General features: G+C 45.2%; 4 protein-coding genes across 9 annotated transcripts in view; 2 read left to right on the forward strand and 2 right to left on the reverse strand.

Moving 5' to 3' along the window:
- Positions 1-607: 607 nt before the first annotated feature.
- On the reverse strand, positions 608-65,194 carry PDE6A (phosphodiesterase 6A; the record flags this gene model as incomplete). 3 transcript variants are annotated; one of them, XM_079772145.1, is made up of 22 exons in its annotated part: positions 608-828; positions 2,465-2,612; positions 3,622-3,705; positions 5,359-5,433; positions 5,727-5,790; positions 18,564-18,671; positions 19,078-19,178; positions 19,357-19,444; positions 21,660-21,769; positions 23,747-23,854; positions 24,721-24,867; positions 25,087-25,152; positions 26,157-26,300; positions 26,882-27,031; positions 30,379-30,426; positions 31,667-31,733; positions 36,000-36,064; positions 41,041-41,115; positions 43,756-43,896; positions 44,532-44,621; positions 45,286-45,438; positions 65,120-65,194. In XM_079772145.1, the coding sequence occupies 21 exons, from the start codon at positions 45,364-45,366 to the stop codon at positions 749-751; spliced, it is 2,040 nt and encodes a 679-aa protein (XP_079628271.1). In that variant the 3' UTR covers positions 608-748. The 3 variants fall into 3 exon arrangements, with proteins under 3 accessions (XP_079628271.1, XP_079628269.1, XP_079628270.1); XM_079772143.1 differs by lacking the exon at positions 65,120-65,194 and adding an exon at positions 51,902-52,375; XM_079772144.1 differs by lacking the exons at positions 44,532-44,621; positions 45,286-45,438; positions 65,120-65,194 and adding an exon at positions 51,902-52,375.
- Positions 65,195-65,340: 146 nt separating this feature from the next.
- Positions 65,341-76,740, forward strand: SLC26A2 (solute carrier family 26 member 2). 2 transcript variants are annotated; one of them, XM_079772149.1, is made up of 4 exons: positions 65,354-65,532; positions 69,345-69,522; positions 71,229-71,958; positions 72,995-76,740. In XM_079772149.1, exons 3-4 carry the CDS (start codon positions 71,254-71,256, stop codon positions 74,522-74,524), a joined length of 2,235 nt encoding a protein of 744 aa, XP_079628275.1. In that variant the 5' UTR covers positions 65,354-65,532; positions 69,345-69,522; positions 71,229-71,253; the 3' UTR covers positions 74,525-76,740. The 2 variants fall into 2 exon arrangements, with proteins under 2 accessions (XP_079628276.1, XP_079628275.1); XM_079772150.1 differs by lacking the exon at positions 69,345-69,522 and having other exon boundaries at positions 65,341-65,532.
- A 10,229-nt stretch (positions 76,741-86,969) lies between these two features.
- Positions 86,970-131,333, forward strand: HMGXB3 (HMG-box containing 3). 3 transcript variants are annotated; one of them, XM_079770956.1, is made up of 21 exons: positions 86,971-87,490; positions 89,953-90,091; positions 91,126-91,300; positions 95,153-95,650; positions 96,710-96,808; positions 98,387-98,518; positions 102,990-103,136; positions 103,233-103,405; positions 104,995-105,170; positions 105,325-105,422; positions 107,368-107,466; positions 109,008-109,157; positions 112,772-113,073; positions 113,594-113,721; positions 119,840-119,971; positions 120,846-121,030; positions 124,367-124,586; positions 125,938-126,071; positions 127,113-127,229; positions 128,820-129,029; positions 129,983-131,333. In XM_079770956.1, exons 2-21 carry the CDS (start codon positions 89,955-89,957, stop codon positions 130,448-130,450), a joined length of 3,780 nt encoding a protein of 1,259 aa, XP_079627082.1. In that variant the 5' UTR covers positions 86,971-87,490; positions 89,953-89,954; the 3' UTR covers positions 130,451-131,333. The 3 variants fall into 3 exon arrangements, with proteins under 3 accessions (XP_079627083.1, XP_079627082.1, XP_079627081.1); XM_079770955.1 differs by having other exon boundaries at positions 102,990-103,405; XM_079770957.1 differs by lacking the exon at positions 109,008-109,157 and having other exon boundaries at positions 86,970-87,490; positions 102,990-103,405.
- A 155-nt stretch (positions 131,334-131,488) lies between these two features.
- CSF1R (colony stimulating factor 1 receptor) overlaps positions 131,489-142,609 on the reverse strand; it is a 26,888-nt gene continuing 15,767 nt past the window's right edge. Inside the window, exons 11-21 of the mRNA XM_079770958.1 lie at positions 138,831-138,957; positions 138,616-138,720; positions 138,016-138,126; positions 137,327-137,477; positions 135,270-135,361; positions 135,094-135,188; positions 134,110-134,232; positions 133,921-134,032; positions 133,340-133,439; positions 132,493-132,601; positions 131,489-132,398 (exon numbers count right to left, since the gene is read on the reverse strand). Of these exons, the coding sequence (XP_079627084.1) occupies positions 132,273-132,398; positions 132,493-132,601; positions 133,340-133,439; positions 133,921-134,032; positions 134,110-134,232; positions 135,094-135,188; positions 135,270-135,361; positions 137,327-137,477; positions 138,016-138,126; positions 138,616-138,720; positions 138,831-138,957 (1,251 nt within the window). The 3' untranslated portion in view covers positions 131,489-132,272. The remainder of the gene's footprint in view (positions 132,399-132,492; positions 132,602-133,339; positions 133,440-133,920; positions 134,033-134,109; positions 134,233-135,093; positions 135,189-135,269; positions 135,362-137,326; positions 137,478-138,015; positions 138,127-138,615; positions 138,721-138,830; positions 138,958-142,609) is intronic.

The raw sequence follows: 142,609 nt of genomic DNA on the forward strand, positions 1-142,609 counted from the left end.
GTTGGGCCAGCAGGGCCAGACCTTAACTCCGGGCAGGGATCAGTCGTTGGCTGCAGGCCACCCAGGGGAAGGCCACACACCTTGGGCGAAATGTCTCCGTGCAGCGGAGGTAATCCCCACAGGGGCGGCACGGGGCTGTCTGCCGGCAGCTCTCACAGCCGCTGGGACCACAAGTCCTCCCCACAGTACGGGGTCTGGACACAGCATAACCACCCTGAATTCTAGGTGTTCATTTGTTGCTTGGGATAATGAGGTGGTTACATCAGAAAACGCCCACATGTCTGGAATGATATGTCTGGAATTTTCTTTTAAATACCTCAGCCAAGAAAAAGTTGAAGAGTATAAAAAGGACAGATGAAACAAATGTGGCCGAAGCTCCATATTGGAATAGGGTGACAGGTGGGGATTCATTGTATAATTCTCTGCTTTTGAGAATGATTGAAAGTGTTTAGAATAAAGTAGAAATGAAAGCATAAGGACAAGAAAATGACTCTACGTGGGCAGTTGAACCTGGCGTTCATTACATATTGAATTGATGTCTATGACAGCTAGAATGTTGGTTTCAGCTCAATCAAAAGTTCTCAAGGCTGAGAACTTGAAAGGCCCTCGGTAAGATGTAAGCTAAATTCTCATTCAACTTGCAAATCCTCTGACGTTTACTTCTCAAGAGGTGTCCTGTTTGCCCCTGGCTTGGGTGATCTCTTCCCACGCAGGGTAGTACCATTCTGGTCAGCGGGTCCCCCATGGGCTACTGGATACAGCAGGACTTGGATTCAGGGGCGCCCCCTCCAGGGCCGGGGTGCCCGCCAGGCTGATTTCCCGTGGCTGCTGCAATCAGACAGAAAGACAGCGCACCAGGTGAGAGGAGGCTGCAGCATCGACCAAGAGTTGCAAATTCAAGGGCTTTCAGAGGCCAACAGCTAACCACACATGCAGAAGGCAAGCCAAGTGTAAGGGGAATCAGAGAAAGCAAGAATGTTTCTCTACACTAAGAAAAATAACAGCAATCATGATGAAAAACGGCAATCCACACTTGGCACTAATGTCTGAGAGACAACAGGGAGTCGTGGGGACTGTGGCAAACTGGAGAGATTCCCCTGTCCCATCTAAAGGGGTGGGGAGGGACCTAGCCAGTTTGGCTCAGTGGACAGAGCATTGGCCTGTGGACTAAAGGGTCCCAGGTTCAATTCCAGTCAAGGGCACATGCCTGGGTTGTGGGCTCAATCCCCAGTAGGGGGCGTGCAGGAGGCAGCTGATCAATGATTGTCTCTCATCATTGATGTTTCTATCTTTCTCTCTCCCTTGCTCTCTGAAGTCAATGAAAATATATTTTAAAAAATAAAATAAAGGGGTGGGAGGGGGTGCCCCTCAGCTCCAGCTAATTGTTCCCATGCAGAAATCCAGATGGGTGTGGCCAGATGTTGATCTTTTCAAAAGATATGCCAGAAATCTAAACTTTTAAAATTGAAACTCTCTCCATTTGTAAAATATAGGCAGCAAATTCACATTTGAAACAAATGCAAGCCAAACAAAAGACATCTTGCAGGCTATAAGTTAGCACAGCCCTGCCACTAGCCCATAAGACAATTTGTGCAAATTAGAAAAAGACACTTCTTCTGCTGGAAACTTGACTGCCATTTTCTGGAAAATTGTAAGTATGGTACAAATCTGTGGTGGCTGTCATACCAATCCTGGAGCTGTGAAAGCACGACTTACAAAACCCTGAGTGGTGGCCCCACAATTGAAGCCACCAGTTCAGAATCACCCACCCTGCAGAGCGGAGCTGGAGACCTGTCCGGGCTAAGAACCATGGGCACAGGGACGTGTGCAGAGGAGGACACTTAGTGTGGGGCGGGGACCAGAAGCCGTATCCTATGAGGGAACTAGAGCCACACAACCAGTAAAGGAAATGACTTGGGGGAGCGGGACTGGGAAGAGATGGAAAAAACGAATCCCATTCTATTCCTGAAGGCAGGACTATGGCCATTAAGTGGACGTTTCAACCAGGAGAACAGTTTCAGTTCAAGGAAGAGCTTCCTAATAGTGACTGAATGAGGCTTTCGTGTAAGGTAGCGAGCCCTCTGTCACTAGTAGTGTGCAAGCAAAGGCTCATGGTGGCCTAGATAGGATTCAGACATCACACAGAAGGCTGGAAATGTGGGCTCTAAAACTCCTTCCAACCCACCATTTTGGGCTTTCTTCTTTGGCCCCGGGTAGGACCCTCAGGGAATCCTTGCTGGCAGCCTCAATCCTGGGAACCAGGCTCTGCCACTTACTAACGGTGTGACTTGGCCACAGTACTTCTGCCAGCTCAGGGCCCTCCTTCGTAGAATGGGGACAGTAATAGGTGATGGCGGGGTCTGAATGGGACCCCGTGTGTGTGGCTCTGCAGCCAGGCCAGGCCAAGCACACCGTGAGCACTGGGTATGGGGGTCAGGGCTCCCCCTCCTCCGCTGCTGAGAACCTTGCTTGGCTGCCTGCTGCTTCTGCTTCTCCTCTTCCAGAGCCTTCATCTTGGCCTCGTACTCGTCAGCAAGTGCTTTCCACTCCTTGCGGTTGTTGGTGATCCCATCCAGCATGGGAGTGATCTCCTCATGGAAGCGGGAGAATTCCTGGAAGAGAGAGAAGTGCTCATCTTCCCTCCTCAGAAACTCCCGGGAGGCGGGGAAACAAGATTCATCTCACCCTCCCCCCCCCCGCCCCCCGCAGAGTTTTAGGTGAGGAAACTGATCTGCTGATTGATGGGTAGCTTCGCCCAGTGAAGAAGGGCAAATCCAGGGGCGGGCTGTGCTCAGAGCTGCCTGGGTTCAGATCCAGGCTCTGCCACCAGCTGTGTGACCTTGGGCAGGTCACCTGCAGAGATAATACCTACCTCACGGGGCTGGTAGCACTCATAAAGCCCTTAGCCCAGGCTCCTTCTTTGATAACATACTGAGGATAACAGAGAGCATCGGCTACTCTGCCCTGGTGTTCAGAGCATGCCCCGCCACCCCCACCTGCCCCCCCACCCCGGCCCCATGAGCCTGTGTTACGTCAGAGAGGCACCTGCTCACCTCTGGGAGCACTTGAACTTCTTCCTAACCAAAGGGGTGCAGCCCACACAACAGAAAGGGCCCTGGACCCAGGGGGAGGCGCCCTGGCTCTCATCCCATCTCATGGCTGACCCCGGTGACCTAGGGCCTGCCATTTCTCATCTCTGACCTCTGTTTCCTCACGTGTAACATGGCCTGAGTAAAGGTAACACGAGGGAGGTGAACGGTGGCACAGATCATATAAAAGTGGGTTTCTCAAGAGGGAGGCGGTAAGTGAGCAAGAGCTCAGAGAGGAATTCCAGGTTATCTTCCCACACTGGGTTACCCTGACCCGTCACATTTCCACCCGCCAGGGCAGTGAGGAGGCTGTGAGTCTGCAATGCTTCCCCTTCCCTGTGTGAAACCTTGCTTAGTCACTGGTCCCACAAGAACCCCGAGGGCTGTCTGGGGACCAGATGCCACTGCAGGAGAAGGGCTTCGTAAAATACCACCCGCTGGCCACTTGCCAGGGTTTATTATTCCTGCTGGCGTCTGGGAATCCAGCTTTATCAGAGACAAAGGCTTGGGCCCGAGAAAGCACAGGACCCACCTTGTAGACGAAGGTGCAGACGAAGTCGATGAAGCCGACCTGCAGCTTGGGGAGCTCGTCCGCCTTGTTCCTGTCCATCATGGGCTGTCGTGGGGGAGAAAGAGTTAACTGCGCTGGCCCCTCCAGGCAGCACCCAGTCAGGGCCCCACCTGCCCTGAGGCATTCTTGCCAAACCAAGACCAAGCCTCCAACTCATCAAGTTTCCAGATCTAACTAGCAGGTTGCAGGAAATACAGGGCTAGAGGGACATATTAAATAACACCACGGGGTGGGAAACTGCACAACAGAAGACCCACCCTCTTCAACAAATAAATGACCTACAGAAGGTAAAAAAAAAAAAAAAAAAGAGGACGAGGAAACAACTGCTGATTAAAAGAGACAGGACACAGCAACAACAGGAGGGCCTTTGTTCCTTGATTGGGTTCTGATCTGAACAAACCAAACGAAATGACTTTCATCACTCAGCAGGGAAAGTGAAGGAGCTGGGGATTAGCTGATACTCATGAATTGTTACTAATCATTATCATGAGGTGACAATGGTACGGTGGTTGTGTGTGTTTGTTTAAGTTCTTATCTCTTGGCCCTAACCGGTTTGGCTCAGTGGATAGAGCATCGGCCTGCGGACTGAAGGGTCCCAGGTTCGATTCTGGTCAAGGGCATGTACCTTGGTTGCGGGCACATCCCCAGTAGGGGGTGTGTAGGAGGCAGCTGATGGATGTTTCTAACTCTCTATCCCTCTCTCTTCCTCTCTGTAAAAAATCAATAAAATATATATTTTTTTAATTTAAAAAAAAATAAAGTTCTTGTCTCTTAGAGATACAACTATAATGTATTCATGGAAGAAATGACTTCTGAGAGTTACTTCCTTTAAGACACTTCAGCCAAAAGATTAAAAATGCACGGGGAAGGGGAGTAGATAAAACCATGGCAGGCTGTGGCTAATGGCTGGACCTGGCTACAGAGAGTTCACTAGCCCTGCTCTGTACATCGTAAGGTGTTTAAGGAAGAATAAAGTCGCACATCCCACCAGCCCTTGCTGTTCATGTTCATTGCCGGCTCCTCACAGCCCCGCCACTCTCCATCGGGCCTCACGTGGTACCCAGCCCTTTTAGCACTTCACAGGTTAGCCCATCCCCACATCTGTGAGTCTGTCCCCAAAAGGTCTCTCTCTTTTACCCCACCTTTACCTCCTAGACCTGCCCTAGCGCAGGGCCCTCGGTGAACCCTCTAACTGGCCTCCAGCGGGGAGCTGGCTGACTGTCCAGTCAGGTTGAACTATCAACGTCGGTGGGTTCTCAGCTTGACAAACAAGACCTTTCTCCCCGGCACGCTCTGTGCTGTGAGAACAGGGCCCGGGAGGTGGCCGCCCAGACTGTTGGAACTAAAAGGGAAATCCAAGTTGTGGTGTCCACTTGTCAGTCTCTACTTAGCAGAGTGGGCTAAGGCCATGCACTTTAGAGCAGGGTCCCAGCCTCTAGGAGGGCACACTTGCTGGGCTCACCGGCACAGTTTCTGCTTAGGGAGGTCTGGGGTGGGGCCTGTGAATTTGCATCTCTCACATGTTCCCCAGTAAGGAAGCTGACGGTGGCGGCACGGGGAGCAACCCTACATTAGGGAAAGGTCCTCTCTATGTCAGGGGGTGGGGAGTGGACACGGTTCTCTGTCAAGGCAAGGTCACAGATGTCCATCAGGAAGCGGTCACGCACCCACGTCAGGCTGACGGGACTCTCTACTCACAATGGGGTTCTGCTGCAGCACCGTGCGCTCCAGGTCACCTTGTTCCCAGAATTCAGCAGCAACCAGCAGAGCTACCTGCAACAGGCAGACCCCCAACCCTGAGTCAGCCCCAGCCCCAGTCCTCCTGCCCGTGTCCCGCGATTCTATTCTACTCCACTTGGATTTCCAGCTCGACAAAAGCATAAAGCCCACCCCGGCCCCGCCACCCCCTCTTCACGGTCATCGTGGGAGGGGCCTAAAGTGAGTTCCTTGTCTTGCCGGGGGACGATGGGGCAAAGTGGGCTGCCTCTGGAGCTGGGGATCCCAAGCCGCCTTCGCTGCTGCCAGCAGTACTGGAATCCCCCTCCTCTCGGCTCAGGAGTCCATACCTTGCTCTGCACCTCCCAGGGCTTGGTGATGGCTGAGAGATCACAGGCGGTCATCATCATGGCCCTGGGCACAGGACACCACCCATCAGTCCAGAGCCATTTAAGGCTGCACGTTTTGGTTAATTCCATCCATCTCTTCTTTCTGTCCCCCAACCGGTACGTGACCTCACCCCATCGTGAGGAGGGGGGTCACTTCCCCAGTACATCTGAGGTGGGGCTTTGAAGTCAGACGGTGCTTTAAATCCTGCCTCTGTCAATTACCAGGAGTTTGACATTGAGCAATTAAACCAACCTCTCTGAGCCTCAGTGTGCTTGTCGGCAATAATAATGGTAATTTCTGCATGGAGTGGGTGCAAGATTGAATGAGATAATGTGTATAAAAATCTTAGCAAAAGCCGATGGCTCAGTGGATAGAGCGTCGGCCTGTGGACTCAAGGGTCCCAGGTTCAATTCCAGTCAAGGGCATGTACCTTGGTTGCGGGCACATCCCCAGTAGGGAGTGTGCAAGAGGCAGCTGATCAATGTTTCTCTCTCATCGATGTTTCTAACTCTCTATCTCTCTCTCTTCCTCTCTGTAAAAAATCAATAAAATATATTTTAAAAAAATCTTAGCATGCGCCTGGACATAGTATGTGCACAATAAATATTGGTAATTATCATGAACATATTTTGGGTTTTTATGATATACCACACACTGTTCTAGGCATTTCGTAGACATCAATTTCATTTCAATCTCATCACATCTTCAGAGTTCCTGTCTAGTATAACAATGTTTGTCAACCTTTTCCATCATCCTCCCCGTCTCCTGCCCAAAATCCCTTTTAGACAAAGTTTTTCTATAATTGCTCCACCATAAAAATTTAATTACCACAGACATACTGTATATCTGTTTAGAGGGCCACCGACCACTGAAACATCTAAGATTTTTTGCTCATCTCCCAAGAACCACTTTTGCCTCATTGGGCACTGCTTGTGTGGCTCAGTCATTGTGAGAAAGCTTTGCATTAAGAAGTAGAGGAAGGATTTGTCCAAACTTATAAGTGGTACACTTAAGATCTGCACATTTCATTGTAGGTAATGTTTGCCTTAAAAGAAAAAAAATAGCAGTAAACCAATATTGACCTCTAGTTAATGAGATACGTCTATGTATTTGCAGGAAAGTGCACTGATGTTGCTCTGAAAGGAATCCAACAAATACGCCCGATTAACAGATAAAGGGATGAACTGACAATATTGTGCAGAATCTGGATGGTGGGCATAACATTCTTTCAACTCTCTGTGTGTCTGAAAATGTTTCCTAGTAAAATGTTGATGCAAATAAAAAGTGAACTGATGGGATTGGGGAAAGAAAGAAAGGATTGAAAGATGAACTCTTGAGGAAGGAATTGGGGAAAGAAAGAAAGGATTGAAAGATGAACTCTTGAGGAAGGAATTGGGGAAAGAAAGAGAGGATTAAAAGATGAACTCTTAAAGGAGTTTCATAGTAATAGGAAGGTAGGATAAGTATTATTACATAGGCAGGTACAACGTAAGACAGAAAGGGAGGGGAATGGACAAAGAATTAGAACAAGAAAGGAGAATTCAAGAAGGTGTTTCAGAGACAGGGTGGGGTAGTGGCATGAACATCTGGGGTGGGAATCCAGGGCCAAGTGGTATGGGTGTTAATTCCATGCTGGGGAGTGTAGACTGTATCCAACATGCATGGAGAGCTATTGAAAATTTAGGGCCCAGTCATAACATTTTCAGAGCTGAGCTGTAGGGAGGCAGATTGGCAACACTTGAAGGATGGAGAGGGTAGGAAGGAAGGAGGGGAGATGCTGCAGTAATTCTCAGAATCCTCTACTGTTGAATCCCTGGAAATTATTCTTTTTAAAAATATATATACTTTTATTGATTTTAGATAGGAGGGGAGAGGGAGAGAGAGATAGAAACATCATAGAGAGAATGAGAGAATCATTGATTGGCTGCCTTCTGTACACCCCCTACAGGGGATTGGGCCCACAGCTGGGCATGTGCCCTTGACTGGAATCAAAGCCGGGACTCTTCAGTCTGCAAGTCGATGCTCTATCCACTGAGCCAAACCGGCCAGGGCTGTAAATTATTCTTTATTTCAGTTAGTGTATGTTTAATTTCTGACTGGTCCTTTTTCATGTCTTCGACGTTTTCACTAAGATCCTTGAAAGTCTCACGAAGATCCTTGACTAACCTTATAACCATGGTTTTGAACTCTGTATCCAGTAGTTAACTTGTTTCCATTTCTTTCATTTGTGACCTGTTTTTCTTTGTCTCCATATTTTGGCTGCTTCCCTGTGTTTGTTTCTGTGTATTAGGTAGAGCTGCTATGTCTCCTGGAATTGGTAGAGTGGCCTTATGTAGTAGGTGTCCTGTAGGGCCCAATGGCTCGGGGTGGAGGTGCCCAGGCAAGGCCCAGCTGTGAAGCCAGGCAGGCTGGTACTAGTGCCGGGTCTTGGGCCTTTCATTGATAGGTGTGGGGCATGCTGTCACCAGCTGCAGCTTGTTTGAGAGATTTTAGTGAAGTCTGAAGCCTGTGCCAGGACAAGCCATTCATATGGAAAAGCTGCTTCAACCAGCTTGGGTGGGGCTACAAATTGGATGGGGCGGGGTCTCAGGGAATCCCCAGGGCGGAGCAAACAATGTGGGCCATGTTGATGGAAACTCAGATATGGCTGCCAGTCAGCCCTATGAGAAGGGAGGTCCCAGCACAGGCACAATGACTCCTTGGAGCACCCTCATCTGGAAGAAAGTGCCCCGGAATTCCTGCCTGGATGCCAGGCAATCCAGTTCCTCCCCTTATGTGTCTGGGTCCCGTGGTGCTAGAACTTGGAAGAAGCCGAAAGTGTAAGTTTATGCGCGCCTTTAAGAGGAACACCTGGGATTCCAGCAGCCTCCATGTCACTGAGCCCCAAACCCCGCTGGTTTTTACAGCCCTTAATTGCGGGGACTTCTCTTCCCAGCTCTGGAACCCTGGGCTGGGGGGCTGGTGTGGGGCTGGGACCCCTTGTTCCTTACGGGCGGCCTCCGCAGGAACAATCTCCCTCCCGATTATAAAAAAAGCACACGTCGGTTCTGCGCCTCCGGCCCTGGTACCCGTCTCAATGTGCTTTTTTCTTTACTTCTCTAGTTATAGGACTTCCATTAAGCAGCTTTCAGGCGGTTCTAAATGATGGTTGTTCTGTATTTTAATTGTAATTCTGATGTGGTTGTGAGAGGCGGCGAGTACAGCTGGTTACCTATGCTGCCATCTTGGTTCTTTTCTAAATATCTTTAATTAAGCAAACCCTCAAGTAAATAAGCTTTCAGAAATTCATACATTTCTTAGAAACACCTTTATATTTTGTAATTACTTGAGAAGACGCGCCTTTTGCTTAATGTTCAGTGTTGTAGATACCTTGTGCTTACCGTCAAACAGATTAAACAAATGAACGGTCAGCTTTCATACAAGAGTCACTTGGCTTCCTGTTACCTGTCAGGGCCCACATTGTAAGTCCACAGGTGTGGCTTCACTGAGTGTTTACTGTGCTCGGCTGGAGAGATCATGTGAAAATCACGCCCAGCTGTTGGGGAAACACGCCTAAGTGTTTCATAAACAGAGATCTGGTGTTGGGGATGGGAGAGGGCACCGGGGTACCAGAAAGGCCAACCCAAAGCCTCGTGACATAAAGACAAGGCATTACATTCGCCTCAGCACCACCCCCTTACGTGCTCTGGGGCCAAGATGCCATGCTAGGCATTGGGGATGCAGAGAGGCCCACAGGGAGCCCATGGTCACTCAAAGAACAGAGCAAAAGTACTGTCACCACAGTGTGCTCAGTGGGTGGCAGAAAGAAGTAGGAGGTGCAGAGAAAGAAAAAAAGCCAAAGGTGAGAGCAGCCAGCTCAGCTCAGAGGGCTACCAAGAGGTGACAGAGGGGCAGGGCCTTGCGGGATGGATAGGAGCTCTCCAAGAGGAGGGAGAAGATAGTGGTCAGAGGTGCAGAGAGCTGTCCAGAAGGTGACCATAGGGAGCATCCATCTATCCATCCTAATGCAAGTATGTGTGCCAGGCCCTGGGGGGAGAAAGACCAGCACATTCACAGAGCTGGGAGGTGGGAGGAGCTCAGGGAGCAGGTGGGAGAGGGGGGAAGAGAAGGCCCAGGAGTTGAGCAGGGGCAGACCCTCAGAGTGCAGGCAGTGGCAGGGGATGTCTTCATGCTAAGAGCAACAGGAAGCGCTAGAGCAGAAGGATGACAGAGTCAGATCTGCATTGTACAGAGGCTTCCGTGTGGAGGGGACGGGGATGCCAGCAGACAGCCCACAGAGGAAGCCTTTGTAGGACCTTTGCTTAATGGTAAGTGTCGTAGTTACCTTATGCTGACCGTCCAATAGAGGAAGCAAATGAATGCTCAGCTTTGCATGCAAGAGTCACTGGCTTCCTATTACCTGTCCATGTCCACATTTTAAGTCCACAGGTGTGGCTTCAGGAGAGCACTAGACATTTACTGTGCTTGGCTGGAGAGATCATGTGAAAATCACTCCCAGCTGTTGGGGAAACACGTCTAAGTGTTTCATAGATAGAGATCTGGTATGTGTGTGTGGGGGTGGGGGGGTGGGGGGGAGAATGGGAGAGGACACTGGAGTATCAGAAAAGCCAATCCAAAGCCTCGTGCCCTAAAGACAAGAGATGAAGGTGATGATAAAAAGAAGTGTCCAGATAGACAAGGCATTTGAGAAGTAAACTCAGCAGGGCTTGGGGAGTATATTAGACATGCAAAGTGAGGAAGAGGGAGGAGTCTGGGTGGAGAGTTAGGGAGAACATGGTTATCCTGTAGAAGAGAGTAGGAGTATGTCATGAAGACTTTGCATGTTGAGAAATTTGTACCATATCCTCTTGGCAATTCTTCAAGAGCAGGGGATGGAGTTGAATGGGAGAACAGTATAAAATGCCATGCAGAACTTTGGAATCAGACATAATTAGATCCTTGGTCTTCTTACTTGCTGCACCCAGAGCAAGTGACTTAATGTGTTTGAGTCTCCATTTGCTCATTTGTAAAATGAGATCATCCTAGCCGGTTTTGCTCAGTGGATAGAGTGTCCGCCTGTGAACTGAAGGGTCCCAGGTTTGATTCTGGTCAAGGGTACATGCCTGGGTTGCAGGCTCGATCCGCAGTAGGGGACGTGCAGGAGGCAGCCAACCAATGATTCTCTCTCTTCATTGATGTTTCCACCTCTCTCTCCCTCTCTCTTCCTCTCTGAAATCAATAAAATATATATATATATATATATATATATATATATATATATATATATATATATATATATATATATATATTTTTTAAAGCCTGGCTGACATGGCTCAGTGGTTGAGCATTGACCTATGAACCAGGAAGTCATGGGCTTGATTCCAGGTCAGGGCACATGCCAGGCTGGAAACCCAGTAGGGGACAGCCAATCAATGATTCTCTCATCACTGATGTTTCTATCTTTCTCTCCCTCTCCCTTCCTCTTTGAAACCAATAAAAATATATTAAAAATAAAGAAAGAAAATGAGATAATCATATTAGATTGGATCATGAAATTCAGATTTTGTGGATTAAAAACAGTAAAAAATCAGCAATTTCATATGGTTCAATGTAATAAATCTGTCCTAAGATGATTTTGCTAGTGCACACATTTTCCTCATCTTCATTATCATTACCTTCACCACATTAAGCATTTTTTCAGGGTTGCCAGGTGAATCAGGCTGCCTGGCTGCACCAAGCTGAGCTCCTGCCCACCTGGCCCGTCCCCAGAGCAAATGTCTCTTCCTCGCAGCTGTGCAGCTCAGTGGCCCTTCTCCCTGACCCTGAAAATATCCCAGCCAACCTGAACGGGCACCCAGGCACGCCCTGGCGTTACACCTGGCCTGGCGGGTGTGGCCTGCGGGGGGAAGGTCTGAGGGAGCCTGAGAAAGCTGTGGGTGTGCAGGAGACGGGTGGAGGGACTTGGGGTCCGGTCCTTGGTTCTCCACTAATGCCCATGTGACAGTCGGTAAGTCACCCTGTCTCTCTGGGCCTGACATTCCTCATTTGAAAAACATTCGACCAGGAGCTGGCAACTTTTCTGTAAAGGGCCAGATAGACAATATTTTAGGTTCTGTAGACCCCAGTGATCTTTACCCCAGTGATCTCAACCGCATCATGATGTGATGTGAAAGCAGCCACAAGGTCAGGGCCACTCATCTGTTAGGCTCAGTGCCTAGGGCCCATGATGCTTTTCGGGGCCCGTGATAATGTTTAATTTTAATTTCCTTTAAAATTAGAAGAAAAAAAAGAGAATATAATAATGATGGATATATAATAATGAATTCAGCCTGGATTACATTTGTTTTTATACCAATACAGTCAGAAAATATAAAATTTTAATTAATTAATTAGTTTATTTATCTTAATGGAGAAAGAAGCCATGAAGGCAAAGCACCCAGGGCCCACAAAAACGCATAATGCAGCCCTCCATAAGATAATAAATTTTTCTGTTTATGGGTACTGAAATTTAAATTTCTTCTAAGTTTCATTTGTCAGGAAATATTCTTCTTCTTTGATTTTTTTACCCTCAACCATTAAAAAATGTAATAGCCATTCTTTTCTTTTTTAAAATATATTTTTATTGATTTCAGAGAGGAAGGAAGAGGGAGAGAGAGATAGAAACATCAATGATGAGAGAGAATCATTGACTGGCTGCCTCCCGCAAGCCCCTGACTGGGGATAGAGCCCGCAACCCGGGCATGTGCCCTTGACCAGAATTGAACCCGGGACCCTTCAGTCTGCAGGCCGAGGCTCTATCCACCGAGCCAAACCAGCTAGGGCATGTAATAGCCATTCTTAGCTCATAAGCTGTACAAAGTCAGCTGGATCCTCACAGCCCAGCACTAAAGGATCTCTAAGCCCTCTCAACTCATGGTTTGGTCAGACTGTCAAGAGTGGAAATCTGGAATTAAGTGGCAATACATGTAAAGGGTTTTATGAAGAATGGGAAGTCAGCTGCCCCACCCCCTGCCAAGAGTTATTTTAGAATCTTGACCCCAGAGTAAACATATGAGGAGGGTAATCTAAGAAATAGCTGTGTGGGAGTCTAGTAAAGTCAACAGACTTAGGACGTGTCAAGGGGTTAGGTCTGGACCTCCGACTGGAAGAAGCTCACTGACATAGCCAAGATAATCAAAGTACAGGACAGGGATGATGGGTTTTCCCCTCACAACAACCAATTCCAATACCAATTGGGTGTCCTACCCTTACCAGGGATTGAGCCCACAACCTGGGCATCTGTCCTGACCAGGAACCAAACTGGTGACCTCTTGGTGCATGGGATGACACTCAACCAACTGAGCCACACTGGCCAGGGCTAACCTAATTTTTTATATATGTGTGTGCATATATGTGTAGGTCTATATATATGCATGCATATATGTCTGTATATATGTATATATATCAATGAAAGACTTTTGAGCATGTATAATATATATTAAAAGTCTTTCGTTGATCTCCCTTTCATATTTATCTGCAACCAAATATATCCATTAATTGAACTTATATAAAGATTTTTTTTTCTTGCCGAAACCGGTTTGGCTCAGTGGATAGAGCGTCGGTCTGTGGACTGAAGGGTCCCAGGTTCGATTCCGGTCAAGGGCATGTACATCGGTTGCGGGCACATCCCTGGTGGGGGGTGTGCAGGAGGCAGCTGGTCGATGTATCTCTCTCATCGATGTTTCTAGCTCTCTATCCCTCTCCCTTTCTCTCTGTGAAAAATCAATAAAATATATTTAAAAAAAATATTTTTTTCTTTGACATAGGCCTCCAAGTGTTGAAATGTTTTCTTTTGAATTAAGTTATTACTTTTACATAATTAGTCAACACAATAAAATATACACATCGCCTATTTTTAGAAATAATTACTAAACACTCCAAGTAAATATTTTTGGAAATTCATCTCTTACTGAGACTGGATGGGACTATTTTTTAAAAAATCAGTTAATGAATGAATATTTCTTATTGTTAGGCTGAAATAGGATTTAACAGCTATTTTATGCCATTTTTAAAAAAATATATTTTATTGATTTTTCACAGAGAGGAAGGGAGAGGGATAGAGAGTTAGAAACATCGATGAGAGAGAAACATCGATCAGCTGCCTCCTGCACACCTCCTACTGGGGATGTGCCCGCAACCAAGGTACATGCCCTTGACCGGAATCGAACCTGGGACCTTTCAGTCCGCAGGCTGATGCTCTTTCCACTGAGCCAAACCAGTTAGGGCCCATTTTTCAATTTGTATAGATGCAGGTAATTAGAAACCTTGGGAATGGATGGAGTTTAGTTACAACACTGTCACCCAATTCTTTGAATTCTTCCAAATTAACCGTTAACAATCATACTGTAATCATTATTCTGAATGGTCAATCAGCTGATGACTCAGTGAGAGTCTCCTTCAATGTTGTTTAAAGCTAACATTATGATCATTCACTTCCTCAATTTCTGGGAAGTATGCCATAAATATTTGACTGAGACTCTTCACATGACTGTGAATTACACTCCTGACAGTTTCTCTGCAGCACTTCGGTAAACCCAAGATACTCAGACTGGGTTAAGTCTATTAAAACATTATTAGTTATAGCTCCCAGTGTTACATTTTTTATAAAGTGCTTATATCGAATAACAATTTTTAACTATTTCATCAAAACTTTGAAGCTACAATATTTTTAAAAATAATTTTTTATTGATTACAGAGAGGAAGGGAGAGGGAGAGAGAGATAGAAACATCAATGATTAGAGAGAATCATTGGTCGGCTGCTTCCTGCAAAACCCACACTGGGGATCAAGCCCACAACCCGGGCCAGTGCCCTGACCGGGAATTGAACGGTGACCTCCTGGTTCAAAGGTCTACACTCAACCACTGAACCACCACGGCCGAGCTGAAGCTGCAGATTTGACTCATTTAATTTGTGGGAATGTTTGCCATAAACATAATTGGAAATGCCAGTCCTTTACTGTCAATGAAAGCAGGCGAATCAGACTTGTTTCTGTCAGAAAGAATCTGATTTTATTTTTCAACTCAAATAAGCATGTTAGAATGCATCCTGATCATACCCACCTTATTTTTTCATTCTTAATTCTAAGAAAGGTCCAAGTAGATAGATGTGTAGGGAGACTAGATAGATAGGTAGATAGATAAATAGGTAGACAGACAGACAATAGTGATGGGGATGAAATCAAGTGCAGTGACCTTCAGTACTTATTATTGGTGCACCTTTGTCCTGATATCAGGGGCCTCCCTGACAGTGGTACATTCACTGAAGGAAGGAAGTTTGTAATATGTCTCAGCTCCTGCTGCCCCGCTGTTCAATCCACATTCTCTTTTGCTAATGCCTTGTTTTGCTTTTAACAAAAAAAATATATAAGTCGGGGAAGGCCTGAAGCCCTTCCTTGGGTTAATAATGCCTTGATTGCGAGTCTTTCAAATAGTCCCTCTGTTTGAGGGCACAGAGGTCTTTGCTCCGTAGGAAGATTCGAGAAAGGGCAAGCTTGCCTTTATTTTGTAAAGTGGGAGAGGAGTGAGGGAACTGACAATGTCTCACCCACTGTGCTTTCTTAGGAAGATACTGATAAGAAAGAGAACACTGATTCCTGCGAGGCCAACCACACCGCTATACATCTCGCAAGGCTTTGGAGTGGGGAGGAGGCGGGAGGGGTTTGTGTGCCTCAGTCTGAAGACTTCCACTAACACTACTTGGGCTTTTTCAGTGGTTGAAGTCTGGCCTTTGCCTTGTTGAAAAAATTGTATTTTGGAAATCCTTCCTATCTTTTTTTCTGTAAAGGCTGTATGGCAGTCCATTGTGTGAAAAGTAGCATAGATATTTGCAAAAAATTAGTAAACAGAAATTTCATTTCAAATGTAGTAGGGCCCTGAGCAGTGGTTAGAGCGTCTACCTGTGCACCGAAGGGTCACAGGTTCCATTCCCCGTCAAGGGCACATACCTGGGTTGCAGGTTCAATCCTCAGCCCTGGTCTTGGGGCACATGCAGGAGGCAACCAATAAATGTTTCTCTCTCTCTCTCTCTCTCTCTCTCTCTCTCTCTCTCTCTCTCTCTCTCTCTCTCTCCCCTCCTTTTTTCCCTCCCTCCACTTTCTCTAAAAATCAGTGGGAGCCGAAACCGGTTTGGCTCAGTGGATAGAGCGTCGGCCTGCGGACTCAAGGGTCCCAGGTTCGATTCCGGTCAAGGGCATGTACCATGGTTGCGGGCACATCCCCAGTGGGGGGTGTGCAGGAGGCAGCTGATCGATGTTTCTCTCTCATCGATGTTTCTAACTCTCTATCCCTCTCTCTTCCTCTCTGTAAAAAATCAATAAAATATATTTAAAAAAAATCAATGGGAAAATATATCCTCAGGTGAGGATCAACAAAACAAAACAAACAATAAACAATAAAAAAGTACTAGGGAGGCCAGAAGGGGGAGCTCTCACGCCCTACATAGACCTCAAAGCATAACAGGGAGCTCTCTGTTTATGGTAGTCCTCCCGACTTCCTCTTCCCCTCTATAAAATACACTGAGTGGCCAGATTATTATGATCTCTGAATGCATAATAATCTGGTCACTCAGTATGTGTGTGTGTGTGTGTGTGTGTGTGTGTGTGTGTGTGTGTGTGTGTATTAGAGACCTGGTGCATGAATTTGTGCATGGGTGGGGTCTGGCCAGCCTGGCCAGGGGGAGGGGACATGGGCAGTTGGCCGGCCTGCCTGCTGGTCGAACTCCTGGTCGAGGGGACAATTTGCATATTAGCCTTTTATTATATAGGATATACACTGAGTGGCCAGATTATTATGCATTCAGAGATCATAATAATCTGGCCACTCAGTGTAGTTTCCTCTTTGTTTCAGCAGACTTGTATGCCATGGTTGCTTGTTCTGTATTGCAATTCTTTGTTATTCCTGAATCAACCTATTTTGCTGGCAAAATATCTAGCTGACTTTTTGTTCCCCCAAATGGATATTTAAGTTGCTTTCCATCTTTTTTTGTGATTACAAATAATGCTGCAAAAAAAAATAATAATGCTGCAATGAATAACTTTGTACATACTCCTTGGCACACAGGTGGGAGGATACCTAGAGGGTAAATCCTAGGTGTGGATTGCTGGGTCTAAGAGTATTCACAATTGTCGGGGGTGTTGCCCACAGTAAAGGCTGCACCCATGTACATTCTCAGCAGTGAATGAGATTGCCTGTTGCCACTCTCTCTGCCCAACCGCAGTGTGCTACCAAATGGTTTAACCTTTGCCAGGAGGAGTGTAAATGATAATTATATCTCAGTGTAATTTGATTTTGCATTTCTCTTAATATGAGTAGTCTGCTTTTCACATGTTTACACCCCTCTGTAGTTCTTTTCTGGGAAATAACTGTTCATGCCTTTTGCTCAGTTTTCTATTGGATTAGTCTTTTTCTTGAATTGTATTAACACTCTATTTACTAAGAAATTAGATCTCTCTTTTTCTATTTTTGTCAGAAGTGCTGCAGATATTCTTCCCCAGGTTATCACTTGCATTCTGACTTCAGCTATGCATTCCTGTGTGTGTTGTGCAGAAATCCCTAATTTTTAGGTAGTCACGTTTACAAATCAATTCATGACTTTCAAATTTTATGTCTCACTTAGAAACACTTACTCTGAAATTATTCTTTTTAATTCTATCAATTATCCCCCAAAATGAAGTAGATATTTCCCTTGAAATGACCTTAAATGAATAATGAATTAAGGAGCATAGACAACATTTAGTATAAAGTCCCCCTACCCAAGAACAGGGTGTTCTTTCCACTTGTTCACTTCTCCGCTGCGCCATTTTGAAATGTCAGGTGAGGCTGCTCCCTGGTCGGTAGTCTGGATGTGCCCCTTGCTCAGTGGGAGCAGGTGCCATAGCTCCCAAGGATCAGGGACCCTTGTGGAGGCCTGATTGGACAACTGCAGGGCTGAGGGAGTGACAAATTGCCACTTGTCCCCTCTTCCCTGCGCCTGTCCCAGTGGCTGCCCCTTCTCTGTTGCAGAGGTTGCTACATTTGTGACTTAATCAAGCCTCATCTCCACAGAAGCCTCTGGAGGTAAACAATCAACCTGACACTTCCTTGGGAAGGCCTGGTCTCCGCTGACCATCAGCACCCAGGACCCATCACGGGGGAGCCAGGGGACTTGGGCCACGCATTCACAAAGAGCCTTTCATTTGTGCTGCTCACCCCATCATCAATTGAGGTGACTCATGGAAGCACACTGAGAGACATGAAAGAAGGTATTTACCAGAAAACTTCTATTTGAGTCCCATTACCAGACCTCATGCTAACAAGGCCACGATACATTCTATAAAAATCAGGTGACTCGTTCATGAATAGCACAGCTAGACTGCAGGACGTTGCTATATAGAAAGGAATACTAAAATGAAGCCACATATTTTGAGTGACACATGGTTATCACTCAAATCATAATTAGCACAATGCTCTGTTTTGTAAAAAAAAAAAAGTTAAAGTTATAATTTTATCACCAATTCCGAATTATATGAGAGAAACACTTAGAATATTATACTTTTTTCATACAGAGAAATAAAATAACACTGTGTTGTTTTGAATTTTAGTGCCAAAAAAAAGGTTAATCATATACCATGATTTCTACAATTCTGGTTTGGCGTAACCTCATTTTTCCCCCAGATGTTGAAGGCCTCCAAAATGGACAGTGCCCCAGGGGTCTTCTGAGGGCAGCAAGGCCTGTCACTTCAGTAGCTCATCTTAGGACCCTGGGATAAGAGGATCAGGGGTTAAGCCCCATCTCAACTCACATAACGATTTCCTTCCGCGTCTGTTCCAGCATCATGTACTGCGTCCACTCCTGTTGCGTTTCAAATGTCTTCGATTGATCCACGATCTTTTGGAACATTGTCCTCTTCCTACAAAATACACCGATTTGTTAATGGAGTAAATCTTAGAATAAGACATGCCTGGGCTTCTAACATCAGCTATTTCAGATAGAGGCTTCTTAAAACAACATGATTAACAAAACAACGTTAAAAGAACCAAAGCCTGGAAGCGAAGACCTAGTTTCTAATCCAGACTCTGTCAGACTTGTTTGTTATCTGATCTTAGCAAATCTCTTTCCCTGGATCTCGGTTTTCCGTCTGTACAATGGGAGCAATACTATCTAACTCACGGAGCTGTGGTGAGAAGTAGTGGTCCATAGCACAAGGGTTGTGCCTGGCACACAGTACATATGAATCGCTTGGAGCTATGATGTTTCTTACTGTAATAATCATTGCTATTGCTATTCTTATTCTTAAAATGAGAAGAAATACTAACTTGAAATACAGGGCAAGGTCTGTGGCAATGATGGCTATGTCCATCATGTGGATTGCATGTTCGTGCTGCCTGCGATTGAGGTTTTGAAAGATGTTTAAGCCCTAAGGAGAAAATCAGAGGAGAGGTGTGAGAAGTGATGCTGGCGGTAAAGTCACCCAACTACTGATGGTCACCCCAGATGATGGGAGAGGCAGCCCCGGCCAATGGGAAGAGCGCTGCCTGGCCACACGCGGGCTTCATGGGAGGTGGGGGCTCCTGTGCGGAGGGCCCTCCTCCTACCTCATCTCGCAGCAATGTTTTTCCAAACTCCAAGTGGTGTCTTTCCAAGATGGAGGAGCCATGGAGCTTGGCCAGTGGGTTCTGGGATCTGAATGGCAAAGAAAGTGAGAGACACACACAGAGAATCAACATGGAATGGCGGAGATGAAGGTTAAAGACGTCACCCCATCCTGCCACCTCCTAATTCTATAGGCAGAGAGGCTAAGCCCACAATAAGAGGAACTTGTCAGACAGTGAGAGTGGGAGCTGGGACTAGACATCAAGTCTCCTGACCCTTAGGCTTTAGCGGATTCAGCGGGTCCCTGGGGTCATGGACTCTTTAGAGAAGCTGTTGAATAGTGTGGATTCTCATCCCCAGAAAAAAGGCACAAACATACACAATGCCAAGTGCAATTTTAAGATTCATGTATCTCCTATAGTCATCCATAAACACTGGCACAGGCCCATTCTTTAATGGTCACCAAGCCCTAAATCCTCCATACCTGAGTGCCAGAAGCCAATTCCAGCATGTCAGCAGGGCTGAATCATCTGGGTTGGCTGAATGGCACTTCCCCCAAACCTGAATAGGATAATTGTCTGCTGCCAGACAGCTCAGGGCATCTTAAATCTGCATGTTATTGCCTCCTGTTGGCCAAATACCTGAACAGCTGTAGGCTATTCCACAAACTGACAATGCTTCTGTAAATCTTACCCTTTGAAGTGTATGTCTCCACCTTGCCTTAGGAAAAATTGTGTTAATAAATAGCACGGGGTCCTTAGACAAGAGGTAGTCTTTCAGCTCCTTTAGCTGAAGCACCTCTGGACCCCCAATGCCTTTCAAAATTATCTTTCATCTTTGGAGTCCTTCTTGAATCTATGCGCAGCTACTTTCTCCAGATTTCTGAACCCTTTGTAATGCTGGGACAAGAACCCTGGCACCTGAGTCTTAGAGGAAGCCATTAAATCCCTCAAAGCAGTGTGTTTTTTCTCGTCTTTAATAAATATTCATTCAGCCGAAACCGGTTTGGCTCAGTGTATAGAGCGTCGGTCTATGGACTGAAGGGTCCCGGGTTCGGTTCCGGTCAGGGGCATGTGCATTGGTTGCGGGCACGTCCCCGGTGGGGGGTGTGCAGGAGGCAGCTGGTCAATGTATCTCTCTCATCGATGTTTCTGGCTCTCTATCCCTCTCCCTTTCTCTCTGTGAAAAATCAATAAAATATATTAAAAAAAATAAATATTCATTCAGCATTTACTATGGGTCATGCAGTGACCTCAGTACTTAGCTTCTCACAAGATAAGAGGTAAAACAGTCTCTGGCCATGGAGCAACATGCAAGTATTGAGAAGACTTAGAGGAGCATGTTCTGGTGCTTGTTAATGATTTACAGGTTACGGGCGCTGGGCAGAGCCTCAGTTCCTCATCTGTAATATGGGTATAACATTCATTCCTGCTCTGCCCAGCCCACAAGTTGGTCATGTGGGTCCACCAAGATCATGGTTCAAGGACTATGCTTCAGAGTCTATCTGGAATATAAGCTCTGAGAAGACAGGAACTGTGTCTGTTATGTTCAGCATGTACCTCCTTTGCCTAGATTAGGGCCTACCACACTTATATTAGGAGCATTATCAATACAAGGTGGATGAATGTTTATCAGTTACTAACCTCTTGGCTTAAATTAGTTCAGTAGGTAGGAAGGGAAGGAAGAAAGTGAGGGAGTTTAATGTATTAGTTTCCTGTTGCTGCTATAACAAATTATGACAAACTCAATGGCTTAAAACTAAAAATGTATTATCTACAGCTCTACAGTTCAGAGTCTAAAATGGGTCTGCAGACTGCTTTTCTTTCTGGAGACTCCAGGGGAGAACCTATTTCCTTGCTTTTTCTAGCTTCTAAAGGCCACCTATATTCCTTGGATTTTGTAGCTTATCTCCCACTTTCAAAGCCTGCAGTGGTAGTATCTTCTCTCCTCTCTTACTTCTCTCCTCCCTCTTATAAGGACCCTTCTGATTACATAGGACCCACTCAGATGATCCAGGATAATCCCTATATTTCAAGATCCTTCACTTCATCATAGCTTTGAAGTCCCTTTTGAATTTAGGGCGACATGTTCCCAGGCTCCAGGCATTTGGGCATGGAAATAGTTGGGGATCATTTATTCTGTTTGTTGCAGGAGTTTACCCAGACCCAAAGGGCAGGAGGAAGTGGGGGACTATGGACAGTGGCACTTACGCCCTGGCCAGTGAGTCTGTCTAGGAGCTGTTCAGACTTGGGGAATGAATCCTGGGGTGGGGGGGAGGGAGAGGGGCTGGGAAGGGCTGACTCACTTCATCTGGTAGAGGTTGTTGGTGCCTCTGTGGTCAATGTCGTGGCAGAAGGCAGCGGTGACCATGGCCAAGGCCTCCAGGTCTGTGAAGTATCGTTTCAGCTTTCCTGTCTGGAAGGGCAATCAGAGGTGCCACTCACTCCTGTCTTGTAAGATTGGAAGCAGGGCTGAAGGGCAAGTGGAGGGCCTCAAGCTTGGAAACATCAATCTGATCTTGGCTCTGCCCCTGTGGCCGCAGGGAGACCAGATGTTTGCCTGAGATGCAGGACTTTCCATGCTGGAACTGGAACTGTCCCAGGCAAACGGGGATGGCTGGTCACCCTCCCTACTCCTGAGAGACCTTTGCTGGTCCCATCTCTCTCTGGGCCTCAGGATCCCAATCTGCACACTAGAGGTGCAGGGCATTGGGCTAGATGATTGATGAGAAACTTGCAGCCGCGAGGTTGTACGATTCGTAGGGTTTTTGAACATGGCCAGACTGGTAAAGCTAGCCATCCGAACCTGGTCTACCGGTTCAAGCACAGCCCAGAGGAATCTTCCCCCGAGTCTCCCTCAAATACTTAACTCCTTGTTGAGTGTCAGAGCAGAGGGTGGGGAAGAGCCTGGAGAGGTGATGCTGACTCTGTGACTCTAAAAAATAAGTCAAGTCTAAGTGGTGTCACCGCCACTTTATTTGGTGACAGGGCCAGAATTCCTGCCTCCAGGCTCCAGTGCCTACTCTGGCCTGAGAAAGGAATGAGAATGAGGAAGCTGGGGCAGAGATTTGCATCATAATCTGCATGGGAAATCACTTAAATGAAATATAAAGCACACTGAATCCTCGGAGTCAGAAATGAGGAACACCAACACATTAGCACATCCACCCAAGGACACTGTAGCATTGTCTGTAAGGGGGAAAGGTCAAAAAAGCCCATGTCCAACACTAGTGCTGAGTAAAAAAATATGGTATATTTAAGCAATACAGGATTCTCTGCAGCCATTCAATTATATCATGAGTAAGCCTTGAAAATAGTATGCTGAGCAAAATAAACCTGATTCTACTCAAATTCGTAAAGATGGAAAGTAGAATGGCGGTCACCAGGAGCTCAGGAGTGTGGGGAACGGGGAGTTGTGTGGAATGTGAAAACGTTCTAGAGATGGATAGTAGTGACGGTTGCACAACATTGTGAATGTACTTAATGCCACTAAATAGAGCGCCTAAAAATGATTAAAATTTTCCATTACGTATATTTTACTGCAATAAAAAATATATAAAGAGTGTGATTGGTATATTTATCTATTTTCAAATAAAAAAGAATATTATAGAATAATAGTATTTAATCTACATATATAAAAGCCTAAGTGACGGAATGACCGAACAACCAGTTGCTATGACGTGCACTGACCACCAGGGGGCAGACGCTCAACACAGGAGCTGCCCCCTGGTGGTCAGTGCGCTCCCACAGCCACCCTCCCATGGTCCCTCCCCTCAAGCCGGCCAGCCCCCTACCCGCCCCCCATCGGCCCCGATTGCCGGCCAGGCGGAGGGACCCCACCTGTGCACAAATTCGTGCACTGGGACTCTAGTTGATTATAAACAAAACTAAAGGCCTGGTGCATGGATTCCTGCACCCATGGGGTCCCTCAGCCTGGCCTGTGGGGATCAGGTGAAATCATTGGGAGAGGGTGCAGGTCAGGCTGAGGGACCACACCGGGATCCAGGGCATGTCCAGCCATCTTGCCCAGTCACAATCAGCCAGACTCTAGCAGCAAGCTAACCTACCAGTCGGAGTGTCTGTCCCCTGGGGGTCAGTGCGCATCATAGCGACTGGTTGGATGATTGGAGGGACAATTAGCATATTAGGCTTTTATATACATGGATAAGGTACATGTGTGTGTGCACGTGCACACGTACAAATAAGTTTTGAAGCTTCCAGTAGAAAATTTGGATGGTGCTATGCCAGGATTATCTCCAAATAACTGGACTGGGGTTATAATCTTGGAATTCATTTATGCTGAGCATGTACTCTTTTGCATAATCTTAAAAAGCAATAAATAGAGATGGACAACAACACTGCTGCTGCTGCACAAGGTCGGTCGTCGCCGTACCACCAGCAAGGAGAACATGGTCTGCCCCACGTTGAAGCCGTGCCGCCAGTTGTGGTAGGTGATCCTGCGGTAGCCCTTGCTCAGGGAGTACATGAACCGCACCAGCGCCTGTGAACACACGCACATCAGCGAGGCAGCAAGGACCTCCCCTCCCCCCCCACCGCCCTGGTACCCTGCCTGCTGCACCAGGAGGTGGGAACTAGTCATTGATGGATAATGCTGTGCGAGCCCTTTGCAACTGCTAAGCACTATGGGAATGGGCGTTATGAAATCAGGTGGATAGAAGTCACTCCGTTTATTTCCACCAATTGGGTTTCATCGGTGATTCCCAAACTGTGCCCCAGATTGCTACTGGCCGGGGAGAAGCTAACATGAATTTTGCAGGGAAGGAAAACAAAAGGGGACTTTAAATCAGTGGCTTTCAAACTTATTAGAATCACCCAGAGAGATTGTTAAAACACAAGTTCTGATTTGCTAGAGCTGGGAGAGAAAGATTGCATTTCTGATACATTCTCAGACTGTGCTGATGTTGCTTGGGGTAATACTTTGAATCCAACAAATCTAGAAAATTCTGCACACAATACACTCCCACCTCCACCTTCTCTCTCCATCTCCATACCCCTAGTTTTACAATAGGAATTCTGCAGGGGGAAAGTCCTTGTTAAATGGATTTAACCCATGTTGCCCAGTCTCATTTGACTACAGGACCTTTTTTTTTTTTTGCATCCCATGAACTCACAGCCTTCAGAACTCAGTGCCTGAGAACCCACCTCAAGAAGCCAATGCACCCCAAATGCAGAGGAACTGTGTGTTTCATTTTTGATAAATGACTCATCTGTGCAACATAGCTCATACTTTAAATCCCAAAAGCCAAAGGTGTACTCTTTTTAAGTATAGATTAAGTTTAAATTTCCAGATTGAGTTTTAAAAGCAAGGAAGCAAGAAAAAGGGAAATCAAAGAGATTTGACCTTACCTCCTGCGGAATATGAAATTTATCTACCACTTTGAGCTCATAATACATCTGTATCCCACATTTCACCAGCTCCAGTTCCGTCAGGGGCAGGTCACTGAAGTGGAATTTATTAATTTCATATTTCTCTGCATCTGGCAGCTCTTCTTGCTGTGGAAGGAATTGAGTCAAGTGATTGGAACAAATCAAGTGTTCCTGGGTCTTTCCCTGTCTCCCCCCAGGCCTGTCCCGGTCCCAGGTCTGCTGGGAGGATCAGAGCAGAGCCACAAGGGTCACTCTTTGCAAACCTCCTCCTCCCTCCTCCCTCACCCCCCACACTCGCACGCTCAGAGGACACCTTGTGCTTGTTATGTCAGGGCCAGTGCTCACCAGGATCTCAGCCAGCTCCTCTTCCTCGCATTCCCACGGCTCCTTCCCATACACCTCTCTGGTTTTCTGCCCAAAATAGCAGAGAGAAAAAAATAGGTTACTACATCTAAGGTCTAAATATGCCTCCACTTTTACATTTTCATTTTTCTCCTTCCTCTGAAGTCCTTGCAAGAGGACCACCAACTCAGAGAGGCTGCTGGTTTGGGGGGAGTTGTTTTTTAAAAAATATTTTTATTGATTTCAGAGAGGAAGGAAGAGGCGGGAGAGAGAGAGAGAGAAACATCAATGATGAGAGAGAGTCATTGATAGGCTGCCTCCTGCACGCCCCCTACTGAGGATCGATCTTGCAACCCGGGCATGTGCACTTGACCGGAATCAAACCTGGGACCCTTCAGTCTGCAGACCGATGCTCTATCCACTGAGCCAAACCGGCTAGGGCAAGGCTGCTGTTTAACATTCATGGATGAGCAAATTCAGAGTCGTGGGCTTTGGAGCTGGCATCCAAATTTGAACTCTGCTACTTACTAGCAGTGTTACTGAATGCCTCTGATCCTCCATTTCCTCATCTGTAAAATGGGGTCAAAGTACTAATTGGCCCGGCCGGTGTGGCTCGGTGGTTGAGCGTTGACCTATGAACCAGGAGGTCACCATTCAATATTGGTCAAGGGTGCATGCCTGGGTTGGGGGTTCAATCCTCAGTGTGGGGCATGCAGGAGGCAGCTGATCAATGATTCTCTCTTATCATTGATGTTTCTATCTCCCTCTCCTTCTCCCTCTCCCTTCTTCTCTGAAATCAATAAAAATATATTTTAAAATACTTTTTTTTAATACTTGAAAGTAAATTGAAGTGACCCAGCAAGGGCAAGCTGTCCCCAGGCCTCACAGCAGCCATTATGTACAACCCTCTGGCACTGGTCGATCCATCCATTTGTCCATTTCACTTGAGGGTCTGCGGCAAGCCCACCCCAGCCCATCCCCATCTCCGAGTTTTCAGTCCCCCCTCACTCTGGCCACATCTCTAGGGCAAAGTCTCTGATAGAGAGAAGGAGCAAGAAAAGGGCTTTACCCACCAGGATTTTCTGGATTTCTTCATTGTCACACTTCACATGATATTTTACCATATCCTGGAAAACATCCTTCCTATATTCAAGTTTGTTCATTGACTCATAGGTATCAGGATTTAAAACAGACCAGCCCAGGAATTGAGCCAAAGACTGGAGAAAGAAAAAAAAAAAAGGAAAGCTGAGAGGCAGAACAGCCAGGTTTGACCCTGCCTCTGTAACTTTGGGCAAGACTCTCTAAGCCTCCATTTTCTCAGCTATAAAATGGGTTTAATAAACCCTTCACAAAGAGATGTTGTGAGGATAAAGTAATGCATGGAAACGCACTTTCAATAAAGCACTAACATACATAAAGCTTCATTCTTGTAGATAATAATGCCACAAAAGGGAATGTGTTGTGTGTACATGGGGACAGAGGTGGGGGGATAGATGGGAGCTCTGTACCTTTTGCTTAATTTTGCTGTGAACCTGATGCTGCTCTTAAAGGTAAAGTTTATTGATTTTCTTAAAAAAGGGAATGCGGATTTCTCTAATAACACAGTGCAGAAGGGAGAGCGAAGAAAGCAGACCTGGATGTTAAGTCAGGGTCACATGGACAGGTGAGCTCCCCGCCCTCCACAGATAGGGCAGCAGCACAGTGGGGTCCCCATCACGGGGCTCCGGAGGCCACGCTCGGGGCGGCTGACTCTGAAGCTCTGAATCTCAACGGCAGAAGACCTCCTTGCAAACCATACCTCCATGAGGGTCTCATCCATTTCATCAAAGGGCTTCCCATCTTTGCGATTGTAAAACGTGGCCACCCCAACAATTTCTTCCTTCTTGTTCACAATAGGCATAGAAAGGACATTTTTAATCACCCACCCAGACTCGTCCAGAGGCTCTTTCTGCAAGACAAGAACCAGAGTCGGTTTCCTTGAGTGCCAGGCTGCAGAGGCAGCTGCGATGGACTGCATGCCGAGTCATGGCCCGGACTGGCTAAGGGGACCGCGAGCGCATAGACCTTGTTGGGTTTTGCATAGTTTCAGTCACCAAACAAACACTAAGAGCAGATAGCCCATCTGGTTGGCGCTCCTTTAGCCCGATGGTCATATTGTTTTTATTCCTAAGGTGTCAGGGCCATTGTATGCCAGGCAGGCTGCTGTGTGCTGGAGATACACTGATGTGCACAAATAGTTCAGGGAGCTGGTGTTCCTGATACGGGCGCCGGCACAGGGACTGGCTTAGAAGGGGCCATGCTGGGGATTCTTGTAACTTTGAATTAATCAGGTAGATAGAGACCTGTGCCTTTGCCTCTCTAGCAGACTTCCTGTGTTGCTTTGGCATGCCATTTTATCTCCCTGGGCCTCTATATTCTCATCTACAGACGGGGGCAGTAGTAAGAGTATGTGCTTTGTGGCACCAACAAGAAAATAGAGGTGACATTTCCTGGTCAATCATTAGGTGCCCGTTGTGAGCCACTTCCCATCTGTCTGAGCCTCCCTTCCATCATTTATAAAATGGGGATCACTAGGCTATATAATTTCTAGACTCTCTGCCCACTGATTCATCAAATGTTTATCAAACATCTTACAATGTGCAAGGAACTGAGCTAGAAGCTGGGGAAACCAAGGCAAATAAGGCACAGATGTTGTTCCAAGGCAGCTCGTAACCTGGAAGTTACACTGCATGTGGGGAGTTCTTTATGGTACTGAGGAAGCCAGAGGAGGGAAGGAAGTCAAGGAAGGCTTCCTGGAGTTGGAGAGTCTTTCAGTTCAAATTCAAATGTTCTCAAGATTCTTAAGGCGGAGAGATAATTGTTATTATTTAAATAACACTGGAACTGAGCACCTGTGGGAGGGTGTTCCCATAGAGACACAGAACATCCCCCAAGGAGCACAGTGCTACGGTCACAAAACGAGTTCAAGACCTGCCTTCCTCTCAACTCTTTACTTAGACTTCGGGGAATCCTGTCCCTCTGAAGGCCAAGATAAGGAAACCGAGTTTATTGAATGGGAAAACAGTAAAGATTTTGAAGCAGACAAGTTAGTTGATGTGACCTATGTTTTAAAATAAAATATGCATCCTACAGAGGATGAGTGGAAGACGGAAGACTAGAATCTAGAAACAAGAGCAGATTTGATTTATTAATGTGGGTAAACTATAATTCATCAGATGGTTTGGGTAAAGACCAAGTCCTGTCATGGTTATAATCAGGGTAACAACTCTCAGTAACATTTTGGGCTTGTTGCACTGATATGGACAAAATCACAACACAAGATGGTATATTTTAACTTTGGAGGTATGTTCCCTCTGAGCTCTTTCATAATGTTCTTTAAGGAGTACAAAATCCTATATAATAAAGAGGTAATATGCAAATTAACCCTCACACCCTCACAAGATGGCTGCCTATGACCAGGCCGGCAGGGGGGTTAGTGAGGGATGACCAAATGACTGAACAAGCAGGCTGCATGGAGCGACCAGGCCGGCAGGGGGGTTAGGGAGGGACGACCAAATGACTGATCAGCAGGCTGCATGGGGTGACCAGGCTGGCGGGGGGGCCGTGAGAGGCAACCAGGCCAGCAGGGGTGGCAGTTGGGGGTGACCAGGTCGGCAGGGGAGGGCAGTTAGGGGCAACCAGGCCGGCAGAGGGGGCCAGTTGGGGGCGATTAAGCTGGCAGGGGGGGGGCAGTGAGGGGCAACTAGGCTGGCGGGGGGGGGGGGCAGTTGGGGGCGACCAGGCCAGCAGGGGGGCAGTTAGGGGCGACCAGGTTGGCAGAGGGGTCAGTTGGGGGTGACCAGGCCGGCAGAGGGGGACAGTTGGGGGTGACCAGGTCAGCAGGGAGGGGGCAGTTGGGGGTGACCTGGCCGGCAGCGGGGGGCAGTTAGGGGCGACCAGGCCAGCAGGGGGGCAATTAGTGGTGATCAGGCCGGCACACAGAGGCAGTGAGGGGTGATCAGGCTGGCGGGGGGCCGAGGGGGTAGTTAGGGGCAACCAAGCAGGCAGGCAGGTGAGCAATTAGGAGCCAGTGGTCCAGGATTGTGAGAGGGATGTCTGACTGCCGGTTTAGGCCCCATCCCCAGGATTGGGCCTAAACCGGCAGTCGGACATCCCCCGAGGGGTCCCAGATTGGAGAGGGTGTAGGCTAGGCTGAGGGGACTGCCCCCCTGTGCATGAATTTTGTGCACTGGGCCTCTAGTAATTCAATAATTGTCCTAGCAGTGGTTTTATTCTTTCCTTATTAATTATTCCCTAATTACTAAAGATTTGTTTTTGTTAAACTTAGCATAGGAAACTCATATATTGACAGGATGCCTAGAGCTGAAGAGGTCAAAAAAGATAAGAACTAAACTTTGACCAAAAGAAGACAATATTTGGCTGAAAGGAATTAGTCTAAAAGATGAGGAAGGATCATAAAACATGAAGGAGGTACATTAACAGAGAGAAAAATTCCTTGGCGTGGCCTTCAGGCTCTGCGTGATCTGGCCTCTGTCTGCGTCTCCCCCTGCTCCTCCCCACATCAGTCTCTCTCTCAGACTCGCTGGCCTATTTACTTTCTTCCAATAAGCCTTCTCTTTCTTAAAATCTTTCCTTTCTTTGCTGCCAAACATAATGTCTCAGGGACACATTCCTTGATTCTTCTCAGATTAAGTCAGCCCAACCCCTGTCCCGAGAGAGATTCCCTCCTCTATCCTTTGGCCCTTGTCCTGACCAGCTTCGCCCTGCATGTGATCTGAGCTGCCTGGAGATGAAGACCATACCTGTCTGGTCCACCGTTTTGACCAGGGTAGCATTGTGCCTATATGCCTGACACAATTTGTGAAATAAACATTTGTGAAAAGGACAAACAAAATCAACTGGAATACTAAACAATATTTCATGAAAATCCCAAGGAGGAAGAAATAATATTCAGCTAGGGAAAATAGAATAAAACTTCATTGAAATTTCAGAGCAGTTGAGATTGTCATTGAAGGGCAGAAGGGATTTGGGTGAAGATGGTGGTTGGGGAAAGAACAGCATAAGCAAAGGTCCTGAGGCCAAAAAGCCAAGGGTATGAATGTTAAACTGAATGGGACTTTGGAATTCACCAAATTAACTCCCTCCCCACTTCCTTGGGCACATGACCTTTTTTTCCCACCTTGTTTTCACTTTGTTGAGAATGCTTTCCAATAAAGTAGATGGGGTCTAATGTGTTCTAATATTCTTTCAGGGGGAAATATCATGTGACTAATAGAGAAAATAAAAATTACTTACCTGGAATTCAAAAAAGTCCTCTGCAGGCGCATTCATGATGTTGCAAATCTAAAAGCCGTGAAGAGGAATAATGGAGCTGTTATTAGACTTGACAAAGTACCCGGTGAAGCAATGCATGCTCTCTCAGAAACACTGCGTCCTTGCCCAAGGCCTTCACATTCTTTTCATCAGGTAGACACGCTCTAGATGGTTTTGAATTATTAACTGAGGCTACTGGGCAGAAAAGCTCCCTTGTAAACATTACTTCTTAGCATTTGCTTTGTTCCGGAGTCATTTCCAAACTGACGAAAAAGTAAAGCCTACAAATTGCCATTATTAAGTGCTGTACACTGACCTCTGATCTCTGACCTCTCCCAGGGCTCTCTCCTGATCTCTGACCTCTCTCAGGGCTCTTTCCCCTCAGCCCATGAGCATGCTTGAGTCTCTCCCATCTTTGACAATGAAATCCTCCCTTGACCCCATGTTGTTTCCATTGCAACCATCCAGGTTTTTCCCTCTTCCTTTTGCATTCTCAACCTCCTCATCACCCATCCACACCTCAGCAGACCACACACTGGTTTCTGTCCTCGCCACCAAATCTGCTCTCAATGAGCACAACAATGACCTCCTCATTGCCAAACCCAATGGGCTTTAGTTCTTAGCTCACAGATCACTTGTGTTGCATTTGGTTGTCTCTCTTCTTGTTAAAACTTTTTACTTCCTTGGTTTCCATTTTATTTCCTACATTCTCCTAAGTCTTTAGACACCTCCATCTAGTTCTGTGTTGTACCTGGGGGATAATAGAGGGGTAACCAGGCTCAAATATGGGGGTGATGTGCAGCTAGCATATATGACCCTTCTCTCTGGAGCAGGGGATGCTGTTATTCCACCCTTGACCCTGAGCAGGTGGGGCATGGTGGGAGACAGAGCATTTGAGCTCTGCTATCCATGGGAGGGCTGGAAATGTAGCAGAGATGAGGGGTTGGGAGTGGCAGCTAAGCCTCTGGTAGGAAAGGTTGGGGTTTGGTCCGTGGTGAGCCTGGAAGACCAGCCAGTCATGACTTTGCCCTGGACATATGCGTAAGTATCTTTATTTAGTCAGTGAGACTATTTCTGTGTATTGCATATTTTCTCAATGTCAATATTCTGTTCATCTCCTTGGACCAACTCTCAAGTGAATTGAGAAATGAGAGAATCGGGCTTTTAGACATCCCCACTTCTCATCATATTTCCCCCCACTCTTGAACTGAAATCCTTTCACTCTTCCACCTGATTTAAAATTCTCCTGCTTCAAAGTTGTATTACTTACCAAGCCATTTTGGGCAACATAAGTGGGGAGACCACTTGCTAAAGCCCAGTGGTCAGAAGGTGGATTCCTGTAAAGGCCAAAGACAGATGGTAACTTTTGCTGTAAGGACAGTTGGGCTAAAAACTTGAATCTGGGTCTTTGCCCTCCCTCCATGCTCTGGCTGCTCCCAGCACCTGCTTACATTACTATACCTGAAGGAGTCTCAAATCTTAACTAAGCATCTTAATGTATAAATTAAAACACTGAGGCGAGGGTGATAACTAAATTTTGATTGCACACTGAGTTTGACTATCCAAGAAAAGAGACAACATTCATTCAACAGATTGTTATTGGCTGCTGAGCAAAAACAGGTACCAACATTTCCCTCCATTAATACTTATGTAGAGAGTTATAATTTAATACCAAAGAGAGTGGGAAAACACATACCAAGGGTGCTTTATATGCTGATTCATCAATAATATTACAATTTTTTGGCATTATTATCTTTTACTTGTTTATTGTGAGAAAAAATATACAAGTGGAAAAATGCATTAAAATCTTCACCAGTCCTTTGAAAGTGAACATCCATGAAGTTACACCCACATCAAGAACAATTTTGTTTGCTCCTGATCTGCCCCTCCAATGGTAGCTTTCTCCCTAACCCCCCAAATAACCATTGTTCTGATCTTATAAGTGATATAATTGCTTTTTTGTAGTTTTACCATCTAAGTATGCTTTCCAGTACTCTCTAGTTTAATTTTGTCTGTTTTTCAACTTCATTTGGATGGAATTATACAATATATATTATTTCATTTGGCTTCTTTTTCATATTGCTGTAATTGATTCTTTTTATTCACTTCGAGTTTTCCCTTACATGACTGTAGCACAATTTACCCATTCAACTGTTGGTGGACATTCCCCCTCAGTTTGGCCCTCATATAAGCAGTGATGCTATGACCAATCTGATATATATGTGCTCTCAATTCTACATGGAACATGCTTAGGAGTAGAAATGTGCTCTCAATTCTACATGGAACATGCTTAGGAGTAGAAAAGGTGTGCATATTTTCAACTTTACTAGGTAAGGCCAAACTGTTTTCTAAAGAGGTGGTACCAATTTACACTCCAGTCAGTGGCATATTAGAGGTTCCTTTGCTCCACATCTCTGTCAATACTTTCAGTATTTTCAGACATTTAAAAAAAATTATTTTTGCAAGATTAAGGAAGTTCTCTTATATGAGGATAATTATGTCATGTGGAAAATTATATTGACTGATGTTTTAAAATGTTAAGCCAACCTTGCCTTCCTGGAATAAATCCAATTGAGTCATGATGTATAATCCTTTTTAGTTATTATTTGCTAAAATCTTATATAGGATATTTTCATCTATGCTCACAAGTGAACTTTATCTGAATTTTCCTTTTTTATATAGCCATAATAGCCACCTTTTTTTTTTCTGTTCTCTTGGATAATTTGTACTAGAATTGTTTTATTTCTTCATTAAGTATTTAGTAGAACTCTCCCTTGAAGACATCTGGGCCTGTAGTATTTTTGTGGGAAGGTTTTGATTTATTGTATTGTTATAAGACTATTATAGATTTTTACTTATTCTTGATTTGTATTTAGTAGGCTTTATTTTTCTAAGAATTTGCCTATTTCATCCAGATTTAAAATATTTTTTTTTTGGCATCATATCCCCTTATTATCCTAGTAATGTCTGTGTCATTGTAGTTATCCCCATTTCATTCCTGTTACAGCTCATTTGACTATTTTTCTTGTTTGGTCTTGCCAGAAAATTGTCAATTTTATTAATCTGTTCAAGAAACAAACTTTTGGCATTTGTTCAGCATTTACCTTTTTCTATTTCATTAATTTCTGGGCTTATCTTTTTTAAAATTTATTTTTCTGCTTGTTCGTTGTTAATTTCTTGAGCTGATGTAATGAACAGCTTCTATTTGCCCCTCTAGATCTACTTGCCAACTAGCTCCTCCAAGTCGAAACAGGCCAATCTGTATGAACTACATTAACAGGGGCTCTGACCTTCTAGCTTCTAGCTGAGTTTGACCCAGTGGGAAGTCCTGGTCAAAGAGTGGAGGAAGCTAGAATAGTGAGGTCGGATTACTTATTTCCCTGGGCCCCCCTGGCAAGGTTGTTTTGGTTCACTGTTCCTTGCCTGAAAGGCAATGCTCCTCTGAAGGCAGCCTGCTCTATATGACTCTTCGCCTCCCAGGTTCTAGAAACATCCTGTTGGGCCCAGGAGTGGTTACAACAACATCACCACTAACGCATTCTCTTGGGGCTTCTTTCACTCCACCCACACCTCTGTAATTTGTCTCTTTGTAAAGAATCCCTCCTTGAATTATCCTAATTTGAATATGATGCCTATTATCTGTTGAGACCGTGAATGACACAGGTGGATACATAGTTCATTATTTCTGAGCTTTTACTCTTTCCTGATATGTATATTTCAGGCTGTAAATGTCTATTTAAGCATAATTTTACTTCATCAAATAGGTTTTGATATGAAACTATCTTCATTGTTTTATAGTTCAGAATATATCCTAACTTCCATTGAGATATTCTTTTTCCCATGGTTATTTGAGAGTGCATTCCCTTTTTTTCAGAAGAGTATTTTCTAGTTGCCTATGAGGATTTTTAAAATTAGCTTTTTGTTATTGTTTGTTAATTGTGTTATTAAATATTCTAGATTCTATATTTGCTTTTTGAGTCTGTTCCTCTTATCAATTAGCAACATGAATTTGTCTGTATCTTATATTTCTGTCAGCTTTTGCTTTTTTTGAGGCCATCTGATATAGTTACATCAGATTTCTTTAGATTGATATGTGCATGATACACTGTTTTTTCCATTCTTTTACTGTCAATCTTCTGTATTCTTATACTATTTTAGATCCATCTCTTGTGAACAGGATATAGAGTATTTCTTCATTTCTAGGAAGTTATCAGTTCTTTGAAAAACTATTCTTATATGCAACAGAGAAAGATAAAATGCTTCCAACTAATCTGTAATGCAATGCTTTTTGACCTTATAAATTATCCTATTAATAAAAGCCTATGTAGTCGTGATGCCCGCACACTGTGATGCCCTCATGTTGTAACGAGCAATCACCAGGAGGCTGCATGTGCAGCGGGCATGCATGGGTGGGCAGGGCTGTGTGCGTGCGCGAGTGGGCAGGGGCTTGACGCTGAGTGGTCCCGTAGCTCCTCACGGCGAGGCCAGGGGTCCCACGGTTCCGGCCTACCTCTTTGAGGCAAGCCATCGAGGAGCCCCAGATGGGTGGGTGGGGCCTACTTCTTTGGAGCCGTCAATCATGGGGCTCCCACACTGTCAGAGGGCACAGGCCAGGCTGGGGGACCCCTGACCCAGTGCACAAATTTCATGCACAGAGCCTCTAGTTACTTTATTAATGTCAACACAGCTCTTTTAGAATTTAGATATAGATTTTTATCATAGATTATACCTTTTTCCTGTCTTTTTGTGCCATACAAAGCAACTTTTGGTTTCAATGCTGCATCATAATATAATTTATTTTTTCATTAAATATGTCTTTATTGACTTCAGGAAGGAAGGAAGTGGGAGAGAGAGAGATAGAAACATCAGTGATGAGAGAGAATCACCGATTGGCTACCTTCTACACGCCCCACACTGGGGATCGAGCCCGCAACCCGGGCATGTGCCCTGACTGGGAATCGAATGGTGACCTCCTGGTTCATAGGTCAATGCTCAATCACTGAGCCATGCCAGCCAGGCCATAGTATAATTTCTTTAAGTCACTTTATAAGGCAATTAAATTTAATATGGATATAATCAATAATGCATATAACTCAAATGAAGTCATAACAATATGAATGGTTATGACCAAGTTCTTGCAAGGCAGGCAATAGTAACTACATCTGACTACTGTCTGAGTGGCAGCAATTATACAATGTCATGGATTCTATTTCAGAAATGTAAACAAGTAGGAAACCGTATATTTTAGAGTCAATGAAATGGGAGGGATTTCTTTCTTACCCAACATGGCAACCTTTGTCATTTAACTGGAACATTCAGTTGATTTCTGAATGTTATTACATAAAGTAATTAGGGATGTATTTAGATTGAAATATCTTTGTACTTTTTGCACCTGCTTTATGTCCTTTCTAAATGTTTATTTTGCCTTCTTCTGGTTTGATAAAGCATTTATTTACTATTCATATTCCCCCTCTATTAATTTAAATGGCATATACGCTGGCAGCCATTCAGGATACTTACAACTATTCTCTCACTTCCTTTTGGTAACATGATAGGGTGGCATTACCTGTCCACTTGAAGTTAGGTATGTTCATGTGACTTACGGGATTACTTTGATGTCTTCCTTGCCATGCAGGATGTAATCAATGACCTTGTAGAAGTTGATTTCCTAAGCAAAAGAGATAGAGAAATATATATATATACCTTCACAGTCTGAGACAGAACTTCAGGAGGGATTTGTCCATGACACAGGGCGTGTTTTTCACTCTGTGTTCCGTGGTTTTCCAGAAGCACCAGCCTGATTCTCCAAGGGTGTATCCCAGCTGCCTCTGCAGCTCACTGTCCTCAGCTGACTCTCAGGATTTACTGTGCTTCTCCTTACACACAGCTCACAGTGGCCAAGCAGGGGCTGGGATCTAGGGCTGGTAAGAGGGATGGGAAGTGTTCTAAGAGGATCTAGAAGTTGAGCCCAAGAAGAAAGAGGGAGAGAGAGACTGCTGCTGGAGTCTAGGGAGAAAGGGAAGTTGAAAGGAGGCTCCTGTCCCATTTAGAAGCATTGTCAACCCAGCCAGCCTCTACACAGGGCTCAGCTCTATGGTCATGGCCCCCTTTCTCATTCATTCCTATCATCCAACTGCTCTCTTTGCTGTCAGCTCTTTCAGACCTGTCTGCCCAATCACGCCTCATGCCTCCTAACTCACTTTCCACCTCTTTCATCCTTCCCACTCCTTGCACCATTCAAACTCCCATTCACTAAGAATAGATCTGCTCAATTACATGACTTCCTAACATGCATTTGGATACTGGCACGGCTCCTTTCCCTTAGCTCTCCAGGGCAAGTTCCAATACCTGATCAGATCCTTTCAACTCCCAGGTGTGACAGGCAAGTCAGTAAGCATTCAACAATGGGAAGAATGAGACCAGAGAGAGGAAAGGACTCATTTCTAGTGAGCCAGGATCAAAACCTTGACTTTTATGCTCAGTGCTCATTCTGCCATATCACTTACGGTTACCAGCTTAAAACAGTGTTGTATTCTGCATCACGCTCACCTAGAACAGGGCCATTCAAAGTGGGGTCCCTGGACTGATACCTGTCTGCAAACTATTTGTTGCTATTCCATGATTATATGAAAACAGAAATTGAGAGTTGGCATTTAGAAACTTTTATAGCAATTTGACTGAGTTAAGTTAGGTCTCTTGAAACAAAACAAAACAAAAGACATTTTGCATGTTTGTTTAAATTCTCATTGTTTCTAGTTATATATTTTTAACACATTTTGAAAGTATCAGTCCAAAATGGATTAGAAATTTGCAAAGAAAACAGTTCCTTCACTCCAGATACTTTGAGAAGTACTGCTCTAAATATTGACATGTAGGAACCTGGGCCCCACCCAAACCTCCTGACTCAGAACCTCCACAAAGAAAACTTCCCGATCCAGGCCAGGGTGTCTGAAGGTCCACTTGATTGGCAGGCCATCATGAGCTTCTTCATGTGGGAGAGTCTCTGCTCTTCAATGGCCAGCACTGGCAGCAGCTACAGTGACTAAGTCCTTCCAGGAGGCACACTCTGGCTAATCAGGAGGCAGAAGCCTAAGTTCTTCCAAGGATGACAGCTGCCCCAGGGTAGACAGGAGCCCCCTCGAGTAGGAAGCATCCAAGGGGAGACTGGATGAACTCCACAGCTTGATGAAATGCTCTAGAGCAGTGGTCACCAACTGGTGGTCTGCGGACCACTGGTGGTCTGCGGACCACTGGTGGTCTCTGAGGTCTGACAGATTGGCAACCGCTGCTCTAGAGTGAAGGCCCATGCTCTACTCTTGGTTTGACTAGGTGTACTCTCTGAGCCTCAGTTTCCCCAGGTGTAGTGCATGTGTGCTGTTGTTGTTAGGTACCAGAACTCTTTTCCCAAACCAAGCATGGGATCTAGGCATAAAAGGCAGTACCTTGTAGGCAGTTCTAGAAAGCAAAGGTGTCTGCATTAGTTGCTAAGACTTTGGTCAAAAGCTAAGTTTCCACTTGGGAGGAGGAGGAGGCTGACTTCCATGACTTTCTCGACCTTCTGCAGGTCTTTGCTAGAAGGCTATCTGTCCTTGGGCCTGGGCTGCTCACTGCACTCCTAGGCAAGCTGCCAGCTCCCTGGGCACCACAGCCTGTCCTATCGAGGGAGTTCACGAGACTCCTTTAGAAAGGTTAGAAATGGACGTGGGTTTTTTGAAACCTACAGGAAAATTAATTTGCTTTCACAGAATGCAACAAAAAGATCAGTGTGCCCTAGGTAAATAGGGCTTTTTCCATACACTGTAGCTCAGCCAAGTTGCCTTCAAGACCATGTTCATGTAAGAATTCTCAGCCTTTGGAAAGTCAAAACTGAGCCATCAATGAGCACCTTTGTTACATTCCACCTGAGCAGCTAAGGCTACAACACAGGGGTCTTTGAAAGAGCCACAAATACAGCTGTAGCCAAATCATCGTGTGTGGAAATGTACTAGTTTTAAAACAAGTGCTATTTTTTGTTTTGTCCCCGCCCCCTATAAAGCCTAGTCAGCCTCTATAATTTTTTAATAATCAACACACACACACAATATTTTATTTTTAAAAGGAGATAAAGTGAGGGGTAACTGCCATTGAGGAGCTTTAGACCCAAGATTTGGGGAGGTTAATTAGACAAAATCCAGACAAAAGCTCTATTTTTAATGTGAATGTGGCAGATAAAGTGAGGGAGTGATGTTAGCAGACAAAAGGGAATGTTAAAAAGCATGATGTGATGTCAGTTACCAGAAAGAAAAGCATCTGGATTTGAATATGTGCAAATTATTTGACCACTTCCTCGACTGCCAAATGGGGGAAGTGAGGAGACCTCCTCCAAAAACTCATTGAAAAGAATAAATGACGTAATCCACGTTAAGTGCCAGGCAGATAGTGAGAGCCAACCCAAGTAGCCATGATGACTAGTGTGCCTACTGTGTGTCAGTGTATGATTCGCTTTAGTTACCAGGGCCCTCCTGGGTCAGCTTGATTACCAGGCGGTACAGATGAGGAAGGTGAGGCTTAGAGAGGTTCCCCCAGGCCACAGAACTAGCTGGTGAGCAGGGATCTGAACTCGGGCTTTTCTCCTCCAAGCCTATGCTCTTTTCAGAAGATTCACTTTTGGCCAATCTCATCATGCTGCATCTGGGCTCTAGCTCAGGCCTTGGTGTGCTGTCCTCACTAGCTAGCCAAGACCTGGAACTGACTTTGGAGATGAGTTCAGTGGCAGCTCCCCCTAGATGGGAAAATGAAAGGTCCAAGGAACTATTTGGCCAAGCTCACTTTACAAGTTAGCAACCAACCAATTCCAATGTCCTTTGCCTTCTGGCCTTTTTCCATCTCGATGTAATGACTCATAGTCTTGCAAGGAATGGCTGAGCCTGTGCTACCTGAGATGGAGAAGGGTTTGGGGAAGGAAAAGTCTTAGCCATGACTGTGCTAGTTACTTCAGTGAAACCAAAACTTCTTGAATTAAACAAATGATGGGCAGCTCTTCCTGGGCTGGCGCTCAGTGAGAAAATACCCTGTTCAGTTCAATCTGAAAGATCAGGGTGAAGAGCCAGATAAGGTAGAACACGACATTTCTCTGGCCACCCAGGAGTTAGACATGACCTCTGATCTCAGGGCTCAGCTCAGAGAGCTGAATATCAAAGCAGCTACAAAAACTGAAGTTATTTGAAGCTGATGGTGTCTGAAAGCTATGCTGATCTCTATTGTAGTTCCTCCCCTCCTAAATTCCAGGAGCTACAGTCCAGCTCATATTTTGGACCAAAAACTTATAACGTATCAGCTATATTAACATGAAAAGCTGTACTTAAAAAGGAAATGTGTACCCAAATAGTTTGTGAGAGTGGTATAGGATGCAATCCTTGAAGACTCCGTCTTTCCTAATGAACTTGTGTGGGTAAAAGAATAGTTTGAAACTTGACGACAGTAAGGGATAAAGGTCATTTTGGATAAAGCACAGCAGACCATGTGGATTCCAAAGTTGAAATCTCTTCTGGTGTGTAAATAAAGCTTACAAGCAAGGGTGTTCATATTGAGTTTCCAGAGTTTGAGTCTATTTCGAAGACACACACACAGACCCACACCTTTATTTTGAGTAGGGTTAGGGTTGGCTGGGTGGGATCAAGCCTCCTAGCAGAATTTGGCATACCATTTCAAACAGGCTAAAAGGGCTTGTAGGAAAGCACTGGTTTAAAACTCACTCCAGGGCATGACTCTGCTGCTTACTTACCCTGTGTGGCCTCAGCTAAGGTCACTCAGTTATTCCACAGGTTCTATAGGCCATTTGAGGGTTCAGTCTATTTACCCTGGACCATTTCCACATTCCCACTCATATCATATCAGTTTCTCTCAAATGTTTGTACCTCATCTTGAAAAAAAGCAATGGTATGAGACCAGCGGTCACAAACTCGAATGCCTAGAGGCCTGACAGAAACAAAAATGTGAGCAGGGGGGGCCAGGTGTTCACAGGAGAGGACTATGGCAAACTGGAGAACTCAGACCACATTCTACAGAAATAGCTGCTACCCAGATCCAATCAAATTTACCCTATGGGATTGTGAGTCCAGTTTTGACTGATCTTCTACTTTTTTAAAAGAAATTGAGACTATAGATATGTATGGGAAATATCTTGATTTTTTTAAGTGCTAAGCTACCAATTCAATTTTTTTAAAGTAAAAAGATAGATTTTTAAATGTATGCAGTCAAACAAGTTTACTTATTCATTGGAATTGACCTCTGGCTACCAATTTATATACTCTCAATTAGATAGTAAGGATATTTCCAGGTCTTATTATCTGAACTCCTGCTGGGTGAATTCTTAGACAAGTTGCTTGACCTTTCTGGGGCTATGTCCTCTTTTGTGGAATGAGAATGTTGATTCCTTCTTTTTCAACCCACTAGGTTACTATGAAATTCCAACAAGACATTAAAGAACCTTGTAAATTACAGGAATTGGCTATAGTGTGAAATTGTAACTTCAAGGGAGACATCCCAACCCAGAGAAGAAAGATACCCATGTGATTTTTTTTAAAGTCAGCAGTTTTTATAGTGCTTTCCATTTGCATTTCATCCAACATTTTATCATATTGAGCAGGCCAGAGAGAGACCTACCCTTCCATCCGGAGTCCTTGGGCCAGTGTAAGGTGGAGCTTCACCCATCAGGACTGGCCACACATCAAAAAATTCCTAGGCATGAAGAAAACAGTAATTACATGCCTTGAAAATTCACGATTGAAGGTTTGGCTAAAACAATGTCCTTTGCAGTATCATTTATAATAGTGAAAACTTAGAAACAACCTAAGTTTGTTGTAGCATATAGTGACAATGATGCTACAAAAGTGTATGTATTGATTAAAAAGGTGTCCATGACAAGTGAAAAATGTGAGGTGACAAAAGAATATAGATCATGTGACCCACATGTTTAACTATATATCGAAAATGTTCTCAAAGAATTCACAGCAAAGGAGTAACAACTGGTTTTCCCTGGGTGATTGGAATGAGACTACAATTTATTTAGCGGTTATTCCATAGTAAAACATATTGCTTTTGTAATCAGGAAAAAAAATATTTTTTTCCAAATGAGAAAGAAAAAGCAATGGTGCCAAATATGAATAGATAGACTTGTATCTGAGATTCAACAAGAAAGATGACATCGAAGACATCTGACAAAGAAAGACATGGGCAGAGAGAAGGAGCCAGCAAAGGCACGGCACCATCACTTGGATTCAGGAGAAGAAACCGACAGGGACACTGCAACAAGCTTCTCCCTGCTGCTCCTCGACTGGTTTCCCACTGCACACAGAGCTGCACAGTCCTCCAGTGCCCTCTCTGCTCATTTGTGAATTTTTAGGGTCAGTGATAGATGAGTGCTGGGTTATGGTGGGTAGGATGCCAAGCCCTCTTGCTCTTGGCCTCTCTCTTATTTGAACAAGCTTGTCATGGTGGTTTGCCTATCCCCATGGTCGGCAAACTACGGCTCACGAGCCACATGCGGCTCTTTGGCCTCTTGAGTGTGGCTCTTCCACAAAATACCACGGCCTGGGCGAGTCTATTTTGAAGAAGTGGCATTAGAAGGAGCTTAAGTTTAAAAAATTTGGCTCTCAAAAGAAATTTCAATCGTTGTACTGTTGATATTTGGCTCTGTTGACTAATGAGTTTGCCAACCACTGGCCTATCCTAATATCATCCAGAGGACAAGTAGAGGGAGTCAGCTTCTTGACTACTGACAACAGGATGAAATTCAATTCTGGGTGTGAAACATGAACTGGAGCCCTGCCTGAGCCCCACAACATGCTTTCTGCTAGATATACAGAGATGGGTAAGGCACAGTTTGCACTCTGGAGAAACTTGCAGTCTCATGGAAGAAACAATCAAGTACTGGAGGACTGGTCAGGTGGGTGGGCTAAGAACCCAACAGTAATGGAAGGAGAATACAAGTGTTAGAGGAACCCAGAAGGATAGGTGCTGTGGGCTGACACTGCCTGTGTCAAACACTGAGTGGCTCTGAAGAGAAGCAGAAATTGTCAAAGGGGTTGGTGGAAAGTGGGGCATGTTGATGCCTGCCTTCCTCTCTTTCTCTTTCTCTCTTCTTTCTTTTAAACAGCTTGGTTTATATAATTCACATACCATACAGTTCTCCCTGTTAAAGTGTAAAATTCAGTGGCTTTATTTACTTCTTTCATAATGACAATAGCTCAGGTAAGAGCTTAGCTACCTGGGGGATAGGTTCTTAGAGTGATTGTAGGCAGCCCAACCCACCTCTAATTGCTAGGGTGTTCCGTGTTTGGGGGATGACTAAATTAGAATATTCCTGCTGGAATGTGACTTACCCTTTCACAGGGAGTTTAAAAGAAATGGAGGGCAGAATGCTACAGCAGAGAGCAGCTTGCACCTGGGGGCAGATCCTTTAAGGTACAAATTGGGCACCTTAAGATGGAGTTTTTCTAAGTCAGCTACTCAGAAAGTCTTTGGATTTAAAAAAGAACCATTCATTTGTATGAATCCATTCATATGCTACTTTTTGAAGGATTATCAAAGGGTTTATTGCTACACTAGATCTAAGGTCTTTTCCAACCCCAGATTCTGCGATTCACCTACTCATTCAACCAAATATTGGGAGAGTCTCCATTGCTCTGTGCGCCATGCTCAGCATGACAAGGCATAAAAGTGAAACTGACAGGAACCCTGTACCTGCGACCTTTGGGATAGGAAATCACGAATCTAAATAACTCTGGAATGTTATTCGGTTATTCCAAGGCAGAACATGATTAGGCTCAGGAGGCAGAGATAGAGAAAGAGCCAGGTGAGCGTTCGCGTGGGGAAACGCAGCTGAAAAACAATGCCAGGAACCTTCTCAGTCTCTTTCTCCTTGGCCAACGTATCTGGGGCAACCCTGGCTGGCCCCTGAGGGACCAGACTGAAGCATCTGCCCCCACTTCCACTGCCTGGGTCAGCCCCGGGCTCTCTGAACCATGGGACAGGCTTTTGCCCACCTTTGAGTGCGTTTTCTGAGAATTCCTGAAGTTGGCAGCTTTCTTCTTTCTGGATTTTCACTCGATATAGAAATCTCTTTATCACTCACCTACACCTTCTTCTCCCATACACTTTCTTTTCTAGCTGACGAGGGAAGATATGGGTTGTTTTTACTCACCTGTGCCCTAGATTGACTTCCCCCCTTTAAATGTTGGTGTTCCTCTCCTCAGTGTAAAACTGTGACAGACTTCCTACAACTATCCACATCCTCCCTACAAATGACTCGGTGATACAAGTCTGGCTCCTCTCGGTGTATATTTAACCTGCTCTTGGAAAGGTTCACTCCTTTTTCACCTTCTGCTTGGTCATGTCTAAGAGCCCCACAGAGTATCTGTCGCAGTTGAGGAAGGCTCGGACCGTGTACAGGGCTTTGTGGAACTGCCTCTCGATGTCCGTAAGCTCTTCAAAGACTTTGCTCCCAGACCACAGCAGTATCTGAAGAAACAACAAAACAGTCAACGTTTTTGAGGTACAAAGCAGCAGCTCACTGAGCTAGAGGAGAACGGCAACTCTGTCAAGTTCTCTAGAGTTTATCTCATTTCACCCTCACAATAATGCTGAGATAGAGACAAGGTAATCATCCCCACTTTATAGACAGAGAAACTGAGGCCCAGGGAGGTGAAATAATTGGCCAGTTTACCACTCTTTCCACTTCTTTGATATCATAGGTTGTTAAAGAGAAGGAGAATAACAAACACTGATTGAACACAAGTGCTCTCCACTCGTCTCTTGTTCTATACAATAATCTTTTGAGGGTAGAACCATAATGATCCCCATTTTACAAATGGGGACACTGAAGCTTGGAGAGAATAAGTGGTTTCCTTGGGTCTTACAGCTAGTAAGTGGCCTAGCAGGGATTCAGATCCAAGCTATCTGACTTGAAAACTGGTGCATATAATCACTCTGGAATAGAGCTTTATAAACATCTATTACCTCCTAACACCGGGGGTGTTGGGCAGAAACTGTGTGATGGTTCTCAACCATGTTTATTACCACCTGCCTGATCACATCAATGTTCAGTAAAAAAGAAAAACATGTGTCCAGCCCATTCCCTGAGCCAAACCCCTTACCTGGCCACGCCGAGTCTCACAGTTGTGCAGGTAACTCAGATGGAACACCTTCATAATTAGATTTGCAAAATTGAGGTACTTGAGCAGAATCTGAAAATCAAAGAGCATGTGAGGAAATAGATGAGAAGAAATCCCTCTTCTGGTCACTTCTACCATCAGCAAACGCCTGAATATTTTAAAAGCTTCATCGGAGGAAATTTGAGCAGATGGACCGTGGAATGCTGACTCACAGCATGTTGCATTATAAGAGTATAAAACTCACAGAATGTAGAATGTCAATGTTGATGGGGGTGCATTAATGAAAAATAGCTACTATTTATTGTGTTTTCAGTCCCTGTGCTAAGCCATTTATGTATGTTATCTTATCTGATCACCACGAATACCCCAAGAGATGAAAGCTGTAAAGTAATCCCCATTTTAAAACTGTTTATGTTAAAGCCCAGAAATCAGACACCCAACTGGGGAAAGCCCCACGTCATTATTTCTTACAAATGAAAAACACAGTGGTTCAGGCAAATGAAGTAACTTGGCCAAGTCAAACAGCTAGATATTAGCAGAGCCAGAACAATCACCCTTACATTCCTGGCTCCAAAGCCCAGGATCCCGCCGTGCCTCCCTCAGAGGGCGTCAGACTAACCGCTTTGTCTTACGGATGGAGAAACCAAGGCCAAGCCAAATAGCAAGGTTCAAAGCCTTCATGAGCTGGGAGAATGGCCTAGCATGGCCACCCCCTCACTTTCCAAAGCATTCTTACCTCTTCGTCTCTCTTGGTGAAGTGGGGCCCACCCACTTTATTCACAGCCATGATTATGGCCACCACGTCCTTCCCATTCATTATGGGGGAAGCCAAGATGTTCTTGGTCTGGTACTCCGTGAGGGTGTCCACGAAGTCACAGAAATGTTCATCCTGAAAGGAGGCAGAGAGACAAGCTGGGTGGGCAGATGAAGAGCAAAGACAATAAAATGCCTCAGAGCTCCATGGTAGGGATGGGGTGAGGGGGCTCCCTATTCTCTGTTGACAAGAGAATGAAGACATTTCCATCGTCTCCCCTTCAGCAGAGCAAGGCAATCAGAGGGAATGTCCGCCCTGAAAACCTCTAGAGTCCAGTAGGAGAAGAAAGCCCAAGATGCACCTATTAAGGGCTGTGGAGGAGATGAGAGCAAAGCACGTGGGAGCCCTGGGATGGGGCCGTGGGGGGTTGACTTTGCCTGTGGAGGGAGGTTTAGAGAAGGTTTAGTTAAGCCCAAAACAGAAACTTAATGAGAAAAAGACCTCTGTGAGTATAATAAGCACAATTGCTAGCAGGCATCGTGCCTGACACTTCAACTGCACCATCTCAATTTAATTCTCCCAATAACTTATGAGATGGGGACCATTAGTGCCCCATCTTATAGAAGGGGAAACTGAAACTCGAGAAGGTTAACTTTACTTGTTACTTGGGTGTGTGTGACTCCAAATCCTACCCTCAGCTCCACTGCCTTTTGGGGGAGCCTGGATAAGGTTAGACCTCGGTCCAGGTCATTGAACAAAAGAATGTGTTACTTTGAGCTTTTCTGATAGTCCAGTTCTAGCACCACACAGCCAGTCCCATAAATATCCCCCTCCTACAAAACTGAATGGGAGGCCCACTAGGCATCAGGCCTTATGCTGAACATTGGCGATACAGGGGAGACTAAATTTCAGGCCAGTTCATTGATAGATCAATAATAGTGACAGGACATAGTGGTTGGCTCAAAGCTGTGAGAGCACAGAGGAGCACTCCCCTCCCCCCCACTCCAACCCTAAAGCAGCCTGGGAGACCAGTATAGGGCGGCGCAGTCTGTATGGTCAGAAAGAGGAGACAGATCCTAAATTGTTGTCTTAATTCCAAAAGAATCCACCTTCCTGTTTCCTCGTAACACTGCAAGGTTTACCAACAGTCAGCATTGCTTGGGACACATGCCAGCCCAGACATGCACAGTTCATGCTATTCTGAGGATGGAGGTGTACTTCACAGAGCCAACTGAGAGAGCTTTGCAAGAAGTGAGTGTGCAGAATCTTTTCTCGATTCAGAAGTTCAGAGTGAGAAGCTCTGCATCTTTGGCTTTCTTCCAGATGAAGTGGGATTGAATAAATTGGCAATAGCATTGTTGTCAATGAAGCTGTCTCAAACCAGGCGAAGGGTAAAGGAATTAAGAGAAGCCTGTCATGCTGTGCTTGAATCAGCATTGATGGATTAGACAAAACCTCCAAAGAGGCATTAGCCACAGAGCATTTTCCATGTCCTTCTCTAAGGACACTGACAAATCCCTGAACCCAGGTCTGCATGGGGCATGCTCAGGTTTATTTCATAGGTCAGTTCAGCCTTGCAATATTCACTTCACCTCTACCAGGGAAAGCAGTGTTTGGGCCTCACCTGAATCTGAGGCTGATGTTACTAAGTCTACCAGAACCATGTTTCCCTTGAGTTCTCATCCCTAGAATGCCCTTTACACATAATAAAGCTACCAGTTGACTGACACTTGCACAATTGTTGTCATTCTTATATTTTCAGCATATAAAGCGTTCTAAACTGTGTCATAGAAACTCAGATTCTCAGAGGCAGAAAGGGCCTTAGGAGCCATTTAGCTCAGATTGCTTATTTTTTAAAGTCTAGGAATCAGACACTCAGCTGGGGAAAGCCCCAAGTCATCCATTTGTTCAGTTAACATGAACAGAGCACCTTCTATAAGTATGTAGGTATTGTTCTAGACCCTGGGGCTACAGCAGTGAACAAGATGGGTAAACTTCTTCCTTGGTGAAATGGGGTAGGCAGACAAAAAGTGGGTAAACAACCAAGCATTCTCCCTCCAGGTTGTGTAATTGCTTTGAAGGAGAAAAAGGGGGTGATGCTATAGACAGGGATGGCAGGCTGAAGCTACTTTCATTAGTAAAGATGGTCAGGGAGGCTTCTCTGAAGAGGTAATCCTGAGAGCTGAGGAATCACAGGAGCCAGGCAAGTGAAGCACATTCAAGCAGGAAACGCAGAGAAGGCAAAGGCCAAAGGCGGGGGTGCAGGGGTGGACGGGGAAAATGATCTGAGAAACAGAAAGAAGACCAGTGTGGCTGAAGCACAGGGTGGTGAAGGGAAGTGGAGGGCAAGGCAGGGAGAGACATGGGCAGGGCCTACCTGGCAGGGCCTTGGAGGCCACTGTACAGGGTTTAGATTTTATTCCAATGCAATGCAACATTGCCTCTCATTCCCAGGTTCCTCAGTTCCTGTTTTCAAACATTCACAGTGCCAAGCTCCATTGTGTCTCATGATGAGATCTACTATTTATTGAATAATGATGATGTACTAGGCCCAGAGCCAAACAATTTACATATATCATCTCATTATCTCTCATATCAACCTGCCATCTAGAACTGTCACTTTTCCTGTTCTACAGACAATTCCCTTGCTGGCAAGTGGTATAGTGACTTCATTTACTCATTAATACACTGATTGATTGATTGATTGATTTATTGATTGATTCATTCATTCATTTATATTTACCAAGCACTGACTTTGCCAGAGGCATTGGATATGCCAAGACTAGTAAGAAAGCTGAGGTTGTCCTCACTGGGTTCTCACAGTATAGTGGGGACATCATGTAAAACATGAACCCACAATTCCAACCATAATGTAGGATGCCCCCATGGGATGAGTGGTACCCTGGAGCCCCCAGGAGGGAGAGACTTGTTCTCTGAGTGGCTGCAGGGGCCCACCAGTACGCTGTCAGTAATTGAAACCTCTCCGGGCATCAGCTTCCTCTTTGGTAAGAAGCCGAGTATTGGGACAGGTTCTCCTTGCATTTTCTTTCTGATGTGGAGTGCTGGGTTCCCAGTCTCATAGGAAGAGAAGGAGAGCAGGAAAGCTGGATACCAGATATAAGAGTCCTTGAGAGGACAGACCTCAGAAATGGGATTTGTCCGTGTCTAGGAAAAACTCACTGTTTTCCTTTACTGTCACATTGCCACATTCCTATGCCACTTCTACAACCAGATGTGTGGGTGTTTTTCCATCTTTACTAATGAAAGTAGCTTCAGCCTGCCATCCCTGTCTATAGCATCACCCCCTTTTTCTCCTTCAACTAATTCTCCGGCACCAGCTGAGTGCCCCACAATTCAATTCAGTTTAGACACTATCTACCTGGAGCTATCATCAGATCCCACAAGTTAAGGTCCAGTCCCTTAACACTGACCCCACTTCAGTCCCCAGTCACTGTCAGAGTCCCAAATAGAGTAAGATTTCTCAAGCAGGAACAACAGGAGAAGCAAACACATGCAAATGCCAAGTACGCGAGGCTTGCTGGCCTGCACTGACTTCACCGCCAGGCCTGAGCCACCAGCCCAGAGACTGCCCAAGGCTGGAAAACTTCCAGAGAAACACAGGCATGACTTCCAGAGTGAACCCTGAGGTGGAACAGGAAACGGCAGGCTGTCCCTTAGACAGGGCTCAGCAAACTCTTGGACTGGGATCTTTGAAATCAGGGGACTAAAGTCCCAGCCCTGCAACACCAGGGTCCAGAGAAGCTCTTGGTACCTCTGCTCTCTGTTTTTCCTGTAAATAGAATCTAAATCGAAAGCTCCAGAAGGGCAAGGGGGCACGACTGGATTCTTCTCCAAATCCCATGCAGGCCTGGCGCAGCGTCCATCCCAACAACAACAAAACAGTAATAATAGTAACAAGAAGCGGGAGCTGCCACTATGAGCCATTACAATGTGTCCAGGACCTACTGGATGAGAAACAATTCTCTCCTTTAATCCTACAGCAGCACTGCGAAGTAGGTCTTCTCACCCGTTTTATAAATTAGGAAGTGAGTGAGCCCAGACAGGCTAAACATTGCCAAGGCCATGTTCTTAGAAAGTGACTGCATCGTGATTCACCCCAGATCGGACCTCAAAGCTCCACACCCTAACTTTCCACCGTATGATTTGAAGTGACCTTTGGCACACAGCACCTGGTCCAGTGCCCGTCATTTTACAGATAAGGAGGAGGTCTAGAATAGTGGGGCAGTGAAGAGTGTGGGCACAGGCCAGAGTGCCCAGGTTCCGATCCCCACTTGCCCCTTTCTCCCTGCAGGACTCTGAACAAGTTACTTAACGGACCTTTCCAGGCTTCGGTTCCATCCTCTGTAAAGCAGGTATAGTCAGAGTATGTCATAGACCGTGACCGTCCGTGTTGGCTACACTTAAAACCTAGAGAGGCGTGAAGGGAGAACACACCCCAATCCAGTGATAGGCGAGTCCCCCAGGAAAGCTCCCTGGATGCAGAACCGTTACCCTTAGCCCTGGGTGTCCAGGGGAGATGCGAGAGAGAGGAATTCCACGGGAGGTCCAGCCCCGTGTGTTTCAAAGAAAACCATCTCCCGCACAGGCCCAAGTGTGTGCTTCTTATCTTGCCAAGGAACCCAAGTCAAAAAGATGACCCGTTTGAATTCTTCATGTATGGATGTGAAGTCCCAGGCCTGCAGTAACTCCTTAGTGACTTTGAGCAAGCTCCTCCTCAAGCTCTCCTGGCTTCAGGCTTCTCATTCACTAAATAAACGTTCAATGAGCTGATCTCAGAAGCCCCATTGCGCCTCCTCTTTTTAACCTTAAAATCCTTAATTTGAAATAAAGTCAGAGGTAAGGTGAGCACAAAGACACAAATATCTAGGATGGATCTTGGAAATACCCGAACACAGGCTCCTGGTTTAGCCAGTACAGCAATAAATGAGAACTGCATGGGCCTGGCTATCCTGGGGCAAACATTCTTTCAGGTGAGACATGTGTTAAAGGAATTGAGCCCTTGAACAACACAGGTTTGAACTGCATGGGTCAACTTATATGTGGATTTTTAAAACCTGCACAGTTCAAACTGTATTATTCAAGGGTCAAGTAAGTGTATGCCATAATGACTCCGTTGTGAGTCTTTCATGCCAAGTGTTTACTAGGCATCTGCTGGATTCTGGGTCCTGAGATAAAGAAGATAAGAAGGTGGGCATGGTTCCTGACCCCCAGGACTTACTTATTGTGATAACGGGTGTTAGGAAGGAGACTGTAACAGGGATCTGGGACGGCCTCCCGGAGGAAGTAACCTTTAAGCTGAGATCTGAAGGATGAGTAGGAGTTGGTCCTGGCAGAGGGTTATGTGGAGAACTGCATTCAAGGGATTTACCCCCGGAAATCAAAGAGGTCTTTGTCAGAGCTGCCAGTAGAATCCCACACAACACTGGACTCTTAGAAGAAAGAGCCAAGTGCTCAACCAAGTGATGGATGCTAACATGTCCGGGAATGAGGCAGACTGCCATCCTGTCTCCTGAGTTAACGCCCGAAGCAAAGCACCACATCACCTCGGTGATATCCTGCCAGAAACACATACCCTGAATCTAGTCATGAAGACGTGTCAGACAAGCCCAAATGGAGGGACATTATGAAAAATATTTGGCCTGTACCCTTCAAAAACATCCACATCATGGAAAACAAAGACAGACTGGGGAACTCCTGCAGATTCAAGGAGACTGAAGAGACAGGGCTTCAGTTGAGACCACTGGCCCAATGGAATATGACTGTTCATTAGATAACTAGAGGCCCAGTGCATGATTTAATCATGCACCTGGTGTACCAGCGGGCTGGCTGTCCGCCGGTGCACCAGGCCTTCCGAAAGCCTCTGGCGTGGCAGAGGCTTTCAAAAGGCCTTGTGCCGGAGCAGACAGCCGGCCAGCTCCCCCACTTTGGCTTTTGATCGCGGGGGAGCTGGCCGGCTGTCTGCCGGTGCACCAGGCCTACCGAAAGCCTCCGGCGCAGCCATGACACAGACGCTGAGCTCAGCGTCCTGCTGGCCCAATCAGCTATCCCGGCCACCCTGAGTCCCGCCCCCTGCGCCTCCTGCTGGCCCAATCGTGGGCGTAGCGGAGTGATGGTAATTTACATATTACCATTTTATTATGTAGGATAGTATTGTACCAATGTTACATTTCCTGAATTTGATCACTGTACTGTGGATACTTAAGATCTGTTCCTGGTCTGGAAATACGCAACGAAGTGCCCAGGGTTAAAAGGGCATTTGTCTGCAATTGACTCCCAAATGGATCAGAAAGAATGGAGACATAAAGCAAGTGTGGCAAGATATAAACAACTGGTGACTTTAGATGAAAGGTATACAGTTCTCTGTACTATTTTTTTTAATTCAACTGTTAAGTTTTTTTTCCCCCAAATAAAAAGTCATAAATAAATAAGTAAATAAATAAAAAGAAGCACCAAGTCATCACCAGCCCAGTCATAGTGGCCAGCAGCTCCCCATCCCACGGGTACCCCAGACCCGCCGCCCCCCCCCTCCCCCCGGAATAATGCCTCCCTGCCCTCCCTCCTATGGGGAAGAGGGTACCTCTTCTGTGTTGGGGACGTTGGTGAGCTTTTTAGAGTGTGCGACGTGGCCCACCACGCCCATGTCCAGGGGGAACACAATCTCGGAGTCGGGCACCACCAGACACTCCTCAAGGGCCGCATCTTTGTGGACATTGAAGAGGCGGGTGGCTAGCTCCGCGATGCCATTTCGGGCCCTGTACATGAACAGGCTCATGCGGTCTGCCTGCAGGAGGAAGCACAGCTTCTTCATGACATTGAAGATGCATTTCTCGGCCTGCAAGTTCTCCTGAAAGTCCCGCAGGAGGTCGAAGATGATTTCACTCTCCTCCACGCTGCTCAGCGGGTGGTAGTTGCTGAAGTCCACGGCTGCCTCCTTGGCCCCCAGCAGGTCCGCGATAACCTTAGCTCGGTAGCGGAGGTCGTAATACTGTTTGGCAAAGCCGACATTTGAGTCCAGAAACTTCTCCACCTCCTCTTCCGTCACCTCGTCCATGGCTGGGAAGTCCGATGGTTACTTCCGTGGAGGGGCTGAGACTGGCCCTCTGAGGACAGTTTGGGCGTCTGTGGCAAAACTGAGTCAGGATGCGATCTGCTCCACCTGGACTCTCTCTGGGTCTTGTCTGCAAATCTCACAGATGTGGCTGCATAGGACAGGGAGTGAGCTTGGGAGATTAAATCATTAATATTCCCCAAGAACAAGGATTACGAGGATCAGAGTGTTCCAGATGCCACTGGGCCCCAGATGGGAGAAGGTGAGCGTTCTCTCTTCACCTTGGCCCACTAATAACTGAGAAGAGATTTTTGCACAGAGCAGGAAGTGAATCAACTGAAAAAAAACAGACACCAAAGCAGGCGCTGCAAAGTAGGTGGCACAGGGACCGTCTACTCCTGTAGATTTGTCTTCTCTGCCCTGTGTAGTGTTTCTCAACAGTTGACAGAATCCTTCATTTACTGTTTAGATTTGTTTGGCTTCTCTTGGAGAATTGGAAGACCTAGTAATTGTGTTCTCTTTCCTCCATGGCAGGAATGGTTAGAGCTGAGAGGTACTGCCCACCCAGCTCCCATCCCCCGGCACCTCCCTCCTCCTCTCCATGGCCCCTTCCCCAGAGCCACCCCAATTTGGGGCTTCAGGCTGCATGCTAACCACTCAGGCAGCTTCTCTCATGTACATTGTGGGTCTGGCCCCTCTGAGTCCCTATTTCACAATCTCTGCATCGAAGTCTTTCCCAGCTTTAGATTTCAACGATTCTCTTATTTTAGGATTCAAAGGGCCCTCATAAATACAACAGCAGGACAGAGATATGTGTTATTATAAAAAGACAGTTTCCAGGTTGCTAAAGGTGGGATTTGGGGAGTTAGACATGGAACTGAGTCTGTCGTTTGCTATCTGTATAAATTATTTAATTTTTCCTAGACCTCACTTGGACTATCTGTAAAGTTAGAGTTATTTAGATGGCTGTTGTGAAGACTAAATGAGATAATATGTTGAACGGTGCAAAGCTATGCACCCAGTGTCTATTAAGTTGAAGCATATGAAATTGCCCCCTTGGACTATTTTTATCCTACTCAAGCGGCAATTTCATACTGTTCAATTTAATATGAATTATCTAATCATTATTAGTTATCCTAACTATCAAATATTAACTGGATTACCCTGTCATTGAAGGTAGGGAAGAGAGAATTCAGACATCAGTATTTAAATAAGAAGTTGAATATGGGGATAGAAAGTTAGTAAGGAAGCTGTTGCAACCTTTCCAGAAATATGAGGAACTGGCCTGGGATGGAGGTTAAGAGAATGGAGGGAAGGAAGTGGGTGTAGAAGCAAGAAGAGTGTGAAAGGCACAGTGGCTGACGGGGGTAGTGAGAAACAGTGGGTAATCTGTGTGTCCTCGGGCCCAGTAGTAAACTTGGCACTGCGTGTCCCCCTTCAGGACATTTCACTGGCATTAAATGTTGATTTAGCCTCTATTTCCTAATCAAAGGCCTTTCCCCTCCTGGTTCTTCAAACCCCATGTCCCCTGGCCCCATCAGCTAGCCCTTAGGATTGCTGGAACAGCCTGCTTGGTCTGTGCCCTCATTTTATACTACCTTGGTGCACTCCCATATTTCATTTGTTTTTACTCTTAACCTGGAGTTGATAGCAGCTCCTAATAGTCCAGCCACCTGTTGACTTAGTGACTTTTTGCAGTTACTTAGGTCTGTCCCTGGAGCATGGCGAGTCTGTGAAGTTCTCCTTGTTTTACCCGAAGGGTCTAACCTAAGTCAATAGATGAGCCATGTAAAAGTGTGTCTTTATGTGCATTTTAACCTTCTGTGCATTTTTCGAAAGCTCTAATTCTAAAAGGGATCTGTAACTCAAAAGCAGTTAAGAACTTTGGGGAATCCTGAAAAATCAGGTAAAATTGGCTCCTAAAAACAAGCTTTGTGATTATACTAGTAGGAAGGCAACAGGTAGAAGGGTATACTTGGGTTTTATGACTGGAGTGAGCTGAGTTTGAATCCTCTCCTGTAATTTACAAACTTTGACATTGTACTGGTTACTAATGCGGATTTTGTAGTCAAAGAAAACACAATCATTTCAAGAGAAACATCAAAAGGGCTTTATTCAATGTAATGTCCATCGCTAGCTACACATTTCCTCATCTTTCAGGTAATTTGTGGATACCGTCCCAATAGAACTTCTCTTGTTTTGAGGCAAACCATTCAGAGACCCAATTTTCCACTTCTTTGTATGTTTTGAAGTGCTGCTCAGAAAGTGCGTATGCCATCGATCGGAACAAGTGGTAATCTGAAGGAGCAAGGTCTGGTGAATACGGCAGGTGGGTTAATACTTCCCAGGCAAGATCTTTTAAGGTGTCTTTAACTGGTTTTGAAGTGTGTGATGGTGCGTTATCATGAACCCAAATTACTTTGTCGTGTCTTCTGGAACATTCTGGTCGTTTCACGATCAAAGAGTGGTTCAAATTGATTATTTGTTGTCGGTAGCAATCAGTATTAATGGTTTCATCTGGTTTTAGAAACTCATAATACACCACACCTTCCTGATCCCACCAAATGCAGAGCATCGTCTTCTTTCCGAAGAGATTTGGCCTTGCAGTCGATGTTGATGGTTGACCTGGATCAACCCATGATTTTGAGCGTTTGGGATTCTCAAAATAAATCCACTTTTCTTCGCCAGTCACAATTCGATGCAAAAAAGACTTTCTTTTGTGCCGTTGAAGCAACATTTTCCTGATGACTTTTCGGTTTTCCATTTGTCTTTCATTCAGTTATGTGGCACCCATTTTCCTTCCTTTAAAATCTTCCCATTGCTTGTAAATGATCGGAAATTGTTTGCTGAGCAACATTTAAACTTTTTGCAAGTTGTTTTTGAGTTTGACACGCATCTTCATCCAATAATGCTTGTAATTGTTGGTCTTCAAACTTTTTCGATTGACCTAGACATTCTTTGTCTTTATATCGAAATCATCACTTTTAAAGCGTTTAAACCAGCGTTCACAAGTATCTTGAGATGGAGCATGTTCACCATAAGCTTCCCGAAGTATATGATAACTTTCAGCAGCACTTTTCTTCAAAATAAAGTAATGAATTAAAACTTCCTGCAAATGCTCTTTTTTTGGCACAAAATTTGACATTTTTAAGCATAAAAATATCTATGATGTTAACACCTCCACAAAATTTGACATATGAAGTTTTGAAGCTTGTTGTCAATACAACAAAATAGCATACATATCAAATAGCATATATATCAACATATGTGTATGTTGAAAAAAATCCACATTATTAACTGGTACACCTTAATCTCTGGTCTCAATTTTCTCATTTGCTAACAATGACTAACAATGATACTTATTTTAGAGAATTGTTGTGAGGATTAGAGGCAGTATATATATTAAAATGAGCAGTTTGCAATAAATGTAGCCATTAATAATGATAATGTAAGCTAAGTATGAAGCAGTGATATTTGGTAAAAAGCAGAAATAATGCAAATATATTTTCCTTTTTTTTTTTTTTTTTGGATCCTCACCCAATGCTGTTTTTCCATTGCTTTCAGATAGAGTGGAAGGAAAGTGGGGGGGGGGGGGGGGGGAGAGAGAAACATCGATGTGAGAGAGATACATTGATTCGTTGCCTATGCCCCTACCAGGGCCCAGGATCAAGCCTGCAACCAAGGTACATGCCCTTGACCAGGAATTGAATCCATGACCCTTTGGTCTGCAGGCCAACACTCCAACCACTGAGCCAAACTAGCTAGGGCTATTTTCCTATTTTTTAAACCAAAACTTTTATTATTTTTCTCTTTGGAAAGTAATACTTCTTTGTGTTGTAGAAAATTGAGAAAATGCAGGTAAATAAAAAGAATGGTTACCACTCAGAAAAATATTTTGATATACATCTTTCTTTCCCAATCATCTAAATATAATTTTTAAAACAAAACTGTGACTGTGCAATATATATATTTTGTTTGTTGAACAATATATGTAAACATTTCTGTGCATTAAATATTCTTTTACTATGTGATTTTTTAAAAATATATTTCTTTATTGATTTCAGAGAGAAAGGGAGAAGGAGAGAGAGATAGAGACATCAATGATGAGAGAGAATCATTGATCGGCTGCCTTCTGCATGCCCCCTGCTGGGGATCGAGCCTGCAACCCAGGCATGTGCCCTTGGCCGGAATCGAACCTGGGACCCTTCAGTCCGCAGGCTGACGCTCTATCCACTGAGCCAAGCCAGCTTGGGCTACCATGTGATTTTTAATGGCCCCATAGATTTCCATTGGGTGGCTGTAACATAATTTATTTAACATACTTCAATTATTGGTTATTTAGCCTGTTTCTAATATTGATGTTCTTCATGAACATTTGTGTTGTTAAATCTTTACACACTTGCTTGATTATATTCTTTTTTTTTTAAATTGATATTTAAAGAGAGAGGAAGGGAGAGGAAGAGGGAGCGAGAGAAACATCAGTGTGAGAGCAAAACATCAATTGGAGGGAACATATGTAATACTTTCAACAATAAAGATTTAAAATTAATTAATTAATTTAAAAAACAAACATCAATTGGTTGCTTCTTGCACGCCCCTCACTGGGAATCAAGCCTGCAACCTGGGCATGTGCCCTGAACAGAAATGGAACCAGTATCCCTTCAGTGCATGGGATGATACCAAACCAACTGAGCAACACCGACCAGGGCTGATTATATTCTTACTAGAAGCCTGGTGCACGAAATTCATGCACTCAGAGGTGGAGGGCCCTCAGCCTGGCCTGCGCCCTTTCGCAGTCTGGGAGCCCTCTGGGGATGTCCAACTGCCAGCTTAGGCTCACTTCCCTTTAGTTGGACATTCTTAGTACTGCCACGGAGGTGGGAGAAGCTCCCGCCACCACCGCTGTGCTCACCAGCTGTGAGCCCGCTTCTGGCTGAGAGGCTCTCCCCCTGTGGGAGCGCACTGACCACCAGGGGGCAGCTCCTGCATTGAGCATCTGCCCCTTGGTGGTCAGTGTGTGTCATAGCCACTGGTTGTTCCACTGTTTGCATATTAGCCTTTTATTGTATAGGATTTGAATATTAGCCTTTTATAGTATAGGATCTTCTAAATAAAAAACTTGTCCAGAAAGACAGAACAATTTCACTACTAATTCTTTAAGAAGTTGTCCTGGCTATTTAAAAATGTGATAGTTTAAGTAAAAATAATAATGGAAAAGTCAATATTTTAATGCAAAGATCATGTTCCATTTTGAATGACCATCTCCCATAGAACCTAGCACATATCCCTGAAAAAACAAACCTGGGACACGGGCTTGTGATAGCCAGGAGACGTCAAATAACAGATCTCTTTCTGTACCTAAATATTTGTGGCGAAAGTGAATTCTGCTCCACCCCAGGTATAAGAGTCACATTTCCTTTCTTTCTCCAAATCAAATTTTGTATGTTCCAAACTCCCATCCCACAATTCTAGCAGAATATTCAATCCTGGTAATTATGGTGACTGCTGCCTCACCCCAGGGTCATGTGAAGAGCTATTGGTCTAACTTAGTCCAGCCGGGAAAAAGCCCTCTGGCCTTCAGTCCACCCTGCTACCACGAATGTGCCCCTTGTCCAAGCTGGTATGGACCCAGACAGGCCAACAGTTCTGCTCTTCACTGGACTCAGGGGTCAATTGTTACAGCTCCAGCTTCCCATGTCAGGGAGAGGCCCAGATCCTTGCCACTCAAGGACCCTGAAAAACTTAGGCCCCATCTCAATCTTGCGGAGGCTTTCAAAAATCTCCTTTCCCCTGACTACATGGCTCTCCTGCCTTTCCCCCTCCAGGACAATTAGCCTAATTTCCCTCAAAGGTCCGAAGCAGGAGGGGATCTCTTTTTGAGCCTGAGGGTGGTTGCTTCCTGCCCTGTCACACAGTGGCCCTGAGAGGCAAGAGATCTAGAAGGGACAAGCCCCCTCTGGGGATTGGGACAGAGGTGGCAGAGGAAAAATACCTATAATCATTCAAAGTACTATTTGTAATATTTTTTAAGAAAAGAAAACAATTACTCTGGTGTTTTACTTTTTGGTTGTATCAAACTTGTGTATTAAATATGATCATATGCTACTGAAAAGAAAAGAAAAGAAAAGAAAAGGAAAGGAAACAACATGAATATTCCAAATAAATGACAATACACCCAAACAATGGAATACCATGCAGCTACTGTGGCCAAAGATGACTACCACAATATTTCCCATACCACATGTTCTTCTTACAATGTGGCTTTGACACTTCTCCCATTGAGACTTGGGGTCTATTGCCCTCCCCTGAAATCAGGTGGGCTTTTGTAACTTTCAACCAACAATGTGCAATAGAAGTGAGGCTAGGTGACGTCTGAGACTAGATCATAAGAGGCTATGCAGCATCCTCTTTGCCTGCTGGAATGCTGGCTCTTGAGGCCTTTAGCTGTCATTTAAGCCCAAACCAGCCCATACAGAGAAACACAAAGAGAAGCCCTGAGACTACATGCAGAGAGCTGTCCAGACGGCCTTCAGCTGCTTCATCCCCCATTCTCTGTCCCAACTCTAGCCACTATCTCACTATAGCTCTATGAGACACCACTAGTCAAGCTTTTACCAAATTCCTGACCCACAGAAACCACGATAAATAACAGAATGCTTATTGTTGTCACAAGCCCCTAAGTTTTGGAGTAATTTGTTACTCAGCAATAGATAGCCAGAAAGCTGCTCTGATATGGAACATCATGAAGATATAATATTAAATTTTAAAAACTGTAGAATAGTATATATTGTATGTCCACTCTGTGTGTGTGTGTGTGTGTGTGTGTGTGTGTGTGTGTGTGTGTGTGTATTCTTGTATTTGCATAGATCGCTGGTTTGCCAACTGTGGGTATTCATTAGAATCTCCTTGGGGGGGGGGGGGGAGACTTAAAAATATTATCAATGCTTGATCCCACTCTATACCAATTCAATCATAATATCTGGGGATGGGACCCAACCATTGTTATCTTTTAAAAGTTCTCCAAGATCCTGTCCTGTATTGCTCAGTTGGTTGAGTGTCATCCCATGCACTGAAAGGTTGCCAGATTAGATTATTTGACAGGGTGTATGCCGGGTTTCAGACTTGACCCCCAGTAGGGGGCATGCAGGAGACAGCTAATGGATGTATCTCTCACCCTCCCTCTCTCTCTAAAAATCAATTAAAAATAAAAACACTTCTCCAAGAGATTCTGATGTGCAGCCAGAATTGAGAACGGCTGATATAGAATAACCTGGAAAGCAACATAGGAAACTGATGCTGTGTTTGCCTCCGGAAAGGGACACTGGGATAAGAATGGGAAGTGTTAGAGGGAGATTTACTTTTCGTTGTAAATACTGATTTTTTAAATTTAATATACTTGCACATTACCTGTTTCCAAGAACAAATGTGTGTGTGTGTGTGTTTAAAATATATTTTATTGATTTTTTACAGAGAGGAAGGGAAAGGGATAGAGAGTTAGAAACATCGATGAGAGAAAAACATCGATCAGCTGCCTCCTGCACACCCCCTACTGGAGATGTGCCCACAACCAAGGTACATGCCCTTGACTGGAATCCAACCTGGGACCCTTCAGTCTGCAGGCCGATGCTCTATCCACTGAGCCAAACGGGTTAGGGCTGTGTGTGTGTTTTTAAAGTAAAGCATGTGTACAGTGAGAATGAATGAGAATAGCAAATTAGGAATAACCCATTCAATAATGGAAGTCAGTTTGGGGCCCACTATTTTGGGGCCTCAGAGGAAGTAACCTGTCCTTCTTGGGAATAGTGCTGAGGAGGTGAATCCTGAAGTGGCCTCTGTCCTGAAATGACTTATTTGCCAACCCAAACACCCCCCCACTTACTACACCATTAGTTTCTCATTGGAAAGCAGTTTGGAACAGAGTAATGACTGTAAAATGTGAGCCTCCGGCTGCCAGTCACCCCTGTGAACAGGAGGAAAAATACTCAGGCTTAGATGGGAGGGGTAAAGCGATTTGGGTTCTGGCTGGCTGGGGTGCTGACCTGCTATTATCAAGGGAAAGCAGATTATTAGCCAGCTCTCCATTAGCAGGGATTTGGTTATCTGTTTCACCTTAGATTCCCACTGCAGAGAGCTGGGGCTTTGATCAAGGTAAGGTAGGAATGGCAGATCTCAGTTCAGTTCCATGGAGTCCCAGGGATGTGTACATGGGCAGATGGCACTAAATAGCAGCCTGGGTAGCTGACTGGAAGGGAGATAGGCTGACCCAAAGCTTCCTCTCCAGAACCATCCCTTGCATTGGGTCATTGACACATGCATCTGATAGCACCCAGTTCTAAAGGCCACCTCAAAATTCACTACTTGTCAATTGCATGACCTTATTAAGTAATTTAATATTCAGAGCCTCAGTTTCCTCATCTGTAATGTAGATTAAATCATCTGAAATAAGAGAAAGAAAGTGATAACCATTATTAAATTTAGCCAGTCTTTATTGGTATCTATTCCAGGCAAACATGGGGGTGGATTCTTCCATCTGACTAACACAGTGAGTGTAGTGGTTAAGAGTGGGCTTTGCAGTCAGATGTAACTGGGTGAAAATCATGCTATTGTCACTTATTAACTATGGGACCTAGGGCAAGTCACCTAACATCTCTGAGTCTCATTTCCTCACCTAAAAAGGAAGATCATAATATAACACCTCCTTTTGTCAAAAGCTACTGCGAGGATTAAATAAGAAAATGAATGTGGCCGAAACCGGTTTGGCTCAGTGGATAGAGCATCGGTCTGCGGACTGAAAGGTCCCAGGTTTGATTCCGGTCAAGGGCATGTACATTGGTTGCGGGCACATCCCCGGTGGGGGGTGTGCAGGAGGCAGCTGGTCGATGTTTCTCTCTCATCGATGTTTCTAGCTCTCTGTCCCTCTCCTTTCCTCTCTGTAAAAAATCAATAAAATATATTAAAAAAGAAAAAAAAAGAAAAAGAAAATGAATGTGAAGAGTTTATGCATCCATATGTAAATATCCAGAAATTGGCAGCTGTTGCCATTCTGCTTATCTTGAAGCTTATAGAGTCTTACTTAACCCTCAAGACTCTGGAGGCAGGCTCTATAAAAGGTGAGAACATTGATGTCCATTGAAATGAAGTGATTTGTCTCTAGTCATAAGTGGTAGAGTCAGGAGTGAACCCAGGTGTTCTGGTTTCCTGATATGGCTTCTGGCTCTGAAGCTCTGTATCTGGTGGGTGACAGAAACTTGAGGATCATCTCTAGATAAGAAAGGGAGTTCCTTAAATGACTGTGAAGAGATTCGCTGGAAAGGAAATTAACCATTTTGCTTCCTTCACAAGTCTTCTTCCTTTACCACCCAGTGGGCTTCCATAGGCTATAAACAAGGAGAAGAACGAACAACTTTATACTCAACATCAAAATCAAGTGAAGATATGTTTTGAGCCCTAAATTTAGAATGCCATATATATTTTTAAATTAAAAGCAGGTACACTGGGGAAAATATAAAGACTCTTCAAAGAAAACTTGAAAACACACTCCTGTGCACTCTTGACTTAACATTGAAAAAGACTGTCAAGCTGAACAGTTGACTAATGACGACCCTCGTTGAGATGTCTGCTCTTAGCTATATTTTCAAAAGCATCAAAGTCATTCTGCTGGTAAATTGTCAGATCTGCCTGAAATTACTGTTAGGTTCCAGTCATATCTGTCTATTCATGAAAAGCTAAAAAAGCAAACAAACAAAAAACTCATAAAACTAACAATACATAGTCATATCAATTGATGCAGAAAAAGCATTTGACAAAATCCAACACCCTTTCTTGATAGAAACTCTCAGCAAAGTGGGAATAGAAGGATCATACCTCAACATAATAAAAGCCATATATGACAAACCCACAGCCAACATCATACTCAATGGGCAAAAACTAAAACCATTTCCCCTAAGAACAGGAACAAGACAGGGATGCCCACTCTCACCACTCCTGTTCAACAGTGCTAGAAGTACTAGCCATTGTGATCAGACAAGAAGAAGAAATAAAAGGCATCCAAATTGGAAAAGAAGTAAAACTGTCCTTATTTGCAGATGACATGATACTGTACATAGAAAACCCTAAAGACTCCATCAAAAAATTAGTAGACTTAATAAATGAATTCAGCAATGTAGCAGGATACAAAATTAACGCCAAGAAATCTATGGCATTTCTATACACCAATAATGAATTTACAGAAAGAGAGACTAAAAAAGCAATCCCATTTACCATCGCACAAAAAAAATAAAGATACCTAGGAATAAACTTAACCAAAGAGGTAAAAGACCTATATGCGGAAAACTACAGGACACTGAAAAAAGAGATAGAGGAAGACACAAACAGATGGAAGAACATACCGTGTTCATGGATTGGTAGAATCAACATCACCAAGATGTCCATACTACCCAAAGAAATCTATAAATTCAATGCACTTCCCATTAAAATACCAACGGCATATTTCACAGATCTAGAACAAACTTTCCAAAAATTCATCTGGAATAAAAAAAGACCCCGAATAGCTGCAGCAATCCTGACAAAGAAGACCAAAGTAGGAGGGATCTCAATACCAGACCTCAAGCTGTATTACAAAGCCACTGTTCTCAAAAGTGCCTGGTACTGGCACAAGAACAGACATATAGATCAATGGAATAGAATAGAGAACCCAGAAATCTACCCAAAGCACTGTGCTCAACTAATATTTGACAAAGGAGGCATGAACATACAATGGAATCAAGACAGTCTCTTCAATAAATGGTGTTGGGAAAATTGGACAGATACATGCAAAAAAATGAAACTAGACCACCATACACAAAAATAAACTCAAAATGGATCAAGGACTTAAACATACGATGGGAAACCATAAAAATACTAGAGGAATCCATAGGCAGCGAAATCTCAGACATATGCTGAAGCAATTTCTTCACTGATACTGCTCCTAAGGCAATGGAAACTAAAGAGAAAATAAACAAATGGGACTACATCAAAATAAAAAGCTTTTGCACAGCAAAGGAAACCATCAACAAAACAACAAGAAAGCCCACTGCATGGGAGAACATATTTGCCAACGATATCAACGATAAGGGTTTAATCTCCAACATTTACAGGGAACTCATACAACTTAATAAAAGGAAGTTAAACAACCCAATCAAAAAATGTGCAACGGACCTAAATAGATACTTTTCGAAAGAAGACAGAAGGAAGGCCAAGAGACATGAAAACATGCTCAAAGTCACTAATCATCCGAGAGATGCAAATCAAAACAACAATGCGGTACCGTCTCACACCTGTCAGAATGGCTATCATCAGCAAATCAACAAATGACAAGTGCTGGCCAGGATTCGGAGAAAAAGGAACCCTCCTGCACTGCTGGTGGGAATGCAGACTGGTGCAGCCACTATGGAGAACAGTATGGAGTTTCCTCAAAAAACTAAAAATGGAACTCCCATTTGACCCAGTGATCCCACTTCTAGGAATATATCCCAAGAAACTAGAAACACCAATCAGAAAGGATATATGCACCCCTATGTTCATAGCAGCACAATTCACCATAGCTAAGATTTGGAAACAGCCTAAGTGCCCATCAGCAGATGAGTGGATTAAAAAACTGTGGTACATCTACACAATAGAATACTACGCTGCGGTTAAAAAAAAAAAAAGGGAGTTCTTACCATTTGCAACAACATGGATGGAGCTGGAGAGCATTATGCTAAGTGAAATAAGCCAGGCAGAGACAGATAAATATCACATGATCTCACTCATTTATGGAATATAATGAACAACATAAACTGATGAACAAAAACAGATCCAGAGACAGAGAAACATCGATCAGAACGTCAAGCCTCAGGGAAGGTAGGGGAGGGGAGGGGTAAGGAGGAGAGATCAACCAAAGGACTTATATGCATGCATATAAGCCTAATCAATGGACACAGACAACAGGGGGGTAAGGGCATGAATGGGGGGACTGGGGAGTAATGGGGGATTAAGGACACATACATAATACCACAATCAATAAAGAAATGAAAAAAAAAACTAACAATAAACTTTGGCCTTTAAGTTTGACCTTTCATAAAAAATACATATATATGAGAGAGTGGACAGTTCCGGCTGATGATTAAATCAAGACGGCATAATAGGATGTGACTGGCAAGGAATGTGTCGCTGAGGAGAGAGCAGGACTTTAGGCTGAGACCTGAGACACAAGAAGAAACCGGGTAACTGAAACTCACAGGCCCCCGCCTGCAGAGGTCTGGGGGGGTGAGAGCGGGGAGGGAGGGAGGGATGCGAGGTGAGGAGGAAGGAGCCAGAGAACATCCAGTACCTGAAAGATAATGGGGACGATTTTAGTTTACCTATAAACGTCAAGGAAAGCCACTGAGGAGAATTGGAATGACATTTTATATTTAATTTTTATTTTATTTATTTATTTACATTTTTAAAAGAGCCTCTCGCTCTTGGGCCCTTCGATGGAGAATAAGTTACACTCGGGTAAGAAAATCTAAGTTTCTAGCCGGCCTTTCCCATCCAGGCCTCCATTTCCCCATCTGTAAAGGGGGGTGGGAAGGAACCGGGTCCCAAGGCGTCAGATACAAAGACGATGCCCCTCGCAAACGCAGAGCCCTTTCCAGCTCGAGGCAGAGCGCTTCCGCGCCATTCTGGACACTCTCTCCTCGCTCCACTGCCGAGGTTAAGGTGGAGATCCCGCGAACACCCACTTACATGATTCACCACCTCGAGAAGGGGGACCTCCCCAGAATCCGGGACGCGTGGCCTTCCAGCCCAGGACAGCCAATCGCGAGGGGGAAAGCGGCGGGGGGGCGGCACCCCCTCCAGCCCGGCCCGGTCATTGGCCGGCGGCCGCGTCTCCTGCCCGCGGTGCCACGTGACTGCCACGGCCGGGGCTTTCGCTCGGGATTAGCTCTCCGCACCCCTCGGCGGCTACCTGGCCTCGCGCCCCTGAGTCCTGGCCGGCCGGGCCCCGCCTCCTCGGGGCCGGAAGATGGGCGGGGAAGGGGACGAGCCGGTAAAAGGGAGGCCGGCTGCCACTGCCCGCGCGGTCGTGTGCCCTCTGCTCCGCACCGCGGAAGACGCTGCGCGGGGCCTCATCGCGCGGGGCGGCCCAGACCTGAGAGGTGAGAAGAGGGGAGGGGACGCGAGCAGGGCGGAGGGCGGGGGGGCGATGCCGGCCTCCACGCGGTCCGCCGGCTGCTCTTCGGGTGGTCCTGGCCCGGGTCCCAGGCGTGCTGGGAGGAAGCCCGGACCAACCGTCGCCGTGGGCGTCGAGGGCAGTCGGTGGTCGGGGTTATTCCGTGGGGAGGCAGAGGCGGGGCAGGGCAAGTGTCAAAGCCCCACGCCCCACCGGGTCAGCCGGCCCCGCCCTGCTCCCCCGGCTGAGTGCTTGGCTCCTCCCTCCAGCCCACACATGCACCGAGTGCCTCCAGCACGTCGCAGATGAAAGTGTTGCTCTTCGGACGAGCCCTCGTCAAGCCTTGTCGAACCCAGGTTTCTGAGAGCAGAACCCAGGAGAATGAGTTGCCACCACTACCCTCTTTCTCCTCCCCCGCAAATGGGGCAACTGAGACCTGGACACCAGAGAGGACTGGATTATCTTGTTTTTTAAAATCACACACCTGGTTAAATATAAATCAGGACCTGTATGTACTTCTTGGAGATTCATAGACGAACTTGAAATTCTTTCGTGGATAGATGGGGACACTGAAAGGACATAGAACCAGGGCCTTGCCTAGAATTGCACTGCAGATCATTTGCAGAGCTAGGACTTGTACTCCCCAACTCACAGAATGTCAAACTGGGCCCTTCCCTTGCACGGATTGGGGACTATGGTGAGTTAGAAGCATTCGCGACTTAAACTCCTTTCTGGTACTTATTCTATTACCACCACCACCACCACCACCCCCCGACACACACCTTTGTGCTAGGGCTCTTTATATGAGACCTGGAACTAATGTGATTATCCAATATTGGGTTAAGCAGAAGTTCTTGTTTTTGAAAATTGAGTCAAGCCCTAGCTGGTTTGGCTCAGTGCATAGAGTGGGGTGGGTGGACTGAAGGGTCAGGGGCATAGGAGAGGCAACTAATTGATGTGTCTCTCTCACATCAATGTTTCTCTCTCTGTCTCTCCCACTCCCTTCCACTCTCTCTAAAAATCAATGGAAAAATATCCTGGGGGAGGATTAACACAAAAAAATATATAAATAATTGAGTCAAGAAATGGAGAGCTAAACCTGTTTGGAAGGAAATGAGCCCTTTTCCCCCCTTCACAACTCTCAAGGGTCAGAGACTAGTAGATATCATTTATTGAACAAATGCTGTATGTCAGGCACTGTGCTAGGTACTTTACTTGTGTTAGCTTTTTAACACCCCTGCAAGTTAGGTGATGCTGTCCCCATTTTGTAGGTGAGAAATTGATGCTGAGTAAAATGAAGTTTTTCACCAGTGCCATATTGTTGTTAGACAGTATAGCTGGGATCTGTCTGACTCCAGATCATACCCAGTATTTCTTCAAGTTTGGCCTTCAGCTCACTGGCTCAGAATCATCAGGCTGCAGAGTCTTAGATCTCATCCCTGGACTTGCCTGGGAACCTGCATTTTAATAGAACTCTGGTTTAATATAGTTACAGTACTGTAATGTGCTGCCTCCTAGGGGAAGATCTGGAAATGACACAGGGCTTTGCGGAGATCTAGTTTAGATTTACTAGGGGTGATTTTTTAGTTATTGACATAACTTATAGTGAGCATAAACCCCCAGGCAGATACTTGCCAAACTGTATAATGTCTTGACACAAGCTTGGTTATTGTGTGTGGGGGGAGTGGACAGAGAGTGGTAACTCCTTTTTAAAAAACATTTCTTTCATTTATCCATTCACTCAACAATATTTGCTAAGAATTTAATAAAACAGCAAGTTACTGCTCTCATGAGAAAAATAGAAAAAAAATAAATGCATGGTAGGCGATGGTGAGAGGGTCAGGGAGAAAAATAGAGCAAAGTAAAGGAGATAGGAGTGGAAGGCAGGGATGTGCTCAGAGAGCAGCATGGTGGCGGCAGTAGTGCTATTTTATATATCTTGTCTAGCAAGGAACTGATTAAGGCCGCATTTGAGAAAAATTCTAGCATTCCAGTTAGAGGGGCAGCAAAAGTAAATGGAAGCAAGAGCCCGCTTGCCTTGTTTGACTATTGCCTGGGATACAAATTATTCTAACCAAAATGTAGCTACAGACATAAATTTTACATCATTATTCCTAATGGCAAAATAAAATGAAAATATTACCAATGCAGGTGTGTAATATGAAAGGTAAAAGTAACTTCATTCTTAACCTTTTACCAAACCTACGTCAAGCAGTTTGCTCCCTTCACCAATTAAAATGAACCATAATCCAGAAATGAGTTGAGAACTTGGCCACAGAGTATTACTTTGAACTAGCTCTTAGACCTCTTAGCAAGGAAACAAATTTTGGGGCCATGTGGTAGTTTATTTTTAACCATTTATTTATTTATTATTTGTTTAAAATCTTTATTGTTCAAAGTGTTACATATGTGCCCTTTTTCTCCCATTGACCCCTTATAGCCCACTCCCTGCCAGGGGCTATGTGGCACTTTAGAGAGTTAAGCTTGGAAATTGGAAGATGAGGTTTGGGAATCTGGTTCTACCAGTTGAGCAAGTGACTAAACTTTGAGTTTGTTCATATTAGAGATAGAATTCATATGCTGTTCTCAAATTTATTGAGGAGGCAAATGGGAGGTGTATTTGAAATCTTTTTGAAAGCAGCGAATTACTGTGCAAGGAACTATCCTATATAATAAAACCCTAATATGCAAATTGATGGACCCACGGAACTACCAGTTGCTATGACGTGCATTGACCACCAAGGGGCAGACGCTCAATGCAGGAACTGCTCCGTGGTGGTCACTGTGCTCCCACACGGGGAGCGCCACTCAGCCAGAAGCCTGGCTCACAGCTGGTGAGTGCAGCGGCGGTGGTGGGAGCCTCTCCCACCTCGGCGGCAGCGCTAAGGACCCCTTGTGGGATGTCTAACTGCCTAGGTCGGCAGTTGGACATCCCCCGAGGGGTCCTGAACTGCGAGAGGGCACCAGCCGAGCTAAGTCCCCCGCCCCCGCCAGTGCACGAATGTCGTGCACCAGGCCTCTAGTCCTATATAATAAAAGCATAATATGCTAAGTGTCTGACCTTTTGACCTTTCAACCAGTTGCTATGATGTGCACTGACCATCAGGGGGAAGATGCTCCGCCCAGTAGGTTAGCCTGCTGCTGGGGTCCGGCCAGTCAGGATTGGGCAAGATGTCCTGGACACATCCTGGAGCCCTCCCGTAGTCTCTCACCACCCCGATCATGCACTGGTGGGCCCCTCGGCCTGGCCTGTTACCACTCGCAATCTGGGCCCCTTAGAGAGCCGGTTTCAGCCCGATCCCCGCAGGCCAGGCTGAAGGACCCCACTGGTGCATGAATCTGTGCACCAGGCCTCTAGTTTAATATATTTGATCATGATTTTACATTAAGTTATTTTCTTCTTGGGTATTTTATTATTTTGTTTTACATTGGGCTTTATACTAGAATCAGTATGTCATAATGCTTGTACTACTGATATAAGCCTTATGGTTGCTCTTTTTGCATCACAGACATAAATGAACATTGCTAATAATTTGTGATAACAGAATATAAGGAAGATTTTTTGTCTTCATTATATTTATTTGAAACTTCACCAAATGTTCATTTCAATAAACAGATACATAGCCATACATATCAGGCGTGAGGCATTGTGTTAGTGCTGGGTTATGTGGAAATGAGAATAACTTGGTGTCTGTCCTTGAATGTATACTCTAGTTACTCTAGTGTGAGAGACACATAAATTTAAGTGCTAAATAGTTATATGTTACGTTTTTCTTATGTCTCTTTTGCATATCTTAGATTTGGAAAAGCCTTTTGACCCAGAAATCACCAAGAGTTGTTCCAAAACAGAATGACAGAACATAAGAAGTGCACTAGAGAGTGGCCTGAAAGTAGGAAGTGAGACGAGAGTTACAGATTGGTTGCATTGAGGAATGAAGACCTGTATGTATCCACCAATCTGATTGACTTGCTCAGGGTATGTGGCCATCTAAATCTATTCTTTTTTTCCTTATTTACTTAACAAGCTATCAAAGTATCTATTATTTTACTTTTGTTTAGTGGGATGACCATTCATCCTAAACAAAATTAATGTGGGGTAGTTTTACGTACGTATCTTGTGTTCTTAAATGGGTCTTGGGTCCTGGATTATGACATTTTGGTAATAATAGGTTTATAGAACCTCACAAGGTCCTATTTTTCTGTCAGTTCCAAAACAGAAAATTTCCTGAGTCCTCCATCTAGTATATTTTATCTCTCTCTCTGGCTATAGTCATAAATTTGTTTATTCATTCAAACATTTTGTAAGCCTGTTCTCTGAGAGTTACAATATTTCATTAATTGATTATTACAATGATGAACAAGATGTCCTTTCCTCCCAGAGCTGGAGAGAATCCTACTGAACAAATACAAGAGTGTGGTTAGTACTGAAACAGAGTGCAGAATGCTTTGGGACAGAGAGGGTATAATGATTCGTTTGGGCTAGGAAAGATTGGTCAGTGCTTTATATAAGAGGTTGAATTTTAAATGGGTTTTAAAAATGATTGACAGGCAGAGAGGTGGATGGCCATGCTAAGTTAAGCAAGCAGCTAATACAAAGACACTGATTTGTGAAATATTTGGTAAATAGTGTAATGCTTTGAGAACCTCTTGCTTTTTCCTCCTCTTTTACTCTTATTACAAGATTTTTCTGTTGTTATAGTTGCCTCTTCTTTTTGGTCAATTTTATCTTCTTTCCTATAGTTACTAGTGGAAGGTCTTATGGCACCAGTTCTGTAGTTTAGGACCCAGAGATGCAAGACTACCTAGTTACCCTCCAAGTAGAAGTACAGAGCAACATTATACCTCTCTTCAGTGTGTGTACTTAGAATAGTAAAGCGAATCTTTATTTGCATGAACAGGGCAGATATGACTCTACACTATAAGAGAGTAGATTAGACCAAAACTTCCCAGAGCATATATCGGACACTTGCTCAATCAGCCCACCCAGGCTTTTGACATTCATATGCTTTAATAATCTTATATCAACTTCTCTATCCTCTTTCCTACCAAGTGAAGGAGTGTTGTTCGAAGGCCTAAATGCATTCTGCCCTAGTTTCTTTTTTAAAAAATCATTTATTTTTACTCTTTCACTTGCTTTTTCTTCTTTATGTTTATTTTCAGCAATTAGGAAGTTATTTAAAGAGCCTCCCCCCACCACCCTCCCCCCCCCAAAAAAAGACCACCTTCCTTGTTTTAGGGACTTGCAGGTAGGGATGAAGGTTTGGGACCAGATCCTATTTGCAATATATCTGGGTGTGAAAACCTGAAAAGAAGATAGTTGATAGCATATAGAAAGGAGGAAATAGGCTACCCTGATACCCTTTCTGGAGGAAAAAACTATAGGGTGAACCAGGCAGGGATGGAAAAGAATCCTTGAATGATTTTTACTCTCAGGAAGTCCTATATCCAGTGAATTATTTGCTTTGACTTGGCTGTTTATGGTCTGGTTCTTTTTTTGTTTTGTTTTTTGTTTGTTTGTTTGTTTTTTATCAAGACAAATGAGGCTCAACTAAATGTGACTATAAGATACCTAACCACAAAACTGAACTCCTTTTAACTCTCATGAATGACAAGTAGGGCTGTTAAAATGTTGAGCACTGAGAATTACTTAATGAGGTAACTCTGGTATTTTCTCTGGGGTAGGAGGCTAAAGCATCTGTCTTCAGAAATGTCTTCAGAAAATACAGAGCAACATGACCTTTCACCCAAGGGATCACTTGAAGGAAAAGACCAATACAGTCCTCCATCTATGATCCATGTGGAGCTTGAGAAGGAATCAAGTACTGACTTCCAGCAACTTGAAGCCACAAATCAATGCAGACATTACCCTAGGATCCACATGGAGCCTCAAGAGAAATCAAATACTAACTTTAAGCAATTCGTCATCAAAAAACTACAGAAGAGTTGCCAGTGCAGCCCAAACAAAGCAAAACATACGATTTTTGGTTTCCTTCCCTTTTTGCAGTGGCTCCCAAAATATGACCTGAAGAAAAACATTTTAGGGGATGTGATGTCTGGCTTGATTGTGGGCATCTTGTTGGTGCCCCAATCCATTGCTTATTCCCTTCTAGCGGGCCAAGAACCGATCTATGGTCTGTACACATCATTTTTTGCAAGCATCATTTATTTCCTATTGGGGACTTCCCGTCACATCTCTGTGGGCATTTTTGGAATACTGTGCCTTATGATTGGTGAGGTAGTTGACCGAGAACTAATCAAAGCTGGCTTTGACACTGCACATACTGCCCTGTCGTTAGGAATGGTTTCGAATGGGAGCACATCATTAAACCAGACATCAGACAGGATATGTGACAGAAGTTGTTATGCAATTACAGTGGGCAGCACCGTAACCTTTATGGCTGGAGTTTATCAGGTAAGAAACAATGGAATGAGAGTGATGGTTTCTGACCAAAGAAATCACTATGCAAGAAATCTCAGATCTGTAAGGGATCTTAGCTATCACAATAATTAAAACTACTATTGATTGAATGCTCAAAATATGTGAGGAGTAAAGCCAAAATTCAAACCCTGGTTTGACTCTCTAGGAAAAATAAAGCTGCTTTTCTTTTCTCAACTCTAGGCTGCCCCCTAACCAATGGATTTCAATCAACCAGATTTTAATTATTTGGTTGTAAAAACTGAGACCAGAAAGGGACCCCAGACCACCTAATACAACCCCTTGATTTTATATGTTAGGAAAAATTGCTTTGCTTGAGATTATGCAGGTTGGTTATTGGCAGAGTCAGCATTACCAGGCAGGCAGGGATGGTAACAGAATGGGAATTAGGAGAGGAGGAGTGCAGGAGTTTTGAGGAGTGCACGAGTTTTTCAAACTATAGATGACCACCCGCTCTTTCCTATAGAATTGCTAAGATAGTAGTTCTCTTGGATTGTTGCACAGGAAAAAAGTTGAAGAACACTATGTTATATTATCAAACAGGAGAAAGGATTAGAAATGAAATTCTTCTTGGGTCTCCTATAGAATCCACTAATCTGCCATAATCATCATGCCCCTGCCTTCTGGCATCAGGAGTCATTGCCAGAATTACATCTCTATTACAGGCATTTGAAACCAATAAGGGAAGAGGAAGAGTAGCTCGCTTTATTTGGGGCTTGGATGAAGAGGAGAGGTAGTGTACAGAGAGTTGTTTTAGGAGTTTAAGAAGGTAGGAATCCTAAGTTACTGTCTCATCTAGGCTAGTGAGTAATAGTGTGCTTAGCCCTCTGAGTGTCAGTAAAATGAGCCCTGTCTCTAAAATGAGAGGATTGACATATGATTGTGTTTTTCTCTAGCTCTGATATTCTGTGATGCTCTGATATGTCTCCATGCAAAAAAAATGCCAGGGTAATACAGGATTTAGTGACTCTTTTCCATTTATATTTTAACACTTGTATACCCTTCCTTCCAGGTAGCGATGGGCTTCTTTCAAGTGGGCTTTGTTTCCGTCTACCTCTCAGATGCCTTGCTGAGTGGATTTGTCACTGGTGCCTCCTTCACTATTCTTACATCTCAGGCCAAGTATCTCCTTGGGCTCAGCCTTCCTCGGAGTAGTGGCGTGGGCTCACTCGTAACTACTTGGATACATATCTTCAGAAACATCCATAAGACCAATCTCTGTGATCTCATCACCAGCCTTTTGTGCCTTTTGGTTCTTTTGCCAACCAAAGAACTCAATGAGCACTTCAAGTCCAAGCTTAAGGCACCGATTCCTACTGAACTCATTGTCGTTGTGGCAGCGACATTAGCCTCTCATTTTGGAAAACTGAATGAGAAATACAACACCAGCATTGCTGGACATATTCCCACTGGGTTTATGCCACCCAAAGCACCAGACTGGAACTTAATTCCTAGTGTAGCTATAGATGCAATAGCTATGTCTATCATTGGTTTTGCTATCACTGTATCACTTTCTGAGATGTTTGCCAAGAAACATGGTTACCCAGTCAGAGCTAACCAGGAAATGTATGCCATTGGCTTTTGCAATATCATCCCTTCCTTCTTCCACTGTTTTACTACTAGTGCAGCTCTTGCAAAGACGTTGGTTAAAGAATCAACAGGCTGTCAAACTCAGCTTTCTGGTGTAGTGACAGCTCTGGTTCTTTTGTTGGTCCTCCTGGTAATAGCTCCTTTATTCTATTCCCTCCAGAAAAGTGTCCTTGGTGTGATCACTATTGTAAATCTCCGGGGAGCTTTATGTAAATTTAAGGATCTGCCCAAGATGTGGAGGGTTAGCAGAATGGATACAGTTATCTGGTTTGTAACTATGCTCTCCTCTGCACTGATAAGTACTGAAATGGGCCTGCTTATAGGCGTTTGCTTTTCTATGTTTTGTGTCATCCTCCGTACTCAGAAGCCGGAGAGTTCATTGCTTGGCTTAGTGGAAGAAGCGGGAATTTTTGAATCCACATCTGCTTACAAAAACCTTCAGGCTAAGCCAGGCATCAAGATTTTCCGCTTTGTAGCCCCTCTCTACTACATAAACAAAGAATGTTTTAAATCTGCTTTATACAAAAAAACTCTCAACCCAATCTTAGTAAAGGCTGCTCAGAAGAAGGCAGCAAAGAGAAAGATAAAAAAGGAAACAGTGACTCTCAGTGCAATTCAGGATGAAGTTTCAGTGCAACTTTCCCATGATCCCTTGGAACTCCATACCATAGTGATTGACTGCAGTGCAATCCAATTTTTAGATACAGCAGGGATCCATACACTGAAAGAAGTTCGCAGAGATTATGAAGCCATTGGCATACAAGTTCTGCTGGCTCAATGCAATCCCTCTGTGAAGGATTCCCTGGCCCGGGGAGAGTATTGCAAAAAGGAAGATGAAAGCCTCTTTTATAGTGTATATGAAGCGATAGCTTTTGCAGAAGAATGTCAAAATCAGAAAGAAATATGTTTTCCCAATGGTCTGAGTCTTTCCAGTGATCAATTGGATAAGTAGATGAAAAGAAGAATAATGTCTAGCCAATAGCAACTTGCATACTTGAAATTTTAACCTATTGGCTAGTCATTATTCTTAGAAGCTGATGGCCTTCATAGATACAGAAGTGCAGCAGAGATTATACTTGGGCAGAATCAGAAAGAAGAAAATATTGTGGTTTTAAGCTTTCTTGCAGATAGGGAGTGCTCTTAGAATTAAATATCTATTGAATTGAACTGTGAAGTAGCCCTTAACCTTAATGATCATCGTCTTTTTTTAAAAAAAATGTTTTTATTGATTTTTTTTTTTTTTAGAGAGAGAGGAGGGAAAGGGAGAGAGAAATAGAAACATCGATGTGAGAAACATCTATCAGATGCCTTCTGCACACCCCCTACTGGGGATCAAGTCAGCAACCTGGGCATGTGCCCTGACCAGGAATTGAACCAGTGACTTCTTGGTGCATAGAACACCACTCAACCAACTGAGCCACACTGCCCAGGCATGACCATCCTCTTTGAGGAGATATGCATTTGGACTCTTCCTTCTCTAGGAGGTAAAGGAGTGACGTTGGCATTTACATAGGCATTTACTAGAGCACGTCTAGCCTATATGATTGGCTCTTTGGAGAGAGAGTGGAAAGGAGGCAGGGAAAGAATGTTGTGTCTGATACTGTACCAGCAGATCAAGAGACCTCTGGAGCACAAGGTAATAACTATTAAAGTTTTTTCCTTATTTTTACTTCTCCATACCCAGTTTCTGCTCCCCAGATGGCAGTGAGATCTCTGACTTTTAATAGGAAAGTATTCCTTTCCTAAAGGCAGGAAACCATAGGCACAGACCCATCAGGAGACTGATGGTTGAGCATGTTTGTGAAATCCTACCAGCTAACTTCACATTATACAGAACATTCTTTGTAAATCAGTTTTTCGTCATACCTTTTTGTTGTAAGGAGGTAAGCAAAGTGCTCTTCATAACCAGCAAAAATAATGGGAATCTTCCCTGACTTTTCTGTAATCTCTGTCCCTATTTCTGAGTGTTTCTCAACTTAAAATTGAGTCTAGGAGTTATAATGATAAATTCAGGGTCTGTGATCCTTATTGATGTTTTTAATGAATTTGGTAGTGCTATAGATGAGCTATAGGTTCTTTTTTGCATCAATGCAGGTAATTCCTTAGCTTTCAGTAATTTAGTGTATTTTCCATGGAATCTGTCCTAAACTGCTATGTCTCATTACTGGTGACGAGCTTGCTAGATAAAAGGCAGAATGCTGACTCTGCAATTCTATATAGTATTTTAAATGAGCTTGAGGCAAACTGTTAAGGACAGATTACAAATAGGAATGATTGACAGTTTGCCTTAAGAATTTGTTACTTAGTGATTTCTTTCCTTCCCATGGCATTTTAGCAAGGGTCAGTTGGAGATTGATAGTCTTTCTGAAATAGAAGTGCATGGCAGTAAGCATTACCTTTGTTTTCACTAAAACATGTACAGATTAATTATTGATGTTCCTTTGGAAGCTTCTGTGCATTCTTTTCTGTTGGTTAATCATTTGATTTTAATCCTTCTTGCCTTCCTCCCCAAGCTAGGTTTGAATCCAGACCATTCTGGATGTCTAATGCTGCCTGTCAGAGTAGAGTACATGTTTAAGACAACTCTATAATTTAGCAAACACTAGCACAGTAAAAAAAAAAAAAATGTCAGTCCAAAAAAATTTGAAAAACTCCTTAGCAGAATGGAGTAACAGAATTTGACCTTAACCTAACCTTTCTCTTCATATGTGAATATGAACAACTCTGGAGCTTTATGCATTTAGTAAAGTCTTGAATTGTGCTTTAATTAGTATCTCTCCCACTCAAACAAACAAGAGATTCTGCTTTTGGTAACTAGTTGTAAAAACATTTAAGATTTCCCAAGAATTTATATCTTACCCTTTCTGCTTGGGTCGAGTTTGGCCTATATGTACACGTCTTAAATTTTTTTCCTGGTATTTGAATAAATCAAATGTGAAACCAAAGCTTAATTCACTAGCAAAACTAATGTTTTCATTTCCTTTGCTTTCTTGCTCAAAGCCTTGGATTTTTAGTTCACTATGTGTTATTTTACAAGTTTTATTGATACAAAAATATCTTGCTTACTCTAAACTTCAGTGTCTAAATGAAATTTTCTCATTACTTATTGACAAATGTACAAAATTCTGAATATCTTAAAATGGTCATTTAATTGAAATGTATTGTGTACACACTTAATGGTTAAAACTTTACAACCTTATTTATTTTTAAATTTGATACAATAAGAGGAGTGGAGGGTATTCATGCACAAAGAGACTAAGGATTGACATTCAGGAGAGGGGTGAAAGGAATAGATCATTGAAAAGACCACCTCTGACTAAACAAGGGAGAAAACAGAGGCATTCAGTTGAATAGGATCCAATCCCTGGTTAACCCTGCACATCAGTAGGGAGGTCAGGATTAGAAGCCACACTTTAGTTTGAGAGCAAGGTCAAAACTGGGTTCTGTTTCTAGAAGGAGAGGGGCACAGATTCACCAAAGATGAGAGAGTTGAGGAGCATGCAGTAGCCAGTGTTGGGACAAAAGCCCAGGTTGACCTACTGTGGAGCACTAGTGACGATAGTACTGTCTGTGCCTCTGATGGCAGTAAAATGGACAGATGTCTAGTTGACAATTACTTTAAAAAAAATTTCATTAGAACCAAAGAAAAACAAGATTTGGGTAGACTGACTTAGCTTTTAAACAACAGTAGACATTGAAGCCAGATTTGTCGCTAAATTTACAGTATGGTAAATGGTCTTTACATGTATATTGTGTTCTCTTAGTAATTTGTCTGGGTGTTAGCTCTGATCTTAGAAAAGGGCTGCAGTGTATTTCTTGGGAACTTAAAATTGAGTCTAGGAGTTATAATGATAAATTCAAGGTCTTGAGCCTTATTAAAGTTTTTAATGAATTGTTTTCCTCTATGTAGTGGTATAGATGAACTATAGGTTCTTTTTGCATCAATGTAGATAATTCCTCAAACACTTCCTGAAGACCTATGCAGAACTCTAGGGTTCTGGGACTCTAATACTAAATCCAGTAGGTGAACCATGTGGTAACTCAGTGACACACAGTGGCACTTGGAGATGCTTTATGGAGGAGCTGAACTGAGCCTGGACAGAGGTCTTAGCAGGAGGCAGGCAATCGAGGCAAAGAAGGAGGCAGGGATGCCTCCGTCTATTCAGGGAATGATTCCATAGTGACATCATTCAATAGGATTTAGACTTTGCTTAATTTTTCTGTTCTTTAATGTTTCTCTCCCCCCGCCCTGCAATGTTTTCTTTATCTGTTATAGTGATGCCTTATTTGAAATGGCTTAAAAACTGCAAAAGGAGGAAATTGGATCTAGAAAGCTTTTAGGCTCTGAAGTAATTTGGCTTTTTTTTTTTTTTTAATAAAGATTTTTTTGTGTGTTTGTTTCAGATTAGGTTTATTTAGAAAGTTACAGGGGTAGTAGAAGTGAGCCAGCGGGGCTGCCTGAGCTCAGGAAACATGTTGCAGAAGCAAAAGAAGGGCCCTTGGAGCTCAGGAGAAAGAAAGGCAAAGGTAACTGCCTGGTGGGGAGAGGGAGGCAGGAAAAGACTCCGGCATGCTCCAAGAGGAGAGCGCTGGTAGAAAGATTTTAGATAATCATAAATGGAATCATTAATTTGAGTGCTAATAACAAGAATGAAAATTATAATGGGACAGGCCAAAATAATATACCAGGTGGTTTGTTATCAGCCTATTATTAAAGTAAAATTCTATTGAAATACTGTAACTTAAAGGTACATTTTAGTGGTTTTTTTAAAATTTATTAGTAACTAGGAATGGAGAATTTGGATGTGGGAGTGGGGGAGATTTATTTTTATAAGGTAATTTTTATCCTGACAAGGATTATTTTTTTAAAAGTTTTTTGCACTTTAAATTTTGACGTAAGCATGTTAAATAAGCATTATATTAGATTGTAGGGGGGTTGGTATGTATTTTCTTTTCCTCTTAGTGATGTAAAATAGGAAGGATATATTGAATTATGAAAACTGGACACCAAATGCCTTTACTGGAGATATCATGTTTGTAAGTCTACACTGGAACCAGGCATATAACCTTTCTTGGACTTGAATTATGACTCTGAAAAAGGCCAAATAATCACAATCTTATTACAAAATACCAGTGACTAAATTTCTAACTGAAGGTTTTTTAGTTGGCACACAGACAAGCAGCCTAAGCCAGAAAAGATTTTTAATTGCAGGTTTAATAAACTTATTTTAAGGAGTTCTCTTCCCCTGCCACAGTCTCTATCCCTAAAATAATAAGATAATACTTGGAGTGAAACAGCTGTTGTCTTTTAATTCAAATCAGTTGGGAAATTACTGTTTGAATTCTGATGCTGCCATGATTTCTCAAAAATTAGTGTGAACAAATCAATCTTTATAAAATGTTACCTTTTGTCTCCTTTCAATTTTATATACAAATTAAGACAATATCAGGGTGATATATAAATTAACTCAAATTCTGAGTCTTGTCACTTCACTAAAAGAGTATACTGCCTTTTTTTTTTCCAATTATTCAAGGCCAATGGCTTTTAGGAATATGTTTTATACCACATATATCTTTTTTAATTAAAGCAAGTGCCTTGATGCTATTCCACATAAACCATGTTTAACCCTCTGTGGCAGTGGGGGGAATGTCCGGCCCAAGGGCCATATAAGGCCTGCAGAATCATTTGGTCTGGCCCTGCCAAAACTTTAGGGGTGAATTAATTAAATGTTTGATGAAATATGGCAGGCTAATTTTTAAGTTGGTAATTTTGTAGGGCCTGCAAATGATGTTATAAATATCCAAATGGCCGTTGGCAGAATAAAGGTTCCCCACCCCTGCTTTATGGAATGAGAATAAGTTATTGATGACTGCAGCCTATTGTAGGAGAGGGGGAGTTGGTTAATAGCAGATCCTTTTTCTCTGGAAGGATATGTTCATAATGTTTACTACATAAGATCCTATATGTGTTATTTCATTTGCTAATAAATTGTTATGCTAATAAAATATTCTGTGTCTAAATTATTTAAGTGCAAGGTGGGGTTCTAACTAAGAAGTACATTTATGTCACCAGTGAGCTTTAAAATACCATCTCTACCTTTGGAGAGTGATTCAGTCATTAATTTTTCTCAATGTAGCAAGAGGATCTGTCCTTATAGAAAGCCATAAAGCATAAAGAAACCCAATTCTTTCCTTTTTGCTTTTGATCCTAATTAGTAGGTCAACACTTTGGGTACTAATTTTTCCATCAGTGAAGAGGGAAGGAGGACTAGATTGTTTGAGGACCCTTCCAGTTTTCATGTTGTATGACTCCTAAATCTAACTCATGTTTTACTACTGCCCAACCTCTGCATTTTGGTAAGTGAATTTGAGGCACATTTTTTTCATCAGTCAATTGAGGATAACATCTTATGCTGATTAAGAGAATTGGGAGTGGAATTCCTAACTAGAGCGCAACACTTTGTGAGAATAATCTGCACCCTCACCATCTCGCCATACCTGCAGTGAAGCCTCTTCCCAGATGTCCTCCCCTTTCTACATCTCTCAACTCTTTGGAAGAAGTAGAAGTGTGGATATAGGGATAAGGACAGTTCTCAGTCTTCCTTTTACAGTACTTTTCCTCTCAATCTCTACCTTAAGAGAAATTACAAGTGACTTCTAAGGTTTCTTCAGTTGGCTAAATTGTCTCCTTTATGTAGTCTATCTCTGCCATCTGGTGGCCAGAATATGCTACCACAATCTATTTCAAAGATCTGGCCTCAGCATGAATAGTTCAGTTCTTCAATAGGTCTACAACATTGGAATTACATTATCTGAGCCTATTTGTCCTTTTGTATTATGGTTTTCTTGAAATACTAATAAGTGAAACAGTGTTTGAGATATAATAGGCAGTCAATAACTGTTAGTTTCCTTCCTTTTTTTTTCTTTGCTGCAAAAAAACTATTAACATTTGGCTCAAAACATAGGAGAGTTAAAAAGATGCCTAATGGTTTCAGGGAGATGCTCAAAACAAGAAGCCAGACACTAGGGGAATGCAGAGGGGTCCTCAAAGGCCTCTAGGCTCTAAAGGCTCCTAGTCATCCTTGAGGGTGAGCCTTTTGAAGAGATGCTCAACATGCTCAGCCTTGGGGCTGACCAGCTTGCAGAGGTTAGTCAGGTGGTCACCATATTCCGGATGATTTTCACCTCATCCAGGAAGTGGTTCTTCAGGAAGTCACAGAGATGAGGGTCTGTGCTGGTAGAACCCAGGGTATGCAGATCCAAAAGGGCCTGGTTCAGGTTTTTCTCCAAGGCCATGGCATCCTGAGTTTTACCCCACTCATCTTGAGAAGGCTTCTGCACCTTATGGAAGAAGGCCTTGCTGCCGCACTGGTTTTGCATCTTTAAGAGACAGTCAGCACCCTTGTGCTTCTCCTCAGCCAACTCATGGAAGAAGTGGCCCACGCCCTCCAGAGCCATATCTTGGTGGCTGAAATAGAAGCTCAGAGAGAGGTAGGTGTAGAAGGCTTGCAGATGCAGGTTGACTAGGCAATTGAAAGCAGCCTCCACCCTGGTGGAATAATTCTGATGAATTTGGGAGCTCATGGCTCCTTGGCAATAATAAGTTAAGCTCAAAAAACTGTTGGCTGGTCTCAGGGACTGAGGATGGCTGAGATGGTTCTGAAGGTGGTAACTGAAAAAGAGGTTGGAGGGTGGTCAGAGGCTGGAAGAAGAAGTGTCCCTGTGTCTGTTCTTCCCAAACACTGTTAAGGCAAGAAACAGAGCCAGGGGACACTGAGATGACTGCCAATTTCCTTCTTTTTAATTAAAGAGCCCTTCTTAGGAATAGGGCAAAGAAAACTCCTAGTGTTTTCTATTTTCTATTATCAGATTGGGTGGTTCTGGAACACAACACCAACATCTGTTAGTGTTAGAAAGGGATGGTATGTACCCTGATCATTGATAGTGCAGGGAGAGGACTGTTGAAAGGAGTTTTCCCCATGTTTGAAGGGTCCAGCTGTCCCTTCCAAACCCTGGAACTTTCAAATAGTAGAAAAGAGAAAGGAAGGGAGGGAGGGAGGGAGGGAGGGAGGTAAGGAGGGAGGGAGGGAGGGAGGGAGGGAGGGAGGGAGGGAGGGAGGGAGGGAGGAAAGAAAAGAAAAGGATGGTAAGGCAGGTCCCAGTCTCTAGATGGTACTGGTAAAGTTCTAGACAAGGATGGATAGTAATGACAATAGTATTTATAGAACAAGTACACCTTTTTATTCTCATGACAACACAGTTGAGGTAAGTGCCTAATCCCAGAATATTGGCTTATGGAGTAGATTGATCAATGGGGGAAAAACAGTCCTTAAGAAATAAAGGGGAGGAAGGTGGCAGCCAGCAGTGAGAGAGTGTGAGTGAGGGAGCAAAAGGGGAGTGTGTGGATGTGTGGTGTGTGGTGTGTGGTGTGTGTGTGTGTGTGTGTGTGTGTGTGAGAGAGAGAGAGAGAGAGAGAGAGAGAGAGAGAGAGAGAGAGTTAGATCCTGCAGGACTTTTGAGGGCTGGAAGACTAGACTCTCCTAGATGGAGAGCCCCTGCTACCGCTGGCTGGCTTTTCTTTTTAAAATATATTTTTTATTGATTTCAGAGAGGAAGGTAGAGGGAGAGAGAGATAGAAACATCAATGATGAGAGAGAATCCTTGATTGGCTGCCTCCTACATGGCTCCCATCGGGGGTAGAGCCTGCAACCTGGGCATGTGCCCTGACCTGGAATCAAACCATGACCTCTTGGTTCCTAGGTCAACACTCAATCACTGAGTCACACCAGCCAGGCTGGCTGTTCTTAAGGCAGTATGGTTTGGCTGACATACCAACAATCTTTTCTTTCTGTCCCCCATTACAACAAAGGAGTGCTGTCAATCACTATTTTTGCTTTTTTGTCCCCTCTATAATTGTCCCCTTTAGCAACCAGCATGTACTAGGGAAGCAACTGGAAAAACACTTATGTCCTGTTAACTTAAAGATATCATCTGGGCTGTAGTCAGCAATCCTATCTACTGTATTTTCCGGCTTATAAGACGACTTTTTAACCCAGGAAAATCTTCTCAAAAGTCGGGGGTCTTATAGCTGGAAAATACGGTACTCACTCTCAGCTCCAGCACTGGGACAGCGGCTTGCAGGGGATACAGGTACCGTATTTTCTGGCTATAAGACCCCTAACTTTTGAGAAGATTTTCCTGGGTTAAAAAGTTGTCTTATACGCTGGAAAATACGGTAATAAAGAGGGGATATGCTAATTGACCATCACTCTGTCACAAAGTTGGCTGCATCCACAGCTGAGGCCAAGTTCCCATAAGGAGCCTTAATGAGCAATCAGCAGGGACCTGAGGCTACGCCCTTCCCCACCCTTGTGGGGCTTGACAGGAGACTTCAGGCTGTATCCCCCCACCCACCAGGGCTTGACAGAGGACCTCAGGCCATGCCTCCCACCCAGAGGGTCTTGACAGGGGACCTCAAGGCACACCGCCCCCACCCTGGTCTGGGCTGGGGGACCTCAGGCCACACACCCCATCCTGGCACCACGCCAGGGGACCTGAGGCTATGCCCCCCGCCCGGCAGGGCTTGACAAGGTTGGGACTGGCTGGGTCTGGATCTAGCCCAATTGGGGGGAGGGGCGCAGCTGGGTCTGGGTCTCATGCGATTTTGAGGTGCATGTGGGTGGGTGGGGACTTGACTCTGGGTCACGTGGTGCGCCCCAGACTCTGACAGAAGGCAAGTTTTCATGTACATTTTACTAATTTTCTTTCATCTCTGACACTTCTATTATAGAGAAAGGGCAAGTAGCAATATTAAATTATTTCCTCTAATTAATCCCCTTTTAATGTGCACGAATTTCGTGCACCGGGCCACTAGTCAGTTTTATAATTTCCCTTGCATGCCACTCATTAACCTTATCTTTTCCTAGACCAGTGGTTGGCAAACTCATTAGTCAACAGAGCAGCAAACCGAGGCTCGAGAGCCCCAGTTTGCCAACCACTGTCCTAGACCATTCATTAATCTGTCACTATTCTCTCTATAGACTATTTTCAAAGCAATTCCTGGAGATCCCTAAATCTGTTCAGCCAGCCCACACTTTCTTGAAAATTGTCATAGCTAAGCATGTTGGCCAAATTTAGTGCTTTTTTCCAAATGACAGAACCAGTCACAAGAATGTTTTTGGCACCAATTTCTTGAACCCAAGCAAAACAACCTTATCGATGTCATTGAGAGTGTTCCTCATCCTTTTCCACTGGGGTTCCACAAATGCCTCCTCACCTTTTCTTCAAATTTGGCACGATCCCTTAAGAATGTAGACAAAGTAGAAGGAGTGATACCAAATTTTTTTGCCACATCATCTTTCCTCTTGCCTGAGTCTGTAGCTTTTACAACTTTCATTTTCTCTTCCAGGGAGAACTGCTGACATTTCTTGTTTGCCACATTTGCAGAATGAGGGTTGGGCCACAACTACCAGACTGTGTCCTTTCCTTCTCGTGTTTTGATTTGCCACAAGTGTGGAAAACTGAGAAGGCAAAATGGAGTACCGATCAGGAACTAAAGATAATGAATTGACCCTAACAGATGGGTTCAAAAAAATTTTTAAATCCTATTAGGACCCCTGGCCAGTGTGGCTCAGTTAGTTGGGCATCATCCTATGCAGCAAAAGGTTGCCAGTTTGATTCCCAATCAGGGAACTGCTCAGGTTATGGGCTCAATCCCTGGTAGAGGGCATACAGGAGGCAGCCCATGGATTTTTCTCCCCCCCCCCCTTCTCTCTCTCTAGAAGTCAATAAAAAAATCCTTTTTAAAAAATTCTATTAGGAAATGATAATATAAGGCCAAAGTCAAGAGAAGACAGGATTCATGCTACTGACTCTTTGTAGAGGTTACTTTAGAACATTTGAACAAGAAGAGATCTTACAAATAATCTAGTTTGTTTATACTTCCTGAGCCTCCATAAAAATAATAACAATGTCTGCTCCATCTACTATGAGAATAGACTGAAATAATAGATGGTAAAAGTTATTTGCAAATAGCAATGCACTGTATAAATTCAAGGGATTATATGACTTGTTTTATAAATACAGAAATTGAGGCCCAGGGAAGGCGTCTATCTAGGTTAATATAGCTCAGATTTTTTGGCTCAGATTATTTCTGCCACTCCATAGTTCTGCCTGAAATTCCACAAAAATGAGATCTTCAAAGCTCTACCACCATTTGGCTGGGAAGGATGTTCACTGTGGGAAGATGTTTATGGTAGCCATGTATTCATTTAATGAATATTTTCAAGTGCCAAGTGGTAAGGATTCTGTGATGAACAACATAGTGAAGGTCTTTGCCCTTATGAAATATAATGTGGTGGTGGGGGAGATAAACAAGTAAGTAGATAAATTAGAGCAGGGGTCCTCAAACTTTTTAAACAGGGGGCCAGTTCACTGTCCCTCAGATAGTTGGAGGGCCGGACTATAGTTTTTAAAAAAACTATGAACAAACTCCTATGCACACTGCACATATCTTATTTTGAAGTAAAAAAACAAAACGGCAAAAACACCCGCATGTGGCCCGTGGGCCGTAGTTTGAGGATGCCTGAATTAGAGTGTGTTATGTTCTACAAAGGAAATAAACACGATCCAGCTGTAGCAGTTTTGGTAATTGCCTGCTTAGACCTTTTATCATGAGAATCCTCAAAGGACAAGAAAAGCTGTTGTGACATTATGCTGACTGCCTCTTCTGAGAAATGGCTTCTACCACCACCTCCACACATCTGTCTATCTATTCATGGCATCCTCATTGTGTTCGATGCCAGCGATACAGAAAGGGAGTATAGTGCCCACCTTTGAGGAGCTTAACAAGGAAAAAGAGAAGACAAAACTGGAGTGTATGGAATACTATAAGAAAGGTTACAAAATACTATGACTAGAACATAGAAGTAGGGATGATCAACTAGGTAAGGATATTTCCTTCATGAGATAGAAGGAAATATATGTAAAGGCAATGAAGTACTATAGAAAAAAAATAAGTCTTTGAACACAAAAACCACAGAAAGGCCTAAGAAGGAATTTAGGCTGATAATGGGAAAACAGTAGGCCTTTACAGGTTAATTTTTAAAAATGATATGATCAGAGTTGCACTTTACAAAGAGTCCTTTGGTTGCAAAGTGGAGAACCTAATGGGTAAAGTCCAGTTTCCTAAGAGGTGGCCCTAAGTCTAAAGGCTAGTCTAGCAGGCCACATAGAGTTTGGATATGTTCATTTGAGTCCACGGGATCTTAAGCAAGAAGAAAGATGACTGCTGTGTGAAAAATAGAACTGAAGGTGTCATAGAAAAAGCAGGGAGACTAGTTAGAAGGCTGCTGCAGGAATCCAGATGTGAGATAATGCTGGCTTGGTTTAGAGTAATTGTGGAGATAGTAGGAAGTAGTCATTTCAGGGCTATGTTTTTGCAGATCTTGCTGATGGACTGAATGTGAAGTGCATGAGCCAAGGATAACTCCCAGATTTCTGGCTTGAGCATTGAGTAATCCAGTGGATGGTGGTGCCATTTACTGAAACGAGAACCAATTTTTGAGGATCTACTTCATAAACATAATTTGTTCCTTTACATGCTTAGTGCAGCTTACAAGAGGCAGGATTGGAATTCAAACCCAGGTAAGGCTCACCAGTGTTCTTAATACTATAGAGTGTTATATAGCTTGTTCTGGGAATTGACATGGAAAGAGAATGAAGCAAGAGCCAAACCAAAGTGTTGTAGGTCCAAAACTAAGAAACTTGATTTATAGTCTAAGTGAACCAAAAGACTCTGGAGGGATTTAAGCAGGGAGTGCCTATTCAGATTACAGTGCAAAAAGATCAGTCTGGCTATTGGTGAATAGACTGTAGAGGGACAAAGAGGGAGGTGGGAAGAAATTTCATCAGTCCAGGCAGGATAAGATGGTGACTAGGAGAAGGTTGGGTGACAGTGGTAGCTAGACAAGAGTAGGCATTTTGGAAACACATTTGCAAGATAGCGATGGTCGTGGGTGGGTGGAAGTGGAAGAGGGCAAGCGGGGACTGAATGAGGGCAAGGGGCAGGCCTTGGCCGCGGTGCTGACAGTTGTGGTGCAGTGGCTACCCAGAGCCCGACGCAGCTCTGAGGGGTGAAGCGGGGCCTCGAATCCTTCACTCTCGGCATAGCCCCGCCCCAGTTACCTGAAAGCCCCATGCCAACGATTGGGGGCCGGGCAGCGAGGACCTCCCTCTGCGAGCGACCTCAGCTCCCTCCCCCTTCCAGAACTTCCGGCCGGAAGCGGTTCGTCCGCGTTAGCGGTCCCCTCTACATCTACTAGCTGTTCCTATGGGCCCGCCCCTCAGCTGAGGCTGGACTGCTGCGCTTGCGCAAGGGGTGCACGCAGGCACTCCGGCAGCCGCTTCCGGTGCGCCGCGAGGGCCGCCGGGACGGGTCTCCCAGGCGATTCGAGGTTACTGTTGCTGCTACTGCTGCTGCTACTGCTACAGCTGCTGCCGCCCCCAGCGCCGACCCGGTGCCGCGGCGACGCCCGCGTTTCTGCTGTCTTCCTCGGGCTCCCCGGGGCCTGACCCCCGGGGCCCTCTGCAGGCGTCGCTGAAGACCCTGCGGAGCGACCTGTGCTCCCACACCTGCCCTCCAAGACCTCCTATCGCGACTCAGAGGAGGAGGAGCAGCGAAAGGGGCTGTCGCGACTCCGCGCCGTGTGTCGCCGGGCGGGGCCGCGGGTCCTGGGCTCCTCCAGCCCCCGGGATGCGCGCGCGAGCCCTCGCCTCCACTTCCTTGTTGCCACTGTCACGACTGGAGCCGCCTCTCGCCGACAGCGGGGAGCGCGAGGGCGCGGGCCAGCCCGCTCGTCGAGCCCCCGGGCCGGGTGCCTCCGGGAATGTGAGCCGCGCGGTGTCCACGCTCCTCGGGGTAAGTCCCGCCCTTGAGCGCCGCGCTGCTCCGCGCCGCGACGGGCTAGGCGACCTCGAGCTGGGTGGGGTGGCTCCCGAGCCCTGTTGCCTTTTGCAGAGTAGGAGCTGTGAACCGTAGTCTCTTCCCGCATTCGCATTCGGTACCTTTGAGATATGCGGGACCCAGAGAGGGAAAGAAACCCATCCAGAGTCAAACCGTGGTCCATAGCTGAGCCGTCAGCGCTGTCTCATGAGGTTGGGAGGAGAATATGATGGGACAGTGGAAGTGTCTCGCAGATTTCACGTACTGCCCGTAACTCTGCTTTGCAGGTGAGAAAACTAAGACTTAGAGTAAGTAGATTGCCCAAGGTCACAGAGCTCTGCGGGCGCTGTTAAAATGTGTACCTTAAATTAGAATCCTGTTTTTCTGCCCTTCAGAGCCCTGGTTTTAACCTTTATATTGTCCTGCCTTTTTTGGGGGGGAGGGGGCATTGCTGTACTGAGGCCTAGGATCTGAAGACACTCGTAGACCCAGGCTCTGGGTGCTAAAACCCTATGTGCTCTCTTGCAGTTATTGCTTTTCTCTGCAAGACTCTGAAGGGCTGAGAAATCAGTTATTAAGGGCAAAAAAAGTACAGTACTCACACGGCCTTGATTGGAACTCTAGCTTCCCTTACCCATTGAAGGCACTGGCCTCTTACCCAGCCAAATTGTGGGTTATGTTCTCTTCCAGGGTTGCACTATGACAGTATGTAGGGTGTGTGTGTGTGTGTGTGTGTGTGTTTTACAATGGGAAGGGAAATAATTTAGAGATGACACAGAACTAGAAATAACTTTAATAGAAATAGAATAATGTGTTCTTATCCTAGAGCATATCTTTAAAATTATAGGTGAAATATATATATGTTTTTTGTCTGTATTTTCTACGAAAGGGGTTTTTAGCTTTCACAGCATTCTCAAAGGGATTCTTGCCTCCCAAAAAGTTAGGAGCCACTGATTCCAGTCTCTTTGTCTCACTTGAGGAACAAACTGAAATTTACAGTTTGTCCGAGATGACATGGTGAGAGAGCGTTAGACTTGGATCCAGGTCTCCTGACTCAACATGCTGTGCTGTCTTTCTCATTATACCCCATATGATTTGTGTAGTGAGGTCTAAATGAGATGTGATTGGGCTTTGTAATACATAGATCAGCCCTGGGTTTACTACCACAACTCGTTCCCAGAATCCTAAATTCTCTAAAAAAGTTGACAGATTTTTAGGAGCAAGCATGTTATTTCATTCTCATAAAATTCACTTGGTTTTTGGGAACCTTTCTGCCTCCAAGATTGAATCTCGTGAGTGAAACTCCAACTTAGAATGTAGCCACAACTAACTCATTCAGCTGTTGTATGCGTTTCTTTTACTAACTAGGAAGAGCTGTTAGTAGATTTTCTGTTTCTTAGACCAGTGGCAGAGAGCTAATGTTGGTCTGTCAGATTACTGTTTACACCTGTGCTACTCAGTGCCATAGCTACTAGCCATATGTAGCTATTTAAGTTAATTACAATTAAACAAGATTAATTCCTTAATCACACCAGCCATATTTCGGATGGTCATTAGCCATAAGTGGCTATCATATTGGAGAGCACAAATAATAGGACATTTCTGTCTTCACAGAATGTTTATTGACCTGTGCTGGTTTAGAGGGTTGCCAGTGGAGTTGGGGAGCAGTGTATTATAATGAGAAAAGGCCTAGATAATTGAGTTTTTGAATTGGGGGGGGGGGGAAATCTGTAATGCAAGTCCTATTTGCTGTGGTGGCCTTGGGCAGGCCGTTAGCACCTCAGCCAAAGATTATTCATCTTTCATAATGAACCCTTTCTTTTGTATAGTAATGACTATTCTCAGATAGGATTGTTGCTATAGGATTGTTGCTATGATGTCCTTGAGCCTTGCCAGTAAAAATCTGTAGTAAGGTGGGTGAGGCATCTTTTTTTATCCATGAGAAAACTGAACCTGCAGCTAAAGGACCTGCCCGAAGTCACACAAGTTGGCAGAGTGTAAAGAAATCTCTCATATATAGGCACTTACTACATGTTTGAATGAATGAGTGAATTAAGCAGTTTGCTTAAGTTGATGAAGCATGAGGAAGGGAACTTCTGGGATTCTTATAATGTGGCACTAAAATCTTTGAGCCAAAGGATTACTGTGAGTATCCTATAAGTGAAAGGGCTAAGTTCGTGTTCCCACATTTGTCTGGTCAAAGGAATCACCTAGGGCACTCGTTAAGCGTGCAAATTTTCATACCCTCTGGAGATTCTGATTCAGAAGGCCAGGGGGAATCCTGAAATCTGTGTCTAATAAGTACCCCCCAGGAATTTCTTAGGAGTACTGAGTTTGGGAAATGACTCAGCCTTAAGGCCCTGGCAGAGATAAGGAGTCATTTGCTGTTCCCTTTAAGGTGGATTCTTGAAACATATTTGTGTTTGACTGTCTTCTAGCCATGGATGCATCATATGATGGTACTGAGGTAACTGTTGTGATGGAGGAAATTGAGGAATCCTACTGTTACACTTCCCCTGGGCCACCCAAGAAGAAGAAAAAGTATAAAATACATGGAGAAAAAGCCAAGAAACCCAGGTTAGTCAACATGTTTTGGTAGCTGGCATTTATCAACAGTAGCTGCTTGGAGAGTTATATTGAGGAAGACTTTAAAGCTGCATCCATATTTACTGAGAGTGCCATGTCAGTAGAAGTCTCTAGATGGGCATTGGGGTTGTGGGAGAGGGAGATGGGGAGTGGTAAGTGGGAGATTGATGCCAGCAGTTGCCATTCCTGGCTAGATTTTGGTCATGTTTCCAGGCTGTCAGAAGAAATTGTACCATACCAATGGTGGAAGCTGTGTAAGCAGATCCTCGAATAACATCAGTTTTTTCAGTGTCGTTTCATTATACCACTGATGGGATGCTATAGGGACTTAACTCTTGTTTATATCAATTAGCCTCTAATAAAATTGGTTTCATTATACATTGTTTTGCCACAATTCCAAGAACCTGTCAGTGTTCTTGGGAAGATTTACTGTACAAAATAACTATGTTATTTATTATTACCATTGTTAGTATTTAAATATATTTAAAATAAAACATTAATAAAAACGTGGCATTATAAATAGTACCAAGATACCTATAAAGACTATTCAAATTATAGCTCTGTTCTCCTTCTTAATTGTGAATACTTCTAACTTCTTGCTGCATTGGGTCACTTTGATAATTCTACTTGCTGCCCTCTCTCAGCCTGAGATAACCATAGTCTGTAAAGGCTGTGAGTGGTGACCCGACTATGTAATCCCTAGCTAACCTTCCTGAGGGTGGAATGACAGGGCATCTGTGTCTGTCTTTGCTCATATTGGGTTTTAAAGCCACTCATCCCTGCAGAAAAAGAGGTCCATGGAAGTAAACCAGACAAGCCTTTGCTTCCTGGTTTCTAAAGAGAGAAACCTCTGATGCACCATCTAGGGATCTTATTTAAATGTTTCTTTGCTCCAGTTCTTATTTAGTTAAATGCTTTGAAATGAAATACTGAGTTTTGTGTCTACCTCTTCATTATCCAAACTCTAACATTGTCGTATTTACTAGTTAAATGAGGGAAACCTTAAGCATTCATTACTTCCTCAGGTCGGCTTACCTTCTGTACTATTATGACATCTACCTGAAAGTTCAGCAGGAGCTGCCCCACCTCCCACAGTCTGAGATCAATAAGAAGATTAGCGAGAGTTGGAGGCTTCTCAGTGTGGCTGAAAGGAGTTACTACTTGGAGAAAGCCAAACTAGAGAAAGAAGGTTTGGATCCTGTAAGTAATTTTTTCCCCAACTGATTTCTCCATTGGTTCAATGGTAAAGGCCTGGGGGAGATCAACCTCTGTTCTCCTTTTCCTTTTCTTGGGAAAACTTTGAATTGAGTCATTTTTCTTTCTTTTGTCTGATATTGCCTGCTTTACTTTTGACGATAGATACAATGTACTCTTTTGTCCTCGGGTTGCAGCAATACATGGAGATGGCATTTTCTGAGTTATCTGCAGTGAGCCTTGGCTCTTTTTCTGAATTTTAGCGTATCTTGGAGCCCCTTTATTCTTGTGGGTAGAAAATATTTTTCTTTATACAGGGCAAAGGTAGGTTTACAGTTGGTATGGAAAAATATAATACAAGAATAAACTCTGTTTCATGTACTTAGGATAGTAAATCTCCTTTTGCCCACTCCCTATAGGCATTTCTCCTACATCATGAATGATCATGTTATAAATTGAACGTAATATAATTAATTTGTGTTCTAATGATTACTGTCAGGTATAATGATCAGCAGTTGGGCTCTGTTTAGAGATAGGTATAGTTGCTTTGTATAATATCACCACTGATGGCTGTGAACTTTGCTAGAAGCAGAAATGCAAGGTTAAAGCAGAAGATGATGGAGGAGACTGAAGGTTTGGGTGCAAGGATTAAAGAATAAGCAAGGAGGCATTTGGGTTTGCGTCCCTCAGCCATTTTGTTATTCTAGTTCACAATAACAAAATTAACTGACAACTATTAACACTGTTTTGTTTTTTTAAACTAAAATACCTTTAGGAAAATAACCTTGTTATGGCATGCTGAAACCTTTTAACTTTAACTCCATTTTTTTAATGAAAACAATTGTCTCTAACTTTTTTTTATAATGTAAAGCAAAGGTTCCCCAGGAATGCAACTGTTTGGCAGAACAGGCTGTATTTTTCCCTTTGTGGAGCTCATTGCCACTGCCAATTAGGTATTTTGTCCTTATTGGCTTGGCATTCCTCGTCCAGGAACAGCTTTGTGTTACCTATAGTATTGGAGATGTCACTGTGTACTTCCTCCTCCAGATAATTTGTTTATTAACTGAATCTGGGAAACAATCACTGTGGGAGGGTGCGGGGCAGGGGGAGGGGAAAGGAAGTGGAGTCTAGAAGAAGTACACATACTCCCTTTGGTTTGGCCATTATAAAGTCAACAATCTTTTTGCCCATGATACCAAAAAATTTTCACCTAATCTGTAGTGATTTTTTTGTTTGTTAATTCTCACCTGAGGATATTTTTTCTATTGCTTTTCAGAGAGACTGGAAGTGAGGGAGGGAGGGAAAGAGGGAAGAAGGAAGAGAGAGAGACATCAATGTGAGAGAGACATATTAGCTGGCTGCCTCCTGCGTGTATCCCCACAGGGGGCCGAGAACGAACCTGCAACCCAGGTACATGCCCTTGACCGGGAGTTGAACCTGAGACCTTTCGGTGCTCAGGCCAGTGCTGTATTCACTGAACCACACCAGCCAGGGATGGAGTAGAGATATGGTTCTTAAAAATACATTACTGTAGGTCTTATTAAGACTTTAAAAAACATAAATCCTCTGCCATGATTCTTTGTTATCCATTTTTAATTTATATCTACCATTATTTTACCTCTGCGACCAGAACATGAATAGATTAGCTCTGATACTAACTAGCTGTGACCTTGGAAGAACCACTTAACCTTTGAGTTTTGGTTTCCTCATTTGTAAAATGGAGATAATTGTATCTACTCATACTATTTAAAATAGATAATGTAAAGCACCTAGCTGAGTTCTTGGCACATACTGACTCGGTCAATAAATATCACTCTTTAGTAGATTCAGTGTTCAGTGACCATATAATAAGAAAAGGTGGCATTTAATGAGCATCTGGACTTTGCCAAGACTGGGTGAGGCTTTATGTCAGGGGTTGGGAACCTTTTTTCTGTGAAGGGCCATTTGGATATTTATGTTGTTATTCATGGGCCATACAAAAGTATCACCTTAAAAATTAGCCTGCTATATTTGGGCAAACATTTAATTAGCTCACCCCTAATGCCTTGGCAGGGCCAGACCAAATGATTTCGAGAGCTTTATAAGGCCCACGGGCCAGACATTCCCCACCCCTGCTTTATACGCTGTGTTTGACCTCACCCACATTGCCTGGTGTGAAGGTGAGACCCTCTTTCTGCATACTTTGAAAGCCTAGCAGAGTACTTGTGGCATGCTGTCTCCTCAGCAGCCCCTCAGGTCTCCTACCAAGGAGTAGAGCCCATAGTTCCAGTGTTATTCCTTCCAGTCCGTAAGATGAATGTCTTTTAGGCCAGTGGTTGCCAACTGGTGGTCCGTGAGGTCCAAAGGTTGGTGACGGCTGGTTTAGGCCATCCTGATTTCTCTATCCTTGAATCTGTTGATTAAGTCCAGACCATCCTGTGCATTTGCCACTAGTTAGTTTTGTTCTCCTGACCTGTCTGCTTCAAAGGATGACTTGAGAATATCATTTCTCCATTATCTCTTCAGTAAAGGTTCCATAAAGGATTCGGTCTGTCTGCTTTCCTGTTTCATCTGAGTGCTTCCTTTGTACCTTAAGTAGACTCATTGACTTTATTGCTTTTGATTTTAAGATCCTTTTGTAATTGACTTAGTGTTTCTTTTAAAGAATGCTTCTGAAATATTTTTTGTTCCATTTCAGTTCTCACTTTGAACTTTTCTATTTTTCTTATTGGGTAACTTTCAGTTTAAATTGAAAAAGGGGGCAAACACAAAAGCACCTTTTTCTTGGTGCCAATTAGTCATACAGGGTTGTGCTTCTAGTGCCTGGTTTCCCTTAGTGGAGCCTGTCTTCCACTGCCATTTAGATATTTTGTCCTTATTGGCTTGGCATTCCTCTCCCAGGAACAGCTTTGTGTTACCTACAGTATTGGAGATGCCACTGTGGACTCCCTCCTCCAGGTAATTTGTTTATAAACTGTGAGTCTGGGAAACAGTCCTTATAGGGGGAGAGGAAGCAGAACATTTTAGTAGACCTGGCCTGGAGTCCCAGCTTTTTACTTGCTAGTTTTGTGTTTTGGGAAAGGGTACCTCCGTGAGCTTCAATTCCTTCATTGCCGCGTGGGAATAATAATAGTATCTAACTTAATAGTGTTGTTTTTTGGTTAGGAAATTATTTTCTAAATTTGAAGATCCTAGGTCAGTGTTAATATTTGTATTCTTCTCCTCACCCCCAATTTATTTAGACCCTTGTCAGATAACCCCTCCCAAAGGCACATTCTCTTAGGAGGCCTCTTAGCTCCATGATCTCATCATCCTTTTCTTTGTAATCTGGGAGAAACCAACAGTGTTTGAACTCTTGCTGCCTTGAGTTCCAACTAGGCCTTGACTTGTAATTTAGGCTTTTTGCTCTTTTATTGCACATTATAAATTCTGTTGTTTAAATTTTCTGCTACTGTGGAATCCTAAAGTATCAGAGCTGGAAAGGAACTCATAAGTAGCTAGATTCAGATCCCTCGTTTTACAGTTTGGGTGGCTAGTCCGAACAGGGGACCGGATTTGCTCGAGATTATGCCAAACCTGGGTTCCCAGTCACAGTTTTGGATGCCAAGATCAGTGCCCTTTGCAGAGTCTAATCCATGTTCTCAGTTTCCTGTGTGAATGAGCAAGGAAACTACATTGGTTAAAGTGTGATTCAAATGAAGATGGCGTTGCTGTTACAGAGGCTGAACCTATCTAAATCTTAAGTCAAGAGAGTAGAGTCTTTCTGGTCCCTTTTGCAGGGAGAAAAAAAAAGCTCATATATATATATATATATATATCCATGTTACTTTACTCCATTTATCTTTGCTTGTCTCCCTTTTCTGGCCTCCTCATCTTCAGAACTCTAAGCTCTCTACACTGACCGCTGTGGTTCCGGACATCCCAGGTTTCCGCAAGATCCTGCCCCGCTCGGATTACATCATCATCCCCAAGAGCAGCCTGCAGGAGGACCGGAGCTGCCCTCAGCTGGAACTGTGTGTGGCCCAGAACCAGGTGTCCTCAAAAGGACCATCTCTTGTATCCAACACAGCCTTGGAGACAGTGCCTAGCCATGCAGGCATGGCAGAGCAGTGCATGGCTGTGGAGGCCCTAGCGGAGGAGGTGGGAGCCCTTGCCCAGCCGGGTGCTGTACAGGAGGTCACCACCTCAGAGATCCTTGGCCAGGATGTGCTCCTGGAGGAGGCTTCCCTGGAGGTAGGGGAGAGCCACCAGCCTTACCAGACAAGCCTGGTAATTGAAGAGACCTTAGTGAACGGCTCACCAGACCTCCCCACCGGAAGCCTGGCTGTGCCTCAACCCCAGGTGGGGGAGAGCATGTCAGTGGTAACAGTCATGAGGGTAAGTGGCTTTGGTACTGATGTCTTTTACTTCCTCGAGAATTACTAAAAAGGCACCAGCACCATGCAGTGTGACCTTGGAGCTGTGGTAATGGAGAGAGCTGCTGACGGGGCACCTCCAGTGGGACTGCAGTCCTCTTGAACCTTCTTAACCCTGGGCTTGCTCCAAGTTGTTCCCTGTTTCTCAGGCATTTTGCTAGCTCCTCTTGCCCAGCATAAGTGGAACTTTCCTCATACGAGGTAGTACATAATACATTAGCAGGAAGGAGGAAATGGCATGTGGGCTACCATGAGGTAAAGCCAGGATCTGTCAGGTATTAGTATCAGTCAGGATTTTATGTTTCCTAAAGATTGTTTCAACAAACAAAGTGGCACCTTGAACTGTGTAGGAGAATTTTCAAATGGTCTTCATGGGTACAGGTTAGGTAGGAAGAAGGGAGTTCTCTTCAGGTTGATGGGACTAATCATTGAGGAAGAAGAGGCAAGTCTCTGTCCAGAGCTTACATGTCACGCCTAAATGAGGGGAAAGAGCAGCTTCAGTGATCCACAGCCTGGACCCCTGAAGTAGGAATATGCCACCATGCCCTTTATTACACTTGGTAGGATGGTATCCTCAGAGGTAGGACCAGCATGCTGTAGCCCCTATGGCCTGTAAAGATGAGAGCAGGTACCTCTGCAGAAGAATCCATGCCAGGCCTGAATCCATTTTATTGTTTGTTGCCTCAGTGCTACTTATAATAACGAAGCATGCCACTGGCCGGGTAAGGACATTTGATAGGGCCGGAAGGGTTGTGTTCTTTCACTAACTGCTTATGTGATCTTAGGAGTCCGAAGTCTCTCAGAACCTCAGTTTTTTATCTATAAAATGAGGATAGTACATTCCCTGTCATAATGTTTCTTTTCTACTTTTATTTGCTCTTAAGTAAACTTCTTATTTTGAGACAATTGTAGATTCTTTATTCTTTTAAATAAGCACATTGTGGTTATTGGACTCGATCTGGTCTTGGTGTTGGGGCGGTCCTCGGTGTACTTCACTCTGTCTCTCCCCATTTGCCCACAGGATTCCAGTGAGAGTAGCTCCTCGGCGCCAGCCGCACAGTTCATCATGTTGCCTCTTCCTGCCTACTCGGTTGTGGAAAATCCCACCTCTATCAAACTGGTCAGTGTGTGGGGAATTAATGGAGACTAGGCCTCCATAACAATTCTCTTCCAGGTAGTTTCCTAGAAGTCTTAGACCTTCGGACGCTGGGACTGGCAAAGTTCTCAGAGATTATCTGGTCATTCAGTGTGTCAGTAGCAAAGCTTTAATCCACAGCTTGGTCTTTTTTCCTGGTGCCACACCACTTCACACTCATTTTTGCCCTGTTGTTATCATTATCATAATCACCTTTTCCTAGGTGTCCTGAAAGAGGTAGCCTAGTGGCAGCTAGGTGTTTTCTCAAGGGAGGTTATTTATTTATTTATTTTTGGCCAGGCTAGGGAAGCTGGGATTGATAGCTGAATACACATTCATTAGTGACAGAACAAATCTGACAGGGAATGTTTTCTTTCCAACATTAATCTAGAAATGGTTTATGGCTAATTTCTACTTGTAACTGCATTGTAACTACCCATTGTAATATAGCCTGTTGAAAGGGAAATCAGCAGGGATGGTGAGAGCCAGTGGCTGAGTATATTCATATGCAAATAAAATTGACCTTTGAACAACAAAGTTGACCACCTGTATAATTGAAAATGTTAGGTATAACTCAAACAAGTCTGCCCTCTGCATACTTGGATGGCCAACCAGGTATCGAAAATAGTACTTAAATTCTGGTTTCTGTTGGAGTTCCCTCTCATTTTTTAGTGACCATGGTCTACTTTTTTATCTCTGAGCCCTAAGTTCTCTGACTTTTAACTAATAAAGAATGAAGATGAAGCACATTCTTTGAAGTATTCAAAGCCATAGGGTGCAGCTGGGTGCATGGAAATCTTGGACCAAGAATTAGAGAGATCTGGTTTCTAGGTCTACCTCTGCCCTTGAATTACTACTATTTGAGGCAAAGCATTTAACTGCTCTGAACCTCAGGAGTGATAAACTTAAGAGCATTGCTAAGAGCATTAAATGAGATACTATGTAAAGTGTTCAGCACTGTGTGATTCCCTGCTCAATTAATAGCAACCACTCTATCACAAGAAAAAAAATTATAAATATGTACTCATGGATATTAACTAGATTTATTGTGGTGATTGTTATGCAACATATACAAATATTGATCATTATGTTGGGCATCTGAAACTAACGTTATATGTCAGTTATGTATCAATTTAAAAAATAGCAGCTATTACGATCTTTATTTTTCTGGTGCCTAACTATAACCTTGGACAGCTCTCTTTTCTCATTTGAACTTTCTAAAAAGTGCACTAGTTGTAGCTAGTCAGACCTTTCCAACTCCAACCTTTTATACCATGAACTAGAGGCCCAGTGCACAAAATTTGTGCAAGAGTAGGCCTTCCTTCCCTTGGCTGCTGGCACTGGCTTCTCTGGCACCTGGGACCCTGGCTTCGTCTGGAAGGTCATCTGGAAGGAAGTCCGGTCTAATTTAGCATTTCACACTTTTATTATTATAGATTGCCTATCCTTCTACAAGCTAGTATCCTGCTGGCATTGTTGTGATAATGGTCATCAGGATCTGAGAGAGGTTAGACTGTGGTGTTGATTCTGACCCTTTTTTTTTTTTTTTTTTAATTTTTACAGACCACTACATATACCCGCCGAGGCCATGGGACATGCACCAGCCCAGGTTGCTCCTTTACATATGTCACAAGGCACAAACCACCTAAGTGCCCTATGTGTGGTAACTTCCTTGGAGGGAAGTGGATCCCAAAGGTAAAATCTATTGGCCATTGCTGATTTGGAAGTCCACAAAGTAGATTTTCCTTCAGAACAGATAACTTTAAAAATTAATGCTTATTTTCATTTTCTGACCATACAAGTAAGTCAATTTCATTGTAGACTGTTTTAAAAAGAAAGAATAAAATGTTACCCATAGTCTTATGCCATCCAAAGAAAAGCTATTATTAGTTAATATTTTGGTCTTTTTTTGTGTTAATATACAAGTTCTGTATCTTCCCTTTTTTCATTTAATATATCATGTCTTTAAATATTTTTCAAAAACATTATCTGTAATGGTTTTATAATTTCCCATGGATGACTATCCCATGTTAATTTATTCATTTCCTATTAGGGTTAAATTTTTAACAGCCCATCCTTTACACTGACTGTTTTGCTATTCAGATGTGTAGCTCACATCTTCTCACTCCTTAGCTCGAAGTCCTTTCAATCTATGCTCCTATTAAGAGTGGAGGTACTTAACTAATATTCAAGATCTTTCATAATCTAACTTTCCAAATATATACCATCTCTCTAGATAATTGATGCTTAGTAAATACATGAGCATCAAAGCTATGCCCCTGTGAAGTTCAGTTCAACACATGTATTTTGTTACCAGTTTTATGCTTTGCACTTACTATATAAATCATACATGCTTGTCACATTTTTACATTAGTCTGTAAATTATTCAGGGCCAAAAAGACTAAAATAGTCAGGATGGTTTTATAGAGGGGATGGTCTAGATAAGTAGAATTTGGGTAGATAGAAGAGGAAAAAGGGTATTGTCTTTGTGAAAATAGTTTAGGATTGTGTATGTACTGTGTTTAATTCAGCATAGTCCAGATTTATTTGTGTAGATAAAACTTATATTGCAGTATACTTATTAAGTTTATCTGGGGCAATTTCCATACAACATCTCCTTGAAAATAATTGGGATGATGATTTTTGCCCTCTGGCTCCGTGTTGAAGTTTGGGTAGTACCAATTCTAGGAAACAGAATAGGATAATAATTAGGAAAACAGTCCTGGAGTCAGCTTCCTCAGTTCAAACCCCTGCTTCCCAAGTTTTTAGCTATGCAACCTTGGGCAAGTCATTTTATGTTTCTACTCTTGATTTAGGTTTCCTTTCATTTGTAACTGTAAGTTAACAACACTACCTAACTCATTAGGGTTGTTGCAGGAGTCCAGTAAGATTATTCATGTAAAGTGGATGACACATTCCTGGCATATATTAAATCCTCAGTGAGGCTTCATTCCTGTCCTTGTTGGCAGCAATATAATTATTGTCTCTGTTATTGCTAGTAATTTGATCTTTCAAGGGGCAGGAAGGATCTAGTGCTAGTGTCTCTCAGGAGGTTTTGTCCAGTGTCTTGTGCCTACTTCCGGTGTGCCTCTGTGAAGCCATCCTGTTTATTCCCACCCTAGTTAGTCTCCCCAAAAAGTACTTCCCCAGTTGCAGTAGGGAGATTGAGTTGGATAGTGTTCGAACCTTCCTTGGCCTTTCTTCACTCCTGCACAAAAGGTCTGTCTGTTGACCTTATTTTCTGTGCTTTTGCATGGAACAATCTTATTGATCCTGTGCCCTTCACTTCTTCAGATTATGTTTTTACTTGGCTTTCTTTTCTTTTTCATTTTATGTCTTTTTTCCCCACCTTTGATTAAAATAACTTTGTGCCTTGGTTCTCTTTCTGAGCTCAAACTCATGACGTGAAGACAATTTTTTTTTAGCTACTCATCCCCATATTGACTTGCTAAGTCAGAATTTTTTCTCAAAGGTTTTTCCAGGAGTTACTGTGTGAAGAGTAGATTCTATGATTTCTAAACCTCATAGGAATGAATAAGTGAGTGCAAAAAGAAAAAGAGTAACATTTTAGCATTAATGTACTTTGAATTTTAGAGTTAAAAGTGACTTTGGTTATCAGTTCAACTCCAGGTTTCTAGCTGAGGGGAAATAGATTCAAGGGAAGTGACTTGTTAAGTTCACTAATTATGCCAGTGCCTTTTCTTCCACTAAACCACACTTTTTAAGCATTGCTAACATCTTTTTAGTTCTGATTTTTTGAAGCAAGTATAAATAGTTTCTAAAAGCTCCAAATATGTCCACGCCAGTCAGGAAATGACTCACCTTTTCTTGTATTGTTCTGGAGCTCATACTGGCTAAAATTAGCCCCAAAAGACGTGTGGCACGGTTCCCAATGAGTTGGATGGAACAAAGGATGGCGTAGAAGGCCCTGTAGCTCAGCACCGCACTCCTTTGGGTTCTCTGATGGTGCTAATTGAGGTCTCTGAGTGGGCAACTGGTAGTATTTGTCTTTCATCTTGAAAGAAAGGTGACGTCTAAAAAGGGGAGACTGAGTAAGGAAATCTGAGATCACCAACTAGAATTTTAGCTTATTGCTTAAGTTATCCAGTTTTCCTGCAAAGGATCTTCGTCTAAAATAGTCTACTTACGTGAGCAGTGTTTTGCTCAAAGATGTCATCTTAGAAGCTTAGTTTAACTTGTCTCCTATTTTTCTGCAGACTTTTTCCTCTTTAGCAGTCAGTAAGCCCTGTATCTCTCTACTCATCCTCATGGGCTAGTGGGTGTTAGAATCTGAGAATGCTTTATGGAGATTTCTTAAAGGTTGTCTATAATTTCTTAAAGTTCTTAGCTAGAGGTGACACGCTGCCTGAGGGGCTTTGGAAGGGTGAGGGGTTTTTGCAAATCAGTGACTGGAAGGTAGTGATAAAATTTAATGACAGCACAGATGCTGGTGGAGCAGGGGTCACCTGAAAGGCTATCTTGCTGCTGTTGACAAACACTGAGAGCCCAACTCTCTTATTTTATAACTAGAGGCCCGGTGCATGACATTCGTGCACTGGGTGGGGGTGTCCCTCAGCCCAGCCTGTGTCCTCTCACAGTCTGGGACCCCTCACTCCTTACCGCCCGCCTGCTCGCTGCTCCTTACTGCTTGGCTCGCTGCTCCTTAGTGCTGCCACGGAGGCAGGAGAGGCTCCTCCCACCGTCGCTGTGCTCACCAGCCGTGAGCCCAGCTTCAGGCTGGGTGGCGCTCCCCCTGTGGGAGCGCACTGACCATCAGGGGGCAGCTCCTGCATTGAGCGTCTGCCCCCTGGTGGTCAGTGTGCATCATAGTGACCATTAGTTCCGCCATTCGGTCGATTTGCATATTAGCCTTTTATAGGATGGGGAAATGAGGCTTCAGATAGAGCTTGCCTTGGGCCACTTGAGTAATTAGGAGTGAAGCTGAGCCTAGATGGAACCCAGCTTTTATGTTTCATGTCCTCTAGTTTACAGTGCCTTTCACTACACATATAAAAGAAAGAAACCTTTCTGAGACCTTTCCTGGAGACAAGTACTATTTAAAAGATCTTTAGAGTGTGTATGTATATAATTATAGGGTGGGGCAAAGTAGGTTTCCAATTGTGAGTATGTGAATCACAGAGTTTATTCTTCAATTATTTATTAATTATTATATTACTTTCTATATGAAAAACTGCAAACCTACTTTTTTTTTTTAATATATTTTATTGATTTTTTACCGAGAGGAAGGGAGAGGGATAGAGAGTTAGAAACATCAATGAGAGAGAAACATCGATCAGCTGCCTCCTGCACACCTCCCACCAGGGATGTGCCCGCAACCAAGGTACATGCCCCCGACCGGAATCGAACCTGAGACCCTCCAGTCCGAAGGCCGACGCTCTATCCACTGAGCCAAACCGGCCAGGGCTGCAAACCTACTTTTGCTCCATCCTGTGTATACATGTATGTTTATATGCTGATTGCATAAAAGCTAAAGCTCCAAGGAATTTTTAAAAGTAGTTCTATCTGAGATAGAAGCTGGTATTTTTTAGTGATTTTGAATATTTTCTAGCCCATAAATAATAAGTATATGAGTTAAACTGACCCAGGGAGAAGTTTGTAGCCTATGTGTAAGTCAGGCTTAATATTCACCTGAATCTGGGGACAAAAGATAGACTTTTCCCCAACAGAGTTGGAAGCTTCAAGTCTATCTCTGTAGATTGTGAGCACATTGGTATTAACTGAGACTCATAAAGGGACCACCAAGATAAATAAGTTAGGACTTCTGGGCCCAATGTGACAGCATGCCAGCCTCTTCCTAGACATAGAGAAAAGTAGGCTTTGAACAGTCAAAGGTCAAGGTAAAAAATGTCAGTGTTTGTTTGCTGAAACCTAAAGAGGCATGCCAGTAAGAAGTTTGTTAGGAGAAGAGCTTTATCCTAACTCCGGCATTGAATACTGTAGTGAAAGGGACCTGGAGTCATAAGACTTAGATTCAGGCCAGTTTCATACTTGGGACCTTACATTAGCTTCTACCTCTCTCAGGGCTCAGCTTCCTTATCTATTGCCCTTACATTATTGTTATGAGGATCAAATGAGAGAATATTTGTGAATGTGTTGTCAGTTGTAAAATGGCATATGCATACAAGGTATTTTTATTTTTTTCTAGGAAAAGCCAGCCAAAGTCAAAGTGGAATTGGCTTCTGGCATCTCCTCTAAAGGCTCTGTGGTTAAAAGAAATCAGCAGCCTGTCCTCACTGAGCAAAATTCCTCTAAGGAAACCACCTCTAAACTGACTCTGGAGAACTCGGAAGCTGTAAGCCAGCTCTTAAGTGTAGCTCCTCCAAGAGAAGTGGGTGAGGAGAATGAGTGGGAAGAAGTGATCATCTCAGATGCCCATGTTTTGGTCAAGGAATCTCCTGGGAATCGTACAGCAGTCACTAAGACGCCAGTGGTCAAGAGTGGTGTGCAGCCTGAGGTCTCTCTGAAGACAACTGAGAATGACAGTCCTAGCCCAGACATACCACCACCAGCCGAGGGGACCAGCACTTCCAGCCCACTCCCTGCTTCTAAAAAACTTACAGGGTAAACCACTGTGTTTATACATTATAGGATTGCCTTTAGACTTAACTCATGTTTGTTTTGTCCCATGTCCTTACAGCATTCCTGGGAGGCCACAGAGCCATTAATGGCTCCTATCTTGGAGGTACAAAAACGAAGGCCTAGAAACATGGAATGATTTACCTTTCCTCTTATACTCTGCTGTCCATGCCCTGCTGTTAGGTTCCTTATACATCTCTTCCTGTCAGTTTCCCTAAAGCTGTTATCAGGGTCTTGTTGGCTATAGGCAATACTATAAACTACTATTCAGTCCTGATACTAGATTTGGAAAGAGAAGCTCTATTAAGGCTACCTTATAGAAAGATTCCTGTCATGGTGGTCAGAGAATTCAGTTGTTTGTGACTCTGTCCCTGGCTTCCATTTGACCTAGGGCATAGTCACTTCATGCCTCTTATGTTCAGTTCTCTCTTCTGAAAAATCTTGAATTGAGTATTGAAAAAAGTCTTATTCTCAGTGGCTGACCATATAGACCAAAAAAGATTGTAGGCCTTGCAGATGGGAGGAAATCGTAAGTGTCAGCTAATTCCCCACCCCCTCCCCCTTTACCTCTTTTAAGGCTTGACTGTATTCTCCATATAGCCCCTTCCTAGAGGGGATTGTGGTCTTGTAACTGAAAGCCCTTACTTATTCATACAGTGGTTCACAATGGGGAGCATTTTGCCTCCAGGGGACATTGCGGCAATGTTCAGAGACACTTTTGGTTGTTACAACTGGGACTCAGGGTAAGGGTTACTACCAGCATCTAGCAGGTAGAGGCCAGGAATGCTGCTACATATCCTACAATACATAGAATAGCCCCACAACAAAGAATTTTCTGGCCCATAATATTAATACTGCCCATGTTTAGAAATTCTGATTTATGTTATTATAATTTAAAACATTTTTATTGCTGAGTAGGAAATATATTCACATCGTTAAACTCAAAAGGTATAAGGAATATATACTGGGGGAAAAAGTCACCCTTCTGTCCCATCCTCAGTCATCCATTTCTCGGAGACAATCAGTATTCTCAACATCCTGAACAATATGTTTTGAGATGGTTCTGTATCCTTAGAGGATGAAGCTGTGCACTTCAGACCTTTTGTTAGGGCAAGTGAGTCACTTTAGCACACGTGGATTGCGGCCTTCTATGGTACAAGCTCTGTGCTCAATATGTGAGCTACAAAGATGAAAAAAAACACACAAAACAACAGACTGTTCTCCTGGGTCTCTGCTCTCATATGGGAGATTGATACACTCTAATTCCAGGCAGATTAGATGTTACATTATTTAGGCACTGTTTTTGCACCTTTTTATCTTCATAATAACCCCATGAAGTAAGTATATGTAATTACTGTCCCATTTCACATATTAGGAACGAGGTTAACTGAAGAGTGAAATTACTTGCCCAGGGCCACACAGCTACTTCAAGGTTTTATTTGAACCCTCTGTCTAAAGCCTGACAGTTTAACCACTAAATTATCCCACCAATAAAGTGCTATTTAGAGACTGCACTTTTCTTTTTCTTAATCTTGGTCCTGAATTTCTAGATTTTCCTTCTTGTTTTTTTTCAGAGTTGACCTGATCAACCCTGGTCCCAAAGCTTCAGAGCTTAAAGGCAGAGCACGGGGCAAACCTTCATTACTGGCTGCAGCAAGACCCATGAGAGCAATTCTCCCAGCTCCAGCTAATGTGGGCCGCGGCAGCAGCATGGGACTGCCCAGGGCCAGGCAGGCCTTTCCCCTGAGCGGTAAGGAGTGGGACAGACCTGGGAGGAGGGGCTGTCTAATGGGAAGGGGACAGGAGCGGGGGGGGGGGGGGGGGGGGCGGGTTGAGAATAGAGATGAGAGACTTAGGGAGACAGAATGCACTTAAGTTACTAGTTTGGCTCCTGGTTGTCCCAGATAAGACTCCCTCTGTGAGGACTTGTGGCCTGAAGCCAAGCACGCTGAAGCAGCTGGGCCAGCCCATCCAACAGCCATCTAACTCTGGTGAGGTGAAGGTAAGATGCATTCCCTTCCCTAAGGAGGAGCTGTTGCTCCAAGAACAGGGGTTCCATTTAGTGTCCTAAAGACCTATGCCAAAAGCAGGCCCTTATTCTTACACTGGTGGACCTCTGGGAGGAGGTTTAGCATAAATGAGTTACTGCTTTTTAGTTAATTTCTTTCCTTGTTTTCAAATAAATGTCTGTTTTAAAACTATCTAGAAATAATTGAAAACTTAGAAAAACACTTGCACGAGTAAAAATTAGCAAAAACACAGAGCACTCCTGTACTCGTTACCCAGTCACCTATTGATAACGTATTAGTCCATTTGGCTTTATAATGTACTCGTGTGTCCTCCCATATATGTGTATTTATAAAATATACATAAGTTATGGCTATATGGCCTTTTACTTCTTAATGCTTCAGTATGTGTTTCCTAAGAATAAGGATATTCTGTTACTGAAACACTGATACAGTATTCCAGTCCTGTCAGTTTTATTCAATTATGTCCTTTATAGCATGTTTCTACTCGAGTACAGGATCCAGTCTAAGATTAGATATTGTGTTTAGTTGTCATGTCTCTTTAGCCTCCTTTAAAAAAATGAATGCCTGGTTCTAGAAAATACAGAAAATTCAGGTAAGGCAGAAAGAAAATAAGTCCCTTGAGATTCTGCCACCCAGAACGAACTACTATTAACAGTCCAGTGTGTGCTCCTTTAGCCTTCAAGTCATTTCGGCACTAGTGTATGTATACTTTTTTAATACAAGTTTTTAAACTAAAAAAATATAGCTCTTACTCTGTGTACTGGTTTGTAGCCAGTTCAGTCCGATTTAACAATATATAGTTACTTAAGATTTCCGAGGTGTCAAAATTCCAAGCACATTTATTCTTAGATTTATTTTTTAGTTCCTTTGCCATATGTGGCTAGAATAGTAATAATCAAAATTCCCTTAATCAGCATTGTTCACCAGACTGCTTTTTAACCAAGATCCTCAATAGGAAACACATTTTTACATCACAGCCCACTAAACATACATACAGCCACACATTAAAAGTTTAATGAAGCAATGCCCTTAATTGTTCGCAGTCACTTAGGTGTTTTCCATTTCTTTTTTCAAAGTGCTAATTTTAGCTCATTAAATTTCACAACCCCTCAGTGGATTATGGCTTATAGCTTGAAAACCCTGTCATGAACCAAATTGAAACAGGAAAATTGGTCTACCATCTCCCTTGCCATGTGCACTGTTGGGTAACTTCCTTTGTCTGATGGTTCTGAATTTGCCACAACAAAAATATCAACTGGCTTTTACTTTGAAAGCTAACCTGCTTGTCATCCAGGTGTTGTCAGCACTGAGAGCACCACTTTGTAGATTTCCAGCCCTTAGATTCGTCCCTTTACTTTGTAAACTTCTAGTCTTCTCTGTAAATAGCTTTCTTTGGTTTAAAAAATCGTTATTTGTTAAAATAAGCCCTTTTTCTAGTCTTAAACTTTAAATACATGAAATTTTTTGTTCCTTAAATCAACTTAATTTCAGTATTACAAAATACTTTTAATTTAGAATGCTTTCTTCATCTTTTCTTTTTTAATTACATAAGTAGCATCTACATTCAGTATAGAACATTTGACATTTTATAGTGGTAAAAGGGAAACAATCATGATATTCTCTCACCCCCAGTACTTTAGTGAATAATCCTTCAGATTTCTTTCTATGCCAATATTATTCAACCACATAGCTATTATATGCTTCTTTTCACTTGATAGTATTTGTAAATCTGATGCATAGTGTTTCTAATGTGCAGTGTTAGAAGCTGCACAGAAGAGCGTGGCAGTCTTTGAACCTGCTCATTTGGAGCATGGCTCTGCACATTTCCTTGGGAACTATTTCCTCAAGCTGTTTTCAAACACAGGACCTCAGGAGTTTGAGGTTCAGACACACTAAATAATTTGTTCTGATCCACAGATACCAAATGGCTTGGCCAATAGGACGTCTCAGTTGAAAGTTGTAGAAGTCAAGCCTGATATGTTTCCTCCATATAAGTACAGCTGTACTGTCACACTGGTAAGTGCAGCCAGGAGATGGGTTGACCCAGAGGTGGTTTGATTTTGTGGTTTAGAGTGAGTAGAAGTCTGGTGGGTGGGAAGTAGTGGTAGTCAGGAGTGAAAGGAGGGTCAGGGATAGATCATTGATTCTGAAACCCTGTCACTAATATAAATGATAGCTCCTGGGCGAATCAGCTAGATTTGTTTTTCCCAGGAGAGATCTATAAAGCTGAGATCAGGGTATCTCACTGAAAGTAGTTGGAGATGAGAATCTAGTCCAGTTTAGCATTCAGCAATCTTTGGACCTTTTAGCCTCAAAAGTGTGTTCCATATACAAGTTTGGGAAATGAATTCTTCCTCCCCAAAATAGAATCACATTCAATCCTAGTATCTTAAAGGGTTTGAAAAGTACTTTAGTAAAGCAACTTATTTTGTTTAGCCTGGCATTTCCCACCAAGGTTTTCCCTTTCCCTCTTTTTTATATTTAACATAACACAGATGTGTGACTCTGGGGTCATTCTTTTGGAGGGTGAGCATTGTGGAACAGTGGAATAAACACTTGATGCTTAAAAATCCTAGTCCAGAAGTGGATCTGGCTCTGCTGCTAGCATGCTCTCTGTCCTTAGGCAAGGCTCTTTCCTCCTCTGGTCCTCAGTTTTTATTGTCTCTAACGTGCTACGTTGGTTTCTCTTGCTCTTAACATTCTCTAATTTTGTTGATCCTTATGATGTCAACCAGCCAAATACCTTTGACAGGTTCTCTGGCTAAGTTGAGTAAGATACATAACTTTTGATAGAGCAGCTACATTTTTATAAATTCTTACCGGATAAAGAGTCGTTCACTCAAAAAAAGATGTATTGAGCACCTGCTCTGTGCCAGGCTTTGTACTGGTGATTCAATAGTGAACAAGACAGCACAGGATGGTAGGTTAGTACGTAGTCTGGCCTGATCTTTAAGGAGAATGTGTCTCTTATCCCGAGATCTCAGTTTTCTTTTTCCAAAGGCTTAATTATTACCTTCTGCATGCCATGCATATTCTCATCACCCGCTCCTTTTGGCTACAGTTGGCCACTCTGGTTACCATCTGGTGAAAACGGCCCAGGACTGACCCTCTCTTGACTGATTAGATAGCATCTTGTCATAGGAGACTAAATGCTAGAGCTTTTAGCTTCCGTATTTTAGAAGTTACAATTTGTATTTAGGAAGGGCTGGAAGTCTTTAGTACACCACAATCTCTTACACTCTTCATTAGAACAGGCCTGTTTCATTCTGCCAGTTGCCTGAGCCTTGGAGGCATTTGAATCTCTGACCTTTGACAGTCAACTCACTTGATTGACAGCAGGAGAAGGACTTGACCAAATTATACAGGCTGTATTAAGAGTAAAGGGGAAACTGCAGAAAAGGGATCTTGCTTCAAGCCTCTTTGGAAATTAGTCTAAATCTGGTTTTGCATTTGCCACTTTCTTCTCTAATTTATTGATAGCTGGTCATCCTGGTTCTTGGCTCTGTCCAGGTATAACTCAATTTTTGAAGAATTGAACATTGGTCTTACTTTTTTAGGATTTGGGCCTGGCTACATCAAGAGGCCGGGGAAAGTGCAAGAATCCCTCTTGTAGTTATGTCTACACCAACCGGCATAAACCACGGATTTGCCCCAGTTGTGGTTTTAACCTTGCCAAAGACCGGACTGAGAAAACCACCAAGGCTCTCGTGAGTTCCTTCCCCAAACACATCCCTTGGCCTTGGGTTGGGCTCTGTTAATGAACCTATTTTAGTAGAAATAAAAGGATTCCTTAGTACATGATAGTACCTAGAACACCAGAACTGGAAACAAGTTATAGGTTCTGAACCTGGGCAAGTGCCTTCTCTGTGGACCTCCTTACCATTGCCAGGGTGAGGGGATTGACCAGATACCTTGATCTCTGAGACCCTTCTGGCCCCACGAACCAAAGAGAATGGTAACACAGGCCTTAAATAGGATTCATAAGAAGAGATGGAAAGATTACATTCTTTTAGCTCTGAGGTCTGATAGAGGGCCTGTTAATGATATTTTAGTAATTAGAGAATGCCAACCCTAAGACTGGATTAGATTGCTGCCTCTTATGTTCCTTGCAGAGCTTTGACTAATCACAAAGCTTTACTTCTAGCAGCTTTGTTAGCAAGCCTACTCTCTGAAGTTAAATCAAACTATTTGAGTAATAAAACACTTGGTATCCTTAGGGCTTGCTTTTTATTATTAGAACCAAGAAAAAATGGGCTTTTTCAGAGGTCTTGTGAATTTCCATATGTGAGTTTTCTTAAGTGAACAGAAAGTGACAACATCTTTGGCAGCAAATAGAATGACTAGGATGAGAGTAATTAGAGGAATGTCAACTGATCTGCCTTGCAGGGGAAGGATGACACATGGTCAGGGTCTGAGTTGGAGCCTGGCCACTCCACATCTAAGCTGGGTCTTGCAAAATGGGCAGGATTTGGATGGAAGGGGTAGGCGTGCTGTTCTCACGGACAAGCATGAGCAAAAGTGAAGAGACAGAGAGTTGGTGGGTGTTCACTTGGCCAGAAGAGAGGGTGTATGGGGAGGAGTATGAAAAATAGCCTGGAAAGGCACGTCAGGGCCCTATCATGGAAGATCTTTAATGCTAGACTGGGCAGTGTGTCTTTTAGTCCTGGGGTCCCACTGAATGTCCTTGAGCCAGAGAGAGGCCCAGAAGAAGGTTAGGTGAGGAGGGATACCTGTATGGATAGAACTGAGAAGTGGATAGAATTGCTTCAGGCTTCAAGGTTTCTTTGCATATGGGGAGGGGCCTTTCTAGCAGGCGAGTCTCATCCCCTTGTCTCTAGGTCTGTTTCTGTGCTTGGGGTGGTATTCTGAGGTTACTGTCTTTGTGAGAAAGGGAAGTGGAACTAAAGTCTGTGGACGTTCATGGCTTAGTGGAAAAAAAAACACTGGGACTAGGAGCCAAGAGACCCTGAGCTGGAAGCTTTTGTTTTCCCCATCAATAAAGCAAGGTGGCAAGGTGTATTAGATTTGGGCATTTTATTCTCAGGGCCATGAGCCCTAGGGAAGAATCAGAATTGAGCATCAAGCAATGTATAACCCCCTGAAATAGCATGTAAATGGCTCCACAGTTTCCATCACATTCTGCTGTTCCACTGGTGCCCTCTGCTGGCAGCGAGCTTTCTTCCCGAATTCTCAATGTATTTACTTGTTCCTCTTCATTAGCGTTGATCACACCCTGTCTTGACTCCCTCTTTTAATTCCTTGTGAGACTAGAATCTCCTTTAGGCCAAGTATATCTGTTTCCCCTGTACCTTCTAACCCTGGAGCTTGCGTACACAATACAATAATGTATTGATCAGTAACTATGGGATGGAATTGCATTCTGTGTCGGTAGACGCTCTGAACATTCCTTTCTCTTTCTATAGTTATTGGTTTGCAGCATGGAAGTGGGTGTTGGTCTCTAGGTCTTGGATGATGAGGTCATTTAACTTTCCAGGTCAGGCAGGAATTGTCTAGGGACCTCTTGCCAGTTTATGTCAAATTCCACTCTGATTTATGTTCTTCTGCCTTTGATTAGCTGACTATGCCAAGAACCCTCATCTTCAGCCATTCCCTTACCCTCCAAAATCCTTAATTTTAGGAGAAATAAATGTCATTATGGTTTTCCACAACATAAAACATACATAGGTCAGAAAGTTAGGAACGTGGCGTGTATTGCTCTTTGGAGCCTCCTGGCAGCCATACATTTCCTATGCAATTTTTCTTGGACTGTAAGATTGCAACATCTTTGGCTGGAACAGTTCTCATTCCTTTCCACCTTCCAACTGTGGCTCAGAGCCAAAGGATAGTATTCCTGCCAACTTATAGGCCAGCCTATGGTTCAACATAGTGATGACGGGGAACACACACCTCCCAGGGCAACGCATTTCTAGTGTTACTCAGCTCTTAATTCATTCTTTCAGGCATTTCATATACTGAATACCTACCATGGGTCAGGCTTTTGGAGATACAAAGCTGAGTAGGACATAGTCCCTTCGCTTAAGGAGCTTATGCTCTAGTGCAGGCGAAAGATAAGGAACCAAACTATTATAGACAGTGAGACGGGTTGTTACAGGATGTAGAGCTAATAGAAAGCTTCTTTTATTAAGCACATAACTTCTATAAAGCAATGTATACTATGTCCAGCAACTATGAATTAATATCTTTTGTGTACTCTGACCTCATGCAGGTATTGGGACTTAGTAAATAAGCAGGGACCCTATACTCACTGAAGAGCGGGGACAGTGGTTTACCAGCTGTGAGACAGTGCATTCTGCAATAAAGGAATGGACTCTGGGAGCACGGAGAAGGGAGTATTCAGGCTGCATTGGCACAAGGAACCTAATGAACATTTCAGAACCTTGTTCCTGGAAGCCTCTGATTATATATAAAGTCCTCTTATACCTAGAAGCCACAAAGCATTAAAGATAAACTAGAGGCCCCGTGCATGGATTCGTGCACTGGTGGGGGTCCCTCGGCCTGGCCTGCGCCCTCTCGCAATCCAGGACCCCTTGGGAGATGTCGGAGGCCGGGGCATGGATTCTGCCCGATCCCCGCAGGCCAGGCCAAGGGACCCTGTGCACCGGGCCTCTAGTATGAATATAAGATCTTTGGTTAATCTCTTCCTGGCCTCCCCCTAACCTCTTCCTCTGAGATTCATTAGTCTGTTTCATGTCTCCATGCCTGTGCATTGAGCATCTGCCCTCTGGTGGTCAGTGCACATCATAGGTACTGGTCAAATGGTCGCTTAGGCTTTTATATGTATAGATAGATACTTTAGTATGGATATTTGTTTATATATGAAAACTACCATTCATAGAGTTTTCATTGCATCCCAGGCACAGTACTAAGTGCTTTACTTACAATATCTTCTTTACTCTGTACAACTACTCTAGGAGATTACTAGTATTTTGATCCTCCATTTCACAAGGAAATTAAAGCTTAGAAAGATTAAGTAAGTTGCTTTGGGTCACACTTGTACAGTTGTTAAGTAGCATAAGCAGAACTGAAGACCAGCCTGTTATCCTCCAAATCCCCTACCTGATGAATGTGAGCTGACACTTGAAACCTTTACTAAGAGGTGTATTGTGTATAGTTTTTCATTTTATTGATAGAGAAACTGAGTGCCAGAGGGAGAAAGCTCCTGCCATAAGTCACAAGTGAGTTATTAGCTGAGCTGGTTAGGAACCTATGTTTCCCACCTCTGTCACTCACAGCCTCTCCTGATGTAGCCCACAGCTGGCCTTGCCCTGGGTGCTTGGTGATCAATCCACTCTCTTCCCAGGAGGCAAGCTCAGCACTCCCAGATGGGCTGAGTGTCACAGAGCCCCTGAGCGCGGCCCAGAGGGAGATCCAACGCCAGTCCACGTTGCAGCTGCTCCGCAAAGTCCTGCAGATTCCTGAGAATGAGTCTGAGCTGGCCGAGGTCTTTGCCTTGATTCACGAACTCAACAGCTCTCGACTCATTCTGTCCAGCGTCAGTGAGGAGACAGTCACCATCGAGCAAACCTCTTGGTCAAATTATTATGAGTCTCCATCCACGCAGTGCCTTCTCTGTGGCAGCCCATTATTCAAAGGGGAACAAAAGTAAGCAGCCCTTTCACATTTCCTGCCCCTAACTGCCCCGTGTCACTTGGCCTGTACAAACAACTTTCTTCAAACAATGTTCAAGCTCTAACCTTTGAACATGTTATTCTCTGTGTTTCTTAGGTTTCCCTTACTTTTCCAATTGCTAATTAATAATAATAATTAGTAGTCATCTATTATTTCCATTGAAAAATGCCTAAAAGTTATTGTCACCAATTTAAGATTTAGTTTACATCTGGACTGCCCAGCATAATGCTTGGATTTGGGAGTTCAGTGGGATTGGTTAAATTGGGTAACAAATTGAGAATTATAATAAATTTGAGGATGGTTCCACAGACCAGGTTCCAACAAAGTGGAACACTCACCTAGAAAAACTTGGGGCACAAGCTCTAGCACCTTCATTTTCCTATTGCAGTAAAGTCTTGAGAATTTTGCTATTCATCTCTGAGTCTTGGAGACTGATTAATTATTAAGAGGTTGATATTCCTTCTGTTTTTGTTGGTGATGTTTTGGGTACTAGCTCCCCAGCTGGGCCCCAAGAGTGCTGGCTGATGACAGCCAACCGGCTGCAGGTGGTGACTGCCCAGGTGAAGATGTGTCTGAATCCCCATTGTCTGGCCCTGCATAGCTTCATGGACATCTATACAGGTGGGTGCCAGCCTTTCTTCCCTCAGTGGGCCCCCAAAGCAGGTTTGAGAACAGCCCCTGGGGTCAGACTCTGGTCCTGTGAGCCCTAGACCTTCTCTCAGATGGGGATTTTTCCTCCTGGATGTCTCAGCCCCAGTATACGTGTATCTCTCAAGTGTTAGGATTATCCAGGATTTTTAAAAAAATATACTTTTATTGATTTAAGAGAGGATGGGAGATGGAGAGAGAGAGATAGAAACATCAATGATGAGAGAGAATCATTGATCTGCTTCCTCCTGCACACCCCCTATTGGGGATCAAGCCCATAATCCAGGCATGTGCCCTGACTGGGAATTGAACCGTGACCTCCCAGTTCATAGGTCGACCCTCAACAACTGAGCCACTCCAGCCGAGCTCAGGATCTTTAAGCAAAATTACTTTTTAAATAATATATCGTGATTATAGAAAAACTGGAAAATGCTGACAAGTAGAAAGAGGAAACTGAAAATCAGTATTAATACTACCATGAGATAAACACTTAACATTATGCCCTCTAACTCCAGGTATGTTATTCATCACTGCAGAATATAAGAAAGTGTGGAAGGATTTATAGGTTTATAGCTTTTCTTCCAACAAAAATGTGGTTGTGCTGGATGTTGCTTTGGAATGTGCTTTTTAAAATTTAGCAGTACATCATTGGCATCTTCTTGTGCCAGGAAGTGGAGAAATACATGGCCATTTTAAAGAAATGGCACTCCAACTTAGAGTCCTCTTTATAATTAAATCTTTGTGTACACAGCCTTATTTCCCTAGGGCAAATGCTCAAAAGTGAAATTGCTGCGTATTCACCCATTTCTCCTCTGTTCATCAACATCAAACATTTATTCAATATTCATTATGTACCAACCATTGTGAGAATTTGAATCTTGAGTTTTATATGTAGAATTGGGTGCTGAAGATTAAAAAGTATTTGTTATTCTGTCTTCAGAACCTTATGGTGCCTGATTTTGAATTCATACTTTCAGTGTCTTGCATTGCCAGATTGAGTTTGTACTATTTTATGCTCTTGCCCACAATTAAAAGAATGCCATTTCCCTGCATTCTGTCTAGGCCAGTAGTACCTTAGGAATATATATGTATATGTATATGTATATGTATATGTATATGTATATGTATATGTATATGTATATATTTCTAATTTTAACTTTATTTTAAAATTTACTTCGTTATTGTATAGTTATGAGTCGTGACAAATGCACTGAGTTGTGTAACTGCCACCCCAATCAGTATACACTGAGTGGCCAGATTATGATGATATCTGAACACATAATAATCTGGCCACTCAGTATATATATATATATGTATATGTGTGTGTGTGTGTGTGTGTGTGTGTGTGTGTGTGTGTGTGTGTGTATTAGAGGCCCGGTGCATGAATTCATGCATGGGTGGGGTCCAGCCAGCCTGGCCAGGGGGAGGGGACATGGGCAGTTGGCTAGCCTGCCTGCTGGTTGAACTCCTGGTCGAGGGGACAATTTACATATTAGCCTTTTATTATATAGGATATACACTGAGTGGCCAGATTATTATGCGTTCAGAGATCATAATAATCTGGCCACTCAGTGTATAGAACAGTTTCATCATCCCAAAATACTGTCTTCTACTTTCTCTTTGTGATCAAGCCCATTCTTTACCCCTAACATCTAGCAACCATTTGATATGCTCTTCATCTCTATAGTTGCATCTTTCCAGAATGTCATAAATCCAATCATAGAATGTAGAATTTCTAGTCTGATTACCAAGCATAAGGCATTTTAGCCACTCATATTTTCTAATGTGTCAATAGTTTTTTTCCTTTTTATTGTTGAGTAGTTTTGCATTGTAAGCAGTACCACAATTTATCTGTTCACTCATTGCAGTTGAAGGACATTTGGATTGTTACCAGGTTTTGGCAGTTATGAATAGAGCTGCAATAAACATTCATGGGCAGGCTTTTGTGTGAACATAAATTTTCGTTTCTTTTTGGTAAATACCTAGGAGTCAGATTATTGCTGGGCTATATGGTAAATGTATATTTAATTTTATAAGAACTTTCCAAACCATTTACCTGATTATATGTATGTACCATTTTGCATGCGCTCCAACTATGGCTGAGAGTTCTGGTTTGCTCCACTTGCCAGCACTTGGTATTGTCTATATTTTGTTTGTTTTTGTATTTTAACCATTCTAATAGGTATGTGAGTGGTATTTCATTGTGGTTTTAATTTGAATTGACTTGATGACTAATGTTGATGATATTTTCATGGGTTTTATTTGCCATTTGTATTTGTTCTTTGGTGAAGTATCTGCTTGATCTTTAGCCCATTGAATTGGGTTGTTCATTTTCTTCCTGTTTAGTTTTGAGAGTTCTTTGTATGTTCTGGATACAAGTCCTTTGCCAGATAAGTGATTTGCAGATATTTTCTTAGGATCTTTGGCTTTTCTTTTCATTCTCTTAACAGAATCTTTCACAGACCAAACATTCTTAATTATGATAAAGACCAATTCATCAAAATTTTTGTTGTTTTATTTTATCAATTTTTTTCTTTTAGTGATTTGAGAGAGAGAGGAAGGGAGAGAGAGAAACATCGATCAGTTGCCTCCTGTATGCATCCTGACTGGGGATGGAACCCGCATCCTAAGTATGTTCCCTGACCGGGAATTGAACCTGCACTATTTTGGTGCACAGGATGATGCTCCAACCAACTGAGCCACCAGGCCAGGGATAGAAATATGTTTTTGATGTTCTATCTAAGATTTCTTTACCTGGGTGAGAGTCATAAATATTTTCTTCTAATAGTTTTATAATTTTGTGGTTTACATTTAGGTCTGTGAATTAATATTTGTAAAAAGTGTGAGGCTCAGATCGAGTTCATTTTTGTTTTGGCCTGTGGATCTCCAATACCATCATTTGTTGAAAAGTAGTACTTTCTTCAATGAATTACCTTCATTTCTTTGTTGAAATCAACTCTTCATATACATATGGGTCTATTTATGCATTCTATTCTGTTCCATTTCTTTATGTTGTTTACTAGAGGCCTGGTGCATGAAATTTGTGCATGGGAGGGGGTGTCCCTCAGCCCAGCCTGCATCCTCTTGAATCTGGGACCCCTTGGGGGATGTCCGACTGCCAATTCAGGCCTAAACCAGCAGTTGGACTCCCTCTCACAGGATCACTGGCTCCTAACCACTCACCTGCCTGCCTGCCTAATGCCCCCAATTGCCCTCCCCTGCCGGCCTGATCTTGCCCCCAACTGCCCTCCCCTGCTGGCCTGATCGCCCCTAACCCCCTGCCAACCTGATCTCGCCCCTAACTTCCTGCCAGCCTGATCTCGCCCCTAACTGCCTCTGCCTCAGCCCCCACCACCATGGCTTTGTCCGGAAGATGGCCGGTTGACCCAGTCTAATTAGCATATTACCCTTTTATTAGTATAGATTCTTTTGTCCCTATCACACTCTCTTGATTACTATGTATAAAGAGGTAATATGCAAATTAGCCGGGACACCGTAACAGTCATGACCACTCAGTAGGAGGCTGCGCGCGCAGGTGGGCGGGAGGGGACTGCTGCATGGTGAGGCAAGCTACGGGTGGCTCAGGCCTGCAGAGAGCAGGGTCTGCCAGCTGCCACCACAGTGAGCAGGCCCACAGAGAGTAGGGCAGAGCAGGGCCTGCCTGCCAGTCAGCCGCAGTGGCAGCGAGCAGGCAGGCCCGCAGAAAGCAGAGAACAGGGTCTGCCAGCCGGGGTGCACCAGCAGTCCCGCCTCTGTGCGTGAGCTGCAGAGGAAACACCTTTTCTGACCGCTCATTGGCTAAGCTCCCGGTATACCACTTGCAGTGTTCTTGGTAACTTGCGTCATAAGAATCCAAGAAGGTGATCTAGGGTTTTTCCACCTCACTCCTGGAGGAAAAAATGAAGGTCTACTGCTGGAGGGGCTAAGAAATGTCATATCCTGCCCTAGCCGGTTTGGTTCAGTGGATAGAGCCTCGGCCTGCTGACCGCAGGGTCCAGGTTCGATTCTGATTCAGGGCATGTACCTAGGTTGCAGGATCCTCCCTGGCCGGGGCACAGGTCAGGGCTCATGCAGGAGGCAACCAATCGAAGTGTCCCTCTCACATTGATGTTTCTGTCTTTCCCGCTCTCTTCCACGCTCTCTAAAAATCAATGGAAAAATATCCTAAGGTGAGGGTAAAAAAAGAAAGAAAATATGAAAGAGACATCTTGAAATGCCTAAAGAAAGTTGTCATTTTTTCTTGGTGAAGGGACTGGAGTCCGTGTTGATGAAAACATCTTGGTGGCTGTGGCAGCCAGCAGTGGCAGCAACAGCGGGGTGATGGGGGCGGCGCCTTCCCGTGATCAGCCCTGTTGCCTCCTGCAGAGGGAGGCCAGACTGTGGCTTAGGCCCGAGTGGGCCTAAGCCATTAGTAGGACATCCCCTGAGGACTCCCAGATTGGAGAAGGTGCAGGTCAGGCTGAGGGACTCCCCTCCCCCGTGCACTAATTTCGTGCATTGGGCCTCTAGTTTCAATATAAACTTAAGAATCAGCTTGTTAGTGTCTACAGAATCTTGCTGGAATTTTAATTGGGATTGTATTGAATCTATACATCAATTTGGGGAAGTTTGACATGATTAAAAAGTATTAATTGTCCCATTTATGAACATGGTCTGCCTCTCTGTTTTATTGGGTTTTCTTTTATTTTTTTTTTTATCAGTGTTTTATACTTTTCAGCATATAGGTCCGCACATGTTTTGTTAGATTTATTTTTTTAAAATATGTTTTTATTGATTTCAGAGAGGAAGGGAGAGGGAGAGAGAGATAGAAACATCAATTATGAGAATTACCGATCAGCTGCCTCCTGCACGCCCCCCACTGGGGACCGAGCCCGCAACTCAGGCATGTGCCCTCAACCAGAATCAAACCTGGGACCCTTCAGTCCACAGGCCGATGCTCTATCCACTGAGCCAAACCAGCCGGGGCTAGATTTATACCCAAGTGTTTTTTGTAGTAACTTTTTATAGATTATTATAGTTTTTAAAATTTATCAATTTAATAGGTAAAAGCTGGTATATAGTTTCTTAATTTCTTTGATTACTAAGAAGATTGTCTGTCTTTTGTGTGTGTTTTCTGTTTTCTCCTCCATGAATTTCTCTTGTGAATATTTTCATTCTGTTTTGGGTTATTTTGTTGACAGAACTCTTCTTCAGTTTATCAGTTATCCTTTTTTTATTTTAATTGGTTCAAGTCTAACTTTATTATTTTTTTTTAATCTTTATTGTTGAAAGTATTACACATGTCCCCTTTTCCCCCATTGACCCCCTCCAGCCCAGCCCCCCCTCTCCCCCACCCCCACCCCAGGCCTTCAGCACCCTATTGTCTCTGTCCATGGGTTATGTATATATGCATACAAGGTCTTTGATTGATTACCTCCCACCCATCCACTCACCCTCACTTTCCCTCTGAGATTCCTCATTATCTGTTGTCTTTAAAATTGTATTTTTTTTGCTTTTTGTTTTAATTTTTATGTAATCATTGTTTTGATCTTTTTTATGGCTTCAAAATGTATCATGCTTAGAAAGGGGGGAAAAGGGGACATGAGTAATACTTTCCCCATTTCTTATACAAGCATATATTCCATAGTATGCTTTTGTGCATTATGTATTGTGCAAATGTAAAATCACCCTCTTTTATTTGTCTTAAACTGACTGCATTTAAATTTCTCTGAGTCTTTTAACTCAAAATTTGGGTGGTTTTTTAGCCTGTTTCACATTCTGTACACATCCCTGGGTTAAAAGATACCCCTGGTCTTTCCCCACGGTGCAGCTGTGCGAGGTCGTGAGGACTGAACTGGGTGGTAGGAAGATGTTTCTTTTTTTTCTTGTGTTATTTTATTATTTGCTTTTTTCATTTAATATTGTATTATGGACAACTTCATGTCATAGCATTTAGGTCTACCTTATTCTTTGTAATGATGCAGAGTTTGCTATTTTATAAATGCACCATAGTTTATTTAACTGTTCCCCGATTGGGCTTTTAGTTCCCAGTTTTTTGCCATTGTGGATGATGTTATAGTGACTTTCCCTGTTGCCTTTTCTTAATCTTCAGGTCTCTTTAATGTGGGGAACAAGGTGCTAGTGAGCCTGGACTTGCTTTTTGCAATCCGAAACCAGATTAAGCTGGGAGAGGACCCCAGAGTGTCTGTCAACGCTGTTCTGAAGTCGGTGCAGGAGCAGGCAGGTAAAGGTTGGCTCCCTCCCTTTCCCAAGGTTAGGTCTAAGCTCCCTGGGAATTTTCAGTGATGGGCTTTGGTTGAAAGAGTCATCTTGGGGGCAAGGCTGATATTTTGAAAAGGAAACATTTTTGGCCTCCTAACACTTCTCTTGAATTTCACAAATGCCAAAGTAAGTTTAGAAAGTGTAAGTCTATCCGTGCATCCAGGGACCCTCAGCATGAGGCTAAACTGACTTTAGAAGTTCGTCCTTTGGTCATAGGTAGACTTGACCTAACTGCATGTTAATCAGACTCATTTTGAGTACACAGTTTCTGGAGGTCCCAGGGCTCATGCTGAGGGACCACACTCCTCACTATTAGAAATTATTTCTGTTTGTTCTTTTCCCATCCCATCCCATCCCATCCCGTTCTTATAGACTCCAGTCCTCCTGCATTTTTCCTGCTGTGAGGTATTAGAGCAAAGGTGCTAGAGCCAGACAGGCAGGCTTATGTTTGAGTCTTGGCTCTGCCACTTAGTGGCACTGTGATTTTAACCAAGTTATTTTCTCTGCGCCTCAGTTTCTCCAGTTATAAAATGAGGAAAATAATAGCTCCTCATTCAGAAAGACATGAGTTAAATGAGAAAATTTGAAGCTCTGCACATTATCTAGTGCCTAGTAGGTGCTTAGTACAGGCAGACATAACTGATTGGAATTGCCCTCCAGGTTGCCACCTGAGCACTTGAAGGCCAGGGTGCTTGACCCTTGGAGTGGTTAGTACTCTTGGGTGTTCTGCAAGAGAAGCCATCGCAGAATTGCTGTTCTTGCTGGCCATTAGCTCATCCCCAGTGGCCTCGGGGTCTTTTTCTGTGACCTACTCAGAGCTCTTGCTCTTCTTCCAGAGAAGACGCTGGCCTCAGAGGAGCTAAGCCAGCTGCAAGAGCTGCTGTGCAATGGCTATTGGGCTTTTGAGTGCCTCACTGTCCGAGACTACAATGACATGATCTGTGGCATCTGTGGTGTGGCCCCCAAAGTGGAAATGGCCCAGAGGAGTGAAGAAAACGTGCTGGCACTGAAGAGTGTGGAGGTAAGTGCCTCTCAGTCACCGTGGGTAACCTTTAGAACTGTCCTCACACTTCGCTGCCACCTTCTGCATGATGTATGTCCCCAGGGACAGACGACTCTAGTCCTGTCCTGTGTGAGAAGAGTGGCTTTTTCCTGGCACTGCCCAGGATTTCATCTAAGGAAGATCAGATGGAAATAGAGGCATTTGTTATCATTCAATAAATTTATCAAACATGCACTAGGTACACTTTTTAGACACTTGGGAAATGGCAGTTAAGAAAAAACCCACAGAGTTTCTGTGCTCGTGGAGCTCACCTTCTGGTTTGGGTAATCAGGAAACAAACATTAACAATTTATAATAATAATAAATTATATGCCTATAGTATAAAGAATAAATTACAAGAAACGTGGTAACAGTGAATCCAGGGTGTGGTGGGAAAGGAAATTCCTCTTTTATACAGGGTAGTCGAGGATGGCCTTTCTGATAGGAGGGTGTTTGAATAGAGATTGGAGCCTATGTTCTCCTCTGGGGGAGGAACATTCCAGGCAGAGCGAGCAGGAAGGGTCTAAGGTGGGTTTGCGGGGCATGGTTGAGGAACAGCCAGGAGGCCAGGGTGTGGCTGGCATGTGTGGGCAATGGAGAAAGTGGTAGGATAAGTGAGGTTCAGGAGGCTGGACTCTGTGTGGGGTCGTGTGGGCCATTTTGAGGATATGCTGTGGGGGAAATGAGAGTCTCTTACGGGTTTTGAGGATCTGATCTGATCTGTTATCTTTGTGTGAACATTTTTTAGTTAAGAACCTAACACCAAACTCAGATAGGTTTACATATTAATTCTAACAAATATCCAAGAAACCTCTGATTCCAATCATAGAAGAACAGCAAATATGCAACTCATTGTATAAGGCCATATAACCTTAAAGCAAAACCAGATGTTTACTATAATAGAAAAAATTGGGACTGATTATACTCATGAATATAGATGTTGAAGTCTTGAATAAGATAATAGCAAATCAACTTTAACAACAAATAAAGTAATCCATTGTGACTAAGTTTAGTCCAGGAAAGGCAGATTGCTTCGATATTAGAAAATACACTAATGTAATTCACTCCTTAACAGATTAAAGGAGAAAAGCCATGTGGTTATTTCATTAGATGTAAAAGAGGCTTTCAGTGTTGCTCAACACCTGTCTATGATAAATCTCCTAGCAAACTGGAAATAATAGAGAATCTTCCTTAACCTAGTACAGGGGTTTAAAAAATCCCATAGTTTGATTAGCTCTTCCCCACAATCATGTGCCGTTAGTCTGAGTCTGCACATAGTCGCTCTGGGGTTCATAGATGTTCTGAGTTTCCATCTCTGAACTCTAACCCGAGGACCGGAACAGGAAGTGACTCTTAAGGCACCAGGCCTGTAGCTCTGCCTGTTCACCACCAGGGGAGGTGTGGGCTCTTTCGAGAAAACCTTTATCCTGGCCAGCGGAGCATATTTGAGATTTAGTTCATATTCTTTTTTTCTTCCCAGTTAAAAAAAATTCATATGTTGATCAAGTATTTATACTTGAAGAATGGTAGTATATAATAAGACATACGAAAACAAGCATACTGCATGCTGGAGTTTGTTTCTTGTAGATAAAGTGAACGGAAAAAAATTTTGCTTCTGTATGTGATCTCACCGAGAGGCTCTTCTACATTCATTCAAATATGCTTGCCTAATGGTAATATTAACAGTAATGCAGCTACGATTTATTGAGCATTTTATTACATATGCCAAGTTCTTACTCTGTGCTCAGTGCTTTAATATATACTGACTTCTCACCCCAATTCTGTGAGATTTGTGTAGATGAAGGGATTGAAGCCCAGAGGATCTTGCCCACGCTCATTCAGCCAGGACTTGGCCTCATTCTGGTTGTCTGACTCCAGAGTCTGAGCTCCTAAAGACTGCCATGCTCACCTGTACCTCCTGGGTCTCTGAGCTCTGATTTTTCTAATCACATTGGCCTGCAGAGGTTTCCAGAATAGACAGAAGCCCCCTTCCCCACAAGGCTCACGGCTCTTAGTCCTACCAGGGCTCTTTCTTCATGGGTTCTTTCTTCAAGCGTTCCCTTCATTCTCAGTGTGCATGAGTCTTCTCTTCCATGGCATTGGTTATTTCTTTCTAGAGACCAAGGCTTACTTTATTTTCTCCCTTTTGTGCATGTACAGCAGTGTGGTGCATGTGGGGAGAAGAGGTAAGGGGTGTCCTGAAGTTACTGACAAAGCTTAAATATGCAGTTGTCTATGAGGAGACTGCCGGGTTGGCCCCTTCCCTCAGGGACTGTATAGAGGAGGACCCTCTGGACTAATGACAGCAGCCATGTCAGTTGCTCACACAGCATACTTAGTTGGCATTTCCTGTCCCCTGTTCTTGGTGAAGAGGGTGGGTTCAGTTCCTTATGAAATTATGGTGGGAGACTTTGTCATGTACTCGCAGCATGCGCTCGTGCCCTGTGAGGTGGGGAAGGAAAGGGGAGTAAGATGGGGAGATAGATGTCTTGTGTAGAGCAGTGGTCCTCAGGATTAGTGGACACAGAAATTACATTGGACAGTGGCTCTCAGTCTTATTATTGTGGAGGGCTAGCTCGACCCTACCCACAAGGGTTCCGATTTAGTAGGTCTGGAGTGGACCTGAGAATTTGCCTTTCTAACAAGTTCCCAGGTGATTAATGCTCTTGCTGCTGGTCCAGGGGCTACACTTTGAGAACTGCGCACATGGGGAATCTGTTTAAAGTGCACACTTATAAATATAGTTCATACAGATGGACATGTGCCCCGGTATTAGCATTGATAAGTAACATAAATGACTGCTCCAAGTAATAGGATCTGGGTCACACTTTGAGGACCATATAAGGGGGATACCAGGAGAAAAACTGAGTAACTCAACTACTAGGTGCCTACAATAGGTAAGTAAGTGCTGCATGAGGTAGAGGAGATAGCTGTGTTCTGGCAAGGCCTGGAGACCTTTCTACAGGAGGTCAGGGATCAACAGGGCCTTGGAAGTAGGTAGAATATCACTACATTTTATTCTGATGATTCCTACCAGCCAGTATAGGCATTAAGGGCATGGGCTTTGGAACTAGACCTTTGTTTGCATTCTGTTCTATCTTGCTCCAATGGTCTCACTCAGACACCTCAGGCTTGTATGTGGCAAAGGACAGCTAGGTACTGAGATGTCAGATTTGGGGGCATCCCAGCAGTGCATGGCTGTCGTAAACCCTCTCCCCAGCCTTGGTTGCCCTGAGCGTATCAAGAGGGTAGGCTTTTGTGTTGCTAATATTCTGTGGCTCCTACAGTTTGACCTTTTTTATCCTGACCTTTTAGTTCACCTGGCCTGAGTTCTTGGGCTCTAGTGAGGTAAACGTGGAGGACTTTTGGGCCACGATGGAGACAGAGGTGATTGAGCAGGTGGCCTTCCCTGCCAGCATCCCTATCACCAAGTTTGATGCCTCTGTTATTGCCCCCTTCTTCCCACCACTCATGAGAGGAGCTGTGGTCGTCAACACTGAGAAAGACAAAAACCTGGATGTACAGCCAGTACCTGGTAAGGCCACCTGGTGGCTGACTGGGGTCAGGGAAGGGCCCAGTCAAGAGTCTAGAACATTGTCCATGGCAAGATGCACAAATGGCAGAGCGGGGGCCAGGCCCACCCTGGGCTCCTTCTGGAAAGAGAGAACAACCTGTGACAGATCCCCTAGAGATGAAAGTCATGGTGTGGAGTTTTGAAATGCTGCCAGCCATATTGTATCAGACTGACTCACATAGCCCATTGTCAGCCTTCGGGGATGCACTGCGCTGAACAGTGCAAGTCCTCCGAGAAATGCTGATAAGGCTCCAAACCCAAAGGTTCTCACTGATAAGTGTGGGGGTTGGGGGGAGGCCAGGGAGTCTGCTTTCTAAACAGTCCTTTAGACTGTTTTACAGATGCCCGGCGGCGTACATTGAGACACCCTGGACTAGCTGTTGAGAGCATAGGTTTCTGACACCAAGAGTTTGAGTCCCAGCTATGCCACTTAGCATTAGTAGCCATGTGACCTCCATCAAGTCCCTTCATTGCCCTGAGCCTCTGTTGCTTCATTCACAAACGGGGCATGATATGGTTACCCATCTCCTGGGCTGTTGTGAAGATTAAGTGATCTAATTAGAGGATAGCCTCCTACTTTTTAAAAAAAACTGCAACTCACAATAAGAAATAGGTTCTGCATCATGACCCAGCATGATACTCATAAGTAGGTACATGTGTGTGTATCTGTAACTAAAGCAAAACTTTCATTAAACAGTTTTTTTCTTGCCAAGTGCATTATACTTTGTTTTCTACTTAATTTCACTTTTAAAATTCTGGATATGACCCACTGAAGTAATTTTTCTCAGTATTTAATATGTTGTGATCCACTGGTTCTCAAACAGTGCTTCCTAACATTAGATGTGAGGCCCACCTCCTGTTTGCTGCTTCAAGGCCCAGGAAGTGTTTTTTTAAGGCCCCCACATATTTCTGTTGATGAGGCAGGTTCAGGAACAGTGTATAGAGAACATTTTAAAATGGGACTTGCTGCTGCTTGTTGCTGTGGCTGTGGTAAGCATCTGAGATTCTGAAAAACCCTAACAGGTTAAAGCTGGCCCATTTGGGAGTTCTTTGCAAGGGCAATCTGCCAGATCTCCTAGATGTTCATGGGCACAAAGCAGTCTGAGAAACTTCAGATCTCTGCAGAAGTCATAAGCTCTGCCCTGAGTCCACCTCTCCCAGCACCCAGGGCAGTGCTCAGGGCAGAGCCTGCTTCCACTCCTTGCTGTACTGTAGGCCTCGCCCCCTTGTTCTCATCCTCATGCATCAGGTGCTGCCCATGACCTCTGTGGCTGAGGCAGTGCCCTCCGCTCAGCACTGTTGTCTCTTGCAGGCAATGGCAGTGCCTTGGTGAGGCTGCTCCAGGAGGGCACCTGCAAGCTGGAGGAGATGGGCTCCTACAGCGAGGAGGAGCTGCAGCAGCTGCTTAGGCAATGTGGCATCCCCTTTGGGGCAGAAGACTCTAAGGTGAGTGTTGGGTAGCAGTAGACAGGGACGTTGGGAGCAGGCTGGTGGTCCATTCTTCTGGCCAGGAATATGAACACCTGTGACTGGGCACCTGTGTTAGACAGAGGATGCTGGCAGTCAGGGAGGCCTAGGATGTAGTTAGCAGTCAGATTGTAACATGCATGTGAGGCCTTTCCCTCCAGTCATTCATCTATTGATGGTAGTGGGTTCAGAATCTGGGGTTGGGCATCCTGGTCTCCTGCCTACTGTGTGTGACCTTGGGTAAGCACCTTATATTTCATATATATATTTCTGAGAGGAAGGGAGAGGGAGAGAGATGGAAACATCGGTGATGAGAGAGAATCATTCATTGGCTGCCTCTTGCATGCCCCACACTGGGGATCGAGCCTGCAACCCGGGCATGTGCCCTGACTGGGAATCGAACCATGATCTCCTGGTTCATAGGTCGACGCTCAATCACTGAGCCATGCCAGCCAGGCAGCACCTTATATTCCTGAGCCTTGGTTTTCTCATTTTGCAAAGTGGAAGTAACTAAAATACCCACCTCGAGAGATTATTGTCAGGAAGGCAGGCACTTTGCACAGTGCCTGGTTGTCACCTATCCAGGCTCCTAAAGAGTGCGTGCTATGACAGTTCATAGAGTGTGTGTGTGTGTGTGTGTGTGTGTGTGTGTGTGTGTGTAGGAGTGCTTTATTCATACGTTATTTACTTCCCTTCATACTGATAAAGCTGTTGAACATTTTATGTTTCTTTCAAGTTCAGACTCAAATATTAGTTTCTCTTTGAAGCTTTCCCTGTAAAAAGTAGAAACGCAAGCCTCAGAATGGCATCTCCGTCAGCCAGGCTGTCTCTGTCTGTGACCCTTTCTGGGCCTCGGGGTCCTCATCTCTACCTAGAGGACGTTGGGCTGGCAAGGCTCCAAGGCCCACCGCGGGCTTGACGGTTGATTCTCTTGCGTTGGGTATTGAAGGGAGCATGTGGTCCTGGGCGCAGGCCTGGTCCTTTAGCATTTACTGCTGTTTTTAATCTTGACTTCTCCAGGACCAGCTCTGCTTCTCCTTGTTGGCCCTCTATGAATCTGTACAGAATGGAGCCAGAACCAGACAGCCCCCGCCTCATCTCACAGGGGGTAAAATCTACAAGGTGTGCCCCCATCAGGTAAGAGGGTAACAAGGAGGAGCCTGGGGTGAATTTGCTCATGACACATTGCCCACAGTCTGACTGAGCCAGCTCGTCCTGTGGGAGCTGGCACTTAGCTCACGGGCAGCCTGGGGAGTAAGTCCACGTGTGTCAGGTGCCACACTTGGGCCAAGCGGGGAGCCTGGGTCATCAGTGAGTATTTACTAAGCCCCCTACCGTGTGCTGGCCCCCGCCTTAGCTGTTGAGGGTACAGAGGTGAGCAACGATGTCTTCCCTTCCTAGTTGACCTCATTTTAGTGAGGAAACAAAGTCACCACAGCTTGTGGACAAAGGAAGTGACAGTGAGGGACCTCCTGTCCTTGTGACAGCCAGAGAAGGCTGAGGGCCCAGTGATGAGTGAAGGAAGGAATGTTCCAGCAGAGGGAAGAGCAGCCACTAAGCCCTCAGTGGGGAAGCCTAGTGAGCCAAGAGAAGGGAGGCTGGAGGGGTCACCAGGTCACCAGATCATGTAAGGCTTTGTAGGCCAGAGCAACAGTTTGGATTTTTTTTCTGAGACCAATGACGGATCCACTGAATGGTTTTGAATGGGAAATGGGATAGACATGGCCTGGTTTTGGTTTTAGGGAGGTCACTGTCTGTCTGGAGAGTGTGGAAAGGGCAGGCACCGGGGTCACTCTGGAAAGGTTGTGTTGTTTGACAGAGTAGGCATGGGAACACAAGGGTATAATACCCCGTGCACAAGCACTACATAGCGGGGGGGGGGGGGGGGGGGGCGGGGTGTGTGTGCGGGGGGGGGGGGGTGGAGACTGGCAGAGCTTCAGTTCACTGAGATGTGTGAGTGGGCAGGGCGACCTCGCTGTCAAAAGAGTCAAGTCGTCAACTCCTTCAACAAAGCTGTGTCTGTGGGAGACGCTGGATGCCTCCACCCTGGCAGAGTGGAGCCTGCTCCCAGGAGTGTGTTCATGTGCCTGAGGCCATCTCATGACAACACAGGGACAGATGTGAGAGCTAGAGATCGCAGGGCTGTGATGGAAGAGCCATATCACTTGGAGGCGGCAGCCAGGTCTGGTGGATTTGAAGGTGAAGGTGGAGGCAGAGGCAGAATTCTCCAGTGTACACACAGCTGCCTGGCTGTGGAGGGGCGCTTGGGGGCCCTGTCAGTGGAGGTGTTAGCTTGCATCAGGGTCTGGTGGGGAGCTGCTTAGAATACAGCTGCCTTGGTTTTGGGGTAGAGCCCAGGAGCTTCATTTTTAACCAGCTCCTTGCTGCCGGTGCTACGCAGCTGGGTTAGGGAGGCACTAGGCTAGGTGGTGGTACTGGGTAGGGTGATGTGGTGGCAGGGTGGGGAGAGAGGTTGGAGCAGATGACCTGGGAGTTTTTAAGCCTCAGCTGAGGACCGGATGTTCCCAACTCTCCTTTCAGGAGGTCAGGGATGAGCTGGCGACTTCATTTAGGGACAGAAGGAAGACAGAAGCAGAATGTTTTGGGCTCTGTCTGGCAGGATGGCTGTGGCTTCAGTCACAAAACCTGATTGTTCATCTTCCTGCGAAGAAGCCATTGAGGACTCCACTCATTGTGTCCTGTGCTGTGCCCTCCATCTATCTGTAGGTGATCTGTGGCTCCAAGTACCTTGTGAGGGGCGAGAGTGCCCGGGACCATGTGGATCTGCTGGCCTCTTCCCGCCACTGGCCACCTGTCTATGTGGTGGACATGGCCACACAAGTGGCCCTTTGTGCTGACCTCTGCTACCCAGAGCTGACCAATCAGATGTGGGGGAGGAACCAGGGCTGTTTCTCTAGTCCCATGGAGCCGCCTGTGGTGAGTTTTCTTCTGAGGACCTGGAATAAATTCTGCAGGTCATGTCGTCGTCCCCCCCGCCCGGTTCTTCGGTAAGGCCTTATCTCCAGCATCCTTCCTCCATCAGTATTTGCCTTGATGTTCTGGAACTATTTACTCCATAAATTTTACTGACCAGCCCCTGTGTGTGTGTGTGGCCACAGCATGTCACTTAAGGTGCCACAGTTATCTTAGGGTCAGGGTTGCCTTCCTGATAAGCCTAGAAAATTGCCTCCTTTGATAGTCATCATGGCCACTGATATACTGAAGGCCCCAATCAGCCCCGTCTTGGATTTAACCATTAATATACTGCATGGCATGTCTGTTATGATCTGGAGGCACAGTGGTTTAGAAAACACCTTATCCAACCCTCTCCTTTTATTAAAGGGGGAAGTAAGGCCCAGAGTGGGAAATAGACTTGTCCAGTGTCACACAGCATGTTCGTGACAGAGCTCATGTCTGTGTCTTGGTACATTGTACCAAGCAATGGCTCTTACCAGAGGCATGTGCCCTCCAAGGCCACCTGAACCCTGTACAGATAATAGGAGAAAGGGGGCATCATTGTCACACTCACCTTTTCCTTATTCCCTGGGGCTCACTGACTCTGGGGGCTTGTGCTGAGCACTGCAGCAGACGTCTGAGCCTCAGTGGGAGCCACTCCCTCCCCACTGCCTTGCAGCCCTGCCTCAGTTGACCAGGCACTGCAGTAAACAATAGCAGCTCAGGTAATCCAACATCTGCTCTGATGACTGTCCCCATTCTTACATGAGGAAATGGAGGCAGAGATGGAGGAGAGGGGGCTTGCCCCAGGAGGCATGGTGTGTGTTGACGGGAGGATTTAGACAGGGCTGATGACCCCACAGCCTTCACTCTCACCCACCATACAGGTCCCACCTGTCGTTCCCTCATGTCAGAGTGGCTTATCTCTCTTCTAGAGTGTGTCCTGCCCAGAACTCCTGGATCAGCATTATACTGTGGACATGACGGAGGCCGAGCACTCGGTCCAGCACCCGGTCACCAAGACGGCCACACGGCGCATCGTCCATGCAGGTGCACAGCCCAGTCCTGGTGACTCCAGTTCTGGGCACCACTCTTTGGCCCTGTGTCCTGAGTTGGCACCCTACGCAACTCTCCTGGCCTCTATCACAGACAGCAAACCAAACAGTGTCCGCCAGCGGCCCATTGCCTTTGACAATGCCACTCACTATTACCTCTACAACCGCCTCATGGACTTCCTCACCAGTCGTGAGATTGTCAACCGGCAGATCCACGACATTGTGCAGAGCTGCCAGCCTGGCGAGGTGGTCATCCGCGACACCCTTTACCGCCTTGGGGTTGCTCAGATCAAGACGGAGACAGAGGAGGAGGGTGAGGACGAGGAGGTGGCCGCAGTGACAGAATAAGCCAGGCTTTTGTACAGGGACCGCACCATCTCTCTCAAGCCATAGCAATGCCCTTCCCCAAGGCAGATCCATCCAGGGGACCGGCAGGAGCATTCACCTGTGGGGAGGGCCTCTGATGCTGGCACTGACCAAAGAGCTCCCATTTTCTGAGCACAGTGGGGCCTGGGGTTCTTGGTTCTCACCTTCTGGGGGTCGAGAGAGGTACCAGGATGCTACAGCCCCAAGAAAGCACTTGGAGGACATAGTATATTCAGCAGGGGAAGGGAGGCCGAGGGAAGGCTGCCTGGGGCCTGCTGCGGGTCAGGGCCGAGGTCGCGGGATGGGCTAAGGCTGAGTTCGGCACTAGGTGGGCAGGTTGCTAAGGTGGCCCTTCCCGCCTCTGGGAATGCTGTTTCTTGCTCCACAGCCACATGAGCTCCTTAGCCTGTTGCCTTTGACTCAGGGCCTTGGGGGCCTCCTTAGCTCTAGGGACTCCTTTGGGCTCTCCCAGAGGAAGAACGCACGCACTTCCCTCCTGCTTTTCCTGCACCCAAGTCTGGGGGACGGAGGAGGGAGAAACAGCCACAGCTCTCTTCCAGGACTGTCCTCTGCCCGAGCTTTGAGGAAGAGGGTCCTCTTCCTCCTTTCCCTGCCACTGGACCCTCACCACAGAGGGGATGTGGCCATGGCCTGACATCACCTGGCAGCAGTAGGAAAAACTCCCTTCTGTGAAGGGGAAGCAGATGGGCTGTAAGGAAATAGCGGGACTGGCTCAAGTGCCCAGGGTTTGCTTAGGGCACAGGAATTGGCCATGTGTTATTTAATTTATTGAGAGGAGTGGAATAGGTGGCTTTTTTCCCCTCCCTCTTTCCCCAGCAAGGATAAAGTTTATTAAATTATCTGGTTTTGGTGAAGCAAGGGTCAGTTTCATGCTCATTGTGGGGGGCACAGTGGTTCAGCTTTGGAGTGCTGAGCTGGTCACTTGACATGAAGGAGGGATGGTAGGAGGGCCCAGGGCATCCGCAGTCCCCCATGAGGCACAGAGAACCAGAGGCCAGCTGTGTTAATTCTGTTAGTTTAATGCTGACGGCGGCATCCCGCAGCGTGACTGTTAGTTATGATGAGTCAACTCGGGGAAGCGCGTGCTGCTTGCTTGGTGTGGCCAGCCACACGGGTCGCCTGTCTTCCAGCTCAGGAGGACGGGGGACTGGGCAGAACACCCCAAACTTTAGCTGCCAACTGGCTCATTGCAGCAGTACCAGATCCAGGGTGGGGTGGGGCTGTGGGAAGAAGACCAGAGGGCAGAGACTGGCATGTAAGTTAGAGTCTTACAGAGGAGCCACCCTGCTCCGAGGAGTCTGAGCCTAGCAGCCTCTGAGCGGCTGTCTGCTCTTGCTGCTCCACTCAGTTAGAGAGGGCTCCCTCCACTCTAAGGCCCAGGAGCCTTGTTTTCTCAGTACTGTGACAGTTCCTGGGGATGTCATAGGTGCGAAACCAGTCCATTTCCATCGAGACGGGAGAGGGTACGGAAGGAGTTCCTGGAAATGGGACAAGGTTAAGTGGGTGAGCTGGGGGTTCTCCCAGTTGGCATAGCGAACATGTGCAGCCACAGCGTTGAGAACAGAGGGAGGGGAGGGGCTCAGCCCCAGCCCCTGACTGGCAGTGATGACCCAGGCCCTGAAAGTGGGTCCTCTGATATCTCATGGGTCCCACATTCCTGAGTTTCAGGGCTGGACTGTTGAAATGACCAGAGAGACAGAGTCTATGTCTTCTTTGTGGCGCCCCATCCACGGAGGAGTTGAAGCTCGGAGGAGGGGACAGGCAGTGCCCCCCTGGTGTCACCTCAGCAGAACTGGTAGTTGTTAGGCTGCAGCAGGGGCTGGGCAACATCCCCCTGCTCACAGCAGGCCAGCTGCTCGCTAGAGCTCTCCTCCTGCTCGCTGCTGCTGCTGGGCAGGTTGGCATAGCCCTGAGGGAAGGAGAGACGGGGATGGTCAGTCCTGACTGGACAGCCCCGCCTGGCCTGCTATTGCCAGCCCCACCCTGAGCCTGGGCGCACTCACCTGCTCTCTGCTGTCCTCTTGGGCCTGCTCCTGAAGGAGGAAGCAGATCTGCTGGAACGTGGGTCTGTGGGTGGGCTCCAGGGACCAGCAGGCCTGCATGATGCTGTATCTGAGACAGGACAGAGGCCACCTGTGGGTCTGGGGATCATTGCACGTGCATGTCCCCTACAGAGTCCTGCCCAGTGGAGGTCTCGAAACCTAGTCAAATGAGCTTAGCACGAGGCCTGTGCTAATCCCTTGGAGAAAGGCATCTTCATCATGCCCATTGTGACAGTTGGGGAGAAGCTCAGAGATGCATGTTGCTCAAGCTCCTAAAACAAGAGGGGCTACTCTTATGACCAGCAGGTGTGAAAGGTGGGCTGAAAGAATGAGCAATTGTTTGGCTGCAGCAAGAGACTAAAGTGGAGAGAGCGGGCGGCCAGCGGCATGAATCCACCCTGGCAGGGAGACGGGAGGCTGCGCTGAGGGGCTGGAGAATGGGAGCAGGTGACTTCATGGCCAGGGGGCTTGCGGTGAATGCAGGGAGCCAGTGAGCAGCTTCCCCATGGTGGGCCGCTGTGGTGAGGTATCACTACCCCACAGATCACCAGGACAGAGAAAGAATGAGGGAGTCTTCCTTGAGGTCATAATAACAGAGTCTGAGTTCAAAAACTATCTGAGTTAGGACCAGCCTGTGCTGCCTGGGAAACCAGAGGTAACCCTGAACTCCACAGGGGCTTGTTATGTAGTCCACGGTGGGGAGACGAAGCCTGGCCCTGGACACCGGGCTGGGAAAGCTGGGTCACATGCCTTTCCGTGCCCGTAAACCAGAGTCGGGTGTCCTCCCTCCCTGGGGCCCTTCCCTTACATATTCTTGGGTGCGAATGCAGGCTGGGCCATTTGGTATCCATCCTTCACCAGTTTATAGAACTTGCTGTTCACCAGGATGCCAGGGTAGGGGTTCAGCCCTGCAAAGGCCAAGATCACACCGTGCTCAGTACTCCCCCATCCCCATCCCCATCCCCATCCCACACACGTCTTGAAGAGGTTGGGGTTCCACGATAACACAGCAGCTCCTCTTAGTGAGTGCTGTGTGCTGGGCACTGCAAAGGGCTTAGGTTCTAGGAAGCCGGGAGCCATCACCCAGCCTCATCACACCTCCCAATTCTAGCACAGCCCTAGGAGTAAGAGGCTCTTAGAGGAGTGTGTTGAAGGGCTGAGCCCAAGCCCCTGTGCCGAGCACTCCAGAGCACTGGGGAGCTGTGTCTTCAAGGTAATGTATATTGTGGACGAGGGGAAACAAGCAGACAGATGAGGGAATGCCTGTTGTCAGGATGGAGAGTCTTCCCTGGGCCCCAAGCATCCTTGACTAACAGCCTCCTTGAGGCATAAGACACTGCAGGGAACCAAACACGCCCCTGGCTGAGCCTACACCAGGCCAGTGCTCACCGAGTGAGAAGATCTCCCAGAGGAGGATGCCGTAGGACCAGACGTCACTCTGAACCGTGTAGATGCAGTCGAAGATGCTCTCTGGCGCCATCCACTTCACGGGCAGGCGGGCCTGGCACAGCAGACCCCAGTCACCTTGGGCCCTGGCTCACCCTCTCCCCAGCTGGGTCCATCCCTCCCAGCACTCACGTTGCCCTTGACGATGTAATTGGAGTCATTCATGATGTCTCTAGCCAGCCCAAAGTCCCCAATCTTGGCCACACGCCCACTGGTCAGCAGCACATTTCGGGCTGCCACATCCCGATGGATGCACTGGGGAAGTGAGACAGGGTTAGTCTCGGCCTCTCCCTCCCCTCTCTGAGCCCACAGTGCAGGAGGAGCAGCCAGGCCTTAGAAGGCCTCAGAATCCTCTGTGAGGGAGTGGGCATCAGTCCTAGTCCTGACCCTGACCTTGATTCCTGCCCTGACCAACAGCTGATTAGAGCTGGGTGTGCCCGGAAGCAGTGAGCCCTGGCACTAAACCTTCGCTGGCCCACATCAGCTAACAGCAGCTGCCATTTTCAGGGTCCTACCCTGCCAGGCCCTTCCCTAAGCATCTGCACACATTGTACCGTTCTGACCTCAACCCTGTGATGGTGCCCATTTAATGGATGTAGAGGCAGAGGCTCAGAATCTCATTGCTCCAAGTCACACAGGAAGTAGCAGGGCCAGCATTAAACGACGCCCAAGTCATGCTCTTATTAAGGAGGACGGTCACCGCTCCCACCCCCAGGCACTGCTTCCTGGCCGGAGTGCATTGTGCACATCATCTCGTGGCCCACATCTGTGCAGGGAGTTCTGTTATCCCGAGACCGTGTGCTTCACGCCATTGACACAGCGGTTGTCACATCTCCACTGTTGACTAAAACTAAAGCCTGTTGTTGAAAATGGTGTGCCTCAGCCTTCTGCACGCAGGCTCCTTTGGGGGCTCTGGCACAGCCTCCCATCCCCCCACCCCCAAAGCTCCGAGGCTGCAGCCCAGATGCTGTGGCCGCTGCCCATTTGCTTCTGGCACTCTGGCTCCTAACCTGGCCCTTCGTGCTCACTTTCCTCCCACACCCTCCAGACTCATGGAGGTTCCATGGCCCCCCACCCCACTGGGTGACCATATGGGGAACCTGATCCCCAACTCACGTTCTTGGAAGCGAGGAAGGCCATGCCCTGGGCCACTTGGCACGAGAAGTGGAGCAGGTCCCGCAGTTCCAGGGGCCACTCGTCCTTGCCCAGGTCTGGTGTGGGGAGAGGCATCAGGGCAGCCCACCACACGCCCTGCCCAGCCCCCAGCAGCTCCTCTCCCTCTTCCTCCTCACCTTGCTCAGAGAAGGAATCATCTGAAGAAGAAGTAGAAACGGGCCTCATCTCCACGTAGGTGTCCACACCCTGGCTGGAGAAGCCACTGTCCCTACACAGAGAGGGCCACGGGCAGTCAGTTCCCATTACGCATTGCCTAGCTCGGGCCTTGGCCTCCAGCCAGTCAGCAGGGAAGAGACTGCCACATTCTGATCACTGGTCCCTGCTTGGCCATCATGTGGGAGCGAACAGCCTATTCTCTCTGGGCGTCTCCACCTGTTAGAAATTTCTTCATCTAATGCCAGTCGGCCCCTGGGATTTTCCTCCTCCTGGTCCTTACTCTGCCCTAAGGGACACGGAGAAGTGGGCTTTCTCTTCCTCACAACAGTCCTGCAGGGATCTGAGACATTCTAGAGCTTCTGTGAGCGCTCTCTGTCTAGACAGTGGCTCTTACCCCCGGCCTCACACTAAAATCATCTGCGGAGCTTCAAACACTCGTGTGCCCAGGGGCAAAGCTCAGTCATTCGGTCTTTTCATTCCCTCCGGGCAATTCCAGTGTTCAGCCTGATGGAGGCCCACTGGTCTAGAGTCTTGCTTCTTAAACTAACTCATGTGCATAGACTCACCTGGGGAGTCTTATTTAAATGCAGGTTGAGATTCAGCCGGTCTGGTGGGCCTGAGAGTGTGCATTTCTAACAGCTCTCTGGTGATGCCTATGAGCCCATGTTTTGGGGGGCAGGCGAGTTTGAGAGTCGTTGCTCTAGAATGAATAGCCACTACTGCTTCTAAGACAGCAACCAGTCGATTTCTGGGCCTCTCACCCTCCTGTCCCCTGTGCAGTAGAGATGTGTACCTTGACAATGTCCATGCTCTAGTGTTCCCCAAAAGAGAACCTCATGTTTCATCTATGGGCTGACCTTGGCAAAAGCATCCCCTCCCTTGGTCTAGAAACTATACTTCTATTAATGTAGCCTGGAATCCCATTGGCAAGATTGGCTCACATGCCGTTTGCCCTTTAATCACCCCACTCTGTGAATCCTTTTCCCACCTGCAGATTTGAGGATGGAAGATAATGCTTTACTTTGGTTCTCATTTTGATTTGATCTGGCCTGAGGTTCCAGCCTGCAGAGGCCCAGTGTCAGAGGGGTGTCCGAGAATCAGAAGAGGAAGTAGATCCAGCCAGCCCCCATACTCAAGGACACTGGATGGATGCAATACCCTCCTTCCCCTTTTGCCTCCCCAGGCTTAGCAGCTGACAGTGGCTAGACTAGGGGCCCAGTGTACATCCTTCTTATTTTGATCCTGTCCCAGCCCCAAAACAGCCTGGTCCTGAGACTCCACAAGCCCCAAAACAGACTTCCAGGAGAGCAGTGTGGCTCAGGTAGCATGGACCAGGAGTCAAAACAGCAGCACGGGGCCCAGGCTCCACCTCTGCCTCTGACTCATGTGTGACAAACTGACCACTTCCTCTCTCTGGTTCCCCATGTGGCTCTGTCCATCTGCCTCTGCGTGGTTTCCAGGAATATCAGCATTACAGAACAACAAGGCCGGAAAGACCCTGGGAGGTTCATCCTCCTGATGACTCGCCTGGGGAAACTGAGGCCCAAGTATTCCCTTTCACCCAACAACCCACAGACTCTGTCCCCACTTGGTGGTGATGTGGGGACCTGACACTGGCGACTCCTTAGTACAAAGGGTTCTCTGCCGCCCCCAGCAGCACAAGCTATGGGAGAAACAGGGCGATTACCCCAAGATCTGCCCGTCTCTGGCTAGGGCCCCGGACAGTCTTGGTTGATCTTTTACATACGTTAAAGTGAGGATTTCATTAACATCTGTCTCCACCAGACTATGAGCTGCCTATCTTCGCCTCGACGTTTCTAGAACATAGTAGGTGCTCAAATATTGGAGGTAATTAGTGGAAGAACACTTGCCCATCTAATGTGGTATGACTACTCCCCATGGTGCAGATGGGAATGTGAGGGCCTTTAGCTACCCAGCCCTGAGCTGGTGTTGGGGACAGACCTGAGGCCCCACCTCCCAGTCGTAGCCTCCTTCCTGTCCTTAGCCAGGGTCCTACCTGCGGACGTATTTCTTTTCCAGGTGGATGTTCTTGTAGCCGGGATCCTGGCCCGGACTCAGGCTGGGCCCCAGCATGGCCTCAGCCTTCCTTCGCAGAAAGTTGAGCAGGTCTCCATAGCAACAGTACTCAGTGATGACCAGGACAGGGCCTAGAGAGCCAAGAAAGTGGGGTGAGTGCACCCCTTCACACAGTCCCCATGGGGCGGGGGCAATGAGGCACCCTGGACTGGGACTTAGGAGCCCCAGCTGGCCAAAGCAGAGGAATCTCAACAACCAAACAAACGAACAAAAAAGCTATAGCCAAAGAATTCTTCCCTCAAAGGCAATCTGTGGCCGCTCCATAAAGGTCAAAGCTCCTCTAGAAGAGGATGGGTGGACATGGAGTCCTGACAGGCCCTGGGGCTTCACTCCGGACCCACAGGGCCGAGGCATCTGCACTGTTAGCTCCCTCTCCACGTGACTGACGCCCACTGGGTCTGAGAGCCACTGCTCAGAGCTCCCAGAGCCACCTGCCTGCACAAGCAGCTTGACCAGCTCAGGTGTCTGGAATTTACGGGACGCTGAGGCAGGGGTCCCACCTTCACTAGGAGGAAGTGGGAAGTGGAAGATGGACTGAGGTGCCCTGGGGCCCTCAGACACCTGGGAGGCCCCAAGCCCACGGGCCCCATGCCCTCCAGGACCCCTCACCTCCGTGGGTACAGGCTCCCAGAAGGTTGACTATGTTCTCGTGCTGGCCCAGGTGACTCATGATCTTCAGTTCCGACATGAGGGCCTCCTTCTCATCAGCATGAGCCGTGGCTGCAAGGAGGGACCACAGGTCCCACAGATGGGGAGAGAGCAGGACATGGAGGGCCACATAGACAGACGGGGAGCAGGCAGGGGTACCCAGAGCACCGAAGCAATCAGAAGCCAAAAGAGGGAGGAGAAATGCGGACGCACAGGTGGGTGTTGGGGAGAGAGAGAGGAGAGATGGCCAGTCACTGAGCTGGTCTCAGGTGGCAGGAAGTCAAGCTGTGGCCAGGCCATGGCCCAGGCTGGCCTCTGTGTACCCCAGCCTCTATGTACCCCAGCTTAGAAGCCCCCCACACCCAGGAGTTAGAGGGAGCCTGGAACTCACAAAGGAACCCAGGAGTCCTCACTGCAAACCCCAGGTTCTGTCCCCCGGGCTCTGACAGGCCAAAAACGTACGTGATCCCTCTTGTGACAACAGGGCATGCGGCCCTTCCCCTAGCCTGCAGCACCTCCCACCGGCTCCCTAAATTCCCCAGGCCCTGTCCCCTCACTCACATTTCAGCATCTTCACAGCCACCTTCAGGACAGCATCTTCCTTGCCCAGACCAAAGGCTGTGGCCTCTACTACCTTCCCAAAGGCGCCGGCTCCAAGGGTCTTACCTGCCGAACATACAGGCTCCTTAGGTCCCTGGGCGCCAAAGGGCCCTTTCTCTAAGGGCCACGGGCTCCCTGCAGCCCATGCTGCCCTCTGACGGGAGATCCCATCTCACCGAACTGCAGGTTGTTTCGGGGGAACTCCCACTTCTCATTGTAGGGCAGCTGGGTGGGATCGATGAACGTGTAGTTGTTGCCCTCGAAGCTCTCAATGATCTTCCAGCGCACCTGGTACTTGGGCTTCTGCAGAGGGAGAGGGAGGAGGCACGGTGGCAGCCAGGCCTGGCAGGATCTTGGATCTCATTCTGACCCCTGAGGGCAGGGGGAGTGGGTAGTCCCATGGCCTCCGGCACGAGGAGGCAGCGTGGGGCCCGAGATATCTGGTGAGCGTGGCTGTGTCTTCTCATGCCCATGGCGCTGAGAGTCCAGACCCTTCCTGGCTTGGCCTCACCGTGTGACCGTCCCTTCCCCAAACCTCAGTTCCCCTACCTGTGTATTCAAAGACTTGAACGGGATCTCCTCCGAGGGCCTTGATGGATCTGATAATTTAAGTAATTCCTGAGCTGGGAGGGAGGTTGGAACTCGAGATCCACCCATCCATCCTCTCATCCAAATATTGTTTGTTTTTGTTTTTTAATCGCAGTAAGATACACATAACGTGAAATTTATCACCTCGATCACTTTTGAGGGTGCAGTTCAGTAGTGTTAAGTACGTTCACATTCATACCGACGTCCAGAACTCTTCATCTCGCAAAACTGAAACTCCACACTCTAAACAATTCAGCCCCGGCCCCAGCCCCTGGCCCCCACCATTCCTTCCACTCAGCTCAGGGCTCTGACCATTCCAGTGCCTCATGTAAGCGGAACCAAGCAGTATTTGTGCTTGTGTGACACTTAGCACATCTCCAAGGTTCACCCTGAACCTTGGGACCGAATGTCCTTCCTTTTCCAATCTGAATAGCATGTCCTTTCAAAGCCTTCACTGAGCACCCGCTGTGCCCGGCACTGGGATTCAGAGTTGAGCAAGACAAGGTGCCTGCCCCCACGGAGTCTGCCTGCTAGTGGCTATGACAGACATTCACTTCCAATAAACAACTAGACAGGTAGGAAGCTTTCAGAGTGCTGTGAGGAAAATAAAGCAGGGAGGGGGGGTAGAGAGTGACAGGTAGGTCAGGGAAGGCCCGAGGAGCCAGCCCAGCCGCCTCACCGTGGGCGGGAGCTCAGTGAACAGACACGGAGGCCTGGGGTGGGAAGGGTCCCGGCAAGTCTGAGTGACTGCCAGGTGCCCATCCACGTGGCTGGAGGGGAGCAGGGGAAGGTTCCAGAGTCAGGAAGGCCTTGAGGTCTGTGGTGAGAGGCTCGGCCCACAGACAGTGTCTGGAGGACCTGGCCCTTTCTCGGGCTTTTCATGCTCCGCCGACCACCAGCCGGCGCAGGGCTGTTTCTGGGGAGGAGGAGTGGTGGCTTCTCTCTTTCCTGCCCCGAGTGGCAGCTGCTGGGGGCATCATGCCAGGGGCTGCCCATGAGAAGTGCTGATGGAAGACGGCACGTAGGGGGAAAGTGGAAGCTGGGCTGGGGCAGTGGAGGACACGGAGGCCTCGGGTCAGCCGTTCCACTCTTTCCTGTCAGTCCCCTTGGGCCCGGGGACCAGCTGGCTGTGCTGCGCAGCTGGGCTCCTTCCTGGACACCCAGCTCGGGAGCTACAGGGCGAATGAGTGGGTGCTGGGGAGGAGGGGGCCTGTGGCTGTGTGTCTCGCTGGGTTAGAAGCAAGACTCCAGACAGCCACGGGGAAGAACTTCCGAGGTAGTTTGGAAGAAATGTGCATTTAGACATAAGGAAGAGCTTCCGGGTTCTGCTGGGGTGGGGGTGGGAAGGAGACCACCGTTGAACTTAGACGCTCCCATGCTGGGGCTTGGGAGGAAAGTCTGAAATGGGACAGAGGAGGGACTTATTTTTAGAGAGCAAGGGAGAGAGAGACAGACAGAAACATCTATTTGTTTATCTACTTATTTATGCATCCATTGGTTGGTTCTTGAATGTGTCCTGACCGGGGATCGAACCCACAACCTTGGCCATATTGGGTTGACCCTCTAACCAACAGAGCTATTTGGCAGGGCAAGGAGGGACTTTTGAATCTCAGAGGACTCAAACCTTGCACACGGTGCCTTTCCAACCCAAAAGACAGCGAGAGTGCTAGGAGGGGGGTCTTTGAGCCGCCCCCACCCCCTCCCCAGGCCACTTCCATCTCCAGGAGCCTCTGTGGCCAAGGCCTGTTTGTCTCCTCACCACTTCTCCTTCCTCTGTCCCCCGCAGCTGGGCCTGAGTCAGCCCCCTCCCCACCGCTGCCCAGCCCGGTGGGGATCCTGCGGGAGGGAGGTGGGCGGGGGAGGAAGAGGAGGTCTGGCTGGAATCTCAGGTCCCTGGATGCCAGGCTCCACACCTGGAGGAGGAGGCCCTCCAACCTGCCTCACGCACCTCCTCGCCTCTTCCTGGCGGGCGGCCCCAGCTCTGCCCTACACCACGCAGGCTGTCCCTGGAAAGGGCTCAGACTCCTCCAAGGGCTTCCACCCCGAGGGGCCTCTCCTCCGAAGGGGAACCCTTACGGGAGGCCAGATTCCTCCCAGCAGTGGCGGTCATTGCTGCCACAGCAGTGCCTACGGCCTCCCCGCTAGGCCTGCTGGTGCTGGGCGGGTGGATGTTCTCAGTCTCAGGAAGGTAGAGACCTCATAATTCCCACAGATACCTAGAGGACCCCCCTTTTACCCCAATTTGTCCCTGGTCCCCACAGCTCAGTTCTGACCCCCAGAATCCCGGCCTCTCCCGCAGCCTCCCCATCCCCTTCGCTCCTCCCTGCCTCCGCCTTTCCTCCTGTGCCCCGCCTCCCTGCCTGCTGACTCCTGCCTTTCTCTTCCCCCTTAGCCCTCCTACCCTGTGGTCTCTCTGGGGGCCAGAAAGGCGATGACTCAGCCTGAGGCAGAAACAGCCCTTCCTCCGGACGGGGCCATCCCCCACCCCCAGCCTGGGCAGTGAGGACTGACCGGGCTGAGTCCCCAGTGCAGGGGCAAGTCTCAGAACCCCAGGGGGCAAAACAGAGGAGAACTGGACTGCAGGCCCTGAGACGGGTTTGGACCATCTTGACCCCTCGAGGTCTTGTCCATGGGATGCCCTCCTTGGCCTTGCGCGGGCTCAGGGGGCAGTTTAATTTCCTGGATGGGAAATGAGCTGACTGGGATTACAGGTTCCAAAAATGGTCCCACAGAGAGAGGATAACGTGTCCCTAAGCCACGGCTAGCCGAGGGGACTGGCAGCCCACGGCACAAAGGGCTGGAGGGGAACTGGACACTTCTCTGGAATCTCTGCCGCTGCCCTGGGCCGAGGAGGATGCTCTGTGGGGCACTGGGAGGCAGTTTCAGTTCCATATAAGGAAGAACTTTGAAGTCAGAGCTGCTCAGACAAGGAACGGGTGGCCACAGAGTGAGTGAGGTCCTGCCCCTGGAGGTGGGCGAGCAGGCCCAATACCACTTTGGGTGTGTCGTCAAGGAGATGCCCCACCTCAGACACCCCTCCAATCCCCAGATGCATGAGCTCACTTGGGTCCCCGGGCAACTTCCTCCTGGGACGAGGGTGTGTAGCTTCCATGCTGAGCACTGTCTGTGCCCAGCACCCCGTGGAGTCCCTGTGGAGACAGCTGGTGGGGTGGCTGCCGTTATTGACTCCATTTCACAGATGGAGAAAGCAGAGGCTTAGAGACAACACTTTTTCCAAGGCCCACAGCCAGAGACACAGTCAGAAGGAGAATTCAGACCCAGATCCGTCCAATTCACAACCCCTGGCTCTTAACCCAGACCATCAGCAGGCTCATGGAATATCAGAGGAAGAGGGCTGTTAAAGGCC

The sequence above is a fragment of the Cnephaeus nilssonii genome (genome assembly GCF_951640355.1).
Source record: "Cnephaeus nilssonii genome assembly, chromosome: 5".
Lineage (NCBI taxonomy): Eukaryota > Metazoa > Chordata > Mammalia > Chiroptera > Vespertilionidae > Cnephaeus > Cnephaeus nilssonii.

Excerpts from the sequence above, each read along its gene's own strand:
- HMGXB3 (XM_079770955.1), top strand. The coding sequence starts at position 89,955 with ATGGATGCATCATATGATGGTACTGAGGTAACTGTTGTGATGGAGGAA. Across the intron at positions 91,301-95,152 it reads AGAAAGAAGGTTTGGATCCT|AACTCTAAGCTCTCTACACT; the intron begins GTAAGTAATTTT and ends CCTCATCTTCAG. Across the intron at positions 121,031-124,366 it reads TGGCACTGAAGAGTGTGGAG|TTCACCTGGCCTGAGTTCTT; the intron begins GTAAGTGCCTCT and ends CTGACCTTTTAG.
- SLC26A2 (XM_079772150.1), top strand. The coding sequence starts at position 71,254 with ATGTCTTCAGAAAATACAGAGCAACATGACCTTTCACCCAAGGGATCA. Across the intron at positions 71,959-72,994 it reads TTATGGCTGGAGTTTATCAG|GTAGCGATGGGCTTCTTTCA; the intron begins GTAAGAAACAAT and ends CCTTCCTTCCAG.